Here is a 142565-nt window from a genome sequence, read left to right as displayed (position 1 = left end):
TGCTCCTATCAGGAGTCGAACCTAAGACCTTCCAATATTATTACTAGTTCGGATGCTCCATCACTGAACTACAGGAGACTCATGGGAACTAAGGCCATTAAACTAGGTTCATGGGGCAAATATCCTGGATACTGCTGGGATTGGAATGTCAACATGTGGCATATACATGCGCATTTGGAATAAATGTGATGGAATATTTTAAGCCTGCTGAATAAATGAGAATGATGCATTATTCAGTGAATGACACAGGTATTACCGTATAAGCAGAAAACGTAAATCCGAGTGCTCCTATCTTACACATTAATACAACGAATTTCAAGTGACAGAAATGATCGAAGGATTTTTTTGGGTTTTGAAATTTTTGATTCTGGGATTTTTTGGGGTAAGAAAATTTGGCAAGTAATTTTTTGGGTGGCTTGTAGGGATTTTTTTGGGTATTCAAAACAATCTGAAGATTCATGGTAGTACCTGCATATCCCGGCCGCGTTGTAATTCTGCATGATGTTATTGTTGAAACAGAAGATGTTCTTGGGTGGCTCAAGTGTTGTTAGAATGACTACCAGGTGTGGAAAACATAACTTCAGATGGTATGATGAATAAACAAACACAGACATTCAATTTCTAATGTTTTCATTTTTCGTGTTATATCATTTAATGCTCTCTGAAAATTTTTAAGGCTCGGAAATTTGGCATGGAATTTTTTGGGGGTTAATTTTTGGTCCAGGGATTTTTTTGGGTTTTGTTGGAAGCCCTAGGGATTTTTTTGGGGTTTTGAATTTTGCCCCCATTCGATCATCCCAGTCACTTGAAATCCGGAGTACCCCCTGGGGTGACATGATGCAGATACAAGCCTCAAACCAGTCCAGCCTGCTGATATGTCATACAGCAGTAAGTTGGACCCAAAACTCTGGCACGCTAACCACTACGTACTTTGTTTCCAAAATATTATTTGCATCTGCATGCTAAATGAACGATCATAAGTGGAACCAAATGCATATATGCTCAGATAAGCAGACCTGTTATTAAGCCTGTTTTGGAGATTAGCCGGCTCCACTAGGAAAGTAGTCAATCACTACAAAGAAATTGCCAAATTCTTGTTTTCTTGTAGTAATTTTTTAACTTTAAGAAGAAGGCTGTCTTCACTGCAGCTGCCGGCCATTAAACAGCCGGCTGCTGCTTATTAAGACTTAATGAAAGTCCTACGTGATGGCCAAGATCGATATATACCTCCATAACTCTTCCTTACTGAGGGGTCTGACACTTGGAAGAGAAGCATTACTTTCAATCTGGAATGCAAAAAGGCACAAAATCAATACTATTACATGAAAATCAATGTACACCACCAGCATATAAGTGTCCATCAAGCCTTTAGCTTGCTACAATTAGCTATAGATCACCATCTTTCATGCATTTCGTTTTTATGCCGACATAAACAGCAACAAAATTACCACAAATGGTTTGTACACCTTTTCCAACAATTAGAAAAGCCATCAGGCTGATAAAAAGACTAGAAAGCAAATAAAGAAATCGAAAGTCACAAACCAACACTTCCTTCACGAGATCCCCGGTATCACCATCCGCCATCTTGAATTTTTACGTGGCTATATACAGCGGAAAACTGGGGCGAGAACAAAGGTTAAACGGAAACTGAAAAGGAAATGCTACGAGATTTATACACCAGGATGAACGATGATAGGACCATTCTCTACAGAGTAAAGAATAAGAATATTGTCGTTAAAGGGTAAAACGAGACGCTTACTCGTGCAAATCTCGAAATTATATTTTTGCATTATTGAAAAGATTTGATTAAAGGCTTGGTTACCAAATCAAGTTAACGAGCGCCCTTAGGATTCTGGGTAGCATGTTCAGCAAGTTCGGTCGCCATTTTTTGCTTGTTCCACGAGGCCGGGAAGCAAATTTAACCTTTCGGTGGTAGAGGCCTGTCCTTACGTAGTTCACCACCATGCCGACTACTCTACCACCCAAGGAAAACGCCTTGTTCAAGCGAATCTTGGTAAGTGTTCCACGACGCTGCTTAGAGCTGGCGTAGCATGCAGACATGACTCGTGACTGGCGCAAGCACGCCTTGTCGATTTCGGAGTGCGTTTACACTTCCTTTTGATCATATTTGTAGAAATGCTACGAACACAAACAGTACAAGAATGGGCTGAAGTTTGCCAAGCAGATCCTTTCAAACCCGAAATTTTCGGAGCACGGAGGTGAGGACGAAGTGTTTACATTTTACATACTGTAGCTTGATCGATTCACAGATCGAAAGTTGGTTCAACTTAAGCTTCAGTTTAATGTCTCGTAGGGAACTAAACACGATAACCACAACTTGCTGTATTTAAAGCTGTATTGTTTAATCCGAAGCTCTTTTTAACTGCTCCTTTGTACAGAAACCTTGGCTATGAAAGGGTTGACTCTCAACTGCCTTGGAAGAAAAGAGGAAGCTTACGAGTTTGTGCGTAGAGGACTTCGTAATGATCTCAAGAGTCATGTGTGTATCCTTGTCATTCAAACTTAACTGCATACGTGTGAATTTTTGTCAATTATTTTAGGTAAGAAAGTGAAATCACGTGTGTCCATGCTTGTCTGTACATGTTTGTTTGTTGTTGAATTGTAAATGTGTGACATTTTCCAGCGTTGGAAATTTATGGCTGGTGTTTGTAATTGTACATTTTGTATTCCTTCCCAAGATGTGATGATTTTGTCATCAACTTTTTCTTTAACTTTAATTCGGTTGCAGTGATGCAGATATAAGTTTATAATTTTTATGAACGTGCTAAAATGGCAATATTATGGTCGATCACATGTTGGCACCATCAAAACAGAAATTAATTTTCTGGTGATTTTATTCAAATAAAATTGGTGTAACTGGTTGTTGTTTTTTTTAGTCTGAAAATAATACGAAACCCATTCCTAGTTTTAGTTTCATGCCTGAAAATAAATGTTATAGATGATGTAATGTAATTTAAAAATAAAATGCCTTGTGATGCTTGAGAGTATTTCAACCTATGGTTTGTTGGCTTTTGTCCATTATCGCATAGGTGCCAGGTTTTTATTATATAGTCTTTCTAGACTGTTTTTGTATTATGCCATTTGTGTTATATTACCCTGACCACGAGACAGGTTGGCATGTTTATGGTTTGTTACAGAGATCAGATAAGAAATATGATGAGGCCATCAAGTGCTACAGGAATGCTCTAAAGTGGGATAAGGTTAGTTGGGCATTTTTGTTTCTTTTTTCTACAACTGCAGAATCTTTATTCCTTGGCAGTATAACCCTGTTGGAAGGACAGATTGGAAAAATTGATAATTCTTGGAGTTAATTCAAGTGTTTCTTCTCCTTGTTGTCCCACAGGAAAATATCCAAATTTTGAGAGATCTGTCACTGCTTCAAATTCAGATGCGTGATCTTGAAGGCTACAGGGTATGTGAATAAATGATAGAGTATACATGTATAAGCCAGAAGCACACTAGGAAGAGTTTATATACTTGTTGTAATAAAATCGTGAAACACTGTAATTATGACTAGCTGACATTTTGGAGATTTTCGGTTTCAATCCATCTAGAAGAATGATGGTGACAGTCTCTAAATTGAGTTATAACAAACATCTGGTATGCATAAAAAAATCTAGATATCAACCTGGAAGGCACAGTTGTTAAACAAAGAGATTTATAGCCATATAGTTTGTAGCAAATAGTAGGATTTGTATGACCACCATCTAGTGGTTCATTTGTGGTTGAGAACATTTACAGACATGCCAACTCTTCCGGATTGTTGGGGAATCTCTCAGATATAAAAACTACAGGAAAAGGGCTGATTTTGCAGGAAAGTGACGAGGGCAATCCCTTCGGATGGAAGGGTGGAGAGGGGGATCGACGTGGGCCTATTAATTGAAGGTGTTGTAGGGGGTTGATGATGGGGAGTTGGCACAAAACGAAAAAATCTCCAGATTTGGAGTGTCTAGAGATTAGCATCCCTGCATTTCTCTGTGAATAGATGTAAAAATGGGGACATGAATTTTATTTCCTTTCAGGAAACTAGGTACCAGTTACTCAGGCTAAGACCAGGTCAAAGAGCCTCCTGGATTGGTTATGCAATCTCTTATCATCTGCTTAAAGATTATAACATGGCTTTCACGATATTAGAAGAGTTTCGGAAAACCCAGAACGTAAGTTTTTGCCAGATCAAATAATGGGTGTGTTTGTTTGTTAGATGTGGTGTGTATGGTAATGTTTTGCCCTTTTTTCTTTTGAATGTAGTTCATGGTCGAATTCACACTTGGTTTGCAGCAGGCATTTTACTCTTGTAAATAGGGTTAATGCACTTTATAAACTGTTTAAAAAATAGACTTCATGAGTCAACCATATCTAGTGTCTTTTTTGACAAACAACCTTAGCCAGGGACTAGCATGATGTTTCTTTTACTACATTTAGACTGTTTTTCCTTGTCTATAGCTAGTGGCTGGTGATGTTGTCAATCGCCAGTTCCTGAATTCTGTCCCGAGTCTGGTTTAGCTGGAGGTTTGGCTTTTCTGAGGCTGTTGTTTAGAAGCATGTGTTTCCAGTTTGCTTAGTATCATTTTACTCTTTGGTACTGTGCTCTTGACACAGATTTCTTCTTCAAAGTTTGATGTTGAACATGGAGAATTGCTGCTTTATCAAAATATGGTGCTTAGAGAAGCAGGAAGACCAGGAAAGGCCTTGGAACACTTGACAGAGTATGAACCATTGATGCACGATAAACTTGCAGTGCGGGAAATCAAAGGTATGTGTGCAGTGAACTTGTCTGCGTGGCAAGGTAATTTTTGCAGGTTTCAGATTAGCAAGTTACGAGAGAAATACAGTCTCATTGTTAGCTTCATTTACACAATGTACAATTTCAACTCAGTGCCCAAAAGTGTGAAGCTGTGAGAGGTGTCAATAGTGTCTTACAATGTAACTGAACTTTTTGTGAATTTGTAAAGTTTGTTTAGAGCCCTTTTTAACCCCCAGCTACTCACCTTAACCCATAACACACTGTGCCGGCCAAAACCGGTCGCGATTTCAGGCATCCTCGCGCTCGGTCCGCCTTCGGGTCTTACCCCTCCCTAGAAGATATTTTTTTGTCCCCTATTGTTGTCATTGTCTTCAGAAAGGACTGATCAATCAGAATCCACTTACTGCACACATATTTTTAGGTCTTTGGGGGACCTAGACAAAAGCGCTTTTTGTCTAAAGGATGTGGAGTCGAATTTCAAATTTTTTTTGCCTCGTGGGCCGCGTGGCTAGATTTTTATTCGCCGATTTTTGCGTTTTCCGAAGGAAAACACACCTTTTTGAAATGGTAAATCAAAAGAAGAACTACTAAGGAATACTCAACAGTTTCAACAGCGGAAATCCGAGAAATAATGGCGAAGAAATAGTACTTCAAGTACAAATTGTTGTTTTATCCAAGCGACGAGCGAGCGGACATCTCAAAACATTATTCAGGCCACAGACTTTCTGCGTAATTTTCGAGTATTTCTGGGAATTCAACAGCCAAAAACATACAGGTTTGATTGTGAATTTGTACTGAAATACTATTCTAATTGACCGATTCTTTGTATTCTGAACAGTTTTTGCGAAATTATTGAAAAACGTGCCCTGCACGGCTCGATAAATTCGCTTTGAAATTCACTTGTAGGAAATTTAGGAAAGGTTTCTGTGTGTTTTTCTTTCTATTTTCATTGAGAAAACGTGACAACTGTGTAATCTTGCGTAAACAAACACATGCTCTCAAGACGGACCAAATTTCGCCCAGGTGACGCCGGATCAAATTACATTGAAATTTCGGAAATTTTTACCTTCAAGTTTGTTTTTTGAAAAATTTGCAATTGGCAACTAGTGTATTTTATTCCATAATTAGAAATTTGAGCTATCGTAGACCAAAGGGGTGTTGTTTTTTTTTTTTTTGCCCTTTAAGTTATGTATTTTTACTGCACATGGGGTAGGAAATAACCACTTTGCCAATTTTGCTGAATTTTGGAAAACCTCTGGAAACGGCTGGTGCACAATGGGTTAATAAGGCTCCTGTTTAGATGGCAAGCAGGATAAATTCAAAATATTATTGGAGTTAAAGGGGAAGTATCATGGGGTTTTTGATATCTTTTGTTAAAAATGATGAAATAAGACCTTCAATCAGCTGCCAAGTAACTCTATAATGATGAGAGGAAAGAAATCAACCGAATTCTTGAAAGGAACAACTAATGATCTGTTCTAGCGCATTTTGGCAACAAAAATGCGAGAACTTGAAAAACATTAGCCTAATATTTTTCAAGTTTCAATCCACACCGGCCAACTCTGTCTCTGGCCAGAGGCACTAATCAACAATTTTATTGCACTGGGGTGATAATTTATAACGAACTTGACAATTATTTCGTTGTTTCTGCTGGCAGACAAACATTTTTTGGGTTTTGAAATGACAGCAAATTTGCGTGATACTTCCCCTTTAAAATATTGGATGCAGGGGACCGTCAACACATCAAACATGATTTTGTCCAGTGTATATAAATTTTCAGTCAGTACACTTTTTATACAGTACAGTGCACATTGTACAGTACTGGGAACTTGGTTCTCAGTATATAGAAGTTTTCAACATGCAACCCATCAACACTGTATTTTTAGTAGAATGTTGAACAAAGTAACTCTGAGTTTTGTCTTTAATACTAAGCCCTTGAAGAAGCACTCTCCATCCCCTCCCACGTGTAGCTCTGAAACGGAATACCCCCTCCCCTCCTCCGAGGAAGTCAGTTGTGCCTTGTATCTGTCATGTTAAAATTCAAGTATTTTTTTTTTAATTCAGGATCATTGCATCTTGAACTGAATCACCTCAAAGAAGCAGAAAAGGTTTTTAAAGAGTTACTGAGAAGAAATCCAGAAAACAAGTGGTATTACCAGGAATTGGAGAAATCTTTACAACTGGGTAAGTTGTTTGTGGTGGATGTCATTTGTATCTCTCACTACAAGGTGGCTGTTGTTCTTTCTGACCTTCTCATTCCAAAAGTTACGATTTGGGTGCATTTGATTTACACTATTCTGGAATAGGAATACATACAAACGTACGTGTACAATGATTACTAGAAATCCCTCATGAGAGGCTTTTGGAGTTATTGGGACACAATGTCAAAATGTCAACAGTTTGTAGATTCGTCTTCCCAATTCTACCTAAAAAGAGAAATGTAACTGTGACAGCCATAAGTAATAATAATAATAATAAAAATAATAATAATAATAATAATAATAATAATAATAATAATAATAATAATAATAATAATAATAATAATAATAATAACAACCCATTGACTCCTACATTGGCCAAAACCGGCCATGCCTTGAGCATGCCCGTCGTGTGAAACTTGATACCTTCTCCCTCCCTTCCTGGGGGTTTTTTCGTCCTGAAAAGGTCATAATAGCTAGTAGAATGATAAACCAATGATAAACCAATCAGAATCTGTCTTTTGCGCATATTTTTAGGCATTTTAGGGGGTAGGGGAAAGGATCCTTCTGAACCTACCACATGGAGCTGAGCAAAATTACAACATGGTGCCGCACGTGAATCGGTCCTGAAGTCTCAAGACATGTTTTTTTCATCTTTTAAAGCAAGTACATCTTTTTTAAGCTCACAATGGAAAGGAATAATCGTGAACAATAATCGACTGCCAAAAAAGAGGACTTGGAAGCCTTTAAAAACAACGAAAAGCCGTTTCGCATTGTGATCTCTTCAATTTCCACACCGCTACCAAAATAATTTTATGGCTCAAAAATTAAAACCGGACCTCGGGCTTCAAATGGACTTTATTAGACCAGGACAATGGTGACAACATGGTAAATGATGTTTTCCGATGTTGATTTGCTTTTTACAAATAGTTTAAGTGATGATTTGAACCAGAATTCTGTAACTTCTGTAATTTTCATCGCAAACGTGCATGAATTTACTGTGAGTGATCGCTTTGAACATACACGGAGTGTCTTCAAATTTCAGACTCGTACCCTGTCGCTATTTACGTGTTTTGTGGGGTGAGAAGATTGGATACGAGGATGGATTGAGGCGCATGGGGTGTCATGGGAAGAGGCGAAGGAAAAATAGCGACTGGCAGATTTCGTTTGACAGATCCGTGCAATCGTGCGTGGAACCGTGCAGTGCTCTTTTTCAAGAAAACGGATTAATTTTAGGCATTTCTTGCAGTCAAAATTCACTGCGGGTTCTTGTTTGGTATTTAACGAGCTAAAGCGTTCGTCCGATGAGTGATTTCTTTTTTGTTGGCTTGTAATGTCGTGCTGCTGTAATGGCTCCTTTGCAGTGAATTGTGGATCAAAGGTTAGTATCACAGTCATATTTCGTCTTCCTGCGAATATTCCCGCAAAGAAGCCATTACGGCAGCACGACATTACAAGCCAACAAAAAAGAAATCACTCTTCAGACAAACGCCATATTGGATCGAAATCTGCCAGTCGCTATTTTTCCTTCGCCTCTTCCCATGACACCCTGCATGCCTCAATCCATCCTCGTATCCAATCTTCTCACCCCACAAAACACATAAATAGCGACTGGGAACGAGTGTGTTCAAATTTTACATGCGTGTTTGCACGCACAGAAAAAAAACTGAAAGGTTTTTGCCTCTAATAGCAAATGTATTGTTTATTTCAATAAAATGTTTTGTTGGAAAAGCTTTTTGTTGATTTTTGTGTCTTTGTCAATTCATATATATGCGTTTGAGAAGTGACAGATGCGTAATCAAGGACAATTTGCATAAGCAGGTTGAAATTTGATATGCCAAAGGTCTTCATCAACATGCCATGAATTTTAGCAATTTTTGCGTTCAAGTGTGTTTTTCGGCAAATGATTAATAGGTAACCATATTATTTTACGTCAGAAAACATCTGTTTAATCATTCCAGTTTAATATGCAGTTAATTTTGGAAGCCAACAATATTTCTTTATGTACTGTGCATTTTAGTGAGTTAAACTGCTCTTGGAAAAAGTTAATTTATGCAAAACCTATCGAAACACGAGAGGAGTCAAAGGGATAATAAGTAATGGTAATAGGACTGAGTGGAGTACAATTCAGGGAGTAATCGGGCGACTAATTTCAAATCGGCCGAGCGCGTAGCGCAAGGCCGATTTGAAATTACGAGCCTGATTACCCCTGAATTGTACGACACGAAGTCCTATTACCAATTAATTGTGCCAATAACAAAATGCGAGAATCTAGTTCAGTTAGTTTCCTCCATTTTTCTTCTCCAGTTGAAGCTGGACAGCTTACCTGGTCACAGATTTTTCATTGATTTTGATTGGTTATCATGTGCCATTTAGTGAAATTTCATTGGCTAGTGGCATTTGCCACTTGATTTTCATTGGTTCTTTAACTGTCCGATTTGACCTGTCCGATTACAAGCTTCTAGTAATCGGACAGGTCAAATCGGACAGTTTTGGAGTTACATAGCAAAATTAAGCTATAAATATGGGCTGTTAAGAACCAATCATATTCAAGAATTTTGTAATTGACACAATTATAATAGTAATAATAAACTGTTACAGCTACATGTATTTTGCTCATGCTTATTCTGGAATAGAGTCAATCAAACGTGACCTTAATTGGTGCTGTTGAAGGTTCCAGTCTCCTGAATTTGACACATTTTACTGTTTGTTACTTTTCAGACGACCCTGATGACCGATACAACCTATACATGCAGTATGTTGACATGTATCCAAGAGCACAAGCTCCCAAGAGAATGCCTTTGTCATTCACCACTGGTATGTTTCACAGATGTTTTCTATTTGGCCAAACATTTTGATTTCAAGTTTCGAAAAATTTAGTTGTTGAGTGGAACAGCATTTTCTGGTTGACAGTAAGCGGTTCCATCTACAATTTTTCCCCACGCTGAAACAACACAATCAATTTACACAGAAGAAACTGGGTCCAAGCAGGAATGGCCAGATGGAAATGAATTTTCCGGAATGTTGGGACAACCTCACAAGGTTTTGTCCCTCTGAGATGAATTTGTGCAAGCAGTGAACATTCAGTTCTTCTGGTTTATGCTGTTTGTAGTTGTAGTTATCTGAGATAAACACAGGCACAAAATGGATTGTGTCCATCACTTTAGCTTAGCTTTACAGATGCACTGCAACCAATAGTTTTTCTGGAGTATGCGCAATGCCTTGTACCTGTCTTTTATACCGACACAACGGGAAGAACTACTTGACATTGCATGTTCATTTTTGTCTCAAACCAGTAACTGGTATTTGCCAATGCATTGCATATTAAACCCCATTTTCTGGATGCTGGTTTCACCCTTCCTGGATAGTTTACTCTTGTTGCTTCACAGAAGGTGACAGCCTGTTAGTGTATACAATTTTGTTGCTGTTATTTCTGCAGGTGAAACCTTTGCCAGATTGGTGGACAACTACATGAGGCCAGCAATTCATAAAGGAGTGCCACCGCTGTTTAACAATATCAGGAATTTCTATGCAGATAAAGAAAAGGTGAAGATCTGATTTTTTTTTTCCCTCTCCTTTTATCTGTTTTCTTGTTTTAAAGAACGTTGACTGAACAGATCGCTGACCTGGTCTCACATTTAACAGAAAATAAATGAAATTCCCTTTAGGGTATACACATTGTTGTTTGCTCTTTGAAGATTGTCATAGCATGCATTATATTGTCTTTGTGCTAGAATTACCTTGTACCTTTGAAATGTCAGACCCTCAGTTTACCTAAAAAAGCTAACAAAAACCACACTTTAGAAACTGCATTGCAATCAGCGGTTGTGCGCCGGAACAGACCAGTGGCAAGTGGTGAGACCCCAGCCCGAATAAGGAAACACTGCCTAAAGGCTGATACCGAGTGCAAACTCCCTCCACTCTTTCCCCTTCATACGCACACATAGAAGGTGTTCGTCACACTGACTTTGTCAGTGGAGGAAAAAATCCACAGCTTTTTAGGCCACTTGAAACTATGCCAATGTGACAAGTATGACCCTGAGTGCACCACAACTGCTGATTCTGGTCCATGCCAACAAAAGCCTTAGACTGCTAACCAGTGCTAGCTGTGATGTTGGGAATTTGCAGCAAACCAGTAGAGAACATTCGTAAAGAAGAGCAAACTGAATACCATAAGCATCAGGCAGAGTAACACTAAATGAACACTACTGAAAGGAACAACCAACACTTACAATTATTGCTCCTGGTTGCTAATTGTACATTGTGTAACTGTGTTGTTATTCCATTTAACATCATTTTAAAATTGTACTTAGTTTTGTACATTATCATTGAGTCTTCATACATGTTGGTCTGTCTTGTTTTGTCTCAGGTGAAGATCGTTGAAAGCATAGCCCTTGGATACCTGGACAATTTAACCACCTTTGACACTTTAACAGGGAAAGGTTAGGTTCCATTTGCATTTAATATATTTTTGCTCAATAAGATACATATTTTTCTCTCTCTCATTGATTTTATCCCTGATGAAAGTTGTAGCAGTCCCGCTTCTGTAACAACTGCAATTCAGTTTTCTTGCCACATGTCCAAGCTACATTGTATGATCTTCCTCTTAACACCACATCAGCATGTTAGAGACCACTGGTTCCAGTGTTCAGCATCTGTTTCACCTACGAATAGAGTAAAATAGCCCAGCTTGTCCACAAGTCTCAGTTGAGTGTTAAAGCAGTAATTGGCCTTAGCTGTTGCGGTATCCCTGTCCATGTATTTACTGTTACTTTCAGTTCCTGTTATGTCATTGCATTCTTGCAATGTCTATTGGACAAAGCTAATAAATAAATAAATAATTAAATAAATAAATAAATAAATAAATAAATAAATAAATAAAAAGCCACAAGTTCAGTTTCCACCAGGATTGACTTCCAGTCACACAATGGTACCATTATTATGGCAGAGTAACTCTCTCACTAGTTTGTAAGTAGACCAGAGATTTTGAGTAGCACTTACTCATACTTATTTGAAATGTCACGGGAGAAATATTGGTAACTATGAAGTCATTTGCCAATAACACAGATCAGACCAGGGCCCAGTTGTTCAAAGCCCTCATTAATCTAATCCTGGGTTAACGTGAACTTTGATTCGAGTTTAATTGCTAATCAGTGAGGACTCTTTAAATAAATTTTGTTCCTCAGTTTTGACGTAGGACTTTTCTTTAACTTTAGCTTAAAATTAGCTTTTAAAAACATTTTAAATGAGCGAGATGAAAACATTGGATAATTTTGAATTGGGGATTAGCGTTAATCAGCTTTTGAACAACCGGATCCAGTAGTATAATCTTTCCAATAGCATCCTTCCGGCTCCTGAATATAATATTGACCGAAACACATTCTTTGATTCAGGTGGTGATCTTGAGCCCCCAACAGCCATTCTATGGGTGTATCACTTCCTAGCCCAACATTTTGATTATTTGCGGGACAGCAAAAAGGCTATGGAGTATATAGACAAGGCTTTAGAACACACACCGACTCTCATTGAAGCTTACATGGTCAAAGCCAGGATTTACAAGGTACCTGCCAACCAACATTTTGATGGTATCTCTGATCTCTTGTTTTGCATCATTTTTTACTTCTAATTTCAAGGCACACATAAAGGGGCACTAGCTGTCACGGTCATTTTGTTGTATTTTGGTCGAAACTGATCAAATATTTGATGAAAAACCTTTTTCTAACATGAAATTGCTCCGATTAGAACACCTGGAAAATATTAAGGGATTTTGCCAAGGAAGATTGAGTCATTCATGTCTTTTGGCCATTCAAAGTGACCGTAAAATAGGTGACAGTGCCCTTTTAAAAATTATCCACAGCCATAAAACATCTGACGAAATGAGCAGATGTTTTTCATGGATTAGACAATGCAACTTAATCTTGCATGCATTTAAATGTCTTCACTGAAACCAAAACTTTATGCATTTTGTAGGATCCCTTTCATTTTCCAATCCTGACACACACCTTGTTAGCTTTGTTTGTACTACACAATACTTGTACAGGCAAAATAAAAATTTACTGAGGTCTTCATCATGACATAGAGCTTGCATGTTAAAGAGATTTTCTTTTGTTTAGCATATTAAAACAGTGTGTTGTGTATTCTTTTTGCTGGTTTTTCCACAGAGGTACACATTATGGTTGATTATAATAGGTTTTGGGCACAAGTTTTAATCCCCCCCCCCCCCCCAAAATCAGAACAGTTTGTTAATTTTGTAAATATTTTTCTCCAGCATGGTGGTGACATGGAGAGAGCAGCACAGTGCATGGATGAGGCTCGATCCCTTGACACTGCCGATAGATATGTGAATTGTAAATGTGCCAAGTACCAGCTGCGAGCTAATCAAGTTCAAAAAGCTGAGGAGACTTGTGGCTTGTTTACAAGGGTGAGTTTCAATTAGTTTGTGTTAATCCTTACAGAGATGATAATGTAGGGTAGAAAAATAATTATTGCGCTGGAAAAGATTCACTGGCCCAATGCCCAGGGCTAGCAAACGTTTGGATCGGGTTAGCAAATTTCACCCAGACGTTTAGCTAGAAAATGAAAGTTGGGCATCCAAGCTGGACATGTTCCTTGTATGTGTTTTTCAAACGATTCTAGGTGAATGCTGAATGCATTTTCCCTCAACAGGGGGTATCCATACAGGATAGGTCACCTGAATGCCCTTCTGACTGAAACATTGAATCCACCCCTTACATTCCTGACAGTCTAGCACATATTAAGGTGGTTCCATAAAATCTGAATTTGCTAAAACAAAGCTGTGAGGATGTTGTGCTTTGGTACAGGACTTTGAATATGAGGACTGGAAGTTGTAGGGAAAAAGCAGGAGAGTAGGGGTGACTTGTATAACAAGAGCATGTACATAAAATGCAAGTCTGTACACAGCAATCAGCTACTTTGAATTCAGTTTTCTGCATCAATGTACAGAAGTCTTTGGTGTGTAGTTTTTTGGTCCAAAGACTTCTGAGTTTTGACACTAATAGAACACAATAACTGGGTTGCCTGCTGAGGGAAAAGTCAGGGAATTTTTGCATCAAATCCAGGGAAATTATTCATTCTAACCCAAAGTAAGTGAAACGTCGGGGAATTTCATTTTTGGCAAGCCATTGCCTTTGCAGAAGCGTTTCCTTGTTGGCAAAGGTAACATCCTTCCCTTAAATTATATTCAATGGAGTTGATTTCTGTGGCTTTATTGCTAGCTTTGTTGCTAAAAGATTTGCCATTGGTGGTTTATGAAAATTGGTTAGTGGTGTGAATAGTCAGGGAAAATGCTTCTTGTTGATTCATGTTCGATCTCACCCTCTGGATATGATTGATTATTGATTGTAAAATTACATGTATGTTGTGACTGATTTAATAAAGACTTCAAATTTAATTGGACACTTTTTACCTTATTGTGATTCCACATTTCCATACTTGGCATGATTAACAATCTTTTGATAAATCTGTTTTTCAGGAAGGGGTTGGTGCTGCCGAGAACCTGAATGAGATGCAGTGTATGTGGTTCCAAACGGAAAGCGGCTACGCTCACCAGAGGCTGGGCAAACTAGGAGATGCTTTGAAGAAAGCTCATGAGATAGAGAGACACTTTGATGAGATCACAGAGGATCAGTTTGACTTCCATACTTACTGCATGAGAAAGATGACATTAAGGGCATATGTCAGGTAACTAATAACTAATGAAAAAAGGATGTTGTCTTGTGTGTGTTTCATCTCTTCTGCAACTTAAGTTTCTAAACTCCCCTCTGTTTCTTATACCTGACCAAAAATGCTACATTACAGTGTATGTGGACCCCTCGCTAACTCGAACCAATTTTCCTTTCCCTTTAGGTCATTTTTTATATAATTTTACCCTTGATAACTCGAACTCCCGATAACTTGAACTTTTTTCAATTTCCCTTGAAGGTTCGAGTTCCCGATAACTTGAACTTTTTTCAATTTCCCTTGAAGGTCAAGTTATCGGGAGTCGACTGTAACTTGTTTTAATATGCCTCAGTGAAACGGTTTTGAAGAAATCTTACACAGTAACAGAATAATCAGTCTTGATTATTTTTACCAATGTACCATTAATCAGGGGATGAAATATGACAGTGCAGCTACTAATTGCAGTTTGGTAACTGGACAGTAATGCAAAAAAAAAAAACAGAATGTGTTCATAAAGTTCTCTACGCATTGTCGTAATCAGAGCATTACACTTGTTCTCATTCATTAAGCCTTTGAGCTCTGATATCAACAGATTCTTGTTACTGTTCCCCATGTATTTCTTATGATAATTATGGTCACTTTTAATTTGTAGCCTTATTTTCCCTCTTTCCCAAAATTAGCCTGTGCATCTGCAGTGTATGGTTCTGATGCAGGTTACAAAACTGAAACCTTTTTTCTTTTTTTTTCTTTTTTTCTGATTTTAGGTTACTTCGTCTTGAGGATGTTCTTCGGAGTCATAGATTCTATTTCAAAGCTGCCAAAATGGCTATAGAGGTATGAATTTAGTGGAAAAGAAAAGCCTTAAGATATTGCAGAGTTTCTAAATGATTATTGGGTGATGCGGGCACAACCGACATAAATGTTGGCACAAACTTGGCATGTTTTCTGTCTGTTTTTCTGTCTTTTCTAAGTGAGTACCCAATTAACCGGCTGTAAATAGATCAACTAAAGGGGTGGGGGTTGGAGGGGTGCCCAAAACTGCAATTTACCATTACATAAGCTGTAATTCTGCCTATCAGTGAAATACCTGAAACCACATTTATAAACGTCAGGTTAACACCCTACTGTAGCATTGAAACTATGGGAACATCGTAAGGAAAACGGTCCGAAACCACGGTACCCTGAATCCCCCTGTCCACCGGGAACGGGGGCCGGAGTATAACTCCTGTTTTCATTATGCTGCTATCCCAGGTTAAGTCCTGGCCTACCTGGGCCTCCTGTTATACAACTGGAACTTTACCTGTACCTAAATTTACCTGCACCATGAAGTGACTACTGCAAGTTGCTAAAAACTATTGAGTCTGCCAAGTTTGAGTATCGCCATCAAGAGGATAACTTAGCAAATTGTTGTTGTTCATCATAGTGTTATTTGCGGCTCCACGACAAGCCCTTTGCTGCTAACGATGAAGATACTGAAGCTGGGTCCAGCGAGCTGTCTGCTAAGGACCTAAAAAAGCTGCGCAGTAAGGAAAGAAGACGTGAGAAGAAAGCTCAGGAGAACAAGAAAGGTGAGATACATGTAGTGTCTTCAGTGGGATCAACTCTTTTCATTACAGATGTCATTATGAAAGAAATCACTCTTTTGCAAAACATAGTAAAACAGAAGACACTGAATGAAATATTTCAATGGCTTGATACAGTTTTCAGTAAATTGCCAATAGCAGTCTCCCTTGGGATCATTTTATTTATTTATCTCTTTTTTATTTATTTAGCTTTGCTTTGCCAAAAACAAGTTACAAACATAAAGTGGGAAAAGAAAAAGGAAATGGCCGAGGAAGCACAGTAGCTAAGACCAAGTGGTCCCCTGGGACTTGAAAGTAGTACATTGTAGTGAAAGGAAAACAACTGCCAAATCTAAACACCAAACGGCAAAAACAGCAGGATAGGGGTTGGGGGGGGGGGGGGGGTGTCATTCTCATTGTTGTACACAATTGCACATCAAACAAAATGGATTTTCCATTCTGCACATCATCCTGGTGGTATATGTTTTCAAGGGCAAAAATAAAGATCAGCCATTGGGTGGGAGATTAGACCTTAACCCTTTCCCGCCTAAGAGTGCCATATGGCACAAGATGCAATTATGAGCTCAGTATTTGGTCAATTTGTATGGAATTTGCCGGCCTATAGATCTTTGAAAGATCATTAAATTGAAGGCATAAAATCATGCCCCCCTCCTATATGAGACTTGATTTACCACCCCTCAAACTTTTGGGGTTTTTTTTCCTTTGTACGTTAAGGGTCCAACTGGTATCTTACAACAAGCAATGCACTAAGAGCTGTACATTAAGCTATAGTTTAGGGGGACATCCCACTCCAATATGTGACTTCCTCCATCTCTGTTGGTGTGATTTACAGCACACCCCAGAAAATACCTTTTAAATGGTATATCACATGTTGTCTCCCAGTTCATAGTTGACGATTTAGAAAAATTCGACATTTCCCCCGGGCAGGAAAGGGTTAAGGCATTTTGTGGTTTACTATTGTCACACCTGATTGATTTTCTTATGCCCACAACATTCCTGAAAAGATGTTTTAGATGTATCTTTATATCTCCACAAAGGCTTGTGATTATCTTTGCTATTTTACTTACTTTAATTCTATATTTTGATTTTTCTAAAGCAAACACTGATGTGAAGGAAAACAAAGAGAATGAGAAGAAAGCTGACCCGTTAAAAGAACCACCCTTGGAACCAGATTCATTGTCCAGGGTAGGTACTGTGATTTTTAATCCCTTTGCAAACTACATATTTTTTGTTTCCCACGGACGTGCAAGACAAAGTGACTCCTTTAATCTACGTACTCCTCTCTGTAAATCATCTACTTTTCAGGCTTCGTACTTTAACAGAATAGTTAAACTTTGGAACTATGTTTGTAAGCTAGCACCCCCAACCAGTTTTTGCTCGCCTAATGCTCTTCAACTTTTTGTCCGCTAATTAATGAGCACTCATCTTTCAAGGGTATATGAACTCAATTACCCCTGCACGTGGACGCTAGTCCCAACATGCCCATGCCACCCTTAATTTTTTTTCGTCTTCTTAAAAATGCTTGTGTATGCTTTTTGTTTTAATTTAGGTCTTAATCCGGGGGCGGTGCCTCGCATGAGACATTTGTCCTGTTGCACCTGCCCCTTTTGGGTCTTGCTTCTTTCTTTTTATGTTATATACTGTTTTAGCCACAAGTGGCAGTGGGCTTTTCACCCATAGTAATCTCGTTGCTTTCTAAGTAAAATGACCCTACAACCATCAAAATCTGCCAAAAGATCAAGGTTCTTTCAAAGGCATTCAGCCATAACAGGTGTTTCAGGTTATGGCTATTAATGACAGCTCTGGCTTTACTTGCAAGCAGCTTTCATAAGTTGCAATGACAACAGTTTGATTATCAGCCATTTCTTGCAGCTACACATCACAAAAAGAATTTTATTATATTTTTTGTGTCACATAAATTAGCACAGACATATTCATGATCATCTGCATGCAACAGTAACCTAAAGAAAAATATTTAATATACCGGTAGTTACATGTAATAAGCTAAAACATCAATACCAATGAAATCTGAAGAGTCTCAAAACGTGATGTGTAGCACCTGATGCAATTCATGTCTCATGCAAGGGTGGTAACTTACCTTTGACTGTATGATAAAAGCTAACACTACAGCAAGAGGCTACAGCTAGCCTTTACTGGTGCCATTGGATTTGAAGCTGCAGTCCTCCCAAGGTAGCAAACAAAGAAAGGAACATTTCAGCCCCCACCCCTAATACAAAGACTGTTTACAAAGACTCATAGAGCTTGGGGTATCTGTAGAAATTTGCGACACAAAAGATAATTCGAACATCTGCCATTTCTAAACTTGTGGGATCATGGCATGAGTAAAAAGGTTAAACTACAATATGATTTCTGAATGCATTACATTACAACAAGTCATGGCTAAAAATTACTGGGGAGTGGTTGCTGCTCACACAAGGTGCATGCATTTTGTTTTGCCTGAGTAGTGTATTACTTACAAGTCGTATTTTGAAACAGGTTCATTTAGTTGAAGCTGTGTTTTGTCAATGTTTCTGTTGTTTGATAAGCAGAAATTGAAGGGTGAACTGAAAAAATGCCTAAAGTGACTTTTTGGGTGTTTTTCACATTTACTACAAAGTAGCTAAATTTATGCATGCCACACTCAATTTTAAAGGAAAAGCACTGCACTACATTTTTTTCCTGCTCTTTTACGCTTCATTTGTGACTTTTTCAGGTCTCGGACCCCTTGGATCAAGCCCTCAAGTTCCTAAGGCCATTACAAAACCTGGCATCAAATAGAATAGAAACTCACTTACTGGCATATGAACTCTTTATACGAAAAAGTATGTTTAGACAGCTGTTGTACCTTGTGTCATAAAGTTTATGTGGAATCTAACATGTGAATTTCTTGTGATTTTGCCCTTGATTCGTCAGAAAGAGATCTCAAAGAAGAATAGTTGTAATTTATTCACTCCAGTTTGCCTCAGAACTTTTGCATTTGTTTTCTAATTGAAAAGAAAAAAAAAAAGAAAAAAAACCGCACGTGGCATGCTTCCTGTTTGATTTTGTAATTCACTTAAAAAGAAATTAATGTATTGCCTGCAAAGATTGTACAAGTCTGTGAATGTTGCTGCTTCACAGCTGTAACTTGACATCCTCTAAAAGTTGACATTACATTTCCTCTGTTTTTAATGTTCCAGTGTTTTAACCGGAAATCGCTAAAAGAATAGTGCTCAGCAGACAACGTCAGCCACCCAGAATTACAAAATTTTTGTTGCAAGACTGCCGGCAGTAGGTTCAAAAAAGCCCTTAAATCGTTCTGGTGTATTTAGGAACTTTTCAGCGTAAAAGAAATAATAAGAAGTAAAGGGTGGCTGGGTCATCTCAGCTGCTCGGTGGATTAGGTGTGAATTAAAAATTACTTTGTAAACAGCAAAAAATGCTTAGTAGGACATCTTGAGAGAGCTGATATGTGAGTGAAATGATGAATTTTTCGCTTCCAGAAAACGTATTTGATTTTCATCTGTTTCTCTGTAGGTAAACTTCTACTGATGCTACAGTCTGTCAAGAGAGCCCACGCCATCAATCCAAACCATCCCAAGCTACATGAACATTTGGTCAAGCTTGCTGTCAAAGGTAAATTATAGAGAAGTTTTGCCTATCATTAATCCCTTCCTCCCCCCCCCCCTCCCTCCCTCTCTCCCTCCTAGTCTGAAATGTCAGCCGTCTCCTCCCCCTAACCCTCAGTGCCCCCTGTGGGTTAGGGGGAGGAGACGGCTGACATTTCAGACTATCTCCCTCCCTCCCTTCCTTCGTATCTTTCTTCCTTCCTCCCTCACTCCCTCCCTTCCTCCCGCTTTCCTTCCTTCCATTCATCCATATATTCATTTTTTTTTTTGTTATTTTTCAGTATCAGAGTCAACAGATTTGAAGGTACCAGTGTCAACTGTAATAGAACGAGAACTCAAAACATTAGTTGGTAGCAAAGACCTCAAGCAGTTCAACTCCGATTTCTTGGAACAAAATTCTCAGTCGTTGCTTCATAGACTTTCAGGTATAGTTTATTTATAAGCTGTTGTTATTCTCCCTGCCTGAGTGCCTCGAATATCGAAACCTTTTTCCTAGTACCCACAAGGCTCGAGATACTGGACTCTACTGTATCTACAGTCTACTCCCAGGTCAGTCTGTGAGACACAGTCGTAGATTTGAGACATAAGTTCGTTTTCACTTGTGTTTTTAGGAAGCAAAATGATGTGCCTGTTGGATCCCTCCAAAGTTGATGATGCGCTGGCGCTTGTTACAGATTTGTCTGATAAGCTTGAAGACAGGACATTAGAGGTGAGATTCCTGAAAAGTTCTCGCTCAGTGCCTCTGTTTTATGCGTCCCGAATTTATCTTGACGAATAGTGTGTCTCAGACGAATTATTTGTCTTCCAAGATAAATACGGCCATTGGCAAAAAGCTTGAATGATTTGATGTAAGGGTTTGTTGTTATTTTTGTTTGTTTGTTTGTTTGTTTGTTTGTTTTTTGCAATTGCAAGAATGAAAATGCTGTGGTCTTTGTGCTTATGCTTATGCTTGCGACAAGTACATGCACTGGTGCTTATATCCGAAGTGGTCTTACTGATTCCTAAGTATTGTTCCTAAACAGTGGCCTTTTTCTATTCAACAATGAGTTAGTGAATGCGGTTCATGCCTGAAGTGGTACACATTTGGTGTAGTCCTTCGTCTAAAGTGCAAGCTGATGTCCGATCTCTTTCTTCCATTGAATTCACCACACAGTGCAGTGAAGAATCATGTCTCGTCCAAGCAATAACTGATAACAAGAACGGTGAAATTTGATCCGCAGTTACCATCCACAAAGGGAATGGAGAAGGCGCTCCGTCGGTCAAAGTTTGCACTTGCCAGTAATATTGCAAGCTCCACAAGCTAGAGGCGTTTACAAAATGGCTGGGATACTTGCAAAAATTAACGTTGTCCTCATAAAACGCAATATTGTTAAAACAGCAGCAGTTAATTTCTCTGCCGAGGAAGAGGGAGACGGGGTGTGAATATTAAAAATATGTAAGTGTCCCGGGGCCAAATGAGTTTGTAAGGTAACTTCGAAGTTGACATTTTGGCTAACCTACGACTATGTTTAAACACGTCAGTTATGTCCTTGTTCACTGGGCGTAGCGGGATAGAAGACTGTCATCTAAGGCCCAGTTCAGACGCTGAACTTTTCATGAGCCGAACTTAATTCAAATTAAGGTCGGCCCAAATCACGAAAATCCCGCCTTTTGATTCAGACGCCGAACTAAATTTACTTGAAGCAAAACCAATCGAAATGTTAGCGTTTTTTTTTTGTTTGTTTGTTTGTTTGTTTATTTCTTTATTATTATTTGAAATACGTTATAATAATTTATGCATTAGGCTCGGCTCATGAAAAGTTCGACGTCTGAATCAAAGCCGTTCCAAAGCCGAAATTCCCGGCTGAGCCGTTCCAAATTGAAACAGCCGTTATCAACTGATTCAGACGCTGAACTTTTCATGTACTTAATTCGAGGTATTAAGTTCGGCTCATGAAAAGTTCTGCGTCTGAACCGGGCCTAACATATTCTTTTTCCACAGAACTGTACGTTGATCTACAATACTCTATTGGAAGGCGCGTTCGGCGAGTGCAGTGATCTGACAAAGGAGTACTTCCTCAAGTGCCGGACACTGTTCCCACTGGCCTCTGTGTTCGCGAAAGATGATGGAGCTTCTGGGAGCGTGAATGGTGTGGACAGCGCTCAAACGATTGCAACTGAGCCACTTTTCGATGGGCTAGCATGAAAGGGCAAAGACACAAGGAAAGGAAACCTACGATTTTATGGAGACGCGATGAACAATGTTTTAAATTTATGGAGCGCGGGAGCAAGAACAATGACTCGAGTTCATCTTGGCAGGCACTTCGGCTAACACTAGGAAGATAACAAAGCCTTTGTGTGGAAAATGTTCTTGGGTTTTTAACACTTTGGAAGATTGCTCAAGTCTTGATCGGTCTGTTTAATGATGGAAAGCTTCGCGGATACTTTTCAGAAGTCTTCTTACAGAGGTTGATGTATTGATGAATAATTGCCACAAACAATGTTCGACATACACGCGAGACTATTGATGTACATTGCACACGTACCGAATGCTTCGACTGTTCGATAAATTCCGAAATTTTACTGCAGACAATCGCCTATCCTCGGAGACTAAGGGGGAGATAGTAGGGACCAGGAAAAAGTCGAAACGGGCGGGAAAAGAATCCGTGTTGTCCTCACTATCTCCCCCTGTGTCTCCGAGGATGATAATCGTCTGGGACTTGTCCCATCGTAGATTTTCAACATGAAGAACTTAGTGAAAAATGACAGTGCAGTTGCGGAAAATTCGTTAGCCTCAGCCAATAAAATCCTTTTCAGTAAATGACAATTCGGTGTATTTTGAAATAATAAATGATAATTCCGCAGAGTTACTTTCGCTGTAACATTGTTGAGTTATTGAGAGTTTCAAGACAAACGAGAGGAAAACTACGAATTGACGTTAACACTTTTTCATGGTAAGATACCACCCACATAACACTAATCCCAACCCTAACCCTTATATAGTCACCCAGCCCTCCATATAGTCACCCAACCCTCCATATAGTCTCCCTTACCTTATCATGAATTATATGCCCTTTTTTCTCTCCTTTGGCCCCAGTCTTACCACCAATGGCCTCGACAAAGAGTCCTGGAAGCTCTCCATCTAGGCAGAATTTTCGGTTGGAAATTTGGGAAATTCTCCGTTTCAACTGGAAAGGCTTTTTTTTTTCTATCCGTTCAAAACTTGCAATCCCACTGGAAGATCAGAAAACTCAAGTGATGGTGCAGTGATTGGTCATGATCGAGAAGACAAAAATGCAAAATGGAATGGAAATGGAAATGTAATTTTGCTCAAATGGAACAAGTTACCTGTTTGTACCAGACATTTCCGCTTGATCCGTGCTTTCCATTTGCAATCCGAAAATTTAGGCTGTATGGAAAGTGTCCCTGGTTAACATTAGTTATCACAAATACCTTAGGTGAATCATTGCTCATGAGGAGGTGGGTGTTTGGAAGAAATGGCTCATATGTGTTGAAGGGTAGAACAGCTTGGCAGTACAAGAGCCATACGGCAGATAAGGCGGATCCATACAACGGCCCATATTGCCAACAATTTGCCCGCTACAATATTCTATAAAAGTTCCTGTTAGTTAAGCCCAACATCAGTTTTTAACACTTGAATGTACCCGCATATCTTAAATATGCAGGGGAACCGGTTAAAGGCAAACTCGTACCCAGTCGCTATTTACGTGTTTTGTGGGGTGAGAAGATTGGATACGAGGATGGATTGGAGCGCGCGGAGTGTTATGGGAAGAGGCACTTTGCGCGCTTCAATCCATCCTCGTATTCAATCTTCTCACCCCACAAAACACGTAAATAGCGACTGGGTACGAGCCTGGGTTAAAGGGGCAGTGTCGCCTACTTTTAGTGTCAAAATGTTTAGCCTGAAAACGTATTTGTTTCAATGAAATCGTTAAAATAGTGGTTGACTTTCGGTTGACTTTTATTAACAATAACCCAGCTAGTGTACAGAAACTAGTACTAATTATCTTTGGCTGCGGAAGACAAGGATGGAAGTGGATTGCAACAAATTTTTTTTCAAATTCTTCCTTTATATTTTAGAGACGTCGCTAAATATTGATTATAGTTCGTTCTTCCAACGATAAAAACCTTTGAAAATATTTTCTTCCCGGTGTTGCAAGAGCAATTTCATGTTACCGAACGGTTGTTTGGCAAATATTTGAGCAGTTTTGACTAAGAAACCAGCAAAGTCGCCTTGACAGTACCCCTTTATGATGTAAATGGTTCGCGCGGATCAAACGGAAATTTAAATTGTCGGAAAAATACGAATGGCAATTGGAGATACTGCAGTTGTTCGTTTGGAAGGGAAATTCTTGTTCCATCTGCACAAAATCCGTTAACACTTTGTCTTCTTCTTGAAGAAATTCATTAGGCTAGATAAGTGAACAGTCGATTTAAAAGTTCTTACAACATAGCCAGTCTTATATTAATGTCTTATTAATGCTGACAGTTTCGATGACTGTCAGCCATCTTTATCAAAACTTGAAAAGCATGAAAAGTGTCAGAAGCCTTAAATATAGGCTTTTGAAGGTGTTGATTATTGCGATAAATGCGCAAAGTCACTCTGTAGACGCCCGCTCCCCCCTGGTTTGGGGGTGGAGATCACTTGTGTCCATATGGGAGAAAGCTGATAGGCTCCCTCGTCCCTGTTCATAGTAGGAGTGTTCGATCTAATACATATGCTTTCTTTAATCCATCGCTTAAACTTGTCGCCGTCCTGCTCAACTATTTCACTTGCTTCCCAATTCATAATATGATTGTTCTGACAGACGTGGTCTGTTATGGCTGATTTATGGTGTTCATTGGTAGAAGCTCTGCGGGTGGTTCTTGTGAAATTTCTGTTAGAGATCTTTTCTGCTTCCTTTCTGTGTTCTGTGATCCTGGTTCCCAGCTGTCTACCTGTTTCACCGATATATACCTGTCAGCATTAATAAGACATTAATATAAGACTGGCTATGTTGTAAGCACTTTTAAATCGACTTTGTCTTCTTACGCCATCATTGCGTCACCACGTAAAATTTTTTTTTTTATTATCAACCAATGACATTGCTAAATATATGAAAATAAACGTTAAAACGTTAATAAAGTGTCAAGTGAGTACATTAGTACAAACGTTTCGGGCTGAGCCCTTCATCAGTGTACCGAAAAAAGCGCGTTGCGCCATACAAAAAACCTAACCGTTAACGTAGTGCGCACGTAAAACTCTGTTAACGCCAGCGGGATACAAACGTCGGTATACTACAAGGAGACTGACACACATAACTATGTCCACCACACATCATTCCACCCATAACAAACAGGCAATCCCTTACAGCCAGTTTCTCCGTCTCCGACGAATCTGTTCTAATGACGACGCGCGACTTCAATAACAAAGCGGAGGAAATGAGAAGCTTTTTCCCAAAACTATCCGGAGCAGCGCCTGAACGACGATCTACAGAGGCTCGCGACCATCTCGCGGGACGCAGCTCTAAACCCAACACGCCTTGGCGAAACTACTGACAGCAGAGTGCCTCTAGTATTGACCTACCATCCTTTCAACACTGGAATCAGAAAAATCTTGTTGGACAATTTTAACATCTTGTCAACGGATCCTGAAACATGTGGAATCTTCCCTGAGCCGCCCCTCGTCTCATATCGTCGTGACAGAAATCTCAGAGATATTCTCGTGCATTCCACTGATGGCCCTACAAGCCCTCTGCTGCTGGATCCAGTCCCTGCCGTCGTCCCCGTTGTCAGACATGCCAGTACATAACATCTCAGACTGTTCTTCATGGACCCAAAACAGCACACACCATCCGCGACTGTTTCAACTGTCAGTCTGAGAATGTTGTGTACTGTATCACTTGCCGCCGTTGTACCAGCATGTACATCGGAGAGACTGGAAGGCGCATACGTGAACGCTTCCGTCAGTGAGCACCTGCGCAGTATTCGCAATCGAACTCCTGGGCTTCCCGTAGATGAACATTTTAACTCCACCTCCCACTATCATGGTCTGCGGCGTCAAGCAGTGCACGGGGAACAACCTCCATCGAAAGCGGCAGGAAATGAAGCTGATCTTCACGCTTGGCACACTTAGGCCAAGCGGACTTAACATTAATTTTAATTTCTTTTAATTTCTTTTAGTTTCTTTTAGTTTCTTGTATTTATTTTTATATTTATTTTTATTTCTTCTTCTTGCGCGCGTATTCCACGTGCGCGCGCACTCGCTTTACAGTTACGGTTTAAATGTAATTTATGAGGATTCTTTTACGTGCGCACTACATTAACGGTTAGGTTTTTTGTATGGCGCAACGCGCCTTTTTCGGTACACTGATGAAGGGCTCAGCCCGAAACGTTTGTACTAATGTACTCAGTTGACACTTTATTAACGTTTTTACGTTTATTTTCATATATTTTGTATTCAAGTGTCACGCATCTACAGAGTTTCTACTCTTTTACTATTTAATGACATTACTAGTTTGTAACGACTGGACAGAAAAACGTTTCCATTTGACCTGGAAACTTCGAACCGAAAATTTTGGCTAACTTGGAAAGCTCCCCTGGTGTCCGCCACTTTCCAAAAAAGTTTCGTCTGTGGGGCACCCAGAGAATTGTTTAGCCAATGAAGTATTTTTCAGATCCGTTTCGAATCGATTGGTGATCGTTTTAACGTGCAAACGTGCCCAATGCGTTCCTTAATCTTCCAAAGTTATCAACAACGTGGCTATTTAATACAATGTAAATCTCGAATTTATGGTAGTGAACATTTTGTCTGTTAAATAGTTTTAAATCCGCGCCCGCCCCCGTGACTGTAATGGATGGCTGGCTCGAAAAGACAGCGAGTGAAAATCATTCAAAGTTGTATATATATAGCTCTTGAGTAGATCGCCTACAAGTACTCGTTCCTGAAGTAGCATAAAGTCGAATGTGACGTGACCAGTTGACGCGCTACTGTCGAGTTGGTTCGCAAGCCTGTAACGTGAAGCTCGACTGGCTTGATGAGCGGTATACGGCCTGGGAACTAGTCTGGAAAGGTTTCTTTTAGCAAATTGTGCTTTCCATTTGGCAGAACTGCCGTCCAGAGTGGTTTGTTTGTACCATTCTTTTTAAAATGTCACATTCGATCTTACTGCAAAATCTTGAAAAAAAATAAAATAAAATAACTCCGAAACTGGTCCGCGAAATTCGAAGGACTAGGATAACATTCCGTTTACGAACTGACGGGAACTGACCTACGATGTAGTTCACAAATGACCTATAATCCCTATACTTTTTTATTCAAAATAAAACAGGGGGAAAAAAGCAATTGCTAAGATCATAAACTTTGCGCTGGAGGATGTAACAAAAGCAAGAACAAAACAGTAAGTAGAGTAGGTACCGTGAATTGGTGGAAGGCTAATGCCCGACCCCCGGAATAAAAAGTGTGGGAAACTGCCCCACTATTGCAGGGGGGGGGGGGGGGGGGGAGGCACAGCTGGAATTGTCTGATGCATATGCATTAGCACTATATCAAGGTTAAGGGCACCCAACGGATCGTTTCCGTACTAAATTATCTGTTCGGAAGGTCCTTTTAAAATCCCCTACAATTTTCTGAGAGGAATTTTCACCTCGAACTTTCTTGATATGAAAAATTTAAGGCTTAGTGTTTTCGGATTGATAAGAATGTCGTTTCGGGTACCGAAAAAAGGTCAGCTAAAATTTTCGGAAAGGAAATAAGACCTAAGGTTTTGGGGAAATGGACAAAATTGCCATAGTAATTTCGAAAAGACTGAAGTTCCCCTAGAATGACCGAACAGATTAAAATATTATAGCGCAGCCTAAAATGAACCTACAGAGCTTTAAATGCACTTCAGATAGTCTAAAATAGCGTTTCAAAGGTCTAAGAGAAAACTGTCGTTGGGTGTCTCTGCTATATTTTTGCCGGAGGCCGCTTGTGAAGCCGTTAACATTGAAAGTCATTATTTCGTGTTTTACTAGGCTTGCCATTTTACTTTAATTAAATTCTGCATTAATGTTGTCTGACTAACAAATAATTTTGGGAGGCAAAGGCTGTCCGACGTTACGATGATGCTACCATCATCATCAAGGCAAAGTGATTGTTTTCTTGGTCGTTTGTATATAAATGAGTGAAAACTATATTAATAATAGAGCTTTTTGTGATTATGTAAATAACTTACACTTAGCTTAGCTTAGTGCGGATGGAGTCAGTTTGCACGTTCAAAGTTGGTTTAAGGCCAGGGGTAGGATGATAACACATTTATTACATTCGGTTTTAACATCCCGTGGATATAGGTTCATATAGTGAATGTGCTCGTCAATTGAGGAATTCGATAGACTGTGACAGTGATCGGCAACACGTCGGTGTAACCGACATAGTCCATGTCGTATAGACCACATTTGAATAGATGACAACTGGCACTGGCACAGGCTGTAGACACACCCCAAGTTTGCTGCCCAAGGATTGTCAGCTGACTCCATCCGCACAAAGTTATTCACATAATCACAAAAGAAACAAAAACAAAATATCTATTATATTGTTCTCACTCATTTATATTCAAACCACGAAGAAACAGTCACTTTAATTCGCCTTGATAGTGATGAAAGTATCATCGTTGTGCATCATTGGTTTTAATTTTCTACTGACGTTTTTCAGTAAACCTCCAATCGTCCAACTGCATGCATAAGAAATCACGTTTGAGATCATTTGCATGCAAGGCAATATTATTCGAAATTAATTGGAATTCTTTGTCCACGCGGACACAGATGCGCGGTATTTGCTCACTTTTAAAATAGCTTGTATCAGAAACATCAGCTAGCTTGCGTGTTAGTGTTCCAGGCACTAGTAACTGTTTATAACAAGTTTGTTCAAAGGGGACCCACCTTGTCCAAGGTAGTGGGGTTATCGAAGACACCGCCTATCTCATGAACATTACCAACAAAATTGTATTGACATTGAAATTTGAGTTGACACAAATATTCAGCTAGCAAAAGTGAGCATTGCTAAATAAACAAAAAAGTGAGGTTTGAATGCCATTGTCATTTTTACTGCTGAATAGAGGGTTGGCTGTGCAACAAAGACACCATCTTTTGAGGTTGAAGGGGGGGGGGGGGGGGAGAATGCAGGCAGAGACTATAATATTGTGTGGTTTGGTGGGTCCTGTTTTTTTTTTTATTTTTATTTTTTTTTTTTTTTGTCCATTATATTATAAATACAATCAAATAGAATCTTATGACTGCTAACTTAGATATAATGGCAGGAGATCTTAGCAAGCTCAATGAGCTTTTCTATGAAGATCCCCTTATTCAAGCTTAGACTAATATTTACAGGGCAGATGGTGATTTATTATAATTCAAGATAGATTACTTCTAATACTTGCTTTGTCCTAAAACAAAACTAAAAACCTAATAACCTAAGATACTTTGATTTTGCACATAAGCCTTTGCGCTTCTCTTAAAAGAATTATAACCTTGTAATGATTTCAATAATTATTCATTTGGTAAATTATTCCAAATATGCGCCCCCCTGTATTTTAGTGAAAATTTCCCATAATTTGTCCTTTTGTAATCAATATATACATTTGATGCTGAACGAGTAGTAGTTTTGACCACTTCCCTTAGCCAACATTAATCATCCCTGGACACCTAGAAGGAGAAGAGTCCCCACCCCTGTACCTTGACATCTACCAGACAAAAGATCAAACTGACATCATTCAACGAAAAGATTCTATTTATTTGTGCATGTTAGCAGAACCTATCTAAAATGTCACAAAAACAAACCAACACAAGAAATCTGGAGGGGAGCTCCAACCACACTTATTCAAACATTACCACAATAATCACCAATAGTGCTGTTTGTATCCTAATTCTTTGCAAATTAACTGTCCATTATTAAAACATTGGAAAATTTATCCCTCAGTATATCTTAGCATTGTTAATTAGTCACTTAAAGCAAATTACAAATTCAAGAAACTTCCCAGTAAAGGAGCTGGACTTGTATACACAGCTCACCATTATGTCGCCCTGTAAGTAATTGACAACGTGCAAGTAATTAATATATTTTATTTTATTTTTTTATTCAAACAATATTTGAACACAACATCTGCTCTAAGAGCAACTAAGTACTCATCGAGAGAGCTTACGTCGGATCAACTAACCCACATAAACTCATGGCAGAGACGGACTAATTAACAGGGCTAACACAAGTACAACAAGTTAAAAAAAAGAAAATTACAAAGTTAAACTAAGAAAAACAAGATGAATGGGAAATAAATGACTGAACTTGCTTAATATTTAACTTGCTTTGTCCCCCCGTCCCACCCCCTCCCCAACATCTAATATACACATATACTGTCTAATCTGCCTATCATCAGCCATACCTTGAGGGAGTACCCAGCCAAGGGAGGGGACTTTGTAAAGTTCCTCCTCAAAAGTGCTAATTTCCCCTTCTTGGAACGGGACATAAAAAGATCAAAGTTAGAAATCAAAACAGTCTAAGCAGCCAGACCTTCCATGGTCAGCATCATCTTTGTTTGACACTGTGGTACAATGCCTCGCATATATCACATTGGATTGACCATTGGATCGATTTGCATGACAATGCCTTAGCTGAAAGAATCTGCCATTACCAAGCCCTTCAGAGCATGTGGCACAAAAGAGGCACTGGAAAATTCATGCACAGTGGTCTGTTTGCCTGTCATTTGCAATAACGACATGGCTTCTTGTTTTACAAAGGCCCCTATTTTTTTGCCCAGGGTAAGGCACAAGAAAACAAACTTCCCTCATTTCCCCCTTGTTGCTAGGCAAATCTCCCTAAGTCCCCATTAAAAAGTCAATGATAGTTACAATCATGGTTGTCATTAAATAGCAGCAGCCAGCTATTACAGCCAGCAAAATGCCAGTGAAAGAATGTCATTGAATCCCAGGTTGTTCAGTTTATAGAAAAACAAAACACCACCTTTGACAGTTTCTGCGGTCTCTTAAACAAAGTAAGACATGTAAGGAAACATTCTTACTTAAAATGCATAGTAGATGTCTCAGTGAATAATTATTATTATTATAAAAAGCTGGATCATTGTATAACGCAATTCAAGCAGTTTGATTAGCTTAGCAGCCAGGGCATATGAGCCATTATACCATGCCCGAGAAACAGAGACCATTAAATTGTCTAATTATTGTTCTTGCAAAGCGAAATCAGCAAAATCTGGCAAAATTTCTTGATTGTTTTAAATAAAACTTATTATTCCACTCACGCTTGTTGGATATGAGATGATTATAGCCAACTCGGCGTTACGCGTCTCATTGGCTATCTATCATCTTATATGTAACGCGCATTAGTGGAATAATTGTTAAATATATTATTATTAATATATTGTCATTATACAGGGTTTTTGTTAGAGCAGGGACACAGGGACCATTACTTGCCTATTATATGCTTCGTCCCAGCTATTTTTTCACTGTATACAAAAGGATGAGAGCAAATCTACATGTACCATGTGGTCCCTGCTAAGTTAAATTTGGTCCCTCCTAGGCAAATCCTTAACAAAAGCCCTGATTTTATTCAGAATAAAAACCAAGACCATAATCAGTGGAGAGGGGGCCTTTGTGCATACATTCTTTGGCCAAATTTGCTGAAGTGCAATTAACCCTTTCACTCCCAGGATTTACGAGAACGTAGTTTCTCCTTATTATCAATACAGTGTCAACCAGACAGGTGACGAAAATAAAGAAAATCATCAAAAAGGTGATGAACTAACTTTAAAAAGAAATGTATGGCAACCAGTCAGGAGAATTAACGTTCAGATTTATGAGAGTGAAAGGGCTAAATCATCTGTGATGAGAACAATAAAAGCACTTGAATGTTCACTTTTCTCTTGTGTTTGGAAACCCTGATGAAAAAAAAAGCAGATGTTTTTGAATGTTGCTAAAAAGCGTATGAACACAAACTTCAAATGTCTGTTGTATGTCTTAAGTACAAAAATGTACGCACTGTATATTTCCAAACTCGTTTCAACAACTTAGTTGACTGTGTACAAGGTAACTGGTCAAAATGCCCCCTAAATAAGACAAAACGCCCCTTCATTTGTAAGACACAACACCCCCAGAGACAAACAAAATAAACAAGTATATTCTTCATTCTAAAAGTGAGAAGCTACAAGCCCGCTTTCTATTACAGCTTCAAGCAAGTAAACAAATACGCTATGACAAACAAAACAACTAAACCTCTGAATTATTCACTCTCTGCTTAACTGACTTTGGGGGTGTCATTTCTTCCAATTAGGGGGTGTTTTGTCTTATCTGTATTCTGCGTTTTGTTGGGGGTGTTTTGTCTTGGGGGCATTTTGACCGTAAACTGTGTACAAAGGGTGTAATGATATACTTTAGATGTCTACTACACATCCACTACCACTAGTGTATATACATGTAGCATCCGTGATCGACTACTAGGCAAAGGTCATGACCTAATTGGCTGCACAAGGGCCATCTTATGTTGTTAAAAACTTAGATCAATGGAAAATGCAATTCCAGAATTTTGATTGGCTTAGTGGCCATGGTACATCAGCCATTATACCATACCCATGAAATAAGCAGGTATTAAATTGTCTTCTGGTCATTCTTACAAAATGAAATCACCAAGATGCAGTAATATTTCTTGGTAGTTTTTAATAAAACAATAATTACTTCCCTTGTCTTTGCTGGTTATTTAACAATTATTCGCCGAAGGCGAAGTAAATATTGGTTCGTCTCAGGGAATATTCACCAATATTTACTGAGCCCGAGGCGAATAATTGTTTTAGTATAATTACTCAGGTGATTATCAGAGAAAAACAAGTACCGTCCAAAAAATGTTGATTTTGTTTCTTTGTTTCAAATTGTCACGCGTCAATGAACAGAGACGTGCAGTCTGCCAATCACATGCTCAATCAAAATCACATGCGCAATCGATAAACTGCACACGGCCTCAAGCAGAATGTCCTGTCAGTATTCTTTAACTGCCGCTTCATTGAGACGAAGCACTGACTTCTGTGAATGAACGTTGGGTTTCTCCGACCCGTTTACCAAAATAGATGGAGATGAACCAGGCTGTTTGGTGTAAAACTCGAGCTGGGATCACAAGTGTTAACGATAGCATTTTATTGCACAATTTCTTGTTGACATGATGGCTTCGCCGGTTAACGGACGTTTATAAATTGCCCTCGAAGATAAGCTGTTTCGGGTAGGAATTAAGTCATTTGTTGGCTTCACTAAACAAGTACACGGTTGTCGCAGATGAAAATATTTTGCTGCTCGAACCGACAACAAACTAGTTTTCAGATTATAAAAACTGTTTTCTTTTCTCATCACTGAAACGTAAAACTTACAAAGACATTCATTCATCTTGTTTACTTCCATGCTTTTAACTTCTGTCTTAAACTCGTTTTGTTTGTGAAATCATTCTGTTAATAAAGAAAATCTTGCTCAAATTTAACTTAATTTGTTGTCTTCATTTTAAGTCATTGAGATCGACAACATGCAATAAAATACAAGAGTTTTTTATTACAATTAGCAAAATTTTCATCTCTTGCCTTTGAAAAGTATCACCTCGGACTTAGCTGCATCTTTAGTGCCTTTCAGAATTGCATTTTCTTTCATCCTATTTACTTCTTCTTCAGAAATGTCAACAAATAGCTGAGCGCCATTTTGAAAGTTAGTGCTCCCACTATAATCACCTCGCGCAAGGTGATTATAGCAGGATATGATGCAATCCTCGACCAATCAGATCAACAGAATCTCTATAATCACCTGTCTGTGAGTAATTATACTAAAAGATGATTATACCCAACTCAGCACTATGCACACCATTGGCTATCTATCATCTCATATCCAATGTGCACTCACGGAATAATTATTTAATTAGCCTGCCCTGAGGGAGCCAAGCAAGGACACCTGCAAAACCAGCAAACCAACTAACTAGAAAGAAAATACTGGGGTGAAACGAATATTTATCTTGGTTTTATCAACTGAGTTTATAAGGTAATTTGGCCACAGTAAAGAGATTCAAGGGCTGACTTTTTGAGCATAAGACCTCCTTGGCTCTGATGGGCTAACACTCAAGACATCACCACTTTACTATGGCAAAATTACCTTACCAACATTGTTGATAAAACCAAACACTGCATATGCTCTCAACTCATCCCACCGATGCACAGCACCGCAGTGTCTTTAGAAACTTAACCCTCTTGCTTGGTTAAGCTTTTTTAAAAAGATTGGCGACCAGGCTATGCTAAAATAATCTACTGACTACTGACTCTCGGCTGAAAGAAACTTCAAGCTTGCCATCTAATGTGCAGTTCCAGAAAAAAATCCATACCCACCCAATGGAAGGTAATTGGAAATTCCTAGGGGGAGGGGGGTCTTAAAAGACAAAATTTTAGTATGAAGCAAAACTGGAATTTTCTGGGGGACAGGGGGTGCAAAACAAAAAACCTGCCGTGGGGATAGGAAGGATATTTTCTGGAATTGCACAATCTTTGTGCTAAATTTATACCAAATACTTGGCCATAAAGTGGCATTTGTCTGTTCTGTAAATACTATAAAAACATACGCACCATAGATTCTGGGCCTTCACAAAAAGTCTGTAGCTTTCCACAAAATTTTAGGCAAACTCGTACCTAATTCAAGACGAACAATGTTTTCAAATTCTTTCAGCAAACCCAAGTCCAGCATGTTCTTTTCTGTTGTGAAATAAGAGAAGTGAACAACAAAAGCTTCGCCTACAATACAGTTAGGATGCGGGGCATCTTTGGAGTATCTAACTGTCCACCAGTCTTCATCATCGCCAATCATTCCCATCTGTAACATTCTTTTCATATCTATTAGGCCTGCATCGATAAGAAAGAAATTAATGCTAAAACGCAGCCGATCCGTGGTGTGGTCTCGCCCGGCAAACAGGTATTTACTTGTTTGATTCTTATGGTAATAATGTACGAACGCACGAAGTACCATTTCGGCGCAATCGGCTCTTCTCCACCCACAATCCCCGTTAGGATGATAGTCGATTTTCAGTCCTTTCGGATTGACTTCCTTGGCATATAGACCCATCTGATCATGTCGCCAGTTGCATCGCCAGTTGGAAACAATGTTTGCGAAATGAATGAAGCAATCGCTCGGATTTTTGTTCTTTAGCAAGATGCCAAAAACGTTTGGACGCAGGAACACGATGTCATCGTCCAGTTTAAAATAAACATCCAAAGGATTCTCAACGAGACGCTGAAGGACGTGGTAGTGAAAATTGGCATAGAATGGCTGTAAATTTATTCTTCCCGTCGTGACATCTTTCTTGAAATAGGCAAACAGAAAGGTTTCTTCTTTTAAAATACCGTTTGCAGTCGCTGAGAAGTTCTTTAGCTTGCCTTGTGTTTCTTCTGTGTATCCTATCATAGCGAAAACCACCTTATCAACCACACCGCCGTTTTGTCGAAGCTCTCTGTAGAGGTATGGAAGCAAAATACGAAGATACTTCCACCGACCGCTAAATACGTACACGTAAACTAGACCACGCGGAGGTTGCACCGATGGCGCTTCGACTTTAACTGTCGTCGGTAATTCCTGGGGCACTTGTGTATAAACGTCAGCTGGCTGTGGAACAGTTTTGCAGTAATCATACTGGTAGAAGTTCATATAAAACAGCACCAAAAGCACTGCAAAGCCAGCGGACAGGAGAATTTTAAGCCTTGTCATGGCGACTTCAAAAGAACGCATTGATTATGTAGTGACTCCCTTTGAAAATTTCGAGTCGTATAATGATTAAATGGAGAACCCGTGAAGGTTGAGCGGTTGACGAGTCTTTCCGGATCTTTCCAACTATGAATAATCAACTTTTAAGAAAACTTCCTTGAGATTAAGGGTAGTGTGGTTTGGTTTCGACCCACGTACTTTTTCCTGTTAGGCTCTGGTTCACCAGAAACCTTGAGTCAGAGAAATCCTTCACCACTAAATCAAATTGCTTGGTAGCCTCCCGCGTATTCGTTTATACCAAGAGTAGGGAGGGCAGGTTTCTTTGCTTTGTTTCTCAGAACATTTAAATGCAAGCAAAGGTTTTTCTATCTTGTCTCTTATATTTGCTACTCTTTTTACGGCTGTCTTTGAACGTTGTTGTTTTCTAAACAAGCGACTGCACGAAATACTAGGGACGCGAATGACTTCGTACATGCTGACTTGCCAGAAAGAACCTCTGCTAGCAAGGTAGGCCCATCCATCCCATCCCCCCTCAAATAACGTCCCAGCTTCCGAAGTGATGCGTGGCAACTACCTGTAAAACGGGCAGCTTACGTAGACGGTTGTCGGGGCATGCAATGAGCGATCACGATTTTAAAGACCTCCATGGAGTGCCTAAGAAGCCTGTCCTTTTTATCACTTTTTAGAGATTTTATCGATTACGAAACCAAAATGTTTCAAACATAAATGGACAGCTGCTTGAACAAGTAAAGTATACGAAAATGACGAGTTCACCTGCCGAAATATCATACATTGATCAAGTTGCCCGGGAACGTAAATATTCTGCGATTGGTCAATCTTTGGCAATTTTGCGTAAAATTACCATTTTTAAATGTATTAAAATACATTGTACATATTATCAAGAGAAAATACACCATTCATAAAAAAAGTTAGTCAGAATCCTTACGTTTGCAAAATAATTTTTAAAATTTTCATGAAAGTTTAGGGAAGTCCTATAATTCTTTTACAAAGTGTCGACAAAAGGCTTTCTTTTCGCAACTGCTTAAGTTGCGTAGTAACTGCGTGGATCTTTCTTCTATTTGATCTTTCATCCGCAGTTCAAAATAAATGTTTCATATATTTACATTTATTTATTCATCCTTCACGGCTATATTGCGAACTCACAATATAACCAGTTCCCAGTTGGCTTGATGGCTCATTTGGTAGAGCACTGCACCGGCGTGGGTTCGAATCCCGTCCAAACCTGAATTTCTTTTTTTTTTTTTTTCAGGCTTTCTTTTCGCAACTGCCTAATTTGCGTAGTAACTGCAAGGATCTTTCTTCTATTTTTAAAAAGTTTATGAATGTGCGAAATCAAATTTATGCATTCTAAGATGTTACTCAACCCTTTTAAAAGACACTGGCTTGAAAATTCGTGTAAATATTGCATCCATCTGCTACAATTAATTTATTTCACTGAAAGTATGGGAATATTCTTTGAAAAGCTTCGTAGCGCTTTTTTAGATCTCCTCTGCCATGCGCCATTATATGTTATTTTGTAGCAGACTGTAAGCTTATCTCAGTTCATGTTGAAAAGAAATGCAATCGACAATATTAAATTTAAAACAAACAAAATACATAACCTTCTCTGGTGCCACTGCCCAATCCCATTCACTTTTGTCTCTTAATTTTTAAAAGTTTATCGCAAATTATTTGTAATTATGAGTAAGCGATGGCCAGTATTTTGAGTACGTTCAGGGTGTGTTATTGTGCGAAAGCCAGGAGGGACTTTGAACTAACGACCTCGGACTTCCCATGCGGAAGTCGATCGGAAGTCGCGGAATTCGCGGAAGCCGCCGACTCACTCAGTCTTACCGCCGGCGATTATAAATATTATCAAGAGAAAATACACGATCCATAAAAAAGTTGGTCTGAATCCTTACGTTTGAAAAAATAATTTTTAAAAATTTTCATGAAAGTTTAGCGGAGTCCTATAATTCTTTTAAAAAGTGTCGACAAAAGTTTAATATGTATGTGCGAAATCAAATTTATGCATTCGAAGATGTTACTGAACCCTTTTAAGAGACAACCTTGAAAATCGTTCAAAATATTGCATTCGTCTGCTAAAATTAACATTTAGTAAACTGAAAGTATGGAAATCTTCTTTCAAAAGCTCCGTAGAGCTTTTTGAGATCTCCTGATCGAGCCATTATATGTTGTTTTGAAGCAGACTGTAAGCTTATGTCAGTTCATGTATAGTGTGAAAAGAAATGTAATCGACAAACAATACAAACAAAATACATAACCCTCTCTGGTGCCAGTGCTCAAACCCATTCGCTTTTGTCTCTTAATTTTTAAAAGTTTATTGCAAATTATTTTAAATTATGAGTAAGCGATGGCCAGAATTTTGGGTACGTTCAGGGGGTGTTATTGTGCGAAAGCCCGGCTAAGGACTTTGGACTAGCGACCATGGACTTAAGACTTCCTTCGCGGAAATTAAATAAGTCGCAGGGAGCCACCGCCGACTCACTCAATCTTGCTGCCGGCGATTCAGCGCACTCGTCTAAAGTGTACACGAGTATCCAATGACTCTTTAGAGAAAATTAATCGGGAAACAAGAAATCTTCCAAGTTCTCATTTTCCTTTATATCAGAGCAACGTAATTATGCTACTCGTAGCGCCTCTACAGAACTAACTAACTAGAACTGTTACTGAGATTCCTTCCTTCCGCAAATTTTGTCCTTCTATTATTGGACAGTATTTCTGGAAAGACATTCCTCCAAATTTTCGAACAAAACCTTACAAGAAATTATTTTAGAAAACTCTTTTGAAATTCTACTTTTCCCATTCTGTTGTCCTCACTAATAGTTTTCAGTCCGTGTTTATGTTCTATTACGTATATTATATAATCTCTCCCTTGAAAACCAATACCTTGTTTCTTTTGTTGTTGTTGTTGTTGTTGTTGTTTTTCCATCTTTAGGGCTAAGTATTAGTCTTCTGTTTTGGCCCTTTCTCCGTTATTTTAATACCTTTATTCTCCTACAATGTATATTGTGCGTGGAGATGACTGGGGAAGAATGAAGAGATTTTCACTAGAAAATTAATCACGGCGTACGATGCACTTGTTTTCTTTCTAAATGTAAATCATGACACGTATATTTTGAACTGCGGATGAAAGATCAAATAGAAGAAAGATCCTCGCCGTTACTACGCAACTTAAGGTGGGGGCTCACCTGAAAGCCGTTTTCACGCCGCTTAAAATCGGTCAAATGGAAATATCTTGTTTGCATTTCAAGCAATACAAAAACCCTCCATTCATAACACAAATCAATGATTTGGGTTGTTTTATGAATTTTTGGGTGATTTTTAGGTATATTTGGAAGGAAATAATTTTTCTTGAAGAAAATTAAAAGAAATAAGAAATGTTGAAGATTTAGTGAATTTTTAAAATTAGAATTTGTAGTTAATAATTAATAGACGGATACCAAGTTAGTCCACTAGCAACCTGGGGTGCTCTTGCGTGGTTATCGACTGTCTGTTAGTGTTCCAAAAATCATTTTCTTTCTTCTATCCATTCTTAAAACCTCTTCAAATTTCACTCAAATTCAGGTAGAGCCCCACCTTAAGTAGTTGCGAAAAGAAAGCCTGAAAAAATTCAGGCCTGAATGAATCCCGTTCAAGCCTGGATATTATCAGGCTTTCTTTTCGCAACTGCTTAAGTTGCGTAGTAACGGCGAGGATCTTTCTTCCGTCTTTGTTTTCTTTCTCTAGTTCTGTAAATATTGCTTGTAACCACTGCTCGCCTTAACTAGCTCCTCAAGCTCAGAACTACGGGCAGTGCACATTTAATTTCTAGTTAGATTTATGTCAAGCAAGAAACAAAAAACTGAACTTTGAAACACCAGCTGAGTGTCCTCGCGTCAATCTTGGTTATCCAGTAGTCCTCGGACCGCTTAAGGTGGGGGTAAACGTGAATTTGAATGGGATTTTTAGAGGTTTGAAGAAGAGATAAAAGAAAGAAAATGATTTTTAAAACACCAACAGCTGGGTATCCGTCTATTAATTATTAACTACAAATTCTAATTTTAAAACCTCACTAAATCTTCAATATTTCTTATTTCTCTTAATTTTACCAATCCTTCAAGAAAAACTATCTCCTCCCAAATATACCCAAAATTCACCTAAAAATTCACAAAACACCCAATAACATTGGTTTCCGTTTTAAGCAGAGAGATTTTGGATTGCTTGAAGCGTGAACGAGATATTTCCATGAAACCGATTTTAATCGGCATGAAAACGGCTTTAAGGTTTACCCCCGCCTTAAATGGCCCTTCATTCTTTCCACAGGACACCCACTTACCGTGACTGTGTGTGTGAGTTGTTTAAAGTAGCTTTATTTGCGCAAACTTGAAGTATTGTGAGGAAAATCTGCTCTTCAAAGTTTTATGCGGGGAGGTTCCGTACCTACTTAGATTTAAATCCTAACCCTTTCAAAAACCCTTTTTGATAGAAAAGTTGACCCTTTCATACATTTTCCATAAAAAAAAATGGTACCCCTTTCACATATCCACAGCAGAAAAAACTATATCTCTTTTTAGTGAGTCGACTGAAAGGCCCGCTAATGAGTTTCCCACTCTTTACGTATACTGTTGACCCTGTTCCCGGCTACCCTTTCACTTAGTCCTCTGGGGGAGTTTAAGGCAATGCACTCAATTCACCGCATATGATTGCTGCATACAAGGAAGTTAGTAGGTTTGCGGACCCATGACCAACCGCGAGAGAACTGGGTCCAACTTTTTTGCGCCTGTCTCTTTTTGCATCTACGTGTATCTTTCTTGAAAGAACCTAGGGAAAGAAACCAGTATTATCTTCTGCAATAAGGTTCCTTCAGGAGATTATCCCATCGCAAATTAAAGGTTGACAGTGAGAACAATTAGGAGTCTTGGGGTGATATCACATGGCAGCAAACAAACGACTTTCGGCGCTTTCAGGTCATCTACACCCGACCTCAACGCACGGGGAAAAATGTCGGCGATTTCTTTTGGGCGGTTTACAGAAGGTAAGCTTAAGCTTAAATGTTGAGGCTAGAATTATCAATAAACGACCGAAAGACAAACAAAACCAAAGGACAAGTAGCAGCAAAATTCATTTCTTTAAGGACAACACGGGTGTTTTTCAGAGGTGATATATTTTACAGTATTAACTATAGGTTGATTGCATTGCCGCCATGTTGGTTCCAAAACGAAAGAAAATCTGCTCACATCGTTTGCATAAAAATGGAAGTTTACTCCCAGAGGAGAAAAATCTTATTTCCTAACCACCAACATGGCCGCCATGACATCACATGCAATCAACCTGTAGGAGGATTGCATGTACTGTGGCATCATGGCAGCCGGAACAATAAGATTTTTCTCCTCTGGGAGTTAACTTCCATTTTTATGCAAACTATGTGAGCAGATTTTCTTTTGTTTTGTCCACCAACATGGCGGCAATGCAATCCACCTATTGTCTGTGAGGATCAGCTCGATAGATCTCTCTATACTACAGACTCCATTTATTAAAAAGGCTTTCTTTACAGCATGTTATACGGTAGTTCGATAGGAATATAGTGATTGAAGGCCTGAAGGGTTAAAGGATGCATAATTTGTTACAAAGTGTGATTAATATAGATCGGTGCAATTCAAATAATTTTATAATTATGTATTTCATCAATTACTTTGAGTTTATATCACTTCACCTCGAGTCTACAAGTATAATTATTACAAATTCACATGCAGCGTAATGACCAACTCCCAGTTGGCTTGATAGCTCAGTTGGTACTGAGCACTGTGGTGTTATCACAGTTTTCATGTTGAAGCCTAAATATTTTTTAGCGTGAGGCTTTTTTCACAACTACTTTAGTTGCATAAAAAAATATTGATGGTCTCTCGTTGAACTTCAGTCAGAATGAACTAACTATCTGGGATGTAAACATCCATGAAGAAAAAGAAAATCTTTGAATTTCCTCTCATCATGGGCAAATTATACAGTGTAGCAGATAAGTCATAGCCAAAAAGTCATTTTTGAGAAGCCCAGGTCCACTCAATGAAATCATCTGTAACCTCTAGCTCTCACGTCACTGTTTATTACATTGCAGCTTGGCATTAATGATGTGGAGGTATCTGAGCCATCATCATGTTATGAAGTGGAGTATCAAACACTTCTCACTCCCGAGGCAGTCAAATTTGTTGCAGAGCTTGTGAGACAGTTTGACAAGAATGTGGATCAAGTAGGTGTCATACATGTATATGATCCTGTGGATAAGGAATGTTGTAAATTAGACCAAACTTGTCTAATACCTCTTGGAAGCAACCTCAGCAGACACATACACCATAATAAACCAAAGTAAAAACTAGCGATATGATGTTCCGACATTTCGGCGACGTCATGACGCCATTCTCAAGGAATGAATAATATAGGCAAGTTCAACGGAGTAAGATCTTAGATTTACACAATGGAGTAATTTAAATAAATACTTTGGCGCGGATGGAATCTGTTTGTACATTCAAGCATGGTCTTATATTATTCATTCCTTGAGAATGGTGTCATGACGTCGCCGAAACGTCGGAATATTATATATTTGTTAGTTTTTACTTGCCTATGTATTTCTAAAGCATTATTAATTATAATAGACCAAATAATCAGAACTCATAAAGCAATTCAAGTAAGTCATTAGGGAGCTAATAAGCACAGACGTTCGTGAGTGGTGGACGGCAACCGGAAGTTGAATGTTTCCTTTTCTGGCCTGGTTTGCATGGACAGGAAAAGCTTTTGCTGATGGCTGTGGCTTGACATTACAAACGCAATGGCATGAAAACGTTCCAAAAAGAGAAAAATTCAGTTACTGGTTGCCATCAGTACAACAACAACAACAACAACAATTTATTATGAGAAAAGACAAATTGCAATATCACATACCCACAATTAGCAAGGGCTATTCGAGTTGGGTAGCATTTACAGTTGTTTGCATGCTCAAAAGGAACAAAAAATTAACAGCACAAAAATAGAAATGATTCATTAAACAAAGAGAAAGAGAATTAAATAAGAAAATAAATGAATAAATAAAACACCTAAACGACTAATTATTATTTAGAAAGTTAAATGCAAGCTAACTAAGTAGCTCAAAAACATCTGTTCTTATTAAGTTCCCTATTACTCTTGCCTTGCAGACTATTTATCTCACTATAATGAAGGACTCAGGGCATAATAAATTTTATTGACCTATGACTTTGCTATTTAGATTACTTTTTGTTATTTTAGCTCATATTCGCAACATACTTTTGCATGTGCATATGGCCTACAGCACTTTTTATCCTGACTAAATTAGCACTTACGCCATACACTGTACAGTATGTACGCCCTTTTTCCTCTGTGCCCTTCAGTTGCCTTCAGCAAAATTGACGTTGCCCCAATGTCTTATCCACTAGGTTGTGCTTCACTTTGTGATAAAAATGGATATCGTGCAGGCCTATAATCACGGTTTTTTACGACTGCAAACATTAAGTGCAAAACGGCAGATGAAACAGTGTGGCAAATCTTTCCTGAAGAAATGGATGGCCACTAATGTAAGGAAAAATTCTGGCAAATCTGAGTTAAAAGAACAAAAAGTGGTCAAAAAAGGCACTATAGCTGTCCCGATTGGTTTAATGCCCTGAGTCGTTCAATCATGGACACCTCAATCATTTTTAAAGACTTTAGTTGAAGTTCCATCAGCCCAAGAACAATAATTTATTAATTATTGCTGAAAATTATTCCTTCTTTTCTCTGATACTTATTATTGACCAATCTGTTGTTTTTTGTGTTATGTTGTTGTTGTTGTTTTTTTTAACAACAACAACAAGCTTTATTACCAAATTAAAAAGTTAACAATTGAAAGTTAAATTTAATTTACAACATAATATATTAACACAAAAGAATTAGTAACATTTACACAGAATAACTGAAAAGCTTAAATCAAGCACTTAAAACTAAATAATGTTTAAATATGGAAGGCAGGTTGGCACTAAAGCTTGAGCAAAGTAATTGATTAATCATTAAAAAAAAAGAAGAGGAAAAGAATAAATAAATAAATAAATAAATAAATAATATTACATGTCCTGTTAGTTGTTTAGTTTATACCTCTCGACAAAGAAATTACAAACTTGTTTAAAATAATATACAATGGTCACTTACATTAATTTTACACTGTGTAATTAATAATTTTTTATTTGTTAAATATTATATTTTCAGATGCTAAGGCATCGGACCATGAGAAAAGTGCACCTGAACAGCTCTGGTGAGCTGCCGTTCTTTAAGCCACAAAGCCCTGAAGTCCTTAACAAAACGTGGCAAGTTTCACCAATGCCACACAGGCTGCAGTGTAGAACAGTGGATCTTGGAGACATCTCACCTGCTAATACTGAACTTTTTAGGAAGGCTCTAAATTCATCCGCTTGTGGTATACAGGTAGTTACTATAATTTTATTATCCAAGCCTAATTTTGCTTAGTATGAAAAATAACTAAGGAACCCAAATTAAGATCCAACAGAGGGGCACAGGGATTGAGGCTGGTCCTGCCTTCTTGTTAAAGATCTGAAGGCCCTGCTATAGACAGACAAAACATTTAACCCCCTTATTTGTTTGGATACCCACCTCACACGAAGTTCACTTCTAATCAGTGCAATATGGGCCCTATAGAGTCCGTTGCAAGGTTCTCTTTTTACATACAATTTGTGTAATAGTTTGTAGGTGGCATCAGTTGTCAAAGTGTTGTATCAGAAATTAATTGCTTCAAAGATCAAAGAATTCTTAGTGATATAGTTATCCAAATTTATTAAAAAATTAATGCTCAAAGTTAATATTTATACTTGTCTTAGACTTTTCAGTCTTTTTTCAGACTGACCTAGATGATGGCCATTGTCCTTCCTGGTCTAATCAGCTACGTGGTCTTTATAATATTTACCAGTTTGTGCATGGCAGTATGAGAGGTCGGTGATAAATCTTTTGAAATATGCAATTTGCACTTTGTGTCATGATCATTAATTTTATTAGCCCATTGTACATAGTGCTAGACAGTGTAAGATGTGATAAAATGAGTTTTTTAATTCTGTGGAGACTTCTGAGGAAGTTCCAGGTTTGTGTGGAGAAAAATATAATGGGCATAGTCTCAGGCTATCTATAAAATTATATATAATTTATTTACATTGGGATGGATATTTCCAAATGCCCTATGGCTCACACTAAAATGCTTGAAATAAGGATAACCTCAACATCCCAGAATCAAGCCCTGGAAGTCATGCACCTTAATTATCATAATAAATATCGTTATCATTATCATCATTATTAAGACTTGTAGAAACAAAAAATGCATTGTTTTGTTAAAAGTGTTAGTCCATTGTGTGGAATTGGTCAAATATACTTCTAGTAAGTAAAAAAAAAATACTAGTAATACTGGTAAAAAAAGAAGTATTACATCAGATTTCCTTTCATCGCGCATATGCCACTCATTGAGATTTCAATCCTAGCAGTATGCAGGATATTTGTCCCATGAACCTAGTTTAATGGCCTTAGCTCCCACGAGTCTCCTGTAGCTCAGTGGTAGAGCATCTGAACTAGTAATCGGAAGGTCTTAGGTTCGACTCCTGATTAAGGAGCACTCGGAATTTCTTTCTCCCAGTTTGCCTGTGTCATTACTGAATAATGATACATCATTCTCATAAGATAAGAATGTTAACATGGCTGCAAAACTTTTGATCACTTAATTTTTAAGAAGTTAAAAATGGATGAAAAACTGAAATAATATTAATTTTACGAATTTAGTGAAAAGGAGGGGGGGGGGGGGGGTAAATATACATGTACCGGTAGCTGTAATTATAATTTGTTAAAAGTAAACTGATCTTAATATGTGTAGCAGATGAGTAATAATAGTCACTAGACAGACATAGTGCATGTACTTAGGTAATATTAGCGTCTTAAATTAATTTTAACTCAAATTATTGGTTATTTTTCTTGATCTCTCTTGTGTATAGACGTTCCATTAATGTCTAATGCTCCAGTAGTCATGTTTCGTCCCAGGGCCTGGAACATGCTGGAATTCAATATGATGGTTAGAATTATATGATACTTCAAGACTTACAATAATGAGCTTTTTAAAGCTTAAGTAATGTTCAAAGTAAGAGTTTAAACCAAATTTGGGTTGCATTACAGCACTTAATTGCAATGATCAAGACAAAGCTATTTTTTAAGCCAATCAAGAGCAAAGTCAATGGCCGTTTTTATACTAGTCTAGAGGACACATCCATCTGGACGAACTTGGACAAACATTTGTTGTTCGTCTGGTTATGCGTCTCTAGTATAAAAGACGGGCACAAGATGCATCATCCGACTCTGGGCAAACTATTTTCAGTTGTGCGTTGTTCAAGACGAACAACGGAAGATAGTTTGTCTAGATGCGTAAATTATGCGTCTTAATGTGCCCGTCTTTATACTAGAGATGAATAACCAGACGAACAACAAATATTTGCCCAAGTTCGTCCAGACAGATAATGCATCCTCTAGTATAAAAACGGCCAATTAGTAAAAACAAAAATTATTTTGATGCACCTTAACCCTTTCACTCCCATGGGAAATGTCGTATTTTTGTAAAACGGCAACTGTGAACCCCTACACCAACTGTAATACACCAATTAAAAGGTTTTATCTGGGGCATTGTAAAAATTATTCCAGCTAAGACAAAGGAAGTAACAGAAGAGAATGAAAAGTGTTTAAAACGAGAAAATATAAACCTTAAAATACATCTCACTTCTCGTATACACTGGGTATATCCCTAAACTATAGCTTAATATTTGCAGATCTCAGCACATAGTTTCTTGTCAAATGGTGACTTGCTCTTAAAAGTGTAAGAGGAAAAAGTTTCAAAAAATGGAGGGGTGGTTAGTCATGTCTTATGTAGGAGGGGGGTAAGATTTTATGCTTCCATTTTGCAGATAATCACTCTCCAAGATCTGTTTGGTGTCCAAATTTGATACAAATTGACCCAATATTGGACACCTAATGACTTTTTGTGCCATATGGCACTCTTGGGAGTGAGAGGGTTAATGAAAACTACTCTGACTATCACCTGATCTTTAGTGTGCAGTCAAACACTCTGGCTGTTATGTAATGTTTAAAACACGAGCAGCAGTGTTTTATCAGGATTTAAAAGCACGAGGTGCAGCCTAGTGGTTTTAGACCTGATAAAATACAGGCTGCAAGCTTTTTGAACGGCTTCAAAAACATTCCTGGAAAAGCATGTGTCGAGAGAGTTAATAACGATGATGCTTTTGTGAACGTTGGAAATTAGCATATGAGAAAAACATTAAACACCACATACTAATAAGGAGGGGGTTTTATCGGGTTTTAAAACCACTGCGCGTGATGTTTTATCGACCATTTGATAGGTCAATGGGCTAATGAATTATTAATGAGTTTGTGCATGTTTTATTTGATATCACTGCAGGTTGGTGGTAGGATCATCCCTGGTCCTTTGTTTGACTTTGGTATCCACATGTTCCATAACAGCAAACTCATGATGAAGGAAGGAAATGGACCTTTCTTTTACCTACCCAAGGTATGTATATGCAAGCCTAGAAAGTTCCTCCTGATAATTTGGTGGCCCACAAGAGTTGCACTCATGATATCTGTAAAATGGTTCCTAGCTGACTACTACCTAAATACTTTTTAGATTAAATAGCTAATGGTAGCTGAACTAAGATAAGTACAATATTCAGCAAGTAACTGGACTAGAATGTTATTTTTATTACAAACAGCCAAGCACATGTACATTAGATTATAAAGACCACAAGAATCCTATTTTACTCCAAAAGTCATACTGTAGAATGATATAATTTATTGTATCAGTGTTGTAAAAAGTGGAGAAAATAGGGAAAAGGAGAAACGATTTGAATGCAATTGAATCAGGTGCATGCAGCATACACTGACATAGGTGTCCACATATAAGTATTTTAATTTTGAACATTTTTACCTGTTGTTGGACACCCATGTGAACTTGTCTCAATAATGTGGAAAACTGGAAGGCACAGTCTGACATTGCCATTAGAATCAAGATTTTGTTACTGAGCTAGAGTATGACATACCTATCAAGTCAAGTTCAGTTTGGTGGTTTGCATTGATGGTAATGATGAGGTTATATACGTGTAATTAGCTTATTATCAAAAACGTGGTCATTGGATGATGCAATTCCAGAGTTTCAATTGGCTTAGCGGTCATGGGATATCAGCTATTATACCATGCCCAAGAAATAAAGCGACCATTAAATTGTCTTCTGGTTGTTCTTGCAAAGTGAAATCAGCAAGATCTAGCAATATTTCTTGGTTATTTTTTAATAACACAATTATTCCACTTGCGCTTGTTGGATATGAGATTATACCCAACGAGGCGCGTCTATCGTCTCATATCCAACGTGCGCTCCTGGTATAGTTGTTTAGTATAGTACTTTAAAGAAGTAGAGGCTAAGGATGGCATAGCCTGCATATAGACACTTCCTGTCATCAGAATATGTCTGCACTGAGGCAAAGGGCAGCACAGTGATGCAATTTCAGGGTCTCAGAATTATACATCCATCAGTGCTACAGTGCAAGTGCAGAGAGGAAAGGAAAGCAGGTGAAAGGTAGAGCATTATATTATCTACTTTTCCATCCCAAACCTTCAGACGTTTTACTGGCATGTCAAAACTAGTTCTTCTTTAGCGTAGTTAGTAGAGAAGGAAAAGAACGATAAGGATTTAGTATCATTTGATACACGTTTTGCGCCGGCCCAAGATTTAGGAATATAGAAAAAAATCAGCAACAAAAGTAGTTGCTTACACATTTACCCTCAATTTCGTTGGTCAAAGTTTTTATCCCTTAATATTCTTTATCGTTTGTTTTCAGCTTGAAGGATCCAATGAGGTGAAACTATGGAATGACATTTTTATTTGGACGCAACAAAAGGTATAACAAATAAAGACATGTTTTTTTTATTTTGCTCTTCTAGCAACAGCATGACCTGAAACCACTGAGAATTCTGAGCCTTTTTGTCATCCTTATTTCAGCTTGGTTTGCCACTGGGATCCATCAGGGCTTGTGTTCTCATCGAGAGTATCTTCTGTTCATTTGAACTTGATCAAATCCTGTATGAGCTGCGGCAGCACTCCGCTGGTCTCAACTGTGGCATGTGGGACTACTCTGCTTCATTAGTCAGTAACTTTGGTGCGTAAACATTAGTTTATTAGGTGTGGAGGCATGGTGGTGTTCATAGTGGTTAGTGTGTCAGGCTTTCAATTGACGCGCTCGGTGGATAATCGACCTACAGTGTATCGTGCTCTTTAGATCACTTTTTGATGTTCTGTGGCCTTGAATTTTTTCAGGAAACGTTGCTACAATGTTTTATCCGCTGTTTTGCGCTTCCGGTTTTGTCGGTGATAAAATCGAAATCTTGACCATAATCATAGGTCTTTTATTGGACACAAAGCGCAAAACAGCGGATAAAACATTGGAGCAATGTTTTCTAAAGGAATTCAAGGCCGCATGCGAAACCTTAGGTGAATCATCTGAGCTAAAACAACGAAGCGCGATCTGAAATGCATTCAGATAGGTCGGTTAATTTATGCTCCCAGTCCTTCAATTGTCCTTTTGGTTGGAGTTCAGTTTCCCAGTAGCTCAGTCGGCAAAGCAACGGTTGATCAAATGCGAAGTCGTTGCTTGATTCCAACCAAGGTCGAAGAGTTTTCCTTTGCCTCGTGCGATCTCCAAATTCCTTACTGGCTATAGGGCTAACGTTCAGAAGGAAATTCATGCCTTCCCTTTAGCATTTTAACATACACTGCAGAGTTTAAAAAAATTCTCTCATCCATTATTTATGACAGATTGAAGTGGACTGAAAAGAAAAGGATTGGGAGCAGGGTCGAAAAGGACATGAGGTATTGATATTTGCTACGTAGTCATACACTTTTATTCTCCATTTCTCTTTTTCTCATATATTAAGGAGAGCGGCCGGATTTCCTGTTGCCTGATCGTAAGAAGTATGTATCCATGAACAAGCAGTATTTGAAGAGCTACATGGACTTAGTTATAAAGGTATTAATTTGCTTGAAAGATAGATAGATGGCATACAGGTGTTTTAAAGAAGAATGGACTGCCAGCATATTTACTTTCCCAGATATCCTTAAGCTTCAAGTGACAAGGCCGGTGCTTCCCTAAAATGACACTGCTAACGGCAGTCCCTTTCTTGACAATCAAGCAAGCAAGCTAATCATTTGTAATTCGAGTGAGCAAAGGAGCAAAGCTAGCGTAATACATGTAAAACTGGGATAAGCGATGTGAAAGGACAAAACCTAGAAGGAGAGGCCTCTGGCTCACTTGTCTATACTGAGATCTAGATATTAAAGGTCATAGAGCAGGAAGGGTATATACCTAACCTAAATGAAATGTTATGGCTAACTCATGTATTGCAAAAGAATAATTCTTTGCTGCCCATGCCTGTAAGCCCGGTGGAGGTACTGCAGAGTTCAGTTAATATTTCTTGCCTAAGGCAACTGTGTCCTGGCCAAACCACACAACCAGCGCCTTCATTCGTTCATTCGTTCGTTTGTTCGTTTGTTCGTTCGTTCGTTCGTTCGTTCGTTCGTTCGATCGTTCTTTCGTCCGTTCGTTCTTTCGTTCGTTCCATGCATACATTCATTTATTCAACTCATCTTCACCTCACTTCACTTTACGACTTTACAAAGACTACAACTACCATATGCTTAAATTACTTTTTCTATCCATAAAGATCAATCTCGCAACATATCATTTGCTGATTTATTGTACTTCTGTATCATTCAGACGTGTCACGCAAGAGGCTGTCACGCTACTGGTGGAATGGCACCAGTTGTGTTACCGCGTGACAGTCCACAGCGCCGGCAACAGATCACTGACAATGTCTGCAGGTGAGAGAATAAGTTCGTCTGAATCATCTCCTAGAAATACATTACTTTTAGAGTTATTATATTTTGACAAATACTTCACCTGTTCCAGGGTCCAAGGTTAACCTCAACATATTTATGATTTGTCTTTCTCCAAAACTGTTCTATTTTTTCACTGTTGTACTTTGCGATTTAACTTTTCAAATTATTTTTTCTTGTGTTCTTGAGGTAGTGTCATTAAAGGGGAAGTATCACGGAAATTTTGACCTCTAGTGGTGAAAATGGTGTGACACCTTAGTTACAAAATAATTCTAGAACATCAAGAAAAGGAAATCAACTGAATTCCTGAAAGGAAAAACTCATGACCTGCTCCGTGCATTTTGGAAACGAAAACGCGAGAACTTGAAAAAAACATAGCCTTACTTTTTTCAAGTTGCAGTCCATTCTAACCCAGTCCATCTGTGGCCAGGGACACTCATCGATAGTCTTAGTACACTGGGGTGACAATCTACAACAAATTTGCGCAATACTTTTAGGTTTCTGTTGGTAAAAAAAACGTTTTGGAGTTTTTGATGTAACACTAAATTCCCGTGACACTTCTCCAGAACTCAGAACGGTTTCATAGAACACATTATAGGATTGCATACTCAACTTAGATTGGACGAGAAAAGTTTGGTTGCGTGTTTAGAAATTATAAGGAATCCATGGAGTTGATGTTAACGTGGAGCTGGATAATTTATTTCCATTCATTTATGGGTTCCATAATGGAGCGCGCTAACTTTTAAAGTCTCTTTGTTGTAGAGCCAAGCTCAAAGAAATTAGTGCAGGGGCGGACGGATTTTTGGTGTTTGATCCTGATCTCGTTCAGCCTTTGTTAAAGGTCAGTAAGATTAAGAATACCGACAACAAATAATGCGGCACGCCTAGCTTTTTAAGATTGAAAAAATAAAAACAGTGTTCGGCGCATTATTGTTCTTCTTCGGCTCTCCATCGTATAGGATGCATGTCGGCAACAGCTACAAACATTTTATAAAAAGTCGAGACACTGTTACTAAAATCATCAGTTCTTTCATTTCTTTCATCATACTCTCTTAAACGCAATGTAAGAGGAACAAACCATTTCAGGTCCCCCCCTTTTTTTTCCGCTGCTGTCACCCGTTTGTTTAAGTCCATCGGAATTCCCCCAACATTTACAGCGGGGGAGGGGTGGGAGGGGGAATAAGGTGTTGAATGAAATAAATTGGAAACTGGGTGTCTCAAGTCTTTTGCAATTGCTTGTTCCGTTTTTCTGAGGAAACGTTTTTACTGCTGTCAGTCATAGTTATGGCGACAACCCTAAACCTCCTTGGTGCCTGAAAGGTCCGCCTGGATGGTTGACGGCAATGATTAACGTAAAGGTTTGCTGAGCTTTGTACCTCAGAGCGCACATGTTATTGAACGGTGCAGGAATAAGACCCCGTCCACACGTATCCGTTTTTGTTTGAAAATGCAACTTTTTCTTTACGGATTAGCCTTCCGTCCACACATGTGGTCACCTATAACAACATACAATTACTACATCACTGGGTGACCTCTGTTACTGCATGGCCTCTTACAAAATGAGAAATCCTTTTAGTGAGGAACAGGAAGAACTCCAACTTTACAAACTCAACCTTGCATTCCTTAATCTTAATCCTTAGTTTGTTAATAGACGCCTACCAGAGGACAAATTCGTAATGGAAGAACCTTTACTAGGTTCACAGACAGCAGCAGCAGTCTATTCCGCGTGGCAGCTAGAAAGGGGGAAGAAAGAAGAAAGAAGAAAGAGGGCACTGAATCAGTCGCAAGCACAAACGCGAACGGAAGGGAAAAGGAATTGTTCCTTTTCACTCTCCCTCACATTGCGCGTGCCCAGTCCCCCTTTATCCTTGCCCTTTCTAGCACCTGTCAGGCAAGGCTAACAGTAGATAAGCACTAGGGGCCAGTTATTTAAACAAAGTCTAACTTGGGTCGCGGCTTAAGGCAATCAGTGGGCCTCCAAATCTCTCTATGAGTGGTTTATTTTAAATAGAAAAATAGTTTTCCAGTCTGGGATGCAAGCCTTCTTGTCACCGTCAACAGGAGACAAAGTTTAGATATAACTTTTGGCAAAATTGAAAATGGCTTAGGACGCGGTCTTGTTAAACACCGTCTAAACTGACTTTTTATAACTGACCCTAAGTGTTTTCAAGATGAAGTTTTTACTTCATAAACTTCACACGTCACATTTCTCCAAGTAGCTCAGTTGTCACTGAGAACATCCGATCGGTGTAGGGCACGTGATTGTCTCCTGTCAGCGAGTGAGTGTCGTACTGTGCTTGTACATGCTGAATGCCACATCTGTCCCACGTGACCTTATATTTGTGTACTGATGCACTTTCCAGATGTGGAAGTCACATGTTCACTTACCGAACCAACTTCATGTAAGCCGCTCTGAGGTGTTTGTCTCCAGAAAAGACCTTCTTCAACTGCCACAGGTAAGAATATTGCTTACCTGACTGATGTGTTGCGTGTCAAATTCAGCGTAGTAGAAGTAAAAGAAATCTTTAATTGGTTACCCTGTAAATTAAAAAATCCGTTTTAGCCCCCAACATGGGGGCCGGTACGGTGAGTAAAATACAGCACTATTTTGAGGGCTTATTTGGCCCTGCTAAATTAGAGCCAAAATGTCTAATCCCAAGGGCTGAAATGTAGCTAAGGTCCAAAGTGAGTCCAAGAGTGGGCTGAAATGATCTTTGATAGCGTTATTTCGCCCAGAAATTGTCACTAAAATGGCCCCAGGAGGGGCTGAGTCGACCCTTCGGTCACCAGGGTACTTTGTGACTGAAACGGATCTTTTGAATTACCTGTTCTGGAGTTCAAATGAAGACTAGGGATGAGTTTTTTCAATTTTCATTTCATCAGAAATTATAGTCCATCACAAGAAAGATGGCATTAAAGTTACAAAAATAGGCAGTTTACCAAGTTTAAGGTTCTTTCAATAGATTGTAACCATGCAGAAAAGGCTTTCAAAAATTGAAACAATTAGAGACTTTGTATGGATAGTTTGGGGGATGCCATCTCAGAATCAGAGACATTTGTATGAAATTTGGGCGACCTTTGACGGGTCACAGCCTCGTTACTACGCAATGAAACGTAACCAAACTTGGTAAACTTACTCATTTTTGGGTGATTTTTTTGGCGATGAGGTTTATTTCTTCATATTACGCAATTTGAACAATGTGTAAACCAGGGCCCAGTCCCTTTATGTACTTCAGAACGGGCAAATTACAGTGTATGAAATAGTCGGTGGAGACAGTTGGCAAGTCAGACTCTACATTGGGAGATTGGAAGGTTGATGGTCTCAGACTGATCAGTCCATTGTGATGTTTCTTTGGACAAGAAACCTTATTCTACATTGTATCGCTTTACTTAGATGTATAAATGTGCACCAGCGGACGTTTAGTCTAAGGGCGTTTTTCATTTGTCAGATCTGACTGGCCAGACCGGCCACTGTGTAAATCGAATCCGTCATTTTGAAGGGATGGGGCTGCAAAATCTTGAAAAATAATCACTTCGAAAATGACACGTGCTTTTTCGAAGAAATTCGAAGGACTAGGATAAAACTTATCCTTCAAATTGGCACATTCCGTTTACGAACTGACAAGTCTGGCCGATCAGTTCTGACCAATGGAAAGCACCCGGGGAGAAGGGAAAGGGACTTTGCGATGGACTGGTGTCCCACCCAGGGAAAGCAGCAAAGTTGCGTACTCTTCACCCTACGAAAACCGCACTTGAGCGCGGGTACTGATGAGCCACGTGACTACAGTCGAACCTGTATTAAGCGGCATCGTATCAAGCAGTCACCCTCTATTAGACGGCCAGTTGTCAAAGTCCCGAAAATTACTTCCATAAATTACTGTCATTGTGACCTCTATCGAGCGGTCACCTCTATTAAGCAGTCTCGGTCTCCCTTTACTTAAGCATCAATGAGCTGTTTCTGTTGTCTTGACCTGTCTTAAATGGTCATTTTGAAAAAGGAAACGAATAGCCTGCCAGGTAATTGAATTTCTAACGACTTGCAGTAATGACTGTAAATCATTAGCCCATTTTAATACTATGTTCTCCTTTGTCATACCATTTATCGTTGCAGTTTCTTAATCGAGTTAGTGATTTTGTGAGCGCTTTTGTGCATAAACTGTTCATTTAGTTACCAAATGTGAAATGAAATGGCGTTGTTATTGTATTTAACGTATTCTGTTCAACCTGTATTAAGCGGTACAGGTTGGACTATAGTTCAGTTCGTTCCAATCATCAAATTATGTGTGTTGCGCTGTAACTAGTTAGGTTTACCGTCACGTAAAGTTGTTTAGGTATTCCAGATTGCTAATCTTTTGGTATATTTTAAGGGTGGATTTACTTTGCAAGGATTACTGAACAACATTACTGTTGGAATTCTGTTCGTAGATGCGTGGTTTAGAGGTAAGAGGTGGCGCCTGTGTTCTTATAAGATGTGTTCTCTATAGTCACCCTCAGAAAGAACTTATCGTCAAGTTCATTTTGTACACTGCGAGAAAAGTCAAGATCTTCTTACATGCAGTAGGAGGCGATTTTTAGTTCAGTAAGGGATCAGGCTTGAACGGGAGCGGGTTGATCTACTTAAACTATAGTGCAGATTGTAATGATGGCTTGGCCAGTGTGTTTAACAGTTATTCTACGGAACGGAGTCGTATATTAACTCATAGCTAACGAGCTGCGAAGCGCTGAGTTGACTATGAGGTCATATACAATAAGATTGAGTGGAATAACGGTTTTTATTTTCTAACAATACACCCAGCCTCAGGGTAATATGCAAAACACCAGGAGAAAAATGAAGAAATAAGCCAGAAAAAAGTACAAATTTCCTTCGCATTTAGAAAACACGATCTTTCCAACTTAGGTAGTAACAGTTCATTACGCCATGTACCTTGAGTTTGGATCCATACAGATGGCTCGAAACTGCAATTTTCAGTGGTTTACGTACTACATTGTTTACTTTACATCATAGGTGAAGGTGTATTTGTGCTGAATGGAGCTGTGGAGGATTCAGCTACTGCCGAGATTTCCAGATCACAGGTGAGAAAACTCAGGAGGCTAAAACTCGGTGTATATGCCTCTAAGAAATGCCCTTGGTTTCTTATTTCCAACACTGTGATACAAGGTGTCCCCTAAACTCAAACTAAATGTTCATTTGTCTTCACTCCTAGCATTTTTTATTATTTACAACGGTTTTCAATTCAATTGAGTATCGAAAGTAATTTTGCGTTCGCTTTGGATTTGCTTTGGTACGTTCTGTCACCAGTGCTTAAAATCTCGCGCCACTATCTCAATCAATTAGAGATCAAGCCTAACTTAATCGTGAGTTGGATGCGCGCAATTTCCCGCGCATGACCGACCCCTGACTGATTCACTGTGTTGTTTTCCTTTATTGTGACTGGTTACAGTAATGACTTTGGTTTTGGTATTGCGACACTCAGTTTATAGCGGTTTTCAATTGAGTGTCGAAAGTAATTTTGCGTTTGCTTTGGTTTTGCTTTAGTACGCTCTGTGATTGGTTAGCAAAACTCGCGCCACTTTCTCAAACCAATCGTGACTTGGTCGCACGCGTTTTCCCGCGCTTGGCGCCGGTTACATGTGTTTGCTTCGAATTCTGATTGGTTCACTGCGCTATTTGTTTCTCCTATGATTGGTCAGAGTAATTACAACTTGGGCGTTGGTTTTGCGAAAGTCAATTTAAATTTCTCGAATAGTCGTAAAACAGTAAATACAACACGGCGAACAAATGAGACGTCGAAGCAAATACATGAAAATGGTGGCAAGTGGGGGAAAACCGGGGAAGTCACGATTGGTTTTAGTTTGGCCTCTTATTGTGTGAGAAAGTGGCGTGGGTTTTTGAACCAACCACAGCGCGTATTTAAGCAAAACCAAGGCGAACGCGAACCTTTTTTTTTTGATAAAAATCATGCAATTAAAATGCTGTCTTTTAAAACTAAGCGGTACTGTTAGTCAACCTTTGTCATTAAATCATATTCATCACCTCTTTCTTTACAGGTTTGGCAGGCAATTCGGCATAAATGCCAGTTAGAAGGAGATGGCCGCACAGTGACCAGGGAACTTGTATGTGCTGAAATAAGGCGTACTGCAGCTGAGCTTATTCGTGAAAGGGCTCGAAATTCTGTAGATGCAGAAAGGCTTTCGACATCTGCGCAGATACTGAAGGAGCTTGTTTTAAAACGGGACTTCCCGCAGTTCATTACCACATATCTCTATGAACATTACAAGTTTAGAAATACTGTTTCATAATAATACAAATTCAAAATTTCCTTGTTGATCTTCGTAGAGTTACTGCGGTGGGAATAATATCATGTCCGGGCTTGCTCTTAGTTTTCAAAAATTTCTTAAATTCGCAACTAGCGTGAATTGCATAAATTTCGCGACGTCTTTGAGTAAAAAATCTTAAATTTGATGTTCTACCTACCTTTAAAGGAAAAATGCAGAAAAATCATAATAAAATTGGAAAACAAATGAAAAGCAAAACAAGGGTCTAAGTGTTGGTTGTAGAGCTCCAATGGGAGCGTAGGACGCCAGATAAAATAATCCCTGACACCCCATTGCAAAGGTGGCCTCAAGCATTGCACGCACATAATACTTCATCAAAATGATTGGAACCAGGTGAAAGGTCATGTATTTTAAAGCTTTTTAGAAATATTGTTGCGTAGTTATCTCTGAAGAGTGCGTCACCGTGTCACCCACAGTTTTGTTTTCGGCCTTACTTAGATCTGCTTATCCCGAATAATCATAAACCGTGCAAAAATACCTTGTATTAGGAGTTACCGTCGTAAAAGATTTTCGTAATAATTTGCAAAACTGCACTTGGAACCTCCACTATCACTATAGAGGCGGACGCCCCGACCAGAACTTGCTCCCAGGCTACGATGCACGCACTCCTTTCCGTACGATTTCTGCGTGCGGTTTGTTAAGACTAATTCCATCGAGAAATTTCAAATACAAATTCCAGTACAAATCAAATTCCATAATTATACGAAGACATCTCTTAGGTCCCAAATGGTTTCAGCGGTTACTTGTAACTGAATCAGACGAAAACGTAAACTCCGTAGTTCTCAGTTCGTGCGCTTTGTAACGAAAGAAAGACGGCATTTGCGCGAATTTTACTTTAGTTGCTCAAGATTGTTTTTCTCCATGTCGTGTATACGTCCCCAGACTTATGGATGGATTCAATGATATTAAAATACGCGTACTTGACTACTCGTTCCGTTCATCTATAACTTTTTTGCATTAGTAGCCAATATAGACGCCATCTTGGTGACGTTTCTTGAAATTGTTCTGGCAACAAATTTACGAGATTTGATGTGTTACAATAGTCATTTTTCTCATAGTTTAATAGTAATAAAAATCACAACATCTTAAAATTCTAATAGCCTAATTTTCTTATACTTTCTCAACTCTGAATCTACAATCTGCCCAAAATGCGATTTCAAAATGAAAGTAGAAAACGTTCAATTTGCCGCCATTTTGGCTCACTACTTGAATTAGTCTTCTCTCGGTTCTTCTCGGAGCTAAGACGTAGATTAAGGAACACGCGACTTCAACTTCGTCTTAGCTGTTCAATTGCTCACTTTCTCTGTCAGACAAACTCTCTTCAGCCGATGACATTGCAGATATAACACGAAGACCGACAACAAGATACCAACACTCACTATTTTCCTTTCACTTCGTTTGCACCACTCCAGCGCTGGTTCCTGAATCTACGTCACATGACATCCTTCGGCCTCTCTAGTCAGCGGCACGGGTAGAGCGCAACAAAAAAAAAACAACAACAACAACAACAACAAAACAGGATTTTAACAAAATAGCGTTAAATGCAAATCGAAAGATTTTATCGCAGAAGTGCTTAGGGGATGTTTAGATTCAGGTAATAAGATTAAAAAAATATAATGCACAGGCACTTAAATTGACTGGAGCCAGCGGAATTTTTGCGCGTCTTACATAGAGAGCTCGCTGTCCCAAACGGCATCGATGGAGTCGTATTCCGGGACACAAACATCACGAAAAAAAACAAATTGTCCTTAGGGTTAGGCAGGCATTTTAGGCCCGTATAAAAACATTTAGACAATTAAAAACCAGTCTTAAAGTTGACCAAAACAGCAGTGCCAGTTGAATGGGGAACAATACAACCATTTTACAAAGGGTACGTGACTCGCGGGAGTCAACCTTCTAACAAGTGACTTTTGTCTCTGTTTAATGTTACTATGGCAACTTGATTAAATAACTTCTATCCAAACCCAGCCTCTGCCTATTCAAATTAAATCTTTTTAGCAGTATTTCTTTGTGGTTCTGTTTGCTTTGTTTTTAAATATTATATAAATTGAAAGCAAGGGATATTAAAACTTTAATATTAATATTTTAGAGGTTTTCCTGAGTTTCGAACAAATAACTCCAGCAGATTTTCCCATTCAAATCGCATGTTTTCCCCGACTTTTGTGATCACATAACTTCAAGATTATAGCTTCTTCTCGTCGAGAAACATTTACTATTTCAGCTATTGCACCTACATAAAACTTGAATGCATTCGTATTCAAATTTTAAAGAAATAATACTCTCCCTTTGAATGTAATTTATTGTTTTGTCATTTATTTTGACAGCTGCCTTATAGATAAGAAACGTAAAGTACTGTCGAAACATTAATTGCAGGAGAGGTGAAGTTCGTAACAACAAACTGCCATTGGCTAACACCGACATTCAACATTTTATTAAAAAAATTAGCACTCTTTCAATAGTAATTAAAGTTACTGTGGCCTTTGTTATGCTACACGGACAAGAAACCTTCAGAGCTTTGAAGTTAACCCTTGTGGCAAACGGTGGCGATACTGAGATGCTTTAATTCGCCATGATTTCATCCTTATTTCGCTGGTTGTTCCCCTTCGTGTTGGCTTCACTGATGGAGAAAAGAGCCTTTGCATTAGGTTAGTTTCGATATAAATTTTTCAAGAACATTTTAGTATTTTTTGAGCTTCCGGTTATTTGCGAAAAAACAACTGAGATACCGCTTTTGCTAAAATAAGGTTTGTCTGCTTTCACGACAAAAAAAACCTCCTGGTCTTATATTTTTTTAATTAGTTGGTCTTATAATCTCGCACCTTATCAGTGTGATGTGTATAAGAGTTCGTACCCTAAATTTTCTGCGTGTCTGAGGAAACATTGTCATGCGCTTTTTAAGCAAACTATTTCAGTGTCTCATATTGAAACTTTTATTTATTCATATGTACTTCATATAATCTGCCAGTAGAACTCACACAACAGTGTTATAAGCAAGTCCCTTTCCGGCTTTCGTGAGGTCCTTAACATAGGAAGAAGAAGAAAAATTTTCATTCAGGGAAACGGCTCTGCTCTACCGATTTGCGTTTCCCCTAGCCTTCAAATCATCCTGAATTAAGATCCCGTGGATTAAACACAAATTTCTAACTTTCTTTAGATGAATCTATAGCTTAAAATAGTCAAAAATTAATAGCATTGACAGAGAGGAAAGGATAGACAGACAGAAATGAAAGCAATTTTGAAGCTGTTGTCGACAGTGTCGATTGCATCTTACAAAAGTTGATTAATATCACCATAATTTACTGACTTGCAAACCCACGTATTTAAATAAGATGAAGCGCAAAATGTTTCTGCAACTTACAAATGTAAATAAATGGTCGAATTCATATGCAGGTTACTTTTTCAAGGAAAATTGAACATATACCCATATTTCAATTATTTTCTCAGTTTAACTTTCACGTTTTTAGCTTATACTGATAGTTGAAGAGGGTCTGGACAGATTCCTGTTGTTCAGTTGTAAACTCGCACGGCTGTCAAGACAAAGCCACCATTTACTGATGTCATAACTATAAAATGTTTGGATAAAACTTGTGTTTGACAAGTAGCTATCAATAGAAAATTGTGACACAGGAAACACCAGGTGAATTGTAAGTGTTTCAGTTGCCTTTTCTGATGGTGTAATAAATTGAACTAATCAAACGCCAGAGCAGAGTAACACAAGCAGAGCCGAATGCTTAAATTAGACACCTCGCCCGACTGCCATGATTAAATGTGAATTCCCTCGAAACACTAAAAAGTTGAGGTACAATTTTTAACGCTACCAAGTGAGTATTCGAAATGCACAACGAAAGGAGTAACTAGCCGAGTCATGCCGGTAAAAGGGAAACGATCAGCTCAAGTTAAACCACATTTCCTCGTAACATCACATTTCGAATATACATCTTACAGCGGTTACCAGTAACACGCGACCTAACGCCTTCAAAACACTCCGATAAAGTTGCGTTTTGGTGGACGTCAATCAAAGAAAAACCGTTGAAATTGTTTTGAATTCTGAGAACATTTCAAGGCAACAGAACGAAGAAATTGACAGTTTTATCCACTGACGGATGGTAAACTTTATGAAAGTTGATTTCCAAGACAGGTTATCTAAAAAATGCGCATTGTCTGGACGAAGCCGTATTTTTTATGAAACATTTGAAATCGCTACACCTGACAATTAAATCAGCGATGCGTGCAAGTGAGCAAATTATCACGTGCAGTGAAAACCGAAATTTTTAATTCAAAAATACCTTTTGTTTGCGCTTGATCTGGCTGGAAAATGAATTTAAATAAAGTTTTCCTTCTCACAGCGAGGTAAAATTCTTAGTTTCTTGCAAGGTTACCTTGGAATCTTGTCAGAATTCAAAATAGTTTCAACGGCTTTTCTTTGATTGACGTCCACCAAAACGCAACTTTATCCGACTCTTTTGAATGCCGTAGGTCGCGTGTTTATATTGGTAACCGCTGTAATGGGAACACTTTCACAGTGAAACGCGGAAGAATGTTATTACTATCTTGTTAATACGTACCATTATTAACTTAGTATTATTTTTAGTGTTATTTCAAGTCAGAATATCTCTTTGATAGGATTCGACTTAAAGTCCTTAAAGTACATCGAAAAACTTTTGTTTGGGTATCTGCCAGTTTTATCAGCTCATTTTGGAACAATTTTTGTACTGCTTGTAATCTCGCCCTGGATTCAAGTCCCATTCGTCATTCATAATCCTAGCTCAGACCCTCTTACGAAGTTCTTTGCTTACAAGACCGGCATTTTTACAAAAACGTAATATATAAAATGTATCGATTGCAAGAAGCAACTTAAATGAAAGTTAACCCTGTTTCATTATCATTATTTGAATTATTTCTTTGTAAAAAGGTTTTGATTTGGTTAAAACCACGAATTTTTGTTCCCTGTTGAGTTTGGTTCAAGTTTGAGTAAGAGATGTCTTGGGCGAGCCGGAAGTGTGATGTCAAATCAAGAACGGAGAATCCAGCGTTGCTAATTTTTGCTCGCTGTCCAGGCCTTTAAACCAATAGTTTTTATTTTCTTATTTTTTTGTTGTTATATGCGATTCCAAGCAGGCGAACTACGCGTTAAACTTAAAGGTTTCTTTACAAATTGACTCTATTTTGGTGTATCAGATAACTCCCTTGTTTTTGGACATACATACTTATCAGGTTTTTGTTAGTCGATGTCTAGCTAGACTGGATCAAACTTAACTACTCCAGTAACGCACCAAAAAACATGCATATCTTATTACTATACTCTTTAGAGGGCCAAAAATATGGAATGCTTTGCCATTATCAATTACGTCTTCCCCTAGTCTATCCACCTTCAAAAGAAAGCTTCTTGGTTTCCTCAGTTAATTGTATGAAACGTCCGACTCTCTTATGTCTTTATAGTCTTACCACCGTATGTTAAAAAATTTAAATACAATGTCTTTACTAGTCTTACAGTCCTAACATATCTCCGAGGAGACCTTTTAGTATAAGCCCGGGGGTTTCTTGTGGTCTCCTCGCCACTTCTTACTTCTTCTTATATTACTATTATTATGTATTCACTGTAAACTTCTGTAACATCCTAGTCTATTATTCACTGTAATTTTTTACGAATGTATGTCGTGGTGAATAAAATAAAATAAAAATAAATAAAATCCAAAACGGCAACCGAATGCTTGCAAAGCTAGTGTGATTCATATCGAAGGAGGCTCTTATCAGATGCTGGACAAAACTACCTTATCCCAAAAAGGAATAAGGCCTTGGGCCGCTAGGATTGAAGATTAATATGATTACGGTTTTACAACATTAACACATTGAAATGGGATTCGCCATTTTGTATCCATCGGTAAATTTTGCAATAACTGTCAAAATTCCCGCGCGCTGATTGGCTCGTAGCTATTGTATATAAGAGTACAGACAATCAAAATGACGTCATATGTAACGCGCGGGCTTTCTCAACGGAAAATAAAGCCAACTCCACTCGTTCTTTTTCCATTTTATTGTAAAAAAACAAAAAAACAAACAAACAAATCGACCGTAGTTTTCTATGGTCTATACTCACTTGGCAGTGAAACTACTCGCCTGCAGCTCGTGGTTCCACGGCTCGAGTTTTGAACATTCATGACGTCATTTTATGGTCTATAAGAATGTCAACCATGGAAAACTACCGTTAAAAGAAGTTAAAAAGCTATACTAGTCTTGATGTGTAATAATGGTTTTTACCCCAGGATTTTACACTTTGCACAACCCGGATCACCGACAAGCAATTTTCAGTAAGGACGAGTTCTATTATTTGGATGTTCCAAGGGTTGGAACATATATAGTGTACAACATCTTCGATTGCACCTTTAAATGCCTCAACAATCCCGCCTGTCTTTCTTTGAACTTGGCTGCATCCAAACGAGCTGATGGAAAACTATGGTGTGAGTTGCTTTCTTCTGAAAAATACAGCAATTCCGAGGAGTACAAAAGGAACGATACTTCACATCACTATTCCATGAAGGTGAGGGAAACTTTTAGATTGACTTCTGATGCATATCAAGTAATGTTTAAAACACGAGCAGTAGTGTTTTATCGAGATTTAAAACCACGAGGCGCAGCCAAGTGGTTTTAGACCCGATAAAACACGTGCTGCGACTTTTTTGAACGGCTTCAAAAACATTCCTGGAAAAGCGTGTGTCAAGAGAGTTCATAACAATGATGCTTTTGTGAACGTTGGAAATAAGCGTACGAGAAAAACATTAAACACTGCATAGTAATAAGGAGGAGGTTTTATCGGGTTTTAAAACCCCTCACTGCACGTACTGTTTTATCGACCATTTGATAGGTCTATGGGCTTATGAATTATTAATGAGTTTTTGAAGCTATTATAACCGTTATACTGGTACCTGACCAAATAGAGATATTCAACACGTTTACTAAAATCACTCATTTTTTTTTTCAGAGCCCATGTCTGTTTTCGCCGTGCAAAAACGGGGGCACGTGTTTGGCTAACTTAAAATCTCATACCTTTGAATGCAACTGTATGAACGGTTTTATCGGACAATATTGCGAAACAGGTAATTGACATTTGGAAGGTTGTAAAATAATGCGCCGATCAATTCGAACAATCTCCTCCACATCTACACCCACAAGGATAATGTGCAAAGCGATAAACCCATCATCGCAAATATAAAAGACAAAAGATAAAAAACTAACTAACTAAAATCACTGTCTAAACTAACTAAATCACTGTCAGGATAAAAAAGAAGTGAGATGGGTCTTGAATACCTCAACGCTTGGTTGGACTATTACTTCAGCCGGAAGTAAGTTCCACTCTGGTATAGTTCTCTTTGGAAAACCTCCGGGGCATATAAGTTTTGAGGAGGGGCTTGTTCAAATCCTTCCCTTCCCTCTCGTTTGTAAGTGTCAGTTTGATGTATAAGTGCTCTTCATCAAGGATAAATTTTCAGTTTCAATAAATAGCTGTTCAAGCTTTGCGGACAGAGATATATTAATAATATATTCAAAATCCCTTTTTAAAAAAGAATTGCCTTTCAAGTGAATGATTTGCTCACAAATATTCATGTTGCAGGAAGTAGAAATGGCGTTTACTTTCCGCGGTAATACGATCGACAAACAATCTCAACTTCCAACGCAACATTTGTTGCGCAAAAATTTCCAAGAAAATGTTGCTGGTCTAAGTTAACTTTCTTTCTTTCACAGCAGCAAAGTCGTGCAAGGACGTTTATGATAAATACAAGTAAGAGAGTATATTAAGGTGATTCTCTAGAAGTAACAGTTGTCGTAAAAATGTTTCAATCTGTCACTGATTATGTAATATTTCGGAACACAATAAAAATAAAAGGCCACCCTTTCGCAAAAGAGGTATGATCCTCTCATTCTTACCACAATATTGCTTGCAACCTTACCTGTGAGCCCCTTTGATCTGTTCTTGCTATATCTGGTGGGTACAAGAATTACATAGATAACACAGAACTTCAACTACATACAGTAGAACCCGACGTACTCGAACTCCGAAGGGACACACACCAAAAATTCGTGTTAAAAATATATTAACACAAAGAGGATAATTTTAAGCTAAAGTAATGGGATAGAAATATAGAAAACATAGATCACCATCTCGTCTAGGACAAACTGAGCTTCGAATAAAAGAAATTAAAATGCGCCATTTTTCCAAGGAACAAGTGCTTACGAAGAAATTATGCACAATAAGGATGTCAATGAATGGAATCACCTCACATATGATCCACTCTTTTTATAGGAACATTATGAAAACGTTAATCACATCCCACTGGAACGGATACCTTAAGGAGCACGATGTACTGATACAGCAAAAATTTGGCATTTAAGCCCTTTAAAGTCCAGTTTCTCGTTCTTCTATGTTTCCAATCTCAACAGGTCAAACGTCAGTCAGGTTGTTACCCTCAACTTGGACTCAAAACCAACTTCCGTTCTGTGTCACATGGGAGATTTTGGATGTGGAGATGGAGGATGGACGCCGGTCATGAAAATTGACGGCAGCAAGGTTCTCTTTTTATTGCCTCTTTTGTCTCTTAATCATTTTTGTCAGTAACTGTACTACTGATAACCATTCTGGTTGTGTTTAAACGAGAGACAAGGACAACAGACGCTCTACGTATAAACCCATGGGTTAAATTAATACACACCCATTTGTAAGTGGTTTCCACTTAAAAATTGTGCTAGTTCTACAATCATGAATAAATTAGAAAACAAAACAAAAGAAAAACCATTTAACAATTAAACACGGACCCGTACTATAAAAGGAACCTTTGCCTGGCCAAGCCGCTAGTCATTTCATTGTAGACACTAAGCTGTGAACATCGCAGAGTCCGTGCGGCAAGATTATCTATTATATTGACAGAATAAATTTGAAATTCGTATGGGTGTCTACCTCGTGAATACATCTTGAGATTTGCTAATTTGTTTTTGCGGCTCAGTTGCAATATAATTTGTCCTAAATATTCTTTTAACAGCTTAGGTTATTTTTTCAAGATACGTTTGGTTTAACTTCTTGAAATACCGATTCCAAAACGTTCACTTCCTACTTCTCACTATGTCTGCCATCCCTATGTGACGTTGAAGCGGTAACTGCGCGACAAAGGTGGGAGGAGCTATCCCTTTTATAGTGCGGGTCCTTGTTCAAGGATGAAGGATAAAGCCAAGAGCTCGTACGGCAAAAAGAATAATATAGATGAATCTTTCTTTTGCTTCTTTGGCCCCTAAATAATGATTTTCAAACTTGTACCACTGATAACCATGTGAGTAGTATAGAAGGGATGGATGTCTTCCAGGGAATATCATCAGCCTGCTTTGGAAACGTTAACGTGTAGTGACGTCACAGGGTATTGTCTTTATTCCATAAATAAAATGCGGAAGAATGCGTTAACCAGGGTTTTCCATTGTACTTATAAAAAATGCTGAGAAAGAAAAGCGTATAACTGGTTTCACAGGACTTTTGGTTGTAGTATTTGCGAAGGTTTGTCATAAACTTTATGTTTTGTTTTTAGCTTGTAACTCTCATGGTTAGGTATTGTCTAAGAGTGGTTTCAAAATCACTGCGCTGTACAATAATTATGTAATCTTCCAAATTTCTTTGCAAAATTATCCTACGCAGGCAAGCATACTTCTTGGACAATGATTTTATAATGGCACACTTGAGTGAATTAAAAAAAAACCCAAAGTTTTCAGCGATAGTGTACGGAGACAAACGGACAGTAAACTCTGAGAGGGGTCCGGAGACAGATGTTTACTGGCACATGAACTGTTATTCCAGCTGCTTAGCAACCAAGTCATTGTTCGTTACTACAGAATTTATTGTCTTGATTCTCGACTTCCTCAGGGGATTGTGGTGGTGAGGGTTTTTTTTCGACTTGTCTTTTCTTAAATCGTGTTTAGCTACTCATATATGGTTTGACTTGTATTATCGACAACATGCATAATAACAACTAGTAAACAGCGATGGTACGGGCTACATAAACTAAGTTGCCTGCTGGAGATCCTCGGTGTTTATACATTCCTTTTGGCATTGGAAATACAACTGCTGCGACACTCCAGATGCACCGATAGCGGAAGACATGCAACAGGAATAAAAGAAAACCGTTTTACATTTAGTGTTGGTAAGGCACGCACATTTTCAACTTGGCTTGCTTCGTTGTCTTTAATGAAACGTTGGACTCAAGCGACATTAATAGGGGCATCCTTATATCGAATGAACTCAGTTAGGTATATGTTCTTTAGGGTATTACATGCACATACCCTGGTAAAACACATTACGAATAAATCATATCAACGCATCTCTTGTGGTGTGGCTGGCTTTAGAAGAACCCCACTCTGCTAATAGGGGGCATTCCTCTAAGACATGAAGGTAACTTAGATTTTCCTTTACCAGTCGTGACATGGTGATCAAATGGTGTTGGAGCAATATAATTTTGTTGGTAGTGCTGGTGGTGGTCGCTGTGGCAATGATGGAACGATGGGATTGTGGTGGGTGTTATGGGTGTTAATTGAGGTGGTCGTGTAAGCTAGTGTGGTTTTGATAGTGATATAACCGAATGAAATTGTGGAGTAATAGAATTATGGCGGTAGCGGTTATACAATAGTGACGGTGGAAGAATAGAATTGTGGTGGTTGTGGTGGAACTGTGGTGGTGGTGACTGCAATGGAATTGCGGTGATGATGGTGGAATTGCAATTTTGATAGTCACGGAACAATGCAACTCCAGTGACGGTAACAAGACAATAGCCTATATTGCACTGTACGGTAATTGAGATTCCCCCGTTAAAAAAGTCGTTAACTTCATCCCTACTATACTACACATTTATAATGTCACCTCATCCGACAGATAAAATGATATAAAGCTTCGGAGGGGCGGGCAATTTATTCAACCCTGCCAATTCTTCATGAACTGTACTTAGACATACTAAGACACTGGTCGTCCATTTAAGGCAGTTTTGACTCTATTTTTTATTGCTTGGTAGTTGACCCTTAGCTATAACTTATTTAACATTAAGGATAAAGTGAAGACCTGGTTTGAAACACAAATTTAAATAACATATTTATGGATGGCAAAACCCTGGATTGTCCACCATTTTTTATGTGCCTGTTTGATTTACCAGTTTTACATTTTGCTTTGGTTTTACTTTCTTTGTTGTAACTAGCACTTAGTTTTGTTTTTCATTTCTGTAAAGAGAACCTTTCACCACAATTCCAGTCTTTGGAGCGACAAGGAAACCTTCAACCTTGCAGGAGGACAGACTGGGTTCGATTCACAAGAGACCAAAATGCCGACTTACTGGGACACATCCTTCTCTAAGATCTGCCTCGGTATGAAGATCCCCCAGCAATCTAAAGTTAACTTTATTATAATAAACAAACAAGCCAGTTCACTGTTTACGTTGATCGCCGACGGGCAATACCGCGCTACCTCACTGGGTCGTAAAACTTGGAAGGAGCTAGTTGGTTCTAAAGCATCTTTGCAGCGCAGTTGTAACAAGGAAGGGTTCAATGCGGTATGTTCCATAGAGGGCTCTAGTAAGGCAAGAATTGGTATCCTTGGTAACAACGAAGGTAAATGCAGTAACTGTGACTCAAGAATAGGATTTGGTACCGGAGGTAAACATGATGATTCCAACACGTGTGGAAATGAAGCAAAGTTCTCTGCTGATAATGGTAACAAGCACATCAAGGCGATGGGATTTATCTTGGTACAGTGAAAAGAAATTTACAATTTAGTTATTTGGAATGTATGCATGATCCTCGTCAAATGCAAGTGAAGCCCAAGAAAAACTCTCAAAAGTTGCGGTAAACAAGCTTAGTAACCACACAAGGTAATACAATTTACTGTGAATTTCACGCAACTGAAATAAGTCACAGTTGAAAAAAAAAATAAATAAATAAATAAATAAACCAGTTTCAAGATGTCGTTCGTTTCATAAATACGATTATTCACCAGATCCTGTGCATCTGAATGTTGTGTGTGTTGTGTGACAAATTTATTTGGTACATACCACGTACGTTACGTTAAGTTCACGCATATTAATTAAAAATTAAGGTGCTTAATCTTACACTGGTTTCCAGCACTTTGACGAATTAATCTTAGCACTCGTTATGAGCGAATGTAACGACAGTGGTATCAGAGAATAGCCCACTCATTGGTGAACAAGATATGATTGTTTTCTCTACATAATAGGTCATCATAGCAACAGTGCAACCTGTTGAAAAAGATCCCTAATTTTAGCTTTATGAAAACGTCATTTCCATGTTCAGATATAACTGAAAACCACACAAAAGTTATTTAAATTGCGAAGTTTGAAAGAAAAATAATGAAAAATACGTCAAATGATGGATTTGAAAGTTGCGACAGTTACTGGCATCTGTCTGGTTGTTTCGCAAAAGTCTCCACACAGCCATACGTTCAAACTCCAGTAAATCTGGCGTTCTTCAAGAGGAATGTCACCATCCGCTTTCAACTTTTTCGTATCATATTTTGGTACATGGACTAAATGTGACATTCTCTCTTTGGAGATTATCTACATTTACCAAACTTTAAGGACGTTTGCGCTGTTTGTTTTGTGCATTCTTACTGCGCATGCCATTTGTTTCGCAATTTAATGTCACGTCATACATCGAGCGCTCTCGCTAAAGACGAAATTTAGGCAAATATAGCGCTGGTGTGGGATGCAAAAAACCTTGCATGGACTTTTTTTTCATGATTCTTTTTTGTTTTTATTTATTTATTCATTTATTTTGCAATACTAAATAGCTACTTACAATACTAACAATACTTGCACTACTGACAATGCTTACTACGCGTACAATACTTACACTGCTTACACTAAACAGTACTTACAATACCTACATTACTTACAATACTGACAATATTCCCGATACTGTTTAGATTAATTAAATTATAATTACATTACAGTACAGTTGTAACACTATTAACGCCTGGCTAAACTAGGAAACATTGTTGCGGAAACACTGTTGTGAAGGTAAATGTGTCCCAATTTAGCCGCGCGGGAAACACATGTTGCGGAAACAAGAAAATGTTTTTGCCTCAGGTCAAAAACATTTTTGCTACCCGGGCACAAATTTTGCTTCCGAAACATATGTTTCCCAGTTTAGCCACCATAAAAGCAATGTTGACTAGTTTCCAGTGCTGCTCATTAAAAATGTTTCCTAGCAACAAAGTCAGTTTATTATTATTATGCGCATGCGTGACCCTCTGTTTTCCGAAACAATGTTTTCTCGTTTAGCCACCGGGGCAGCGAAACATTTTGTTTGCTTCCCACTAATTTTAGCCACCACGAAAACATAACAAGAAACAATGTTTCCGCAACAATATTTCCTAGTTTAGCCAGGCCTTTACTGTCACACTACAGTTACAGCAATCACGTCAAATAAATACAATACAGAACATTTGTTAAGCGGAAAATTAAATTAAATTAAATTAAAGGAGAAAAAAATTACATGGCTTATGGAGACATGGCTGAGAGTATCAATTTTAACTTCGTGAGAGGCAAAGCACACGAGACAATTTGATGCCTCCCATCACAGGAAGGGAGGTAAGGAAAGTCAACAAAAATTTGATATCAGGGTCCTTATCCTGCATTTTGCTGAACCAAATAAAATATCTTGCGATTAACAAAAAGAGGTGCACTTGTTTATTTCTGAAAGAATGAGGCTTTAAGCCCAATATTATGGCTGGAGTAAGGTTGATAGCCGCTAAATTTGTCATGCCTTTTTCGGTGATAAGCCATTGCTTGAAACATCGCCAGAAGCAGGACGTCGCCTTGTAAAACCAAACAAGGTGGACTAGGCTTTCCACCTCAATATTGCAAAAGTGCTCTTATTATCTTCTTTGATACCTATTTTCTTCAAGAAATCATTAGTTGCCAGTCTTCTGTGTAACAATTTGAATTGAAAAGTAATCAGTTTCTTTATTTTGTTGCATCTGAGTGCGGAAAGTCCGTATATTGATTGCCAGTCGAGCGTTTCGAAACTATCTAGTTCACAGTCTGCGGACCATTTTTGTTGACTTCGGAAAGGAGATTGTCGCTTTAAAGAAACAAGTTTTTCGTACACTATCTTATTTGCTTTTTGAGATTTTAAAAACTTTGAGAGAAAGCTTTCGGAATCGGCATTCCCAAGAAGTAAAAGAGTTTCTCTTGTTTGCCGTTAGGGATTTTAGTGCTGATAACAGACTATGAAAGGTGAGAAAATTAGTTTGAACATCGTAACGTTCTTTAAATTCATGGAAGGAGAGAAAGGTGTCACGGTCTTTCATTAAGTGTGTGATTTGTTGAATACCTTTCAAGTACCATGATTTAAAGAAGACTGGTCTTTTATCAATCCTTATTATAGAGTCGTGCCATACGCTCATTGACAGGAAATGGTCGATGGAGTTCACTTTTGCGTCATAAGTTATTTCTGACCAGATATTCATAATTTTGCCAGTAAAAGCATCAGACACCTTTACATATTTAGACAAGTCACCTTTCTTAAGGTTTCCCCTGAAAACAGTACAGCCACCGAACTGTTGAAACTCAAAGTCAAAGACGAATTTCCATTTGCCCTGGTTTTCTGTATCAAGGTATTTTTTTATCCAGCTAGACTTAAGTGCCTTTTTGAAAGATGTTAAATCAATCATCTTTAGGCCACCATCCGAATAGTCGCTAATCATGACATCTCGTTTGATTTTGTCTTCCCTACCGCTCCATAGAAACTTGAAAAAGAAATTGTTTACTTCTTGTATAAAACGATGATTCGTTGGAAGGGCGGATAAAATGTAAACCAGTTGCGATGATATGCTATCAGACTTTTTAATACTGTAAGTTTCCCCATTAAACTCAATCGTCCGTATTTCCATCGTTTCAAGCTTTGGATCTCTTGTGTAAATTTTTCAGAATAATTTATCTCCATAGTTATCTCAGGTTCGGTTGAGAAACATATTGCTAATGTTCTTACTTTACTTGTGACCCACTTTAAGTCTTTTTCAGGGCAAAGTATTTCGTCTCTTCCTTTGTTGGCCCCAATCCAGCCATCTAAGATGAGAGTGGTATCATCCGCATACTGACTGATTTTGATCTCATTTTCCTGCACAAAGATGCCCTTAATGTCTTTATTATTCCGTACGTTTTTCAGCTAATATCTCAACGCCAAGGATGAAAAGGTAAGGTGAAAGGGGACACCCTTGTCAACTCCCCTTTCAGGCTTAAAGCAGTTAGTGGACCACCCGTTATTCAGAACGCAGCTTTCAATGTTGTTGCAGAAAATTTTAATCCAGTTAATAATAGCCGGCCCGAAATTGAAATGCTTGAGAGTCTTCTCTAGAAAAGTCCCTCTCTACAGCGTCAAAAGCCTTTTCAAAATCTAGAAAGAGTAGTTATCCTGGGATTTTTTTAGCAGCGGTGAAATTAATCAAACCATCAATTAATCTAATATTTTCTCCGATAGTTCTGCCCTTAATAAATTAAAATCCGTTTGATCACCATTAATCAGTTCCGGAAGGACTTTTTTGATCCGATTTGCGATAGCCTTGGCTGCAATTTTATAGTCACTGTTGAGTAGGGGTTTTGGACCCCAATTTCTAATAAGACTGGGTTCTGCGTCCTCTTTCGGAATGAGTTTAATTATCCCTCGTCTTTGAGTCACTGAAAGTAGTATCCCCTATCAAAAGCATAATTAATTGCGTTTAGTAAGAACTCGGAGATGTCATTCTAGAAAACTTTATAAAAATCTTCGGGTAAACCATCGGAGCCTGGGGTCTCATCAGGTTCCATATTTTTTAATGCTTGTAGACACTCTGATTTGTTTAAGAGGCCTTCGCATGTTTGCATTGCACGTGGTCTAAGGCTTTCTTAGTTGAGTTTTCAAAGGAAGATTTGTTATTATGAATATAATCAGTATCTGTTTGAGAGCGAAAAAGATTCCTGTAGAAGTTCTCGCATTCTTTTAAGATGTCTTTTTCTGAGGTAACAAATTTATTTTCTCCAATTTTCAGTTGACCTATAACCTCATTTTTATAGTGTCTTTTTTCGAGATTTAAGAAATATTTTGTATTTCTCTCGCCCTCGTTATGCTACCTACATTTAGCTCTCAAGATCGCACCTTTTGTTCTGTTTTCAATTATTCTCTCCAGATATTTCTTTTTGACCTCCTGTTCCATAGAGGCATCCGCTTTTTCTTGTTCTCCAGTGACCTCAGACTCAATCAGAGTTTGTAAAACATTTATACTCTTCTCTAATTCCTCTTCTTTTCGTAACATACTCGCTTTTCTGTCTGCTGCGTATTTTTTACTTTGTTCTCGGATCTTAAGTTTCATAATTTCCCACAACAGAGAAGGGTTAACGCTTGTATCGTTCTCGTATTCAGTCAGCACTTCTCGAACTGTTGTTTGAATTTCATTCACATAATTTACATCTGTAAGAAAAGAAGAATTCATTTTCCAGAAACCGGGTCCCATTGGGTTTGAGTGTGGAGCCGTATTAATCGTAATCATGGAGTGATCTGTTTTATAACCACACAAAATGTCAGCTCGTTTTATGTTGGACATCATGCTTTGGCTCACTAGGAAAAAATCCAATCTGCATTGAATTTCGGGATTCTTACGTCGCCAGGTATATTTTGAGATATCAGGGTTTAAAACTCTCCAGGCATCTACCAGAGCCAGTTCAGTAATAAAGCTTTGCAGTGTTTTGACTGAATTTGAGTGTGTTTTGGAACGGCCGTCCTTTTTATCTTTATTAAGGGCTAGTACCAGGTTAAAATCTCCACCGATTATCAAGTTATCACACCTAAAATCGAGTAAATGTTCGAAAAATGTTTGAAAGAAAGCAGGTTCGTCATCATTGGGCGCATATATGGTGGACAAGGTGATGTACTTCCCTTCGGTTTTGTTATCGCAAATTATAAATCTACTAGCTGTGTCCAAATAAGTCCGCTGAATTTGACAGGCAAAATTGTTGTTAAAAAGAATGGCAACTCCACCTTTGGCGCTGGAGCAACAGCTAAACAAAGTTTTGTAGCCCCATTCAGCCGACCAAATTGTTGTTGTATTTTCAGAACAATTCACCTCTTGTAGCAAATAAATAGCGGACATTTTTTTTGCTCTGAGCCAGTTAAACACTCTTCGTTTTTGTTTGTCCCCTATGCCTCGCACATTAATGCAGCCTATCTGGAGGTCCATTTCCATCGAGGGTAGTCAAACGTCCGAAAGCCATGAGTTGAAAGAGTACAAAGAAATAGCTAAAAACAAAACAGTATTTCAAAATACACAAAGAAAGAAAAAACGTGCCACAGAAATTAAAATGCTCCATTGTTAGACCACTTTCACAGCAGATTTTGTAGGTGTTTAAAATTGTCACCACCTAAATAGGTTTCTTGCCCGTGTCAAAAATAGAGTAAAGAATAATTCTACAATCGGCAGTTCAACTAAACGTCTCTGAAGAAAACTGCCTCTGTCGCATGGGATAAACTTTTTAACTTGCAAAGCCAACTACTCTGTAGAAAGTGCTACTGTGGTAGCGTTTGGACTAAAAAAAAACATTTTAGTGTGGAGCTTTAAAAAATTGCATCCACACGCCATGGCGGCCAGACCCAGTCCCCCCTTTGCATGGACTTAGCTCCTTAAAGAACAACATGACCCCTGTTTTTCTTTTGATAGATCAATTTCTTTACATATTCTCTCCAGTTCCACACGCACGACAAAAATCTGAGTGTGAAAAGTATTAATTATTTTGCTCTTCTACTCTCAGGAGATATAATTTGTCTCCTATACACTGCTGAGCATGATGAGCAATTATCCTTCCGAATGGTTACTTCAACCTGAAGGGATGACAACAATTGTAGTAAATATTTACCTAAAAGGCCTATCTGAGTTAAGGTAGACACAGAGACCTTAGGGGTAGATAAGTTCATTTCCATTTTTTTTAAAGTAAAGCAAGGTAACCAATTTGAATTAATCATCAAAACTGCTCTAAACTGACTTTGGTCTTCCACGCAGTTTATCTCCAAAACTAGTCTGGTGACCTCCCGATGTTTTAGCTTTCTGACTTGAGTTAGTCATTATCTAACAGCAGAAAAAGTTTTAAAAAACCCGAGTGTCCATAATAAATGAAATTTCCATAATTAATGATAATAGACCTTGTTCATAAATGGCGGCCGAAATATAATTATTTTAGGTGTATGTTACTCCGACTTGCTAACCTCAATTAAGAGTAAAAATTCTATTAAGTTGTGCACATGCTAACGAGACTGGGGAGGACAGAAATAATGTTTTATTTCCCTCTCTGTCTCGTTAGCATGTTTTCAAAGCCGCCATTTATGAGAAAGCTCTATACAGAGGCCAATAGTGGATTAAATACCGCGCAAGTAACAAAGATTGGCTTATAAAGTTGAATTTCACATACCCCGAAAGGGAGGCCTGCTGTGTTGTTCCGCTGGTCTTTCCGTAACCTGTCTGCTCCTTTCTTAGCCTGCAGTTTATGATCCTCCTTAATCCTTTTTCTACAATAGAGTGTGTGCACGGCGGCCATGTTGGAGGACTAAAACAATAGAAGATATTTGCATAAAAGTAGAATATATTTTCCAAAGGAAAATCATTGTATTGTTTCGGTCCTCCAACATGGCCGTCGTGCACAAACTCTATAGACAGTAGGGTCACGCCTCACCGGTTCTTACGTTAATGTTTTTTAAGGTTTCCTTTTTTCGCCGTGCTCTTCTTACTTCGCCTGGTGTTGGTTCGCTAACTGAAATTTCTGCAATGATCAATTCATTGAATTCGCCGTCACCATCCATTATAGTGTTAACCGGTTCTTCTCTGTCGGTGTTCTTACTATCTTTTCCTCACTTCGCCTTTCCTGCTAACGAGTTTTCTGTTGTTATCTAGCACTTCTGTCGTCTGCCTAGGCCGTTCGTTGCACAGTGCCTTTGTTAGTTTGTATAGCGTCTGCATATGTTGACTTGCTACAGCTTCCCCTGCTTCACTCACGATGTTCTTCACCCACTTCTTTTTGTCTGCCCCTTTACTCCTCTTTGCCACCCTGTCCCACTCTTTATACTTCACCCTCAGTTATGTGGTCTTACTCTTTCTGACCGGTTTTTTCAGAATTTTCTTAGTTGTTTCTTCCCTCTGGCTGGCCAGGGTTCATGACTCTTCTCTGACTCTTCGTTGATCCATGGTTTCGTCTTCTTCCTTAATCCACGAAGGTCTTCCTCCGCTCTGTGCACGTCTTTTCTCAAGATAATGGTGACAGCCTTCTCGATGTCTTCATACTTCAGCTTTACCGTATCATTGTTGGTGCTAATACTTTTCTTTTCCTTTGACTGTTTTCTCAGCCTCAGCTTCAGTTGACTAATGTGCAGAAAAGATATTGGCCACTTCAAATGTGCCCAGACCAATATACTGTGGTGTCTTTCAATCAACCCCTAAATCGAATATTGATAAGTATGTGGTTGATTTGATTCCTGGATACCCAGTCCGTCCTGAGATACTCTTGCTTCTTTGTGTATATTCTTACTTGGGAATAGTGTTCTCGCTATGATGAGCTTTTTTATGCCACGCATTCGCATAATCTTTCTCCGTCGTCATTCCGTGCTTCCAGCCCGTGCCTTCCCTGTCCTGTTTTCATACTACTATGGATTTTATGTCTCCAGGAACAATCAGCATGTCGTGTGTGTTTCTAGCATCCCTTGCAGTCTCATATAGAACTCATCCATCTCTTGTTCGTCTGTATCTTCTGTAGATGCGTTAATGTGACTAATGGTCAGCTTGACGAATTTGGAGAAACATCTTTCTTTAATGATCCTTTCTTTAACTGGAGTCCAGACCACGAGGGACCTTTTTACCCATTTTTGACATCAGTATGCATATACTAAATATTTATAGTTGTCATCGTCTTTCCTCGAGTAGATGATCCTTTCTCCTTCCGTTTCTCCTGTCCAGTGTGTCTTGCTTATACTCCCTATGGCAATTCCTGTACGGGTCATTTCGTTTAGGGCTTGTGCAATGTTTCAACGTCTGTACAGCGTTCGTACGTTTCAGTTTGTATCCTTCATAGGGCGTGCTGTAGACCTTGCCCTCCTCGCGTCATGCGCGTCATGGGATCTCTCCTGTCGAGATAAACATCCATAGCACCCTTCAGATTTAGCGAATTTAATTTGCTCTGCCTGTGGTTTTAATAACATGGTTTTTATAGGAGATGGTTATCAGCCGTTATCTCAGTTATAGAAAGAAGTAGGTAATGCTAATTGAATAAATGAATGTAAATATATGAAACGTATATTTTGAACTGCGGATGAAAGATCAAATAGAAGAAAGATCCTCGCAGTTAGTACGCAACCTAAGCAGTTGCGAAAAGAATTCGAAAGCCTGAAAAAAATTTAGGCTTAAATGGGATTCGAACCCATGACCTCTGCGATGCCGGTGCAGTGCTCTGCCAACTGAGCTATTCATCCTTCACGGATATGCTACGAACACACTCTATGACCAGCTCCCAGTTGGCTTGATAGCTCAGTTGGTAGAGCGCTGCACCGGCATCGCAGAGGTCATGGGTTCGAATCCCGTTCAAGCCTGAATTTTTATCAGGCCGATCTTTTCCCAACTGCTTAGGTTGCGTACTAACTGCGAGGATCTTTCTTCTATTTGAGCTAATTGAGTGGCCATCGTAATGTTGGTAAACCCTGGAAAGGTTTTATGTTACGAGAGGGTTAACTGTATAATTAGGGAAGGTATTTTATAACAAAATATGCCAAACGTTAAAGGAGAATCATGACGTCATTGTTTACAGTTTCCCTCAGTGGTATGAATCAAACAACAAGCTATGACTAAATGGACACCATATAAGCTAAAAGAGCACTTTTGGTTATCAGCGTAGATATTAGTGCTTTTGAAGTTAGCTTAGAAAAGAAAAACTCTGCAAGAGTTGCCACCGCGCCATACAATAGTCTTGACATTTTCAACGTTCATTCTCCAAAAAACTATTTACATACCACTCTCAATTTTCAGAAAATACTAAGTTTTCGAAACTCTCTCAATTTATGGAGTGAGTATATTTGTTGTTAGTTTGGACGTTTATGCTAATGTTTGCTAATGCGGTTGAACATGCAAACAAAAATTTAATTTTACGACGGGTATTTTTTTGTTAATGCAAGATGTATTTTAAATTTTTGTTTCTTAAATTTTCCCTGGAAATTTTTACAATCCCAACGTGTGACCATTTGAAAAAAAGTCTTGAGCAATACGTCTTTGTGGTTGGTTTTTAGATACTTCAATATATTGAAATGAACGTAACGAATGTTGGAACGATTAATCACATTATTAAAGGTGCTCGTGGGTTTAGCTAACACTGTACAGCACAAATATATACATACAACTATACAGCGTAGATCGATCTTCCTGTTCAAATACATACATACTTTATTGGCTTGTCCCCAATGGGCTTTTCAGAGTCAATGTTACAATAAAAATTAAATAGTCACAGGAAGCTAAAAACATGACAATAATAATATGATGACAAGAAAGCTAACTAAAAGAGGCATTCATAAGCATTCGCCTAAAATCAGTCACGGATTCGCTCAGTTTGAGTGCAGGCTGAAACTCATTCCGAAGAGAAATCGCTCTATATTTCGAAATTCCTTTGGCCGCTATCAGTGGGAAAGAGTTCCTGGTAGTCCTTGTGGAGACGGCGGATCTTCTAACGAGCTTAGATGTCAAATACCCTGGAGCACATCCCGTCATACACTGAAAAACCAGAACAGCAAATCAGAACTAAAGTTGTTGCCTGATTAGTATAGCTAGCACAAATGTTTTAGCAAAGTTATGTGACCGATTTTTTTAGCGTCGTACAAAACACGACAAGCGAAATTCTGTACAGCTTGTCAAGATTACCCTGGGTGTATTGCTCCAGAGAGAAGAGCAATAAAATAATTTACTAAAAGCTAGGGCGTTTATAATAATGACCAAAGCAGGTTTATTGAAAATATGCTTAACGCGGTTAATTTAAACTTACGGTGACGTACTTGAGGATACAGTTGAAACAATATGCTCATCAGTGAATGTTAATTAGAGTCCAGTGTCACTCCAAGTTCTTTTGCAGCTTTAACTGGCTCGAGTTCTTCCCCAAAAGTAAGAGACGAAAGTCACTTCATGTACCTTGGCGGTCATGTGCCGGCTGCCAAACATCACGAGTTTCGTTTATCGACTTTATCTGGGTTAAGTAAAAGCTGATTATTAAAGCACCAATTCCAAATACTTAACAAGTCCTTATCGGTTATCGCTTAGTGCCGTTCATGAAGTTAAAAACACATAAGAAATTTGGTATCATCGACGTAACCCTGGGATGAACAGTTTTCAGGAATAAAAGGTAGGTCATTAACAAATATATTAAAAGAAATGGACCAAGGATGCTCCCTTGTGGGATGCAAGCAGTAACAGGTAATTTGTTCGACTAGGTATTCGCACGACTTGGTATCGCGAAGTTAAAGGGGAAGTATCACGGCAATTTGCTGTCATTTTAAAAACCCAAAAATGTTTGTCTGTCAGCAGAAACAACGAAATAATTGTCAAGTTTGTTATAAATTATCACCCCAGTTCAATCAAACTGTCGATTAGTGCCTCTGGCCAGAAACAGAGTAGGCTGGTATGGATTGAAACTTGTAAAATGTTAGGCTAATGTTTCCAAGTTCTCGCATTTTCGCTTCCCAAATGCACTAGCAGAGATCACGAACAGATTCCTTTCAAGAATTGAGTTGACTTCTTTCCTGTCGTCATTCTAGAGTTGTTTGGCAGCTGATTGAAAGTCTTATTTCATCATTTTTAACAAAAGATACCAAAAACCCCATGATACTTCCCCTTTACGTAAGTAGCTCCGAAACCAGTCTCTCAAAGATGTGGACGCACCGATGTCCTGTAATTTGGCGAGAATTATTCGATGGTCAATACAGTCAAAAGCTTTACTCATGACTCGAGAAGGAAGATTGTAGTTAGTTTCTTTTTAACAATGGGACTTAGGATTTCATCAGTTGTTTGAATGACTGATGTTTCCGTTGAGTGCCACTGTTAATTTCCGCTTTGTTTGGATGATAAATGCCTCTCGGTGCAGGGACTGATGCCATCAACTCATCAAATCACACGTTTCACCTGACTCTTCCGGACTTTATTCAATTTCAATTTTTCTTTGAAATCTAATCTGCAAGCGAAAAATATTTACATTTAGCTAGCTGATTTATTTTCCCCAAACTTAAAATGAAGTCAAATCATTTTCAAATTTTTAATAAAGAAACAATGCAAACTTTTACTCTGAATATTAAATTAAAAATTAAATTTCCTTTTCATCGGGAATATTTTTCATTTATTTTGAAAGGTTTTACTTTTAAGATAAGGTTGAGATTAACCGGGAACATGAAGTCTAAAGTTAAGAATAAGCTGTAATTTTTGTCCTTTTTTTCGTTGATATTTTCTACGGCCTTAACTCAGGGCGAAAAGGATAGGTGCAAGGAGGTTTAGCCGTGTGCAGTGATCCATTAGCAATCATTTAATGACACCATTCAACCTCACCGTTGCTTATCCCGAAAAAGTGTCAAACAAATGGTAAAATATGAATAATGATTAATTTAAGTACACCTGACGTTTGATGGCTTACACTGACATTCGACCGTTAAAATATAGAAAATCGTTGCCTTCATCACGCTACACCGACAGGGTAAAAATGAGGAAGAGCTTTCAACTCAGCTCTTTTGGTAGACGATTGAGAGCCTAAGATGCATTAATCCACCATGTTTTTATCCATATTTTTCTGGTTTGTCTCCTTCGTGTTGGCTTCACGTATATCTGAAAGAGCCTTTGCACAAGGTTAGTTTCTTTTTTTTTTTATAAATTTGTCAAGAATATTGTTCGTGACGATTCTATTTCAATAAGGAACAACAGTGAAAAACTTTGTGTATTCACATACACAGATGCAGATAATTTAGTTTTATAAAGACACCGCTTTTCAATTTGAAGCGTAGTCGAGCGTAATCCTATGTCAATAAAAGCGGAAATTACTTAAGCTTCAATACAAGAGACTGCTTTCTAAACTTCTTCCGTTCTCGAAAGCTTTTTTCTCTTTTCCAGAAAATTATTTTAAGTAATTGACAATGGAACACGGATTTAGAAATTAATATTTACTTTATAAAGACTCCAGCAGAAGTAGAAAATAAGCCCTCTTTAACGGTAGAAGACGCTAGAAGTTTTCGAGTTTGCCAACAACGCGTATGAGTCGTTCTGCCAAAGTTAAGGAGGTCTAATTTTAAGCCAGCTGATGTCTTAATACATATTCCTATTTAAATAACAAGTTACCAGATTTAATTTCAAATATGAAGAAAAAAAGTATAAAAACGTAAATTCAGTAATGTTTCGTTGCACTTGTCACCTTCATAAAGATTTGCTAAAATTTCAATCGAATTTATGCATTATCGTCAGCACATCTCAAGAAAACAAGGCTTAACGCGTAATTGTCACTTTATTAATGCTCAAAAAGTCTTTTTTTTCTTGCATTTGAGCTTTTATTGAGTAACACGAAAGAAAATTCGCGTTTTAAATGACAAACAGCAAACGGCCATTAACGTTATACGTTCGTCACAGAACGCAATGCTTTAAATATAGAATCTCTCCAACTACGCAAAAAATTATGCGACGGCAGTGATGCGCAGTCGCTATCAGTGAAATCAACTTTTTGTTTTGCCTTTTCCAAACAGGTTGGCTGTTTTCCCAGTTATACTCAAACCTTTTCCCCAAGTCTAGTTTTTTATCAAGTCGGTTAAAGATGCCTTTATTCCATGGTATTTTGGTCACATTACACCGAATGTAGCTTTCTGTCTTACTTTAAATTCATATTCAGTCAGCTGATAGAAACAAAACAACCAATATTTTGAGACTAAGAATTACCTTTAATTTATTTTATTTTTCTGATATTTTTTATTAACATCGCCTGGACTTTTGAATGGACACAAGAAATAAATAATATCTATAGCGTATACGTATTTGCTATGGTAGAAAATTTTGCAGTTTAGAACAAAAGAGTAACTTGAATGTTCGTTACACTGCTAATATTGCAGCTATTGCATATGATTGTGGTTATGGTTCTTATCGCAGAATTTAACGCCTTGTATCATCCCGAGTTCCGACAAGCCTTTTTCATAAGAGACGAGATCCATTATTTGGATGTGCCAAGAGTTGGAACATATATAGTACACGGCATCTTTGATTGCACCTTTAAATGCCTCAACAATCCATCCTGTCTTTCATTGAACTTGGCTGCATTCAAACAAGCTGATGGAAAGCTATGGTGTGAGTTGCTTTCCTCTGAAAAATACAGCAAACCCGAGGAGTACAAAAGGAACGATACCTCACATCACTATTCCATCAAGGTGATTTAAATACTGTTATCAATGAAGGTCCTGCTGAAAAAAAAAAAATATATATATATATATATATATTAAAGATAAAACTTGAGAAAAAATACAATAATTAGCAGTTCAAATGATTTGTTTACAATTTATCATTAAAAATGACAGCTCCTTTGTAGAAAAAAGCACTTTTTGATGACTCGGCTATACTACTCTTGAAATTTTCTGTTTGTATTTCAGACCGCATGTCTGCCTTCCCCGTGCCAAAACGCTGGTACTTGTGTGGCTAACTACAGATATCACACGTTCAAATGCAACTGTACAGATGGTTTCATCGGAGAATACTGCGAAATAGGTAATTGCTATGCCATTTACAAACGTTTGTACAATAAACCGCAGAAAACTGGGTTTCCATCTAGCTCGACCCTATCATCGTTAATTTTCTTACTCAATTTGGTGAAAATCAACGAGATCAATACAGTAGTCATGAGCTCGAGGTTCACAAAATTTAATAAAGAAACTTTCGCGAGTACTAAACAGGAGAATGAAAAAACAGACAAGCAAAGAAAAAAAAAAAACGTTACTACAAAAACTGAACCAAAATTTCCATAAGAAGCATCAAAAAGTAAATTGTCATGAAATTATTTCGAGGTAAGTTAAAAAAAGAAACCTGCAACGTTTCCAGTGGTATGGATATTTTGAAAAAAGTTATTGATGTCTGAATTCAGTGCGGGAAAATAAGTTGTTGAAAGACATGGTATGTTCTTGGCCTACTGACGGATTATAGCTGAATGTATATTCAATTATAATTTCTTTACAGCTCCAGAGAAGTCATGCAAGGTTGTCTATGATAAATACAAGTAAGAAAGTATATTGAATGTGCTTTGTCTAAATCCAATATGTGGTAATGTAATTATACCACACGCATAACACAGACTCATGTCGGTTTACAATTCCTCTGCCGGTGGGGTGAGATCGGACGTCAGCATGTAAAGGCGCCACTGGCATCCGCTATCAGTCCATAGTTTAATCTCACTCGCCCACCCACCCCTCGCATGAATGTGAAAGACAGATGAAATCAGAGATAGAGATAGGTGATAGGTATGACAGCAACAGTCAAGATTATGGTTTCCATAGGAACAGTCTGTTTCAGCGGGAGTTATTTTTCTGTTCGTAAGAGGCAAGATACCGTATCTTGCCGTATATTGCCAGTATTTTAGCAATCTACGGCGTAGATTGCTAAAATACTGGTTCAACATTTAGAAGTATTAAAGCATTCGGTCAGCACTATCTGTTTCATATTTGTCCCCAGTTTCTCGTTCTCAGATATATGTTTTCAATCCTGAACAGGTTGAACGTCAGTCAGGTTGTTACCCTCAACTTGGACTCAAAACCAACCTCCGTTCTGTGTCACATGGGAGATTTTGGATGTGGAGAAGGAGGATGGACGCCGGTCATGAAAATTGACGGAAGCAAGGTTCGTTTATTATTGCCTTACTAATTATTAAACACGAAGCAAACACAAGTAAAAACATCAATTACTGACTGTTGACCAGGATTCCAAAGGAGAGAGATGTCTGACGTCAAAACCGAGACAAATCAGGCCACCATAAATGATAATTAAACATTCTTTTTAGACTCGTTTTAGCCCGATTAAAGCTGTATCAAGTTTAAACCTCGTTAGACCTAAGTTTAAGACATGATAAGTCTAAGTTTAAGACTACTTAAATGAGGTATTTAGCCCAGTAATAAGGTTGCAAGACGAGCGATATGTATTCACTCGTTTCGAGTCCTTATTGGTTTCCTGTCTCGAATTTTATGTAGCGCTATTTTTGCCCGATAATACAGAATGATTTGACTTTAATTTGCTTCGTAATTGCCACACGGGAATCAGTTACAAAACAGAAAAAGAAAAAAAAAAACGAGTGCAAATTTTCGCAGCATCAAGCAGTTGCTGGTACAAGTTGAGAAATCTATTTATTTAATTTTTGTTTTTATTTTTTTGCTCATGAGTAGCCATTTGTAAGAATAGAAGCCTGTTGCAGTTCGTTTACATGAAAAACGGTTTAATTTGGCCCACACCAAAGATGTCATAGAACACGGCTTTTTTTAATCAACGTAACCTTCCATTAGTTTTCGAATTTTTCAAGTTTGGTTAATTTGGCGTCGCCTTTCGGTGTTTAATTTAGTAAATTAAAGACTCTTTCTGGCCCCAGTAGTTCGAAGAGCGAATAAATTGTAGTTGAAGTATATTTTATCCGCTGGATAACGTTATCCGCTCTTTGATCAACTGGGGCCTGATGATTTAATATCTACTTTCTTTCTGAATTTATAGAACCTAAGTGCAAATTGATTACCTCGGTTATTTGCAAATTATTTGTACTTGGCGAAAAAAGATTATACATCGCGTTCGGTTCTTCCTTAATGGCTCTTTATAAGCAGGAAATAAAAAAGATAGATTTTTCTACTTTGGCAGGGAAATTTGGATGTTACCCGTGCTGGATCAATAAAATTCGCTCGTTAAAGTAAATGACAATGGTAAGGCTTGGCTATGGATATATTTACTAACAAAAAATTAAATGGCATGCGCAATTTCGTAACACTTTGTTCCTGCATACTACCTAAATTATTTAATTATTTACCAGTTATTCTTAAAGTATCCCGTTATTCCTTTCTTTTTCACACTTTCTGGTTGCAACTAACAGCCACGTTTGTTTTTGAAGGGAACCTTCCACTACAATTCCAGTCTTTGGAGCAACCACGAAATCTTCAACCTCGCAGGAGGTGAGACTGGGCTCGATTCACAAGAGACTAAATTGCCGACTTACTGGGATACACCCTTTTCCAAGATCTGCCTCGGGATGAAGATCGGCCAGCAGGTCAACTTTATTACAATAACCAAACAAGCCAGTTCACTGTTTACTTTGATCGCTGACGGGCAATATCGCGCTACCTCACTGGGTCGTAATACTTGGAAGAACTTAGTTGGCTCTAAAGGATCTTTGCAGCGCAAATGTAACAAGGAAGGCTTCAATGCAGTATCTTCTTCCAAAGCCTGGGCCAAAGTAAGAATTGGTATCCTTGGTAACAATGAAGCCCAATGCAGTACTTGTGATTCCAGAATCGGGTTTGGCGCTGGAGGAAAACATGATGATTCCAACACATGTGGAAATGAAGCAGTGTACTCAGCTGATAACGGTGATAAGCACATAAAGGCGATGGGACTTATCTTGGTACAGTGAGAAGAAAAGTACAATTTACTCTTAGCATTAGTTAAGTGAAATGCTATTCAAAGTACACAGAAATGGTAAAGGGCGTCTTAAAGATGCCCAAGACGCTCACATACAACCAGTTAGCGTAAAATTCAAACAGATAGCAGATTCCATGAACTGAAATAAAAACCAATTGATGAATACGAGAAGTCATTCACCGAATTTCCTGTAACTGTTGTCATCTTTTCTAAGCCCCCTGCGTCCGAAGACGTGTTCTAATTCAATACTTTACATGTACGCACGTTACGCTTAGTTAAAACGAATTCAAAGTTTGCAAATTAAAATTATTAAAATGAAATGATATATATATATATATATATTTCAAGTTTCTTCATTATTCTTTGGTTATTGTTCCCCCAAAGGAAACTTGTCCGATTAAGGTGATTTCTAAGATGATCTTTGTCGGGGTAACTCTTTACATCTTGAGAAGTTAAAATTTATCCGATAAACTAACAGACGTCATAACATTATAACTGCAGAAAGCTTAAGATTTCATTTCATTTACATTTTATATGTCAGGTTTATGAAATGTTTGAAGATTACAATAGTTACAGACATTTGTACATCCGTGTTGCAAGAGCTTCCGCACTGGGATATAAATGCCTGTAAATCAGACGTTTTTCAAACTGAAATGCTTGTCTCAGTTTCATCATTTATTTTTTTTTTATCCGCAAGTGCGATATAGTCTTTCAATTTATCGTCATTTTTGATTATTTTCGAGATCAGAGATCGCAAAAGTAAAAATGATCATATGGCGCTTGATTAATGTCAAATTTCAAACATGCAAATTCTCTAAAATCTCTGAATTTGTGAGCGCATTATTTCATCAAAATTAACGAATTCTTCACAACTTGAATTCACCAAAACCTACTGAATATGTCAAAAAGGGATTCTTTAAAACGGGAATTCACTAAAATGACTTTAAAAGGCTAAAGGATATGAAAGAGTTCTAACTTTCCCATACTCCTCAGCGTTCCCAATGCTGTCTGTCGTGACACAGGGAGAGAGACGAAATTTTGTTAGACATACAAGGCTGCCCTTTACTTGATTTGGCAAGAGGAATAGATCATAGCACAAGCATTAATGTAGTAAACAACGTTCAACAAATTTCTCAGCATTTACTGTGTTTTGGAGGAGTAGAAGACCTAACCGAAGAAGTGAACAACTCGCTCGAAACTGTGGCGGCACTGATAGTGTGAGGTTGAACAACAACATAGCCGACCAAATGTTCTTGAAGCAGAAAAGAGTTGCTGCTTAGGGCGACCAGGCGAGTCCAGGGTTCTAAATAACGGCAGAGTAGCTTGCAATGAAGGCGTTTTCGGGCGGCGCACGAAAGCCGAATCTCGGTTGGTCGTTAAGTCGCAGCCGCAATGTTGGATTTTCAAAATCTTATGGAGTTGGGGAAAGGGGGCGGCACCCCGTTGGACGCACTTTCTACTCTCCCCAATGTTCCTCTGCTTTTAACATCCAAGTTGGCGGTTGTTGCGCTCAACCAAAATAATACGCCTACATTATAGGCTAACGGCAGAGCTGTGAGAGCGGTTCGAGTATCTTACCGGGCCCGATAAGTATATTTTTAAATGTTTTTCGCCGATTATGTACACAGTGATTACAGACAGGGTACTTGGCCAATGCTTTCATAGAATTATAAGATTTTAAAATTTAGTATTCAAAGCTAACAAAAATTGACTTCTGTTAAGAAAAATTTATCACCAAAGACACTTAGCGGGCCCGGCAAGTTACCGGGACGTTCGAGAAGTGCCCAGGCCCCTGGACCCTGGTCCGAAAGCACGGTCAAGAGTCGTACGTGGGAGCACCGAATTTCTGTTAGCGGTAGGAAATCAAAAAGGCGATTTCTTGATGTCTTAGTTTTTTACTCCACCGAAATCGAAATAAACTGGAATTAAATAGAAATCCACAAAAAAACGAATATAACGTTTTTGTGTGGAAAAACGAAGAATTGGAAAAACTGAAAATGGTTTGGAAAGCGTTACTCAGTTTTGAGTGTTGTGGGGATCAGAAATTCGGTGCCCTTTAAAATCAGGTGTAAATATAGCCGATTTTGTGCAGTTGTAAGTGATTTGTTTTAACTTCCCAGTGACGGGGGTATCAGAAATTCCGATCCCTCAATTAGAATAAGATGTAAATAGCGGTTATGTGCAGTTTTGAGTTAAGGGGGAATCAGGTGTAAATAACTGGTTTTGGTCAGTCTTAAGTGATGGGGGGGGGGGGGGGGGGATCAGAAATTCTGAACCCTTAAGAATCAGGTCTAAATACTATATTAGCTGGTTTTGGTCAGTTTTAAGTGATCGGGGGATCAGAAATTCTAAGTCCTTCAGAATCAGGTGTAAATTCTTGGTTTTCACATGACGTCATAAAAAACTGAAATTCATAACTAAGGCTGCATTCATTATGTATGCTACAGGGGGTGGGCAGAGGATTTTTTTTTCAGCGGCTCGGTTTTTTATATCCCCCCCAAGGTCCATACAAATTTTCAGAACCCCCCCAAGCAATCAGCCGAAAAATGAATACCCCCCCTCCCCCCTCACAAGAAATATCAAAATAAATATCTGTATAATAGTAAGAGACATGTTTAATAAGAACATCGAGAGAGCTTTGACTGTTTATGTCATACCTATGCCAGCCAGTTTAAGTAGCGCGAATTAGGTATATCATATCTTTTTCTTTTTCAACCTTAATGGCTTAATTATTTGTTGTCTTGATGAGTGGCAGATATAGCAGGGGATGCATGTGGACCCCTTTCAAACTGGTACAGAAAATTCATTGAACATTTAAGTGCATATTTGTTGTTCAATTTCATAAAACTGTGCACTGAATTACATTGTTTTCTTTTGCATTCGTTGATTTAATAAAGTTGCGCTGCTTAGACTGAGGTTGCATTAAATATTTCCATTTTAGATGTTTTACTTTCTATACTGTATCGAAACATTACATCTACAGGCCAGGCACACTACTTGAAAAACTTCAAAATAGGTACTATATATAGTCTCTCAGAATAATAGAGGTACCCTTGTTGCTTACAATCCTTGAAAGAAGCTGCTGTACTTATCTTTTCTTTTCTCACTTTTTAAAACCATTACAAAAGCTAGACAGAATCTTACAAAAAATAAGCATCCCTCCAGGAGATATTTAAACAATTTTCATATCCACCCTTTTTTTGCTCTAAAAATTTGAGATCCCCCCCTAAAATCCTCTGCCCCCCCCCCCCCCCCCCCTGTAGGATACATAATGAATGCAGCCTAAACACAATATTGGGTTTTTATCTTCATCACATATAAGAAAATCTAAATTTCCATCGGCTTGCTTGTTTTCAGCAGGATAGCATTCTTTGTTTTGAAAATAGAGCAGTTTGAATTTTAGATTTTTGCGCAGTGCGTGACAGAAGGATTGCTGCTCTAAACATGTCACGTAACATGAAAACATCGATTCGCCTCGTGTTTTTTTTAGGTCTGATCAGCTAACATGTAATAGAAGGGTTAATGTCAAAGTGTGAAAGTTCAGCAGAAAGAAGAAAGCTTTGAAATAGCCAAGGTAAACTCCAGATGTTTTTGCTAGTTTCCGGCCGCCATGTTGGTGCCCATCAGACGGGGCACCAATATGGCATCCCATACTAAACTCTGCAATTTTCTGTGGTACATTTTCTCGAATAACTCGATTAGGAGATATCGCTCAGCCCTGTGGCTTTCACCCGTTGTTTATGTATCACTCTTCTACAACTTATCAATTTCTTGACTTAATCTATTGAATGGTTGAGGATTTTATTTTTTCACTTGCGTGACGATGTGTGAGGTGAAAACCACCTATAGCTGTTTTCACTCACTTTTAATTAAGTGATCGGGGGCTCAGAAATTCTGAGTCCTTTAGAACTGATCAGATCATGGGCAATAGGAAACATGGTTTTCGACTAAGCAAATTATAATATTACATTTATCTCAAATACAGTTGAATTACTCACAATGAAATAGTCTTTAGTCTTTTCTGGTCGTTTCTCCCCATTTATATCTTGTAGAATAGTCCTAATTAACGAGTAACAACGCGCCGTTTGACTCAACAAATATAGCCTGCATGACAAATTCGTAAACATTCGTTACAGTCTTGGTAACCACGCCATGCGTCCTATTGAAATCCCAGCCGCAGTCGCTAAGCGCGCGAGTGTTAACTCATAATCCCCCCTGGGTAGGAACCAAACTCGATCAATTGTGCGAAGCTCGTAAGAAGAAACTATGCCCATCTCCATATAAGGAAGCAAAGGGTGCCCGCTCCTGGGGGTCTAAAAGACCGATAGAAGTCTGGTAACGAAGAAGTGTCGGACAATGTTCGGGAAAGATAAAACTGGAAACAAGAGTCGCTTCGAGTTCAAAATATGTGGTTAGTTGGAAGCTGGTTCACCGGAATATTTCGTTGTTTGTTTTGAATACCTTGCTGTGGAACCACAAACTAACTTCATTCCAGGTTTGAAAAAATACCATCGTTTAAAGTGCGTTTACTCCAGTTCAGCGCTTGAAAGACGTTTTTTAAATTGTTCGCTTTGTTTTCTTCTGTATTATAGTGATTGTTGCATTTTGCCATAAATATCTATATCTCTTTAAGCTTGTTAGAAGTGCAAGTAATTTAACTGCAACAAATTTCATACGATGTTGAAGCCATCCGAAGAACCTGGAGTTGGCGCTCGCTCAAGCTGGGAAGACCGGACTGCAATACGTCAATTAATGTTTGCAAAAATCCTGAATAAAATGTTATTACATGTAAATTTTCTAATGGAACTTTTTCCTTCGTTAATCTACTTCTTGACCTTCTTCTGTTTATCTGACTTAGAAAAATTATAATTGATTTCAATACACAGTTTGGCCAACAGCAATCCAATAAACTAAGCATTTTTCAAAGCCCAAATATATCAGTCCAGTCATATATTTCAAAATTGTTTTTGACTCTTTCCACGTGGGGAGAGCAATCTTTTTGTCATATTTTGTAACTAGCAAGGGGTGGAAGGAGTTTGCAGTGCTCTTACCAGGTGCAGACGAATTTGAAAAACAATGCCTATTGTATTTTCGGTTCAGTGATTGGCCAATAGCTCTAATCTCCTTGCAACGGTTAAATCATTTCCTACTCAGTCACTTTTCAGTAGTGTTAACGCACACGCGCTTAGCGGCTGCGCCTGGGGTTTCAATAACATGGCACGGTTACCAAAACTTAACGAATGCATGCTGGCGATATAAGAATGTTATGGCTATTCTACAAGAAATAAATGCGGAGAAACGACCAAAAAAGACAAAAGACTACTTCATTGTGAGTAATTCAACTTAATTTAAAATAATAATGATCTTTATTTAGTCGAAACCCATGTTTCCTATAGCCCATGATCAGATGTAAATAGCTGGTTCTGGTCACTTTTAAGTGATGGGGGATCAGGAATTCTAAGCCCTTTTAGAAGGCTCTTACGTTCGATTGAGTGCTATCAGGATCAGATTTTGTCTCTCTAAGAAGAAAGAGGAACAGTGAATAAATTTGCAGTTGTTGATAAAATTTTTTGCCTCCCATGGTCTTGGAGGAAAGCCAATTTCTCTCCGTCTAATTTGCTATTGTCTTCCATAATGACAAAATGTTTCAGAGCGAAAAAATAGTCTTGGACCGAATTTGTCTGAATCGAAAAGCCACGCTTTAGTTTGGAACGTTTCAAAGATAAGGAGGCTTGGCTGTTTAGGAAAGAATTGTCAATCGTATAATGATAACATCCAACCAGCTAATTACCAACGTGCGGCAAACTTATTGCAAATTAATATTTAATGATTCACCTGTCGTTTAATATACTACCATTGGCTAAAATTGACCTTCGGAAGTTCAAATGTAAGAAAGGGAAACTCTTATTTGCGCCGCCTTTGTTATACTACACGCACAGGATAAGAAACCTTCAGAGCTCTGAACTCAACTCTTTTGGCAAACGCTGGAGATACTGAGAAGCTTTAATTCGCCATGCTTTGTTTCTTGTTTCACTGGTTGTTCTCATTCGTGTTGGCTTCACCGGAAAGAACCTTTGCATTAGGTTAGTTCTGACAGTGGAACATTAATTTATTAAAATTTGGTTTCTAAATTTTGTCACAAGGAACGTTTTAACACGAGAAGACTGCTGTTGGGTTGGTAAACAATGCAAGCATTTATTGGGACTTACTTGTTCTGCGAAAATTAATCGGCTTAAATTTAAGCAAGCACAATTTGACAGATGAGAGGGTATTAATTATGAGGTAAATAGGTTTGCCTTAATAGAGTCAGATTGAGTATTCAGTTTGGGCTTCTCGTCTTTGGTGAAAACCATTTCGTATATATTAGAAATTCGTGCTTTCCACGCGGCATTTCTTTAAAATGGTAAATTGTTCGCGCTGATCATTAATCGTCTGATTGTATATGCCCCGTAACTGTTTCCCAATAGCAGAATCTTTATGTTCATAAATGCGCTGAAAAAGGTGTCGGCGTGTGTAGCTTACATAGTCTGCATCACACAGATCACATTTAAACTCGTAGACAACGCATTGTTACGTTGATTAATGAGAGCCTAGGTGTCTTGTCTTCTGTCACTTTGTTCGATATCTCACCAACAATTTTCTTGCTTGTAAACACTTGGCGTAGCTCACCGTTGATTTTCTCTCCAAGATCGTTAGCTGTCTTCGTACAATAATGAGTTCATTGAATTACAAGATAAGCCGACGTTATACGAAGACTGGTCTCCGATCTTGGAAAGAAAAGCAACAGTGAGCCATAAAACTACCCGCATAATCGGACTTAGTTCAGTTAGAATAGCATCGCGCAGAATGCCTATTGTTTTGGGGACATTTACTTACTGCACGGCAAAAGTTCTAGATCTGTAATATTAGCTGTGAAGCGTAAACTGAGTGACTGTCATTGGTCCAAATCTACGCGCGCCGTGCTCCGCAGGGAATACCGCTTAGCTCATTAACTTGTCAGGTCGGAGCTTAAAGACAATGGCCACATAAGCTATTGTTCATTCTATTGTTTCCTAATATCGCACCTTTGCAGTATGGCTGAATAAGTGCGCACCGGCAGCAAGTGTATTAACGTTCAATAGTATAACAGAAACTGTTTTTTGAAAGACTGTTTGGCCTGCTTTATACTAATTGTGAATAGGGCAAGTCTTACCTATCGCCAAACCCACGGCAACAAATGTGGCGCCTTCGCAGGCATTCGAACCTACGAAAACTTAAATGTCGATTTTCAAATAAAGTGAATATACTTGTCGCGCCTGAATCTTGAGTAGCTTATGCAGGAAAAAAACTCGCGCGCGCGTGCCTTTTCTTTGTTGCGAAACAAGAGAAGCTTTAAATAGAACATTCGCGCTCGCGACCAGATTCCTCTAATTTGTAGGCGAAGGAAAGGATTGTCGAACAAATTGGCCGGTTTCCCGCAAACGTCCCTCCACAATGATTTCCATATACCTTCTCCGTTCAGTTGAAAATCGTAAGCAGAGTTTATAACATTAACGTATGGCGGCACGATGTGGATTAACAACGGACGGAGCGGGTTTTCCAAGAGCTCTAAAAACAGCTCCCGATCACTATTGTATTTTTTGGTCGCGCACGCTGTCATCTTTGTTTTGTCCGTAGATCGTGAGTAAAACAGCTGATGCATATGGCAATTTTAAAATTCGCGGTAGTTAAGAATATTTTTTTCATGCAGAGTGGTTTTCAACAATAGGCATTGTTTCATTTGACATTTATTGTTATTCATGTCTGGGCTGAAAACAATAGCTCGCCAGCTCTGAACGCGCCATTTTCAAATAAAACTACGACCAACAATTTTCAAACTGAAAAACATAAAGGTTCCTCGTGACCAATTTTCGAAATTAAAACGGATTCTTTTCAAGGAAAGACTCGTCTACCATTTGCCGTGCGTGAAAGTCTAGTAGGTACATTAGTTTTCCCAAAACAGTTCTCCAAAATGACTGTCTATACAAAAATTTGCCAAATTTACTGTATATTCAAGTGGAAAACCATAAAACTTCTACTTTCTCAATTTCATTCTTTTTTAGTGCAAATTGTAGCTTAATCCTTGATTTTCCAGAAGCCGTGCGTGAACATTGAGATTAGCATTTCTGAGACTCGGGAAAGTGAATTTTGTGACCTCTAGTTGCCTAGTTTTGGACCATTCTTCTCTAATTTATAGCTCTTCAAAGCGCGATTGCCGCTTCAGTGGCTATGAATTATTCATGATGTCCAGGCATTCTGCGCGATGGTTTAGAATATTAATGGTTGCAAGCCCGAAGCAGAGTTACTTAAGAGTCCGTTAGACACGCAGCTAATATTTCAGCTATTATAATGATAATTTTTTTGTAGAATTGCATCATCCCGATTCCCTACAGGCCTTTTTCATAAGAGACGAGTTCCATTATAAAATTATACGGCGGCAGTTATGCGCAACCGCTATCAGTGAAACCACCCTTTTATTTTGTCTTTTTCAACCAGGTTGGCTGTCTTCCCAGTGATACTCAAAGCTTTCCCCAAGTCTAGTTTTCTATTAAGATGGTTAAATATGCCCTTATTCCTGGTTTTAAAAGAAGTAATGGTAATTTTGGTCCACTATACCGAATTTAGCTTCTTGTCTTACTTTTAATCCATATTCAGTCAGCTGTTAGAAAAGAAACAACCAATATTTCGAGACTCAGGATTACTTTAATTTATTTTATTTTTCTGATATTTTTTTATTACCATCGACGGGACTTTTGAATGGACACAAGAAATAAAAAAAAAACCATAGTGTATACATATTTGCTATGGTAGAAATTTTACAGTTTAGAATATTAACGTTTGCGTCCCCGACTGAAGCAGAGTTACTTAAATATCCGTTCGCTACACAGCTAATATTGCAGCTATTGCATATAATTGTGGTTATGGTTCTTATCGCAGAATGTAACGCCTTGTATCATCCCGAGTTCCGACAAGACGTTTTCATAAAAGACGAGTTCCATTATTTGAATGTGCCAAGAGTTGGAACATACATAGTGCACGGCATGTTTTATTGCACCTTTGAATGTCTCAACAATCCCTCCTGTCTTTCTTTGAACTTGGCTGCATCCCAACAAGCTGATGGAAAGCTATGGTGTGAGTTGCTTTCTTATGAAAAATACAGCAAACCCGAGAAGTACAAGAGGAACGATTCTTCACATCACTTTTCCATTAAGGTGATTTAAATACTGTTATCAATGAAAATCCTGCTGAAAGAAAAAATTAAATATAAAAAGTTGAGAAGAATACATGCAGTAATTAGCAATTAAAATATTTCCTTTGCATTATAAGAAACGATTTGGAAATACATGAGACAAGAAAGATAAGTGATAGAAACGGCGGGTTGTGAATAGGCTAAGTTGAAGGCCAATTTGCATAGAAAAGTGCCAAGCTAATTACATGAATACTTTAGCAGGAAGAGAATCAGGCTGTACATTCAGTGTTGGTTTAAGAACAATTTCTCAGCACGTTTCAATGTAATCAAGAAATGCACGAACAAATTTGACTGCCTTGCTAATGAAATGACGTGTATTCAAGTTCTTAAACCAACACTAAATGTACAGTCTGATTCTCTTTGTGCTACAGTATTCATGTAATTAGCTTGGCACTTTTCTATGCAAATTCGCTTTCAACTTAGCCTATTCTCAAACCGCCTTTTTATCATTAATTGTGTAACCTTGATAATGACGCAAGATGTTCCGAAACGTCGGTTTCTATCACATTTATTTCCTTTACATTGTATCATTAAAAATGTCAGCTCCTTTGTCAGTAGAAAAATGAATGTTTTGTTGACTCTGCTACTCCTGGAAATTTTCTGTTTGTATTTCAGACCGCATGTCTGCCTTCGCCGTGCCAAAACGGTGGTACTTGTGAGGCTAGCTACAAATACCACACGTTCAAATGCAAATGTACAGAAGGATTCATCGGAGAACATTGCGAAATAGGTAATTGCTATGCCATTTACAATAAACCTCAGCAAACTGGATTTCATCCAGCTCGTCACTATCATCGTTACCTTACTCAATTTGATGAAAGTCAACGAGGTCAATAAAGTAATGGTATAAGGTTCACAAACTTTAATAAAGAAATTTTCGCCAGTACTAAACAGCAGAATAAAAAAAAAAAAGAAAAGAAAGAAAAAAAGAAAAAAAAAAGAAATAGGCGGGAATAAAAGTTAACGTCACTATATAAAAACTGAAACAAATTTCCATAAGAAGCGACAAACGTCATAAAATTATTTCCATTGGATATTTTGGATATTTTTGGATATTTTGAAAAAACGTTATTGATGTCTGAATTCAGTGGCGCGGGAAAATAAAAGACATGGTATGTTTGTGGCCTACTGACGGATTAAAGCTGAATGTATTCAATTTTATATCTTTACAGCTGCAGAAAAGTCATGCAAGGTTGTCTATGATAAATACCAGTAAGAGAGTATATTGAATGTGTTTTTTCTAAATTCAATATGTGGGAATGTTATTTGTATACCGCACATATGACATAGTCTCATGGTGGTTTACAACAGGCCATTTTACAGTTGTGTTCTTAGTGACTTGGCCTTGGATTGTAAGCGAGGCTGGGGGTGACCTTGTTTTGATACAAACCTCACTATTCTCAGCGGTCTCACCTCTCACGTATAAAAGGAGATGAGACAAAGTGAACAATGCCATTCTGTCGATCAAGCGAAAGAGCATAGTTCAAAATGGCGGACCCTGCTGTACAAGTCCCGGCACAGGAAAACCTTCCAGCAGCTCAAGCGGCCGCGGTTGTTCAACCACCACCACCGCCTCCACCTCCACCAAACGCAGAAGAACCCCCTCAAAACGCCGCTGGAGAACAAGTCACTTTGGAGGTTTGTTCAATTTTTGTTTTACTCCAGTATCGTACACGTGTTCTTGCACTTCGTATTCCCGTGGCAGCTTTAAGTCTGTTTTCAGCTCAAGTCATGCCCTGCTTTTAACGTGTAGCTTTGTAGCTCTGCGGGCAATTTTCTCTTTACCCCCCAGTTTATTTTACGCCCTGCTTCTGAACGTGCGACCTTCGTTGCTTTGCGGGCATGTTTACAATTCATGTTGCGCCCTGGCTTGGCGGGCAATTTAAAATTCACTTCGCAATTATGTTGTGCCCTGCTGATAACGTGTACTTGGTTGCTTTGCGGGCAGTTTTAACTCTGTTTACAATTCATGTTCCGCCCTGCTTCAAACGTGTAACTTTTTAGCTTTGCGGGCCGTTTGAAACTGACTTCGTAATTATTGTTGCGCCCTGCCTCAAACGTGTAGCTTTTTAGCTTTGCGGGCAATTTTAAATTGACTTCGTAATTATTGTTACGCCTTGCTTCAAACGTGTAGCTTTTTAGCTTTGCGGGCAATTTGAAATTGACTTCGTAATTATTGTTACGCCCTGCTTCAAACGTGTAGCTTTTTAGCTTTGCGGGCAATTTGAAATTGACTTCGTAATTATTGTTACGCCCTGCTTCAAACGTGTAGTTTTTTAGCTTTGCGGGCAGTTTGAAATTGACTTCGTAATTATTGTTACGCCCTGCTGATAACATGTAGCTTTTAGCTTTGCGGGCAATTTGAAATTGACTTCGTAATTATTGTTACGCCCTGCTGATAATGTGTTTACAATTCATGTTGCGCCCTGCTTCAAAACGAGTAGCTTTTAGCTTTGCGGGCGGCTTTAGATTGACTGTCTAATTAATTTTTTGCCCTGCTTCAACACGTATAGTTTTGTAGTTTTGCGGGCTACTTGAAGTCGACTTACCACTTTCTGAATTTTATTTATATGCGCTATTTTTGCCGATTATGTGTACATTCTAATTCTCGGTTAGCTTCAAAGCTTTTCAATTTTGTTGACCTCAAAACATACTTCAGCAGAGAACTAGTTATTATCTTTGTGCGATCTTTGTCGATTATTCTCACTCTTCATTTTTTTTTAATTGTCTTAATTTGCCATTTCTGAGTGCTTGTTTGCCACATTGTTCTACTTGAATTGTTTATTTTCGTATTGTTCTGTTAATTGTTATATTTGCACTCCGACTTTGTCGGAACAAAAGATTCCCTGCCGCTTTACCGGGTCTTATCACAATGCTTGTACTCATTTACGAATGTTTTTGTATCGCCGCTAAGCGGTATGAAATTACACTTCGCAATACATCTGTCTATTTCATTTTCTCATTCAGGCTTTGCAAGAAAGAATTAAATTTTTGGAAAATGCCCAAGGGACCTCCATTCAGGCTTTAAAGAATCGCATTACCCATTATGGTAGTCGCCGCCTGGAGGACTTCGACAAATACGAGGCCTTGCGCCTCGCGGAGGAGCTCGTCTCCGTAGCGAAGACAACTGGTGATGATAAGGCCGCCAGCTTTGACATCATAGCAGCCACCCTAAGAGAGAAAATACACGTGCCGAAAGAGCAGTTTAAAGCTTACTTTTTGGCTCTTCTCGCGGACAAGGAATTTACAAGAATCTTTGACACAATCTCCAAGGTCGACAAGTCGTTTAGACGTCCCTCGCCTTACTCGCGTCCTCAGGCCAGAGGCAGTCAGAGGTTCTCGTCACACCCTCGAGTGACCTGCTACAGATGTGGTACGCCCGGACACAAGTCTACGCAATGTTTTAAGCGGTCTCCGCCGACCCGCTATTTTTCTTCAGGCGGTCCAGGTCACAACCAGCCTCGACCGACATCTCAGTAGCAGAATCTGCCCGATCCTCATTTTGTATGCGTTTTAGTACTATTAAAGTCAAATGAACACTATTGCATCACAATGTTTGTTTATTCATATACATTATACCCACCCCCCCAGGGTTTTATTAACATATTATTACTTACATATTTTACGACTCGCTACGCTGTTCATAGATGTGGGAACCAATTATCTCTTTTCGATCGCACCCTTCCCCCCTCGGGTGGCATTCTCAAAGGGAAGCTCACTTTCCCTCTCGGATTACCGGGGCTGAGTTTGCCATTCCTTGGGCCCTAATTTATTTCCAAGTTCTTTTTTATTTTCCTTTTAGCTGTCAGACCCTTGCTTTCACGATTAGGAAAAGCATCCCGGTTTCAAGCCTAACACAGTTGGTATGAATAAGTTACAGTGGATAAGCATCGATGGTTCTGTTGTTGATGAGGCCCAAGGGATGGCAAACAATTCCCACATCTCTGATGAGGATATCGCCCTCGTGTTACAGGGAAATTCATTAGCGGATATGTCTCGCCTTGTTTTCCGCGATCCAGATCACTTCCTAGCAGGGGAACTCCATCGCCATGCACCACAATGGAATGCTTTATTAAATGATATGAACGATGAGCGCTTCTCTGAAGTCCGTGATTGGATTACTAACGGTGTAGACGTAACGAAGTTCTTTAGACCGTTTAAGGGTAGTTACAAGGGAAGGAATTACGAGTGTGGTAGTCCACCGCCTTGCGTTTTCCCCAACCACCTGTCGTGCAAACCTTTTGCCTCGTTTATTTCTGATACGCTCCTGGACCGTTTGCGTTCCGGTGCTATTTCTTTGTGGGGCAAAGTCGGAGAATGCACCCCACCCCACCTTATTATGCCCCTCACTGTCGAGCCTAGCAAGCCGCGTCTCTGCAACGACGATAGATTTCTTAATCTGTGGATCGAAGACCGTCCGTTTGCCTTGGATAGCGTCCAACACTTGCCTAAGTATGTCAATAAAGGATTTTACCAAACAGTGTGCGACGACAAGTCAGGATATGACCACATCAAACTTCACCCCAGCAGTCGAACTTACTTTGGCTTCCAGTGGGGAGGTTGGTATTTTGTGAGTGAATGTATTCCTTTTGGCTGGAAATCCTCGGCCTATATATATCATACGACTGGTCTAGTTGCGTCACACAGACTTCGTTCATGGAACATTCCCTCTTCGTTGTACATTGACGACCGCCATAATGGCCAACTGTCATTTCCAGGTGGCATTTTACCAGCCGCCTATCAAGCCCTCGCCTCAAGGGATGAAGTGAATTTTGCTCTGGCCGTCGCGGGTATTTTTCTCACGTGCTACATCTTAATTTCCCTCGGCTACTTTATCGGTCTGGCGAAGTCTCACCTTACCCCGAAAAAACAGGTGCCATACCTTGGTTTCGGTATCGATTCTGAACTACAGGCGTTTACCTTGTTACCCCATAAAAAAGAAAAGCTTCTTCGTCTCATCAAAGAAACGTTGGCTCGCGATAACCTGGACCTACTAACCTTGCAAAGGCTCAGCGGTAAATGCGTGTCCATGAGCTTGGCAGTTCCGGGCGCAAGGCTTTATGTTAATGAAATAAACCTAGCTGTGTCTCGCGCCACGCGTTCTGCTCGACCTGTAAAGATGTCTGCCGCTCTAAAGAATGAAATTGAGCACTGGCTATTCCTTGAGACCTGGGACGGTTTTCTTCCCTGGCGGTCTGAGAAACACACACACGTCAGGCTGTTCTCCGACTCATCTCGCTTCGCTTGGGGAGGTGCACTGAGTCCGGGTGCCATTGAGGCGAACGTTTATGATTACTGGGACGCCTCAACAATACAAGCCGATATCGCCACTAAGGAGACCTTAGCGCTCAATAATGTCCTTGAATCATTCGCTGATACCATCAAAAACTCGTGGGTCGACGCCTTCGTCGACAGCATGGCTCTAGTCCGTTCATGGAATCGACAGGGCTCTCGTTCTCAATCGCTTTCTAGCGCCTTGAAGAAATTATTCAACACAATGACGAAACTCAACATCGATTTGCACCTTACTTTTGTGCCTAGTTCTCAGAACCAAGCCGACTTCCCCTCGCGACGCCTTAGCCTACAGGATGCCAAATTGTGCCCATCCCTATGGATAGTAGTACAAGAGTGGTATGGCGGCGAAAATGGGCACTCTGTCGATCTAATGGCACGCCCTTCAAACGCCCAATCCGACTTGTCAGGTGCCAAGTTACCTTTCTTCTCTGAAAACCCTCTGCCGGGATCCCTGGGAGTGAACGTGTTCGCGCAATCGCCCGATCTGTACGATCCGTTTGTATTCAAGAACCCATACGCCTTTCCCCCGATCTGCCTAATACCTCATGTTATCAAGTATATGAGAAGCCTGCAATTATCCTACACTATCGTAGTACCAGACGTGTGCCCAAGGCATTTTTGGTGGCCCCTTGTTAACGTCTACATGTTCTTCCCGATACCTGCTGGCCGTTGCCGGAACCGTTGGAGCGCTCCTCACTCCCTCTAAACATGGGTTTTCAAACAATTGGCCTATCCCATGGGATCTCTGGGTGTTCCGCATCGGATAAGCAAGTAGTAGCTCTTGGTTAGCGCACGAGCCAAACAAAGAACACTTAGCTATCTTTAAATTTGCCAATTCTCCCATTAATTTAGCTCCATCCATTACTTCAGTGAAATCAATGTTGTCAATAAATCATTGTTTTCCAGTATACATCTGTTGACAGTTGTTTTATAGCTTCATTTATACATTTATGTCAAAACAAATCTAAAGGATAAAGAAGGAACTGTTTGTTTTACTTTCATATCCTTTAGGACTTACCTCCAGCCGTTCGAGCGTTTGTACCAGCCGTGTCATGTCCTTCGTGCAGCCACCCCAACGACAAGCTGTTCTTTTTCTGCCAAATGTGCGGCTACAGGAGGAAAACAGTCTCCCCAAGTGTCCCGAGCCCTAAACTCTCAGTCGACCTTCAAGCGATAGATAACCGTTTGGAACTCCTAAATAATGCCTCCCTTCAATCGTCATACTCAAAACAGAAGTGCTCACTTCGTACGGAGTTTGAAACTTTCTTGGCGTCCCTTCCGAATAGTAAAACCATCCTTTCGGCAAGCCCCACTGACATCTCTCGGTTCTTGGTCTGGAAAGACCGACATGGCAAAACCATAGTACATAGTAATGGGTGTCCCGATTCCCACCTTCAAAACGCAGCTAAGTGTAAATGTCCTAAACGCCTGGCATTCAAGACAATCGACTCCTACATTGGAAAACTGCGAGCCATTTTTAAGGAAACCGGGCGCTGTGGAGAGTGGAACTCCCTGCTAGGTCTGGGTAACCCCGCCGCTTCACTCGAAGTGCAAAAATATCTTAAGGCGTCAACTGAGGAACAATTACGAGCCCGCATCACGCCAAAGCAAGCAGTTCCCCTATTTTTGTCCAAATTGTTGCTTCTGGCTCGTTTTTTAAATCGGAAACTTGCGGAGCGCTCGGTTAGTCCTTCTGGTCTGTTTGTATTGACGCGGGACCAAGCGTTTTTCAAAACGTTATTCTTTAGCGGTGATCGTGGTTCAGATCTTGGCATGGTGAAAACAGAAGAGATCCTGCGTTTCCCCCAGGACAATGGGCTGTTGTTCAACCACGTATGGGGAAAAACCCTGAGGGATGGCGTCTCTAACGTCTTCGGGATTCGGAGACACCCTAACCCTGAGTTGTGTCCAGTTAAAGCTATTGAGACATATGTAGCCGTGGCTTCCGAGTTACGCGTTTCTGTGACAAATGGTTACTTGTTTCGACCAACTAATCCCCAAGGTCATATTGTGAACAAACCATTTTCAAGTTCTTCAGCAGAAGCTCGTTTAAAGCTGTATTTGAAAGAAGCTAAGATCGACGAGGGAGAAACGCTGCACAGCTTCCGTTCGGGCTCAGCCATAACGTTAGCGTTATCTGGCTCCCAGTTGGCGGACATAATGTCTCATGTAGGATGGAATAACAAAGAAACTGCTCTCTACTACATGAAACTAGCGGAGGTGCTTCGTTTGGATAGTCCCTCTCATTTGCTATCCGCGGACTCTTCCGCGACAGCCGCCCTAACAGAGAACTACATGGAGCTTAACCGTCTAAAAAACTTTATATCCGCTTTTCCGCACGTTTAATTCTTAACCTTGTTACATCTCGTTTGAAACACTTTACGAATTTTTAGGATGGGGCACCTTGAGTTTGGGATTCTGAGAACGGGATTTCCTTATGGTCCAGTGGTTTGGGACTTTAGGACACTCTGTAACATAGAGACTGTCGGTGCCCAATCTCAACATAGCGTGAGAGAGAGAACGTTGAGAATAAAGTACTATTCTCAGCGGTCTCACCTCTCACGTATAAAAGGAGATGAGACAAAGTGAACAATGCCATTCTGTCGATCAAGCGAAGTGTTGTAGTATAAAATGCAGCACACGGTATCCCTTGCCCTGACGTTCTCTCTTTCACCAGCCATCAAGTTTCGTCCTGCGTTTGATTTTCCCTACCCAAACCCTCCCCTTTCCTCTTCAGAACATTCATCAACAGGACGAGACTGTCGGTGCCCAATCTCAACATAGCGTGAGAGAGAGAACGTTGAGAATAAAGTACTGCTTTTCATATGTAGATCTTATTGTTCTTATGCTAACTAGTTTGCATTTACATAAGAAAAGCAGTAAGGTTTGTATCGAAACAAGGCCAGGTCACTAATACAAGGCCAGGTCACTAAGCACACTACTATAAAATGGCCTATTGTTCTGTGGGGTGAGATCGGACGTCAGCATGCAAGGGCGCCACTGGAAGCTGCTATCAGTCCATAGTTTGATCTCACCCACCCACCCACCCCTCGCATGAATGTGAAAGAAAGATGAAATCAGAGGTAGAGATAGAAATGACAGCAACAATGACCTCCCACCATAACGGCTACATTCAGGACCTAAAGATTATGGTTTCCATAGGGACAGTCTGTCATAGCGGAAGTTATTTTGCGCGAGGCAACAATTGACCTGTTCGTAAGAGGCAAGATACGTAGATTGTCAATACTGGTAAGTAGGTAGGTAGGTAGGTAGGTAGGTAGGTAGGTAGATAGGTAGGTAGGTAGGTAGGTAGGTAGGTAGGTAGGTAGGTAGGTAGGTAGGTAGGTAGGTAGGTAGTTAGGTAGGTAGGTAGGTAGGTAGGCTGCCTTTATTTATACACGATGAGGTTCAACATTTAAAAGTATTAAAGCATTCGGTCAGAGGTATCTGTATTGGTTACACCAAGAGTTTAACGTTTAAATTATTTCATAATTGTTCCCAGTTTCTCGTTCTTAGATGTTTCCGATCCTCAACAGGTTGAACGTCAGTCAGGTTGTTACCCTAAACTTGGAATCAAAACCAATTTCCGTTTTGTGTCACATGGGAGATTTTGGATGTGGAGAAGGAGGATGGACGCCGGTCATGAAGATTGACGGCAGCAAGGTTCGTTTATCATTGCCTCTTTAGCCTTACTAATTAAATACGAAGCAAGCACATGTAAAAACATCAATTACTGACTGGTGTCAGTATTCCAAAGAAGAGAGATGTCTGAGGTCAAAACCGCGACAAATCAGGCTACCATAAATGACAATTAAACATTCTTTTCAGACTCGTTTAAGCCCGATTAAACCTGCACTGTATAAACCTTTACAAACTTGTTAGACCTAAATTTAAGACATGATAAATTCAAGTCTAATTCTTGAAATGAGGAATTCCGCCTGGTGAATACGGTTGAAAGAGAACGCTATGTATTCACCCGTTTCAATTCCTTATTGGTTTCCCGTCTCGAATTTTATGTAGCGTTATTTTTGCCCGATAATACAGATTTGACATTGCTTCGTAATTGGCACAAGGGAATAAGCATCAAGCAGTTGCTGGTACAAGTTGAGAAATCGATTTCTTTTATTTTTGTTTTCTTTAGTCATGAGTAGCCATTTGTAAGAATAGAACCCTGTTGTAGTTCGTTTATTGAAAAGCGGTTTTATTTGGCCCATGCCAAAGATGTCATAGAAAATGGCTTCCAAAATCAAAGTTTCTTTAATCAACGAAGCCTAATTTTTGTTTTCGAATTTTTCAAGTTTGGTTGATTTCGCGTCTGCCTTTTGGTGTTTAATTTAGTAAATTAAAGACTCTTTCTGGCCCCGGTAGTTCAAAGAGCGGATCAAATGTATTAGTTGAAGTACATTTTATCCACTGGATAACGTTATCCGCTCTTTGAACAACTGGGGTCTGATGATTTAATATCCATTTTCTTTCTGTATTTATAGAACCTATGTGCAAATTTCAAGATTTAATTATAGCCATTTTGACCTCCACTACGCGCGGAAAATTGTTTACCTCGGTTATTTGCAGGTTAGGGTATAATTGACGAAAAAAAGTTAGATCGCGTTTCTGTTCTTACTAATGGTTCTTTATAAGTAGGAAAGAAAAGCGATTCATTTTCTACTTCGGGAGGGAAACTCGGATGTTGCGCATCCTGGATCAGTTTAATTTGCTCGTTAAAGTAAATGACAATGGTAAGACTTGCGTATGAATATATTTGCAAACAAAAAAATTAAATGGCATGAGCAATTTCGTAACATCTTGTTGCTGCATATTACCCAAATTATTTACCAGTTATTTTTAAAGTATCCCGTTATTCCGTTTTGTTTTTTACACTTTCTGGTTGCAACTAACAGTCTCGTCTGCTTTTCAAGAGAACCTTTCACTACAGTTCCAGTCTTTGGAGCAACAGAGAAATCTTCAACCTTGCAGGAGGGGAGACTGGCTTCGATTCACAAGAGACTAAATTGCCGACTTACTGGGACACACCCTTCTCGAAGATTTGCCTCGGTATGAAGATCGGCCAGCAGGTCAACTTTATTACAATAAACAAAGAAGCCAGTTCCCTTTTTTCTTTGATCGCTGACGGGCAATATCGCGCTACCTCACTAGGTCGTAATACCTGGAAATACCTAGTTGGCTCTAAAGCATCTTTGCAGCGCAGTTGTAACAAGGAAGGCTTCAATGCAGTATCTTCTTCCAAAGCCTGGGCCAAAGTAAGAATTGGCATCCTTGGTAACAACGAAGCCAAATGCAGTACTTGTGACTCCAGAATCGGGTTTGGTACCGGAGGAAGACATGATGATTCCAACACGTGTGGAAATGAAGCAGTGTACTCAGCTGATAACGGTGACAAACACATAAAGGCGATGGGATTTATCTTGGTACAGTGAGAAGAAAAGTACAATTTAATTCTTAGCATTAGTTAAGTGAAATGTTATTCAAAGTACACAGAAATGGTAAAAGACGCCTTAAAGATGCCCAAGATGCTTACATACAACCAGTTAGCGTAAAATTCAAACAGATAGCAGATTCCATGAAGTGAAATAAAAACCAACTGATGAATACGAGAAGTCATTCACCGAATTTCCTGTAACTGTTGTCATCTTTTCTAAGCCCCCCTGCGTCCGAAGACGTGTTCTAATTTAATACTTTACATGTACGCACGTTATACGCTTAGTTAAAACGAATTCAAAGCTTGCAAATTAAAATTATTAAAATGAAATGATATGGTTTATTATATTTCAAGTTTCTTCATTATTTATTGGTTATTTGTTCCCCAAAGGAAACTTGTCCAAATAAGGTGATTTCTAAGGTGATGTTTGTTGGGGTAACTGTTTACATCTTGACAAATTAAATTTCATCCGATTAACTAACAGACATCATAACATTATAACTGCATTTGACCATTACACGCGTGCTAAACAAGAATGCTGTATCATGACAGACTCGAAACAATAGAAAACTCCCAAAGCACCATCTCCCCCAAAACGCTAAAAGTCTTCAATGTTTACTCAGGTTTGGGCTTATAGAAGATAATGTCACAGTTTTTCAATGACCATGAAATTCAGAATCCGGGTAGGAAGTTAATCAATTGTGGCCCTGAAAAAATTGGAAGGAAAAAAACTACGAATTTTTAAGAAAATGCTTTTTTGTGGGAAGGACTCTTAAACGCTGACAAACGTCAACAAGTGAAGGTGGGGATACCAGAGAGCTATAAAGTAGGATGGTACCGCCAAAAAATAACTAGGTCGAGTCACCTTAAGAATCAGGTGTAAATGGCCGATTTTGTTCAGTTTTAAGCGTTGGGGGGATCAGAAATTCCGAGTCCCTCAGAACCAGGTGTGAATAGCTGTTTTTGCTCAGTTTTAAGTGATGGGGGATCAGAAATTCTGAGTCCTTTAGAATCAGATGTAAATAGCTGGTTTTGGTCATTTCGGAGTCCAGTACCAGGTATGAATAGCTGTTTTCGCTCAGTTTTAAGTAATGAAGGGGGGGGGGGGGGGGGGGGCAGAAATTCTCAGGCATATTAAGGCATGGCCAAAAGCCTAATTTGCATAAAAGTAGAAAACAATCATCATAGCTTAAACAAAAAAATGTCAAACTTAGCAGTTATATAAAACTTGAAGACCTTAAAGGACCCTAGTCAGCCTCCGCCATTTTTGATGCGAAATTATTGATATTGCATGGTGAAGCTAGCGAAATCTTATTGCTTTACTGTAAGGTGTAAGGTGTTGCTGACTAGGGCCCTTTAAGGTCATCAAGTTTTATCTGACTGCCAAGTTTGTCATTTCTTTGTTCAATCTACGAAATGTTATAAGTGTTTTCTGACTTTATGCAAATTAGGCTTTTGGCCATGCCTTAATATGGTTCTGAGTCCTTTAGAATCAGATGTAAATAGCCGGCTTTGGTCAGTTTTAAGTGGTGGGGCATGAGAAATTTTGAGCCCTTTTAGAACGCTATTACGTTCGATTGAGTGCTATCAGAAACAGATTTTGTCTCTCTAAGAAGAAAGAGGAACAGTGAATAAATTTAAGGATGTTGACGAAACCGTTAAATTTAATATCTTGCTTCCCATCGTTTTGAATCAAAGTCAATTTATCTCCGTCCAATTTGCTATTGTCTTCCAGAATAAAAAAAATGTTTCAGAGCGTAACAATAGTCTTGCACCGAATTTGTCTGAATCTTGAAACCACATTTTAGTTTGGAACGCATCAAAGATAAGGAGGCTTGGCTGTTTAGGAAACAATTCATAATCCTATAATGATTACATCCACCCTGCTAATCATGAACGTGCGGCAAATTAATATTTAATGATTCACCTGTCGTTTAATATACCACCATTGGCTAAAATTGACGTTGAGAAGTTTAAATATAAAAACGGGAAACTCGTATATTTGACGCCGCCTTTGTTATGCTACTCACACAGGATAAGAAACCTTCAGAGCTTTAAAGTGAACTCTTTTGGCAAACGCTGGAGATACTGAGATGCTTTAATCCGTCATGCTTTCTTTCTCATTTCACTGGTTGTTCTCATTCGTGTTGGCTTCACAGGAAAGAACCTTTGCATTAGGTTAGTTCTGACAGTGGAACATTAATTTATTAATATTTGGTTTCTAAATTTTGTCAAAAGCAACGTTTTAGCACCAGAAGACTGCTGTTACGTTGGTAAACAATGACAGCAATTATTTGGACTTTTTACTGTTCTGTGAAAATTAACCAGCTTAAATTTAAGCAAGCTGATGTCTTGTTTTATATTCTAGGTAAAATAACTGGTTACCAGCTTTTACAAAAAATGTAAATACGTACTAGAAAGCGACCTCAATGATATTTCAGCTGTCTACTTCATGACAGAAATGTCACTGGAAATATTCACTAACGTCGTAATATCTTCACAAAACTAAATCTTAGTTTTACACGTCAAACAGCGATGAACTGCAGGTGAACCTTAGCCGTTTGTCTCAGAAATTGATATTTCCAGAATCCCTCCAACTGCGCGAGAGGCTGTGCCGTTCATCATGCGCAATTATTTATGTCTTCCCATGTTGCATATTGGCTTGGATAAGTGACACTTTAAAAAGTCCTTTCTAAAGAATAGTTTTCTTTTTATCTGGTCGAAGGAAATTAGCAGATTAATAACGGAGGTTTTCGATAAACAGTTTAAAATAAAAACAAGCGATAGCAATGTTGACTGACGTTTCGATGACTCCATGTCATCATTTTCAAAGTTGTGTAAGTCCGATTATGCAGGAAGTAGAGAAAAGCGGGCGGAAATTTAGTTGCATATGATTAAAAACACAATGTGACATGCAGAGGGTGTTAATTATGAGGTAAATAGGTTTGCTTCAATAGAATCAGATTGAGTATTCAGTTTGTTTTTTTTGTCTTTGTTGAAAACCAAATCGTATATTAGACAAACGTACTTTCCACGGCATTTCTTTAAAATGGTAAATTGTTCGCACCGATCATTAATCGTCTGATTGTAAATGTCCCGTAAGTGTTTCCCAATAGCAGAATGTTTATGTTCATAAATGCGCTGAAAAAGGTGTCGGCGTGAGTAGCTTTCATAGTCTCCATCACACAGATCACAGTTAAACTCGTAGGCAGTGCATTGTTGATTAATGAGAGCCTAGGTGTCTTGGCTTCTGTCACTTCGATCGATACCTCACCAGCAATTTTCTTGCTTGTAAACACTTGGCGTAGCTCACTGTTGATTTTCTCTCGAAGATCGTAAGCTGTCTTCGTACAACAATGAGCTCATTGAATTACAAAATTAGCCGATGTTTTACGAAGACAGCTCTCCGACCTTGGAAAGAAAATCAACAGTGAGCTATAAAACTACCCGCATAATCGGACTTAGTTCAGTTAGAATAGTTTAGAATATTAACGGTTGCATCCCAGAAGCAGATTTACTTAAATGTCCGTTGGACACGCAGCTAATATTTAAGCTATTATGATTATGATTATTTTCGCAGAATCGCATCATCCCGATTCCCGACAAGCCTTGCTCATAAGAGACGAGTTTCATTATTTGAATATGCCAAGAGTTGGAACACGTATAGTGCACAACATCTTTGATTGCACCTTTAAATGCCTCAACAACCCATCCTGTCTTTCTTTGAACTTGGCTGCATCTAAAAGAGTTGATGGAAAACTATGGTGTGAGTTGCTTTCTTCAGTGAAATACAGCAAACCCGAGGAATTCAAAGGGAACGATACTTCACATCACTTTTCCATCAAGGTGAGGGAAACTTTCCACGGGAGGCGGTGATGTAATTATTATAGCCATCAAAGCAGTAGTTGATCCGGTTTAACTACAACTCGTTAAATTGAAATTTCTGTTTGTATTTCAGGCTCCCTGCCGGCCTTCCCCGTGCCAAAACGGGGGTACTTGTGTGCCTAGCTACAAATATGACACCTTTAAATGCAACTGTACAGAGGGTTTCATCGGAGAATATTGCAAAATAGGTATTTGCCATGCCATTTACAAATTAAAAGGTTTGTACAATAAACCGCAGAAAACTGGATTTCCATCCAGCTCGACCCTATCATCGTTACCGTACTCAATTCGGTGAAAATCAGCGAGATCGATGAATTAATGGTATGAGGTTGACAAAATTTAATAAAGAAACTCTGGCGAGTACTAAACAGGAGAATAAATAAAACAAACAGGCAAAGAAAAACAAGTTAACGTTATTTACCATAACAACAGAAAAAAAAGTTCCATAAGAAGTATCAAATGTCATGAAATTATTTTCAGTTAAGTTAAAAAAAATGCAAAGCTTCCAGGGGTTTGGATATTTTGAATAAAGTTATTGATGTCTCAATTTAGTGCGGGGAAATAAGTTGTTGAATGGCATGGTATGTTCGTGGCCTACTGACGGATTATAGCTGAATGTATTCAATTATAATTTCTTTTCAGCTGCAGAGAAGTCATGCAAGGTTGCCTATAATAAATAAAAGTAAGAGAGTATATTGAATGTGCTTTGTCTAAATCCAATATGCGGTAATATATTTATATACCGCACACATCACACAGACTCATGTCGGTTTACAATTCTTCTGTGGGGTGAGATCGGACGTCAGCATGTAAAGGCGCCACTGGCAGCCGCTATCAGTCCATAGTTTGATCTCACTCGCCCACCCAACCCACGCATGAATGTGAAAAAAAGATGAAATCAAAGACAGAGATAGATATGACAGCAACACTCACCTCCCACCATAACGGCTATAACGGCTCTGTTATAGCGGAGTTATTTTGCGAGAGACAACAATTGACCTGTTCGTAAGACGCGAGATACATAGATTGTCAATACTGGTTCGACATTTAGAAGTATTTAAAAAGCATTCGGTCAGCACTATCTGTATTGGTTACACCAAGAGTTTATTGTTTAAGCTGTTTCGTATTTGTTCCCAGTTTCTCGTTCTCAGATGTTTCCAATCCTCAACAGGCCGAACGTCAGTCAGGTTGTTACCCTCAACTTGGACTCAAAACCAACTTCCGTTCTGTGTCACATGGGAGATTTTGGATGTGGAGAAGGAGGATGGACGCCGGTCATAAAGATTGACGGAAGCAAGGTTCGTTTATTATTGCCTTACTAATTATGAAATACGAATCAAACACAAGTAAAAACATCAAGTACTGACTAGTGTTCAGGATTCCAAAGAAGAGAGATGTCTGAGGTCAAAACCTCGACAAAGCAGGCCACCATGAATGATAATTAAACATTCTTTTCAGACTCGTTTTAGCCCGATTAAACTTGAATTAACTTTAAATCTTTAACGTGTTAGACCGTTTGGCCTATGTCAAAGAAGTCTTAGCAAATGGCTTTCAAAATCAAGCTTCCTTCAATCAACGAAGCCTTCCTTTTATTTGCGAAATTTTCAAGTTTGGTTAATTTCGCGTCTGCCTTTTGGTGTTAAGTAAATTAAAGACTCTTTCCCATGATTAAACATCCATTTTCTTTCTGAGTTTATAGAACTTAGGTGCAAATTTCAAGGTTTAATTATGGCCATTTTGACCTCCAGAACGCGCGAAAAATTGATTTCCTCAGTTATTTTCAAAATAAGGGCGAACTGGGCAAAAAAAATTAGATTTTTCAACTTAGTCCACGAAATTCGGATGTCGCTGGATCAGTTAAAGTGATTCGCTGGTAAAAGTCAAGGACAGTGGTGACGACACTTGGCTATAGATTGACAAACAAAGAATTAAATAATGGCAATTTTGTAACACCTTGCACTTCCTGTCGCTCATAAATACCCAAATTACTTACCAGTTATTTTAATAGCATCCTGTTGTTGTTTTTTTACACTTTTTGTTGTTGTAACTGACAGTAACGTTTGGTTTTGAATTCTACAAAGGGAACCTTTCACTACAATTCCACTCTTTGGAGCAACAAGGAAACCTTCAACCTTGCAGGAGGGGAGACTGGCTTCGATTCACAAGAAACTAAAATGCCGACCTACTGGGACACATCCTTCTCTAAGATCTGCCTGGGTATGAAGATCGGCCAGCAGGTCAACTTTATTACAATAAACAAAGAAGCCAGTTCATTGTTTACACTGATCGCTGACGGGCAATATCGCGCTACCTTCTTGGGGCGTAGCAATTGGAAGAAACTGATTGGCTCTGAAGCATCTTTGCAGCGAAACTGTAACAAGGAAGGCTTCAATGCAGTATCTTCTTATAAAGACTTGGCCAAAGTAAGAATTGGCATCCTTGGTAACAACGAAGCCAAATGCAGTACCTGTGACTCTAGAATCGGGTTTGGTGCTGGAGGAAGACATGATGATTCCAACACGTGTGGAAATGATGCAAAGTTCTCAGCCGATAACGGTGACAAACACATCAAGGCGATGGGATCTATCTTGGTACAGTGAAGAGAAAAGAGCAGTTTTATTCATAGCTTTTCAATTAAGTGATCATGAAATGCTTTTCAAAGCACACAGAAATGGTAAAGGCGCCTTAGATTCCCAGGATGCACACATATAACCAGTTGATCGATTAGCGTAAAATTCAAACAGATGGCAGATTCCGTGGACTGAAATTAGGCCCAGTTGATGACAACGAGAAGATTTCTTGTTAAGCTGATTCACCGTATTTCCTGTAAGTGTTGTCATCTTTTCTAAGCTCGGCCCGTGTCCGAAGAAGTGGTCTGATTCAATATTTCACATGTACACACGTAATGCTTAGTTAAAACTAATTAGAAGTTTGCAAATGTTGATTAAACTGAAATTTTCTTACATAATATGGCTTGTTATAAACGATCTTGAAAGCTTTTCTATCTTCTTTTAGCCTTTGTCTTTACATGTATTTACTTCTTCCAATATGGCTGTCCACACGGGTTATTGGTCCCCCAAAGGAAACCTGTCCGAATAAGGTGACCTTTTTCGGCGTAACTGTTTACAAAAAATCACCCGATAACATAGATTATAACATAACTGCAGAGGGCTTAAAAAAAATTCATTATGCCAATTTTAAAAGAAAGATGATAAACACTGTATGAAATGTTTGACTGTTGGAATAGTTACAGATATCTTTACGAATGTGCTGCAAGAGCTTCCACACTTGGATATAAACGCTTGCAAATCTGACATTTTTCAAACTGAAATGGTTGCTTTAGTATCATCATTTGTTCTATTTATCCACAAATGCGATGTAGTCTTTCAATGTATTGTCATTTTTAATTTATTTCCAGATCAAAGACTGCAAAAGTAAGAAACAAAAAGATCATATGGCGCTTGATTAAAGTCAAAAGTTCAAACATGGAAATTCCCTAAAATCTCTAAATTTATCAAAACATTATTTCATGAAAATTAACGACTGAATTCTTCACAATTTCTATTGTGTGTACGCTATCGGTCCATTTTGATCACTATAACCATTAACTATTGTTAACTTGTTTTATTTGAACTATTTCCTTTTGACTAGAATGCATTAATTGAAACCTTAAGAAATCTTGAGAAGAAAGTTCACGTTGAATATTCCAATATATATTTTTCCTGTATCCTGTATCCCTATCCAAAACTTGAACTAAACCTACTCGGGCAGCAGAAGCTGAAAACCTTGGGAAGGTACGAAACTCTGCTTATTACAATGAACCTGCGTCTTTACCCAGTCGATTGCGTGACTCTGATGATGATTCGCTGGACGTAATCCCACCTTCTACCGCTGACAAAACTGTGGTTTCCCAACCACTTTCTGAAATTATGCAAAATGTACAAGCAATTCATGTTACATCATCAGCATTGTTTGCTAAACCAAGGCCGAGCGTTTCATTCACTGTTCGTAAAAGCTCGTCACAGGCCAACCCAACATCAACACTTATTTACCAGTTCTGGGTTGATAATTTGTCAAAAACAATACAACCTAACATACATCAAGTCCTGAGAGGAAACTGATATTTATGGCTGCTCTAGTCTTCCCAAGTTGCAAAATTTGATGGTGACCTGGTTGGTCATCAATGTTCAAATCAATTGTTCACGATGCTGATCTGTCTTCAAATGGAAAAATGCAACACTCTCAGAAGTCTGTGGATGGTAAGGCAAAGACTGCAATTGAAGGGTATGGTTACGGTTGTGGATTCTTACTATGAAGCAATGAAAGATTTGGGAGCTAGGTATGGAAAACTCTCACTTGTTGTCAAAGTTACCCTAAACAGACTAAGAAAGACATTGAGAATACAGAATGACAAACCGCACGAAGTAAGGAACTTATCAGATATGTTGTGTCAACTACAGTTTGGATCTTTAAAAGGTTTGGATACCAAAATGATCTAACAGAGTTAGCTAAAGCCTCCATTGCAGTGGATAAACTATCCCCAGAGCTCCAAATCAAGTGGAAGAACCATTTGAGAATAGCCAATGTATATCGCCCAAGCCTAGAAGACTTCTGGAAATGGCTAAAGTGTCAGGCAGATATATATGACGATTGCTTTATGAAGACATCTAACTTCAAGTTCCCATCCAAAGGTCGCTATGGAGGAGCTGGTGAAAAGTACAATACCTTCTTTGGTAACCTCTCATCTCGTAACATGCAAACGAAACCTTGTCCAAAGGGAGATGGATAACAGCATCACTTGTCTGCTTGTCTCAAGTTTTAGGTGTTAAGTATTGACGAACGCCTCAGGGAAGTTAACAAGAATAAGCTGTGTTTCTGCTACCTACGGCCTGGTCATTGGTTTACCACTTGTAGGAACTTAAACCCGTGTGAGGTGAATCGTTGCACCCGATCTCACAATGCATTGCTGCACTTGTCATGAAATTTAACTCCTGATAGAAACAATGAAACATCAGCATCAACGAACCAAACTACTCCAGAAGCAAATGCACCATCCACCGAGCATTCTGGCGCATCTCATAGACGAAGTAGTGAATCTGTTTCGTGACAAGTTTTGGGCGCCTTTTACCCTACATGGGCCAAAGGGATACTCCAACACATATGCCATGTTAGACACTGGAAGTACCTGTAATTAGCTGTTCCCAAAAACCTTGGTCTTAATGGTCTGATTGAAAGCGTTTAACTGAATGGAATTCAGAAATCATCAAAACTCCAGGCTAAGCGTTAAGATGTTCAAATCAGTCAATTGAATGACTTTGGCGCAAGGTTTGATGTGCGTAGAGTTCTAGTGGTGGATCACCTAAATGTGCAGGAAAGAAGGGTGAATCCTTAGAGTTAACTGATGCTTCTATAACTCGACTCACGCTACTCCTTGCTAGTGATGTGCTAGAGCTTACTGTGCCTATAGAAACTCAATGTGGACCCCAAGGGTTCTCCTGTTGGTGTTAGCACTAAGATTGGGTGGACTGTTACTGGGTCGTCTACCTGGTTATATTCGGGACAGTAAATCTGTTTACAAGGTTCATGTAGCAATTCCTGATGAAGTGCTTCATGAAACCGTGAAAACTTGGTGGCGAGCGGAGAACTTCGGATGTCGCTATGATAGTGATGCGATACACAGCTTTCAGCTGAGGATGGAAAGTTGATGAAGTTCCTGAATGAGCGAACGCGGGAGATAGATGGTCTTTATGAGGTTCCTCTGCATGGGAAGGTCGAAACATTCAACTTCCTAACCATCGTTTTGTTGCTATGCATCGACTTGGTCTTCTCGAGAAGAAACTTCAGCGTGATCCTGAATTGGGCAGAGCCTAACCATTGACACAGACCTAAAAAAGGGCTACATCAAGAAACTAACTAATCATCCTATATTCAACCTTAGTAAACCTGGAAAGGTCAGATGTGTGTGCGATGCCGCTGAAAAGTATCAAGGGTCTTCATTGAACAGTCACCTTGTGAGTGGACCTGACCTGCTGAAAAATCCTGTTCGAATCTTCATGCGATTCAGAGAAAAAAAGGTTGCCCTTTCTAGAGACATAGAGGCATTGTTTAACCAAGTTGCTGTCCTCTGAGAGGATCAAGTTGCCCTTTGCTTTCTGTGGCGCCGGAGTCTGAGATCAAAGTCTACCGGTATCTGCAACATATCTTTGGGGCCAAGTGTGCACCTTCGTGCTCTAATTATGCCCTTTTAAGAGCAGCAGAGTGTAATGGACTGCAGTATCCTATTGGAGATTGTGCTGTAAAGCGCAATTGTTGTATGGAAGGTTTGTTCAAGTCTGTTAAGACGACAGTTGAAGCACTGGAACTGCAACAGCAGCTTGTTGCAATCCTGAAATTTGCTGGATTTAACTTGACCAAGTGGGTTTCAAACGTGAAAGAGGTGATACGCATACCACAATAAGAAAGAGCTCCCTCTATCAAGGTGGCAGAAGAAGAAATTGTTATGTCTGTGGAACGAGCCCTTGGTATCATTTGGGACACAAAATCGAGACTTAAGAGACACGTGGCTTACGATCCTGAGTTTGATAGCATCATTGTTTGATCCAATTGGCTTCCTGGTCCCATTACTGGTGACACTAAAACTTCTCCTGCAACAAGTGTGGCAAATTCGGTATCGGCTGTGATCAGAATCCTCCACCAGAGTTCCTTTTTGAGTGGTCGAAATGGCAGAAAGAGCCGGATGGTCTTTCAGAATTCTTGTTCCCTCAATTCTACGACTAATTGTGGAAAGTCCCACAGTTATACAGCTGCATGTGTTGGGGATACGAGTGAACCAAAATTTTGTTCTGTAGCCTATTTCAGATTCAGTTACGCTAATGATGCCGTCAGATGTGCCTTTGTGACAGCAGAGACGCGTGCAGCGCCCAAGAAACTTTTGACCATCCCCAAACTTGAGCTGCAAGCTGCAGTTTTAAGTGCAAGGTTATCTAATGTCAAAGTCAAGGACCATGATTACAAGATACCTACCTGTGGACTGACAGTGGCGAATGTAAGAATCACTCTGCCTTTATTGTTGCACCGAGTTGGTGAGATTCTGGACACAACTGAACCAAGCCAGTGGAATCATTGCCCTGGTTCTTATTTAACCCATCCGACGATGGTAGCAGCGGACTTCCAGTCACAGCCATCACATCAGAGAGTAGATTGCTAAATGGTCCTGCCTTTTTAAGCTGGCCTAAACGAAATTTGAAGCTTGAAACCTCCAACCAGTAGAAACAGGAGACGTCATTGTACAGTGCGCTGCAAGTTCAAACTTCAAGTGATTGACACGGCTTCTTAGAGTAACTGCTTATACTCTCCGATTCATTCACAACTGCAAATGTCGAAGGACTGAGCGTCAAATAGGTCTAATGTTGCTGAAAGAGTTCGAGCGTGCCTGGAAGTTCTGGATTGGTACCGCCCAAGTAAAATGTTTTTAAGTAAAGTAAAGTAAAAACTTTACTTACCCTGCAAAAATGAATCAGCTATACAGCACGTGTTGCTGGTATAAATTCATGTGCAGCCAATTATTACTATCTTTAGAGATCGCAGCTTTCAAGAGAAACCAGCAGAGCTCAAATAACAGTAGACTGGCATCTCTTTCCCCTTTCCTTGATGGAGATGAAATTATTCGAGTTGGTGGCCGAATTGAAAGCGGCTGATATTTGATTTTCAAGTCGACATCCTATTGTGTTATCACCTGATCATGAGCTGAGACGCCTCATTATTATGAACTGTCATGAAGAATTGAGACATAAAGCCGTTGAACTCGTTCAACTGTAAGGAAGATTCTGCATCGGTGTTCATGTTGCAAAAGGCGAAGAGTACAACCAGAATCTCCTTTAATGGCAGGCTTACCCGCTGAAACTGACTGTTATCTACTCTGACAATGTACAAACTTTGTTGGGGCAAACCGCGATTATCTTACTGGGTGGAATCAAGAGAAGGTTGCAAGTGTACTGAGTCAAGAAGAAGTGCAATGGATATTCAACCCTCCCGCGGCAAGCCACAAGGGGGGCCGGGGAATATGGGAACGTTTGGTGACATCTTGCAAGAACGTTCTTAATATTGTCCTGCAGAATCAAGTTCTGGCAGATGAAGTGTTGTTAACTGCTATTACTGAAGTTGAATCCCTTGTCAACAGTCCTCCTTTAACTGAAGCGAGTTCAGATGTAGATGATCTTGTAGCGTTAACCCCTAATCATTGCATCATTGGGAGAGCGACACCTAACTTCCACCTGGAATCTTCATTGACAAGGACATATCATGCCAAAGGCGTTGGCGACAAGCGCAAGTTATCACCACTCACATTTTGAAAAGATGGTTATGTGAGTACTTACCTGGTTTAACTGCCCGCAAGAAATGGTTCAGAGCTGTACCTAACATGAAGATTGGTGACCTGGTGACCTGGTGCTGAGGCTTCTGGCCTCTTGGCAGGATTGTGAAAGCTTTCCCTGGTTCTGACAATGCTGTAACATCAGCTGAAGTGAAGACAAAGTTTGAAGTATTGAAACGTTCTGTGGCGAAACTGGCTCTTTTGGAAGAGTGTTCGTCCAACTGTTGACCAAAATATGTCCCTGAACGTGCGTGGGTGATCTAACGTGTTGAGTGAGGCACATCGATTCCAATAATTAAACAGAATCCACATCACCACTGACATCCGTATGGAAGTAAAAATCGCCAGATATGCAAAGTGGAACCTTGGATAGCAGTAACTGAGACGCATAAGAAAGTATCTATCTAAAGACTTTGGTTCATGCTTTTATTTCAAGTAGAATCGATTACTGCAACAGCCTTTTATATGGTCTGCCAGAGTATCAACTCAACAAGCTACAACGTGTACAGAACATGTGTGCTAGATTGATATGTAATGAAAGTAAATATTGTCACATTACTCCCTTATTAGTGACTTACATTGGTTGCCTGTAAAGTTTAGGATTAAATTTAAAATTCTGTTGATTGTTTTTAAGATTTTTAGTGGCCTAGCACCTTCGTATTTAAGCTGTTTAATTATTTCTAAGCCTGTGTCCGGATATAACTTAAGAAGTTCTAACGACAGCACCTTGTTTAGTTATCCGAATATTAAGCCTAAGGCTACTCTCGGTGAAATGGCCTTTGTGTTCGCCGCACCTAAGTTATGGAATGCTCTGCCGAGACTTATCAGGGAATCCACTTCTATTGATACTTTTAAAAGAAAGCTGAAGACTCACCTTTTTGAAAAGGCATTATTAGCTTAGACTATTTCTTAATTTTAGCCATAAGTTTCTTTTTTTTTTTTTCTTTTTTCTTTTTTTTTTTTTTTTTGTTATTATTAGGATGGCACATTTGAATATATTTATGTAGATATTTGCGCCTTATAAGCTTTTAAATTATTATCATTGTAGCCGAACACGGGAGGAGGATGTTACTGGCGCAAATGGACAAATGCGACATTTCAGTGACGTTTAAAGAAAAAAAATAAGTAAAAACCCGGATGTGAGAACGTGGTTATTTTGTTTTGGTTCTTGTATTATGTATGGTTTTCAGTATACTGTTATACATTCTAATTTGGAAAAACAGTCCAAAAATTGTTCCTACTTTTGGTCTGGTTATCATTGTTTTGGTTTTGGGAGAGGCTCATTCCGCGCCCCTCCCCCCTTCCCCTGTTCCCAGCCCTGTTATGAATAAAATCACCTCTTTGTGTATCTTTGTATAATGAGAATTCGTATTCTATTATAAATTCATTTAAATAACAACGATGCATAAAATTCAGCTACAAATTAATATTGGCAATCATTAACCTGAGAGAGTGGATGATCAAATCTTAGTTTTTTTTGGTTCCCAAACGAAAGCTGTTTCCCCAGCAACGGTGACGCAAAGCCCTTATTTACTTTAAATAACGCCGATTTTTCTCGAAACTTGATAGTAAGACATTTTACAACGAAACTTTCACGATCACAAAACTCAACCTAGTCGACTTGTTGGCGAGCTTAGCAAAAAAAAAAAAAAAAGCTGTAAGAGCTTTGTCAAGTAAATAAAGGATCATTTTTTACGGGATTCTTAAAGTTATTCTCGCATTTTGTGTAAAAATCTCAAGTAAAATAAACTTATCGCTTTCTTAATTCAGTCCAAAGATAAAACATTTTAAACGTACTTTGAACTTTAAAATAAATATACAGTTCCCAATTTTCTGGTGTTAGATAATGAGGCTAAAACTCGGTCAAGTTTAAGTCGTTGTTCTCCTTCTCTGAACGTACTGGAGTTTTATTTTGTTTTTTTGCTTTTTGTTTTGTATTTCACTTCTATTCTCGTGCGATAAATTTGCTCCACGCTTGCGTCCATTCACCTGTTTATTATTCACCCATTACAAAGAAACATCTATTAATATATAACAGCAATGATAATAGTTTCTCTAGTATTAAGAAAAGTCTTCATCTTGTGATCTTGTTTCTGGATAATCTATCCCATTAGTCTACTGTTACAGTATGTACATCATTTTAAACATTTCTTTCTCTCTTGCACCACTACTACACCCAACTGTGACCATTCACCGCATGTGAATGGCAATGACCAATCAGCATTAAGTAATTTTGCTCATCTATGTTACTAATTATAAAGGATTAATAAAAATGAAGAATGAATACCGTACCAATTCTATTTTTGCTTTGGTTTAATGTAAGTACAAATTAAGTTCGCTTTACTAAATTACTTCTAATTTTATTGTCTGTTTTTGATGTGTATGGTCACTATCGGAACTTGTAAATTGACTAAATGAACAAAAAAATTACAAAAGTGGAGTATAAAGTATTAACGGTGGAAGCGACGATGCCAAAATTTTTAATGAATACACAGGTAACATTGCAGCTATTCAAGTTTCAAGTTTTATTCAAGTTTTAATATGTCATTATGGTTCCCATCGCAGAGTTTAACACTTTGTACCACCCGGATCTCCGACAAGACGCTTTCATAAAAGGCGAGTGCCATTATTTAGATGTGCCAAGGGTTGGAACATATATAGTGCACAACATCTTTGATTGCACCTTTGAATGCCTGAACAATCCATCCCGTCTTTCTTTAAACTTGGCTGCATCCAAACGAGCTGATGGAAAGCTATGGTGTGAGTTGCTTTCTTCGGAAAAATACAGCAAACCCGAGGACTACAAAAGGAACCATCGTTGCCTTATCTAAATTTGGTGAAAGTAAACGACATTAACTCTATCTAGACGGGGGGCGAGCGATTCTGTCCACGGTCAAAACAAACAAAACCGACGAGAACAATTCCCATTATACACGTGTAATTAAGAGAGAATACAAGTTTAATTCAGGAGTAAACTAACAACGATAAAACCAAATGTTAGGCATCAATTAAATATTCACCTCGGCGCTGTGAAGCTTCCTACCGCTTGGAAATCACACGAACATAGATCGATAAAAATAGCAAACAGTGGATCCAAAGAAGGAACTTGCGGAGTAATTTCTTCCCGCTCCTTCCTCCCATCAAAAGGACACTTTCATGCTCGGTTATCGTTCGTTGAAAGCACTTGGACGCCATGACCGATTTCAGTTTTTCAACCAAAAAAAATAAAAACAATCCGATACAAGTTTTTAGCTTTTGACACAAATAATCTTTTGCTGTTTCTTGTAAGAGATACGAAAATTATCTTTAGGAATTTCCTTTATAGCTGCAACACTTGATTTACATGTATTTGCGGTACAAACAACCCGGCTAAAAGAGTCGAACCTCCAAACAACCTCAAAGAACTTGTTGTTTGGGGGGCACAAAATGCAGAAAGCAACAAAATGTAAAACTGTCGTGCTCAGCCACTCAGGAGCGAGTACTTACGCCGATCGACCAATCAGGAGTAAGTAATTTTTAGTTAGCTGCATATGCACTTAAAATGTATAACTGCAGAATTGATGAGGAACTCATAAGGTTATCACGTTCATACAATAAGTAGACTTCTACAAATGTTTATTAAAAATAGGAATTTTGGAGCTCCGCTTTTAGACTTGCCTAAATATATATATTACACTCCTACCGAGTTATTATTGGGGGCTGGTCGAAAGCATTGTCAAGAGGCGTGCGTGAGAGCACGGTATTTCAGTTAGCGGCAGGAAATCAAAAAGGCGATTTCTTGTTGTCTTTGTTTTTTACTTCACCGGAATCGATATAAACTGGAATTAAATAGAATTCCACTAAAAGCGAATTTGACGTTTTTGTGTGGAAAAATGAAGAATTGGAAAAATTGAAAATGGTTTGGAAAGCGTTTCTCAGTTTTGAGTGTTGTGGGGATCAGAAATTCGGAGCCTTTTAAAATCAGGTGTGAATATAGCCGATTTGCGCAGTTGTTTTCTTTTTTTTTTTTTTTTTCACTTCTCAGTGAAGGGGGCATCAGAAATTCCGAGCCCTCAATTAGAATAAGATGTAAATAGCTGGTTTTGTGCCAATTTAAGTGATCAGAAATTTTGTGTCCTTACGAATCAGGTGTAAATATAGGCGATTTTGCGCAGTTGAAGTGTTTTTTTTTTCACTTCCCAGTGATGGGGGCATCAGAAATTCCGAGCCCTCAATTAGAATAAGGTTTGCTCAGTTGGTAGAGTACCGGACTACCGTGCGGGAGGTCGTGGGTTCAAACCCCGGCCGGACCAACACTCAGGGTCTTTAAATAACTGAGGAGAAAGTGCTGCCTTTGCTCTGACATCTGCAAATGGTTAGACTTTCTAGTCTTCTCGGATAAGGACGATAAACCGTAGGCCCCGTCTCACAACCCTTGTTTGTAAATAACTCTGTGGGACGTTAAAGAACCCACTCTCTGTTCGCAAAGAGTAGGGGACGTAGTTCCCGGTGATGTGGTCTGGTCTTTATGTGTGTACTCTCATGGTTGGGTGGGTAAATGCTCGGAGATATTAGCTGCATTAAGCTACTCTGTAAATCCGAGGGTAAATAAAGATATGATGATGATGATGAGGTGTAAATAGTAAATAAATTTACCGATGTTGACGAAACCGGTAAATTTAATATCTTGCTTCCTAAGGTCTTGAAGGAAAGCCAATTTCTCTCTGTCTAATTTGCTATTGTCTTCCATAATGACAAAATTTTTTCAGAGCGTAAAAATAGTCTTGCACCAAATTTGTTTGAATCGTAAAACCACATTTTAGTTTGGAACGCATTAAAGATAAGGAGGCTTGGCTGTTTAGGAAATATTTCACAATCGTTAAATGATAACAACCAAGCTGCTAATCCCGAACGTGCGGCGAATAGGCCTTATCACGGTTTTCGACGCCATTTTGACGGGTAGGCAAACAGGCTTGAAATAAAAGTGTTTGTATGGAAATCCGATGTCAAATAATTTTCATAAAACATCGCTTCTAAAAAATTCATGAATTGGAAACTTTTGGCACTAGGAAAAGGATTTTAAGGACAAAATTGGAGGGATGTAGCTGTGACAGAAAGCGTCCAGTCGTGTTTTGAACCTTCCATACATTTGTCTGTATAGCGAACCAGCCGTGAGCTGCTACTAAAAATAGTTCGCGGGAAAAAATACAGGGAAATGTATGGAAAGTTCAAAACACGACTGGACGCTTTCTGTCACAGCTACATGCCTCCAATTTTGTTCTTACAATCCTTTTCCTAGAGCCAAAAGTTCCCAATTCCTGAATTTTTCAGAAGCGATGTTTTATGAAAATTATTTGACATCGGATTTCCATACAAACACTGTTATTTCAAGCCTGTTTGCCTACCCGTCAAAATGGCGTCGAAAACCGTGATAAGGCCTATTGATTGCAAACTAATATTTTTAATGTTAATTTCAAAATGATTCACCTGTCTTTTAATATACCACCATTGGCTAAAATTGACGTCGGGAAGTTTAAATTTAAGAACAGAAAACTCTTATTTGACGCCACCTTTGTTATGCTACACGTACAGGATAAGAAACCTTCAAAGCTTTGAACTCAACTCTTTTGACCAACGCTGTACGTAGAAACTGACATCTTTTAACCGGTCATGCTTTCCTTGTTACTTCACTGGTTGTTCTGCTTCGTGTTGGCTTCACAGAAAAGAACCTTTGCATTAGGTTAGTTCCGACAATGTAACATTAATTTATTTAAAATATTTGATTTCTAAATTTTATCAAAAGAAACGCTGTTCTGTTGGTAAACAATGTAAGCATTTATTTGGACTTACTTGTTCTGCGAAAATTAATCGGCTTAAATTTAAGCAAGCTGATATCTTGTTTTATATTCTAGGTAAAATAACTGGTTACCAGCTTTTACAAAAAATGAAAATACGTACTAGAAAGCGACCTCAATGATATTTCAGCTATCTACTTCATGACAGAAATGTCACTGGAAATATTCACTAACGTCGTAATATCTTCACAAAACTAAATCTTAGTTTTACACGTCAAACAGCGATGAACTGCAGGTGAACCTTAGCCGTTTGTCTCAGAAAGTGATATTTCCAGAATCCCTCCAACTGCGCGAGAGGCTGTGCCGTTCATCATGCGCAATTATTTATGTCTTCTCATGTTGCATATTGGCTGGGATAAGTAACACTTTAAAAAGTCCTTTCTCAAGAATAGTTTTCTTTTTATCTGGTCGAAGGAAATTAGCAGATTAATAACGGAGGTTTTCGATAAACAGTTTAAAATAAAAACAAGCGATAGCAATGTTGACTGACGTTTCGATGACTCCATGTCATCATTTTCAAAGTTGTGTAAGTGCTATTATGCGGGTAGTTATATACTGAAAAGCGTGCAGAAGTTTAGTTGCACGTGATTAAAAATTTGACAATTTGACATTCAGAGTGTCCAGTTTGGGTTTCTCGTCTTTGATGAAAACTATTTCTTTAAAATAGTAAATTGTTCGCGCTGATCATTTATCGTCTGATTGTATATGTCCCGTAGGTTCTTCCATAGTTACTTCAGGGACTGGTTCGGAAACATTGCCATGAAAATAATGGTGCTGCAATTTATGTTGGAGGGGCCGCGAACCCGCTTAATCCTTTGTTTTGATGTTCACACCAAGTTGAATATCTTATCAAAAAACGTTTCGATTGGTCAGTTGCTCCAACACATTCCAAATTCTATTGTTGTTCGCACAGGGTTAAGACCAAAGAGGCAAGCAAAAACATATAACAAAGAAGTTTGTCAGGTTTCATAATCATTGCCTTCAACTGACTATGGCTCTTTCCAATAGCAGAATGCTTATATTCATTAATGTGCTGAAAAAGGTGTCGGCGTGTGTAGTTTACATAATCTACATCACACAGATCACATTTAAACTCGTAGACAACGTATTGATGATTAATGAAAACCTAGGTGTCTTGTCTTCTGTCACTTTGATCGATATCTTACCAACAATTTTCTTACTTGTAAACGCTTGGCGTAGCTCACTGTTGATTTTCTCTCCAAGATCGTAAGCTGTCTTCGTACAACAATGAGTTCATTGAATTACAAGATAAGCCGACGTTGTACGAGGACAGCTCTGCGATCTTGGAAAGAAAATCAACAGTGAGCTATAAAACTAACCGCATAATCGGACTTAGTTCAGTTAGAATAGTTTAGAATATTAGCGGTTGCATGCCCGTAGCAGAGTTACTTAATCCGTTGGACACGCAGTTAATATTTCAGCTATTATGATTATCATTATTTTCGCAGAATTGCATAATCCCGATTCCCTGCAAGCCTTTTTCATAAGAGACGAGTTCCATTATTTGAATGTGCCAAGAGTTGGAACACGTATAGTGCACGGCATCTTTGATTGCACCTTTAAATGCCTCAACAATCCATCCTGTCTTTCTTTGAACTTGGCTGCATCCAAAACAGTTGATGGGAAACTATGGTGTGAGTTGCTTTCTTCAGTTAAATACAGCAAACCCGAGGAGTACAAAAGGAACGATACTTCACATCACTATTCCATCAAGGTGAGGAAAACTTTCCACGGGAGGCGGTGATGTAATTATTATAGCCATCAAAGCAGTAGTTGATCCGGTTTAACTACAACTCGTTAAATTGAAATATTTTGTTTGTATTTCAGACTCCCTGCCGGCCTTCGCCGTGCCAAAACGGGGGTACGTGTGTGCCTAGCAACAAATATGACACCTTTAAATGCAACTGTACAGAGGGTTTTATTGGAAAATACTGCAAAAGAGGTAAATTACCATATCATTTAGAACGTTTGAAGAATAACCCGTAGAAAAACTGGGCTTAAGCGTCCATCCAACTCGACTCTATCATCGTTATGTTATTGAATTCGTCGAAAACATATTGAGATCAATAAAGTGATGGCGGTTCGCAAAATTTAAGGAAGAAACTTTCCCGAGTAGTGCTTTCGCCTTATTTCTGAACTTTGAAGAGTTTATTCTCGGCCGATATTAGGTCAATTTTCTTGAAATATGGAGATAACATCAAAACATAATGAACTTTTTGCGATAAAGCTTTAAAAGCGCTATTGTGAAGTTAAAAAAAATGATTTAAAAAATAACGAAGCGTTAAAAAAATCCCATATACCCTCTTTAAGTCTACTATGACCAGATCACATTCCGAAGAAAAAATATACGTGTTGATTAAAAGCGTCGTCAAATAAACGTATTTTGTAAAAAGTCTTCGTGAGAAAGAATATCCTGTTATTCAAGTGAAAATAAATTAAATATCGGAAATCTATGATTAGTACGCTTTAAGAAAAATGTATAATTGAATAGCGATAGCGCGAACTGTTTGCGTGCTATTTTAGTTTGAATGAGAACACAAATTTCCTTTCCGTGATAGCAAGCTGATTGTGGCCTACTAAGTACTCTTACATGTGCGTTACATAATAGTATTTCTTTTTAGCTGCAGAAAAGTCATGCAAGGATGTCTATGATAAATACAAGTAAGAGATGACATTTTATGTGCCTTTCTGAACCCAATATAGTAACGACAGTCGCCTCCCGATATAATATATTTTAGTTTAAATCTACTAGTGTTGTATTACGATTACTGTTCTCTTATTGGCTTTACTACTCACCATCTATTCTGTTGTAGATAGCTAGTGAGTCAGATCTAACAGCCGTTCTCAAACAGATAACGAGCGCTTCTTCGCATTTTCCAAGTGTCTGTAAAGAGAATTTGGATGATTCGTTGTTAAATTTTGAAGGACTAGTAGATTTATACTTAAACAATTAGATTATTCGCTCTTGATTTCTATGCGTGATACTTGATTCGGGCTTCGCTATCGCGTGATAGAAATTTCGAGCTCATTATCTAAAATTTTAAATATATATAATCAAGAGACTATGAGGTAAGAGAGCGAATCCCCCATACATGCCCCTCTTCCTATGAAAATTTTTTTCAATCTATTTTTGTTTGTGTAGCTATTTTAATGTCGACATCTTATTGGTCAGTTAGAGTGACGCCATTTAATTTTAAACTCAATGGCGGATTATAATTTCCCAAAATAGCATGGCACGAACTAAAAAAGATTGAAAATAATTATCATGGGGCACAGGGATTCGCTCTCTTACCTCATAGTCTCTTGATATAATATACAATGAGCACTTTCGGGACCGGCAGGACCACAATTTGGTTTCCATAGAGACACTTTGACACGATATAAGTTCTTTTATTAATAATCCATCTTCGCCAGTTGGGACTTCAAGTGACTTGTTTGTGGCAACACGGCGAGGCACCTAGATTGCCACACTGCAATAGCGTGAAAACATTCGGTTTAAACCATCTGTATGATTAACACCCAGAACGTATCATTTAAACATGGCTCAAATCGATTTGTGCTCGATCCGTTCCTCGTTCTTAAATGTTTTCTATCCTTACCAATTAACAGGTTGAACATCAGTCAGCTAACTACCCTCATCTTGGACTCAAAACCAACTTCCGTTCTGTGTCACATGGGAGATTTTGGATGTGGAGAAGGAGGATGGACGCCGGTCATGAAAATTGACGGAAACAAGGTATAACATTTTTTCTTCCTGTTGTCTCCGAATCAAGATTTTTTAAAATTTTAAATATCAACCAGAGGTGTGCAATAGCGAAAATCTCAAAATTCTTAAAAAAAATGCACAACATAGCCCACGGTAAACTATTGCAAGAAATACATGTTTTACTTCGATCCGATAATTATTTTTGATGTGAGGCTATGATCTTGAATTCACCACTAATGAACCGGGTTTTTGGTGTCTGACACCACCTGTTGCAAAGACCTTGCCTTTTCTCGTGGTGTAAATCTTTATCCTTAACGCCATGTACCAGTTGATGATTTTAGCATCGCAAATTTGTCAATTTGGCATCACGAGAAATCGCTTAAAAAATTGTAAATATTGAAAAATCTCCCAAATATTTAATTTTTACTTCAGATGAGTAACAGACCATTCAGTATGTCTATAATTATGTACTTTATTAGACTGGATGTTTTTCGTTTGGAACAAAAGTGGTTTGATTTTTAAAACAAGGTCTTCGCAACATGTGGTGTCAGACATCGAAAACCCGGTTCAGGACTGGTGAATTCAGGATCATAGCCTCACATCAAAAATAACTATCAAATCGAAGTAAAACATGTATTTCTTGCAATAGTTTACCGTGGGCTATGTTGTGAGTTTTTTTTTTTGAGAATTTTGAGTTTTCCACTATTGCACACCTCTGGTTGATATTTACAGACATCCGCTCTTAATGCTCATAAAAAAATTCCGATAATCCCACAGGAAGAGAATGGTCTTACTTACTCACTTACTCGGTGTTCCAGTTTTATTTATTTTTTTAATTGCTTGGTTGTAGCTTATGGTCACGTTTCTGTTTTTTCTTTTTTTCCCTTTATTTTATTTTTTAAAGAGCACTTTTCACTTCAATTCGAGTCTTTGGAGCAACAAGAAAACATTCAACCTAGTAGGTGGGGAGACTGGTTTCGATTCACAAGAAACTAAAATGCCGAGTTACTGGGACACACCCTTTTCGAAGATCTGCCTCGGTATGAAGATAGACCAGCGGGTCAACTTTATTACAATAAACAAACAAGCCAGTTCACTGTTTACTTTGATCGCTGGCGGGAAATATCGTAATACCTCGCTGGGTCGTGACACATGGAAGACGCTGATTGGCTCTCAAGCATCTTTGCAGCACAACTGTAACATGGAAGGCTTCAATTTGGTTTGTTCCGCCAGAAGCTGGTCTAGAGCAAGAATTGGTATCCTTGGTAACAACGAAGCCCAATGCAGTAATTGTGACTCCAGAATCGGGTTTGGCGGTGGAGGAAAACATGATGATTCCAACACTTGTGGAAACGAAGCAACAAAGGCGGGTGATAACGGTGATAAGCACATAAAGGCGATGGGATATATCTTGGTACAGTGAAACGTAAACAACAAGTACCTCTTGAAATGAGTTATATTGGCTCTCCCTGGAACAGTGCCGAAGTGGAGCCAGATTCACTTATATGCACAAAGCTATTAAGAGCAATTCTCCATGAAAGTGAAACAAAGTTGGAAATGAAAAATTTTAACCCCTCTTCAATTTTTGTGTGTAGGTAGGTTACCTTGGGGGATAGACAAAAACAACCATATTTGGATCGGCAGATGTATCGTTGCCATGCTAACCGCACTATATGCCGCCGGCCTTGGGACCATGTTTTGAGCAAAAGTTCCACTCTCAAAAAGTAAAAGTAAACGAGTCTGGTTCTCGGGTGCATGTAAACTAATTCAAATGAAATTCATACAGATGGTAGAACCACTCTCCCAGTTTATAAAATTTGCCGTTACAATAATTTGGGTGTTATAAAAAAGAAGAAAATGCTCGTCCTACTATGTTCCCTGTCAGCCATTTAGACAAGCAGGAAAAACAAGCACAACAATATTCGTTATTTCTCCAAAAGTACTCTTTCCACATAAACCAAATTAGCAGCAGAGATTACATAGATATTGACGTTTTTAAATATCATAAAATCAATTTGGGGAAAACTATACTCTGGCCATGGGTGCTGAAGACACCTGGGACAAATTGCAAAAAATTGCAAAATTGGTAATTTTGAGAGATCTAGTATTTAGCTCAAACAGGCTTTAGAGAGAGAAAATCAGCTTCAAAAGCATCTTTTATCATCTTGTCTGCTACTTACATTAGTAAATAAGGTTTTGGCCAACAAATTTGATGAAATATAAATTGATGCAAAACCTACCTTGAGGGTTTTGGTAATCTCTTCAGGATGCTTTCGTCGCGTGGTTCTCTCCTGTAACTCTCCTTCGCACGTTCCGTCTTTTTGACCAAATCTAGCGCAGACTAACAGTTACCCCCATCGAATATCCAGTTTGCTGTGTTTCAGACCAGGGATGATGATACAAGTAGACCGCATACACCTGACAAATAATAGTTGACAAAGTCCAAAACGTGGTAGTAATGCTTGCGATTTCTGCCGTCGAGCACCTAAATTCATCAATATTATTCAGCCAGGAAGTAAAGTAAATGTGTCGAGATCGATGTACAAAGCAAATGCATGCCTTTGAACAATCCAAAGTAACGTCTTTGGCTAAAATCGAGTCAGATATTGCGATAGTCGACAAGCCAAGAATGGTAAATAAACTGAACGCATAGGCCGGAAGTCCGAGAAGCACGACGTAACACAATGTAATGGGATGTACGTGTAATGTAATGATATCCTCTTGTAATGGGGTTGTTTCACTATGGCAATGGTGAAGAAAGCCAAAAAAAAAAAAAAAAAAACGGAATAACCGAATGAAAATTAAAACAAAGGAAATGAAGCTGAACTGAAGATTGGGTGAAAATTGAACGCATGATCATAACAGCCGCACCCCACCCCCCCCCCCCCAAAAAAAATATATATATTGCTCTTTAGAATGTGAAAATGCAATTACAAATTCAGTTATGATAAACTATTCGTGACAAGAGAATGAAAAATTTGCGCGTGAAATCTTATAATTATTTACCTGCACGACAAAGAATAAGATCCACTTCGTCGCTGATTTCATCACGGTTTATACTAAGTCCGCAGGCTTGCACGTGCCTGGAAATATCCCTTTGACATTGACAGAGTTTTATCTTGTTTCCACTGCACTCACAAACCGAAACGTCCCATTTGCCGGATTCGAAAGAGACCAACTTTTCATTGTCCCGACCAGGATATTTTCCTTTGCACGACGATACAGTGTGACGATATGCAAATTTCCCTCACAGTGTTTTTGATCAACGGCACAAATTTACGTCCGGTCACCCCTCCCCCCACCAAAAAAACAACAGCAAAAAATAAATAAACAGAAAGAATGCCAAAATTTGGGCAGGTATTAGGTACTGAATGTGAAAATTTATCGGCTTGAAGAGGAGTTATTTATATCTGGAGGAGAGGTGGGTCAAAAATTCCAACTCCGTAACTTCTAATCTGTACGCTAATGCCCCAGATCAGCGACGTATCTTACATGCAGGCCATCCTTAACATCCAATAAGCAATGAATTAAAAAACAAACAAACAAACAAACCCAGGAAACATGGGCGGCTTATGTGGTTGCGTAAAACGACTAGTGAAGCGCTTTTATTTTGTCCTCTTTATTCACCACTGTAAAGCAGTCATAAAAGCGGATCAAAAGTCGTCCTTTTATCCCCCTATCAATGATATATTGTACCAAAAATATCTAAAGAAGAGAATGCCATTGCGACAATTAGCCGAAGCTACAAAAACAAACAAACAAACAAAAAGCGCGTATATCGCATTTAAAACTACATCCGGCCAGCAGTTTTGCTACTCGCATTTCCGGTCTACATACGTTTGGTCGTAAACGGGTCGTAAACAACGATTTCTTCGCTTCTCAACCATGCACCACGGAATGTACGGCTTGATTTAGCCAAAGACGTTATTCAGAATCGTCGCAGACATGCATTTGCTCAGCTGTGATCTTGATGCATCTATTTAACTTCAAGGATGGATTGTATTGATGAATTATTTCGATACTTGACACACGATTGTGTTTGACCTGTTCGACTGTTCTTTATTCGGGTTAATGCATCATCATCTTTGGTCTAAAAGTAGATGTTCGGCGAGGCTAGGCAGTTAGATTTGTCCTTTCCGCTAGAGTCTGTGCAAGATTTGGTCAAAAAAATGGAGCGAGCGAACTGAGGAGAGACCCATCCTATACGACAAAAGCATCCTAAAGAAATTCCCAAAAGTTGCAAGGTAGGCTTTGTTTTAATTTATATTTCATCAAATTCGTTCGCCAAAACCTAATCAATCAAATGTAGATAACAGATCAGATGAATGAAGAAACCTCTGAAGCTGATGTTCTCTCTCTAAAGCCTGTTTGAACCAAATACTGGAGACCTCAACATTTCCACTTGTGCAATTTTTTGCAACTTGCCTCGGATGTCTTCAACTCCCATGGCCAGAATATAATTTTCCCCAAATAGATTTTATAATATTTATAAACTTCAATATCTATGTAAGCCCTGCTGCTAATTTGGTTTATGTGGAAAGAGTACTTTCGGAGAAATAACGAATATGGTTGTGCTTGTTTTTTCTTCTTGTCAAAATGGCTGACAGGCAACATAGTTAATACGACCAAGGTCTTCTTGATTATAGAACCCAAAATACTCTAACAGCAAATTTTATAAACTGGGAGAGTGGTTCTACCAGCTGTATAAGTTTCATTTGAATTGGCTCACATGTACTTGAGAACCAGACTCGTTTATTTTTACTATTTGAGAGTGAATTTTTCGGTCAAAACATAGACCTCAGGCCGACGTGATCAAGTGCGGTTTCCATGGCAACGACGCACCTGCCGATCTAAATATGGCTGTTTTTGTTCATCCCTCCAGGTAACCTACCTCCACACAAAAAATGAAGGGGGGTTAAAAATTGTCATTTTCAACTTTGCTTCACTTTCCTGGAGAATTGCTCTTAATGGCAAGATGGCCCTCTGGATTTCAGATTATTCCAGACTCAAGTGGACATATACCAGGCAATATCGCGCCATGAAATTTATCCAATTCAGTTCTGCGAGCATAGCTAAGTGGAACTCTCTTCGGTATACCTGATTAGCACCTATTATTGACTTTAGGCTAAGGTTCGTCAGAATTGATAAAAATGCTAAAACAGTAAACTGCAATTTCACTTGATCCCGATTTGAATTAGAAAAAAGCCTTTTCATGCACCTGCATCTTATTTTTTCGTATATACCAAATAACATATACAAAAATAAAAAAAATCGGAATGCTTGGTTTCAAATAAACTTCATAAAAACGTTTCAAATCATAGTGTTTATGGTAAACGCAAATGGAACGAAAAATAAACACTACCTCAATTTAATGGAGAATTAAATATTGCCAAACTGTGCTCTGAAGAGACTGTTTTGATGCCACACACGTATTTACGTCGCTTTAAATTTTTATATAAAATTGACTTTAATACAACTTTTAAGTGAAATTTTTCACATAATCAAGTATGCGTTCTGAAGATCTTAAAAATCGATTTAGCAGTCCGTGAGATGCTTGAAGGGCGAAGAAAGGACAAACTCAGAGAAAAAAATTCATTATCGTGGTTAGAACTGAGCAAATCAATTAAACTTTCGTGGCATCGAATAATACATTCAAGACACATTTCGGCACTTTGGGACACGTCCCATAAACGAATCGCGATCCCTGAGATTTTGCCACTGACAAGCTGCATTTATGAGGCCCCATTAGGGAGGGAGGTTTGTGTCTGCATATCCCGTATCCATTTAATTTTCATATCCCCTTAATTGTGTGGTCTCGTATCCCTATAATGATGATACTAATGACGTCAGTCCCCAGTAACAAAAACGTTTGCATAATTGACTCAAAAAATAGCCTTTAACCATCTTGCCATTCAATTAAAATAAACCACTGGAGCAGACGGTGCTCATTTCTGTTCAGCTTCAGTGCTCTAAGGACAACTGATCCCAAATTTTCAGTGTTAAGATGTCAAACTGTTGCAATTCCGTTACCCCTGTTGATGTTATGGTGAAGTCCAATGTAAATAGCCTTTTCTTTTTTCTTTTTTCTTTTACCTTTATTCATTAGTGGTCATTACTCAAGGGAGAGAGTAGTCTGCGAGTCACTTGTTCAGTCATAGAATGCAAAAATGTTTGTGTTGGTCTTTGTTACTTTCTTCCAGATCTTGTTGTTGCACTTTGCATTTGGGGGGGGGGGGGGGGGGGATGATCATACCACTTCTGTCACCTTTTCGACCCCTTTCAACTTCTGATACTTCTTTTGACTCTTCTTTGGCCGACTCGTTCGCAGTCCATGTAATCAATCACACTACTGAATTATTCGCCTTCCTCTATAACAATCAGGTCTTCTTTAACTGCATTAAGGACTTTGGACTTCTCTCGAAACCCCAGTTAGAATCATCAAATAAACGACATGAGCATCAAAAAATGGATAGGCAAGATTAAATCCTGTGTATTCAAGGCGACCTCTAACTTTTTCAATTTCTCTCTGATTATTTTACATTTTTGGTGCATCACATCTGCTTCAGACAGATCGGGTAGTTAATAATCTTGCTTACTGAAGAAAACTCTGATCCGCTGTCGTTGCCAAGTGTACCTAATATACAGGAGAAGGCTCAGTTGTCTTTGTTAAGTACCAATCAATTTGAAGGGTTTTGGGGTTGTCTTTTTCGCTCTTTTTTCCTGACAGTAACTTGACGAACACTTTGGGCCAAATTCTGCACGCCATTTTCTCATATCCGCAAGTTAATGCTCATTAGTAACCATAGTATTCCTCGCTGGTTAACGGATTGTGGATACTTTTCATAATGGAACGAAGCCCTTCTGTGTGGTGTAGTATTGGTAAGATGAAGAGCTGGTGAAGTAATTGAACGCACAGCTTGTACTTGCTTTCAAATGTTCTCGTAAAGTTGCTGATTATCTGTGGGCATACTGAGTTACCAGAGGCATGTCATTGCCCTCCCGTCGGCATTTGGGCAAAAAATTCTCGGCCACAAGGGTGGTCAACGAAAATAAATTAAGGACCTTCGGATAAACTGGAGAGACGTCCTCAATTAGTGCAATGACATTCTTCACAGTCGTCAGAGTTAGATCAAGATCACGCAATGTCGTTTGCGGGGAGAAAAAACCATCTGGCCCCTGAAAACTTCTATCCACCTCCATCTAGTCTCCTTCGCAGCCGCTCGGGCCGGAGTCACGTAACACTCTCCCCGTTCCCACGGGGACGGGGAGCGTTGCGTGACTCCGGCCCCTAGCGGCTGCGAAGGAGTCTAACCTCCATTAGGTCACTACCTCTAGCACACATTTCTTCTTCTTGAATCTTTTTTGTTACGAGGTTTGTCTTTTACCCTGCATGGGCCTAAGGGATACTTCAACACATATGCCATGTTAAACACTGAAAGCACCTATAGTCTGTTGTAATCAGATGTTCCCAAAACCTGGGTCTTGATGGTCCGACTGAAAGCGTTCTACTGAATGGAATTCAGAATTTATCAAGGCCAGGCATTTAGATGTTCAAATCAGTTAGTTGAACGACTTTGGTACAAGGTTTGATGTGAGTAGAGTTCTAGTGGTGGATCACCTGAATGTGCCGGAAAGAAGGGTGAATCTCAGAGAATTACAAGAGATATGGCCACACCTTGCAGACTGAAAGAGTTAACGGATGCTTTTGTAACTCGAGTCACGCTACTAACTGGTAGTGATGTGCCAGAGCTTATTGTGCCTATCAAAACTCAATGTGGACCCAAGGGTTCTCCTGTTGGTGTTCGCACTAAGATTGGATGGACTGTTACTGGTCGTCTACCTGGTTACATCGGGGGTTACATCCAGGACAGTGAATCTGTTTACAAGGTTCATGTAACAACCCCTGATGAAGCAGATGAAACAGTGAAAACTTGATGGCGAACAAACAACTTTGGATGTCGCTATGATAGTGACGCACCGTGTTCAGTTGAGGATGGAAAGCTAATGCAGTTCCTGATTGAGCGAACGCGGGAGATAGATGGTCGTTATAGGGTTCCGCTGTTTTTGGAAGGATCAAAACTTCCAACTTCCTGACAATCGTGTTGTTGCTATGCATGGACTTGGTCTTCTAGAGGAGAGACTTCAGCGTGATCCTGAATTGGGCAAAGCCTAACCATTGACACAGACTTAGAAAAGGGGTACATCAAGAAACTAACCAAAGAGGAAGCTGCTGAGCCAGTGAAGCATACGTAGTACCTCCCTCATCATCCTATACTTAACAATAGTAAACCTCGAAAGGACAGACGTGTGTGTGATGCCGCTGTAAAGTATCAACGGCCCTCATTGAACAGTCACCTTGTAAGTGGACCTGTTCTGCTGAACAATCTTGTTGGAATCTTCATACGATTCAGAGAAGAAAAGGTTACCCTTTCTGGAGAGATAGAGGCAATTTGTAAACAGCTGCTGTCCCACCAGAGAATCAAGTTGCCCTCCGCTTTCTGTGGCGCCAATCACCGGAGTCTGAGATCGAAGTGTTCTCGCGACTAGAGGAGTACATCTGGAAGTCGCCCACTCTTTGTCTACTGATCTTCGATGGTTTATTGCAAGGAAAGTTAAACCGATTGTTGACTATTCTGGCAATGGTACAAACTTTGTTGGGGCAAACAGGATTGTCTTACTGGGTGGAATCAAGATAAGATTGCAAGTACATTGAGTCAAGAAGAATGTCAATGGGTATTCAACCCTCCCGCGGAACCCCACAAGGGGGGCCAGGGAATATGGGAACGTTTGGTGAGATCTTACAAGAAAGCTCTTAATAATCCCTTGTCACCAGTAGTCCTTTAACTAAAGTGAGCTCAAATGCAGAGGATCGTGAAGCGTTAACCCTAATCATTTCATTATTGGGAGAGCGACACCTAACTTCCACCTGGAATCTTCATTGACAAGGACATATTATGCCAAAAGCGTTGGCGACAAGCGCAAATTATTACCACTCACATTTTGAAAAGGTGGCTATGTGAGTACGTACCTGGTTTAACGCAAGAAATTTTCCGAGCTGTACCTAACATGAAGATTGGTGATCTGCTGCTTGTAGTTGACTATGGAACTCCAAGAGGGTCATGCCTCTTGGCATGATTGTGAAAGTTTTCCTTGGTTCTGACAATGTCGTAACATCAGCTGAAGTGAAGACAAAGTTTGGAGTATTAAAACGCCCCATGGCGAAACTGGCCCTTTTGGAAGAGTGTTCGTCCAACTGATGTAGCCGAACACGGGAGAAGGATGTTACTGCTGCAAATGGACAAATGTGACATTTCAGTAACATTTAAAGAAAAAAATTGAGTAAAAACTCGGATGTGAGCACATGGTTATTTTGTTTTTGTTCTTGTATGATGTACGGTTTTCAGTATACTGTTATACATGCTAATTTGGAAATACGGTCCAAAAATTGTTCCTAGTTTTGGTCTGGTTATCATTGTTTTGGTTTTGGGAGAGGCACCTTGCGCGCCCCCTCCACCTACCCAGCCCTGTTATGAATGAAATTGCCTCCTTGTGTATCTTTATATAACGGGAATTCGTTTTCCATTATAATTTGCTTCAAAAAACAACGATGCATAAAATTCAGCTACAAATTGAAATTAGCAAACATTAACCAGAGAAGTCTGATGATCAAATCTTAGTTATTTTTTGATTTCCAAACGAAAGCTTTTACCCCAGCAACAGTAACGCAAAGCACTTTACTTTAAACAACGTCGATTTTCTCGAAACATAGTCAAACATTTTAGAACGATGCTTTTACGATCTCAACAACTCAACCTAGTCCACTTGTTGGAGAACCGAGCAAAAAAAAAAAAAACCTGTAAGAGCTTTTTCAAGTGATTGAAGGATCATTTTATACAGAATACCCTCAGTTATTCTCGTATTTTGTGTAAATTAAAAATCTCAAGTAAGGTAAACTTATCGCTTTCTTGATTCAGTCCAAATGTAAAACATTTTAAACGTACTTTGAGCTTTAAAATAATTATACAGTTCCAATTTATTAAGTGTTAGATAATGAGGCTGAAACTCGGTCACGTACAGGAGTTTTATTTTGCTTTTTGGTTTTTTGTTTTGTGTTTCACTTCTATTCTCGTGTGATGAATTTGCACCACGCTTGCGTCCATTCACCTGTTTATTATTCACGCATTACAAAGAAACATCTATTGATATATAACAGCAATGATAATAGTTTCTCTAGTAGTAAGAAAAATCTTCATCTTGTGATCTTGTTTCTGGATAATCTTTCCCATTAGTCTACTATTACAGTATGCACATCATTTTAAACGTTTTTCTGCTTCTCTGAACTTACAGGGGTTTTATTTATTTATTTATTTTTTTATATAGCCTATTTCACTTCTATTCTCGTGAGATTAATTTGCACCACGCTTGCGTCCATTTGCCTGTTTATTATTCACGCCATCATCATCGTCATCATTTTATTTACTTGCTTTACTAAAAAAAACAGAAGAAATGATAGAATTTACAATAACGGCGAGGGAGACCTCAAGAAACCACCAGGCTTATAAGAGAGGCAACCTCGGCTGTTATTAATAAATAGAAAATATGGTGCTGCGTAAGTGCAGCCTCGTCAATTCATGATTTTATTGATAAAAACTGCAACGTTTTTTTCTTAAAGGTGAAAAAACTACAATGAAACATCTTTTAATATATAACAGCAATGATAATAGTTTCTCTAGTAGTAAGAAAAGTCTTCATCTTGTGATCTTGTTTCTGGATAATCTTTCCCATTAGTCTACTACTATTACAGTATGCACATAATTTTAAACATTTTTTTTCTCTCTTGCACCACTACTACACCCAACTGTGAACAGTCACCGCAGGTGAATGGCAATGAAGCAGACTAGAAGCAAGAAAATATACTCTTGTTTACAGAAAGTGAAAATGAACCGAGTCTGAGCCTTTTTATCTAGCATCCAAAATGATTTTGAAGCCTAAAACTTGCTCGAACGTCTAAAATAATTATTATTCTGACGGCTCACAGTTTACAAGAAAAATCTGGAAGGTTTCTTTTTTCGAAAATATCTTGATTAAGATTTATGCAAATCCTTGTTGGTTTCACAAAAACTTGAAAGAACCTTTGAACTAGGTTAGGTTTGGTGTCATAAAGCTATTAAAGAATATTGTTTATCAGTTTTTTTTAACGAAACAACGATAGCGCACATGTACACATTTCGTCTAAAATTTAAACTACGGGCTCTCTCACACACAAATATCCTTTAATTCATTCTTCAAGTAAAAAGTAGCTACCGCACAATGTATAATCCGCTCGGCTTAATTAAACTAACCGAAAATCATTGTCGAAATTTTTAATAAGAAAAAAAGAACACAAGATGTTACCCTGAATACGATTTCCGTTTTGTGTACTCATTTATTTAAATGATAGCTTCTGCTTTTGTAGAAGCCCGTAATCCGGAAGGTGAATGATACATCATCATTCAGTCAAGCCTCTTCGATAATTTGCTAAAAAGGTAGGTATATAAAGTGGCTTAGCTGTTTGGGAAACCATTCACAATAGTCAGATAATGGTAACATCCAACCTGTTAATCACGAACGTGCGACAAGCTAATGGCAAATGAATATTTAATGCTGCACTTGACGTTTGACGTACTACCATTGACTTATACTGATATTGAAGGGTTTAGTACAATTATAGTAGAAAACTTTTAATTGCTGACGCCTTTGTTATGCTACATGCAAAGGATAAGAAGCCTTCAGAGCTTTGAAGTCAATCCTTTGACAAACGCTGGAGATACTGAGATGCTTTAAGGTGACTCGACCCAGTTATTTTTTAGCGGTACCACCCTACTTTGAAGCTCTCTGGTATCCCCACCTTTGCATTTATCGTAGGTTTAACACACAGAATGTATAACATATAGATCAATCTACAATATAGCAAAAAAATTTCGGCGATCGGAGTAAATGTCACGTGGTTATAGTGCCACGCCCCTTTGAGGTCTGAGTCGAAATTCTACTGTTGCCGGCTTTTTTTCGTGAGGATCTCTCGGCTACACATAGTGCGCATTAGCGCCTTGCGCTGAACAAAGTTTCAACAAAATCGCAAAGACCCAATTCGAGAAATTTAGCGCTTTCCAAATTTAGGTCATAATTTATGTAAAAATGGTAAGCAAACTTTAAACGATTATATCTAGTAAACTATGAGATTTATTCCTTTATTTTGGAGATCTTTATAGCAGATGGGTCCTTGCAAATCAGCAAAAAGCTTTAGAGCCTTGTAAATGCGCGCGATTTTGAGCAATGCAAACATATAGAATTTACAGTTTGAGCTACTTGTTGACGCTTGTCAGCGTTTCAGAGTCCTTCTCACAAAAAAAGCATTTTCTTAAAAATTCGTAGTTTTTTTCCCTTTAAATTTTTTCAGGGCCACAATTGATTGACTAACTACCCGAATTCCGAATTTCAACTGGGTCGAGTCACCTTAATCCGTCATGCTTTGTTTCTTATTTCACTAGTTGTTCTCCTTCGTGTAAGCTTCACTAAAACCTGAAAGAGCTTTTGCACTAGGTAAGTTTTGATGTCATAAACTTTAAACAATATTGTTTGTCAGGTTTTTGTTTTCAACCAAATAACCCAGACGCCTATACACACCTTTCGTAAAAAAAATTAAACTACTCGCTCACACACACAATTTTACTTCAATTCACTCCACAAATAATAATCATTAAAAAAACGTTTTCCGTACAATGTATTATCCATCTTCCCAAATTTTAAAAACCGTCAAATCAATGTCAAAATTTGCATTACGAAAAACAGCAGAAGCTTTCGCTCTTAATACGATTTCTATTTTGTTGTCTCGTTTATTTTAATAGCTTCTGTTTTTGAGATGGGGGAAAATAGTCTAAAAGGTGAAGTACACATTTTTAGCTTCACGGTGGTACATCATCAGTTGAGACGGAACGTTTTCTTTTTCTGCCGTTTCGATAATGTGCTAAAAAGATAGCTATAAGGAGGCTTAGCTGTTTAGTAAACCATTTTCACTAGAACATTGATAACATTCGACCTGCTAATCACGAACGAGTGCAAAGCTTATAACAAATTAATATTTAATGGTGCGCCAAACGTTTGATATACTAACATTGATTAAAATTGACTTTGGAGAGTTTAAATACAAAAACAGGAAACTCTTAATTGCTGCGGCCTTTGTTATGCTACACGCACATGATAACAAAACCTCAGAACTTTGAAGTCAACCCTTAGCTTTTGAGCCGAAACGCTAGGGATGCCGAGATGCTTTAAACCGCCATGCCTTCTTTCGTATTTCGCTGGTTGTTCTCCTTCGTGTTGGTTTCACTAAAACCTGAAAGAGCTTTTGCACTAGGTTAGTTTTGTTATCATGAGGCTTTCAAGAATATTGTCATGTTTTTTAATCAACGAAACAGCATTTATTTAGTATTTATGTACATGTTTCGTCAAAAATTTAAACTACTCGCTCTCACACACACAAACATGCCTTCAGTAATTCATTCGACGTGTAAAAAAGAGCTACCGTACAGTATACGATCCACTTTGCCAAATATAAAATAATCTCAACTCATTGTGGAAATTTTTGATATAAAAACAAAAAATATTTTCTAACTCTGGATATGATCAATTTGTTTTCTCAATTATTTTATAAAAAAGCTTGAAGGTGAAGTCCACATTTGTAGCTTCATGGTTATATATCATCAGTTCATAAGAAACGTTTTTCTTTTTCTGCCTCTTCGATAATGTGCTAAAACTGATAGGTATTAGGGGGCATAGTTATTTAGTAAACCATTGTCAATTGTACGATCCTAACATCCAACCTGCTAATCACGAACATTTGCAAAACTAATGGAAAATGAAGACTGATTTTATAGTATACCTAACGTTTGATATACAGTACAAGCACTGACATTGAAGTACATAAAAACAGGAAATTCTTAATTTTGTTGCCGCCTTTGTTATGCTACTCGCACAGAATACAAAACCTTCAGAACTTTGAAGTGAAGTCTTTCGGCAAACGGTGGGGATACTGAGATGCTTTAATCCGCCATGCTTTGTTTCTTATTTCTCTGGATGTTCTCCTTCGTGCTGGCTTCAGTGAATCCTGAAAGAACACCAGGTTACGTTTGAAGCCGTAATGTTTTAAAAAATATTGTTCATTAGTTGCTTTTTTTTAATCAAAAGAATGGTAGCGCTTTTGTACACCTTCCATCAAAAATTTAGACCACTCATTCTCTCGCACAAAAACGATATACTTTAATCTATTCTACAAGTTAAAAAATGATACCGTACAGTATATGATCCACTTTTCCAAGTTTAAAATAACCTAAAATCGTTGTCAAAATTTTAAATAAGAAAAACAACACATTTTTTACCTTGAATACTATTTGCATTTAGTTTTCTTATTTATTTTGATAGCTTTTGCTTTAAAAATAGGGAAAAATAGACTGGAAGGTGAAGAACATAGCTAGTTTCACGGTAGGACATCGTCAATTAAGAAGAAACCTTGCCTTTTTGATAATGTGGGGAAAAGATAGGTATTAAGATACTAAGCTAGCTGTTAACTGAAGTAGTTTCACTAGTATGTGCAAATTGCTAATAACGAAAGATTGTAAAAATTAAATGGCAAATGAATATTTAATGGTGCACTTAACGTTGGTATTCGAGAGTTGAAATATAAAAACAGGAAACTCTTTTAAGTTGCTGCGGCCTCTCTTATTCTACATGCACAGGATAAGAAACCCTTTAGAGATTTGAGGTCAATTTTTTTGGCACTGAAACGCTGGGGATACTCAGTTGCTCTACTCTCGCTCTCTTACAGGCAAATAATTTAGTTTTATAAACATATTCACATTATTAATTTGAAGCAGAATATTATCTCTAAATCAGGTGTTTGCTTTGCAAGAGGTTTCTCCGTAAACTTCTTTCGTGCACAAAAATTTACTTGTGCGCTTTTTCAGCAAATCGTTTCCGTAATTGACAACGAAAGATTAATTTTGTAATACCTGGTTTCCAAACTCTGTTAAAATGTCCGTTTTCAAAACACTCGATAATATTGCTTTTACTTTCGTCGTTCCATGTATTTTGGGCACAAACAACCCGACTTAAAAAGTCAAACTCCATAAAACCTGAAGGAG

The 142565-nt window shown here is 38.7% G+C and overlaps 10 protein-coding genes and 1 long non-coding RNA gene across 17 annotated transcripts in view; 9 read left to right on the top strand and 2 right to left on the bottom strand.

Moving 5' to 3' along the window:
- The window catches only part of LOC146465491 (E3 ubiquitin ligase RNF121-like), a 9556-nt gene extending 7785 nt beyond the window's left edge, over positions 1-1771 (bottom strand). The window contains exons 1-2 of the mRNA XM_085128425.1: positions 1543-1771; positions 1228-1286 (exon numbers count right to left, since the gene is read on the bottom strand). Coding sequence (XP_084984551.1) covers positions 1228-1286; positions 1543-1584 — 101 coding nt within the window. The 5' untranslated portion in view covers positions 1585-1771. The remainder of the gene's footprint in view (positions 1-1227; positions 1287-1542) is intronic.
- Positions 1772-1839: 68 nt separating this feature from the next.
- On the top strand, positions 1840-22683 carry LOC146465490 (N-alpha-acetyltransferase 15, NatA auxiliary subunit-like). 2 transcript variants are annotated; one of them, XM_085128391.1, is made up of 22 exons: positions 1840-2014; positions 2135-2219; positions 2400-2504; positions 3133-3221; positions 3365-3433; positions 4044-4178; positions 4636-4774; positions 6830-6949; positions 9685-9780; positions 10403-10509; positions 11333-11405; positions 12357-12523; positions 13232-13384; positions 14456-14664; positions 15408-15477; positions 16067-16211; positions 17323-17411; positions 18940-19048; positions 19743-19841; positions 20116-20259; positions 20446-20543; positions 21816-22683. In XM_085128391.1, the coding sequence occupies exons 1-22, from the start codon at positions 1964-1966 to the stop codon at positions 22017-22019; spliced, it is 2556 nt and encodes an 851-aa protein (XP_084984517.1). In that variant the 5' UTR covers positions 1840-1963; the 3' UTR covers positions 22020-22683. The 2 variants fall into 2 exon arrangements, with proteins under 2 accessions (XP_084984517.1, XP_084984516.1); XM_085128390.1 differs by having other exon boundaries at positions 4621-4774.
- Positions 22684-29561: 6878 nt separating this feature from the next.
- Positions 29562-35784, bottom strand: LOC146465489 (uncharacterized). Its single transcript, XM_085128418.1, has 2 exons — positions 34438-35784; positions 29562-31737 (listed from the first exon to the last, which is right to left on the bottom strand). Exon 1 carries the CDS (start codon positions 35588-35590, stop codon positions 34454-34456), a length of 1137 nt encoding a protein of 378 aa, XP_084984544.1. The 5' UTR covers positions 35591-35784; the 3' UTR covers positions 29562-31737; positions 34438-34453.
- A 493-nt stretch (positions 35785-36277) lies between these two features.
- LOC146465488 (uncharacterized) lies at positions 36278-37180 on the top strand. Its single transcript, XR_014868236.1, has 2 exons — positions 36278-36628; positions 36879-37180. It is a non-coding gene; the product is annotated as an uncharacterized LOC146465488 (long non-coding RNA).
- Positions 37181-40343: 3163 nt separating this feature from the next.
- LOC146465487 (uncharacterized) lies at positions 40344-57080 on the top strand. The gene is made up of 15 exons (XM_085128397.1): positions 40344-40604; positions 41682-41813; positions 43814-44029; positions 44460-44550; positions 45592-45668; positions 47061-47171; positions 48493-48552; positions 48654-48810; positions 49586-49677; positions 50425-50528; positions 51306-51384; positions 52907-52999; positions 54911-54983; positions 55549-55616; positions 56592-57080. Exons 1-15 carry the CDS (start codon positions 40503-40505, stop codon positions 56841-56843), a joined length of 1707 nt encoding a protein of 568 aa, XP_084984523.1. The 5' UTR covers positions 40344-40502; the 3' UTR covers positions 56844-57080.
- A 2133-nt stretch (positions 57081-59213) lies between these two features.
- LOC146465486 (uncharacterized) lies at positions 59214-68843 on the top strand. Of its 2 annotated transcripts, none has more exons than XM_085128411.1 (6): positions 59214-59524; positions 63143-63417; positions 63859-63973; positions 64623-64656; positions 65316-65442; positions 68126-68843. In XM_085128411.1, the coding sequence occupies exons 1-6, from the start codon at positions 59449-59451 to the stop codon at positions 68648-68650; spliced, it is 1152 nt and encodes a 383-aa protein (XP_084984537.1). In that variant the 5' UTR covers positions 59214-59448; the 3' UTR covers positions 68651-68843. The 2 variants fall into 2 exon arrangements, with proteins under 2 accessions (XP_084984537.1, XP_084984536.1); XM_085128410.1 differs by having other exon boundaries at positions 59215-59524; positions 64620-64656.
- An 11523-nt stretch (positions 68844-80366) lies between these two features.
- On the top strand, positions 80367-85885 carry LOC146465485 (uncharacterized). The gene is made up of 6 exons (XM_085128412.1): positions 80367-80787; positions 82069-82343; positions 82563-82677; positions 83143-83182; positions 83673-83799; positions 85046-85885. Exons 1-6 carry the CDS (start codon positions 80712-80714, stop codon positions 85562-85564), a joined length of 1152 nt encoding a protein of 383 aa, XP_084984538.1. The 5' UTR covers positions 80367-80711; the 3' UTR covers positions 85565-85885.
- Positions 85886-91527: 5642 nt separating this feature from the next.
- Positions 91528-105872, top strand: LOC146465483 (uncharacterized). 2 transcript variants are annotated; one of them, XM_085128413.1, is made up of 6 exons: positions 91528-91655; positions 94528-94802; positions 95456-95570; positions 96013-96052; positions 103672-103798; positions 105052-105872. In XM_085128413.1, exons 1-6 carry the CDS (start codon positions 91586-91588, stop codon positions 105568-105570), a joined length of 1146 nt encoding a protein of 381 aa, XP_084984539.1. In that variant the 5' UTR covers positions 91528-91585; the 3' UTR covers positions 105571-105872. The 2 variants fall into 2 exon arrangements, with proteins under 2 accessions (XP_084984539.1, XP_084984540.1); XM_085128414.1 differs by lacking the exon at positions 91528-91655 and adding an exon at positions 91753-91854.
- On the top strand, positions 96443-100841 carry LOC146465484 (uncharacterized). The gene is made up of 2 exons (XM_085128810.1): positions 96443-96478; positions 97808-100841. The coding sequence occupies exon 2, from the start codon at positions 98706-98708 to the stop codon at positions 100839-100841; it is 2136 nt and encodes a 711-aa protein (XP_084984936.1). The 5' UTR covers positions 96443-96478; positions 97808-98705.
- A 1716-nt stretch (positions 105873-107588) lies between the features above and the next one.
- LOC146465482 (putative skeletal organic matrix protein 5) lies at positions 107589-112494 on the top strand. Of its 2 annotated transcripts, XM_085128449.1 has the most exons (5): positions 107589-107750; positions 109153-109418; positions 109531-109645; positions 110100-110139; positions 110629-110756. In XM_085128449.1, the coding sequence occupies exons 1-4, from the start codon at positions 107681-107683 to the stop codon at positions 110135-110137; spliced, it is 489 nt and encodes a 162-aa protein (XP_084984575.1). In that variant the 5' UTR covers positions 107589-107680; the 3' UTR covers positions 110138-110139; positions 110629-110756. The 2 variants fall into 2 exon arrangements, with proteins under 2 accessions (XP_084984575.1, XP_084984574.1); XM_085128448.1 differs by lacking the exons at positions 107589-107750; positions 109153-109418 and adding an exon at positions 111539-112494 and having other exon boundaries at positions 109567-109645; positions 110629-110755.
- A 10877-nt stretch (positions 112495-123371) lies between these two features.
- On the top strand, positions 123372-130059 carry LOC146465481 (uncharacterized). Of its 3 annotated transcripts, none has more exons than XM_085128420.1 (6): positions 123372-123547; positions 125132-125397; positions 125511-125625; positions 126311-126344; positions 127293-127419; positions 128294-130059. In XM_085128420.1, exons 1-6 carry the CDS (start codon positions 123478-123480, stop codon positions 128810-128812), a joined length of 1131 nt encoding a protein of 376 aa, XP_084984546.1. In that variant the 5' UTR covers positions 123372-123477; the 3' UTR covers positions 128813-130059. The 3 variants fall into 3 exon arrangements, with proteins under 3 accessions (XP_084984546.1, XP_084984547.1, XP_084984545.1); XM_085128421.1 differs by having other exon boundaries at positions 126305-126344; positions 127305-127419; XM_085128419.1 differs by having other exon boundaries at positions 126305-126344.
- Positions 130060-142565: the final 12506 nt, after the last annotated feature.

Source organism: Pavona decussata, unplaced genomic scaffold, assembly GCF_977016875.1.
Source record: "Pavona decussata unplaced genomic scaffold, jaPavDecu1.1 SCAFFOLD_156, whole genome shotgun sequence".
NCBI classification, from domain to species: domain Eukaryota; kingdom Metazoa; phylum Cnidaria; class Anthozoa; order Scleractinia; family Agariciidae; genus Pavona; species Pavona decussata.
This window is presented reverse-complemented; position numbering and strand designations above follow the sequence as displayed.

Bases quoted from the DNA above. Each gene is read 5' to 3' on its own strand.
- LOC146465490 (XM_085128390.1), top strand. From the start codon at position 1,964: ATGCCGACTACTCTACCACCCAAGGAAAACGCCTTGTTCAAGCGAATC. The intron at 2,505-3,132 runs GTATCCTTGTCA...ACCACGAGACAG, and splicing joins TGATCTCAAGAGTCATGTGT to GTTGGCATGTTTATGGTTTG. The intron at 17,412-18,939 runs GTAGGTACTGTG...TGACTTTTTCAG, and splicing joins AACCAGATTCATTGTCCAGG to GTCTCGGACCCCTTGGATCA.
- LOC146465489 (XM_085128418.1), bottom strand. From the start codon at position 35,590: ATGCGTTCTTTTGAAGTCGCCATGACAAGGCTTAAAATTCTCCTGTCC.
- LOC146465487 (XM_085128397.1), top strand. From the start codon at position 40,503: ATGGCAGCAAACAAACGACTTTCGGCGCTTTCAGGTCATCTACACCCG. The intron at 41,814-43,813 runs GTAGGTGTCATA...TTATATTTTCAG, and splicing joins TTGACAAGAATGTGGATCAA to ATGCTAAGGCATCGGACCAT. The intron at 55,617-56,591 runs GTGAGAAAACTC...CTTTCTTTACAG, and splicing joins CCGAGATTTCCAGATCACAG to GTTTGGCAGGCAATTCGGCA.
- LOC146465486 (XM_085128410.1), top strand. From the start codon at position 59,449: ATGATTTCATCCTTATTTCGCTGGTTGTTCCCCTTCGTGTTGGCTTCA. The intron at 64,657-65,315 runs GTAAGAGAGTAT...CAATCTCAACAG, and splicing joins GACGTTTATGATAAATACAA to GTCAAACGTCAGTCAGGTTG. The intron at 65,443-68,125 runs GTTCTCTTTTTA...ATTTCTGTAAAG, and splicing joins TGAAAATTGACGGCAGCAAG to AGAACCTTTCACCACAATTC.
- LOC146465485 (XM_085128412.1), top strand. From the start codon at position 80,712: ATGTTTTTATCCATATTTTTCTGGTTTGTCTCCTTCGTGTTGGCTTCA. The intron at 83,183-83,672 runs GTAAGAAAGTAT...AATCCTGAACAG, and splicing joins GTTGTCTATGATAAATACAA to GTTGAACGTCAGTCAGGTTG. The intron at 83,800-85,045 runs GTTCGTTTATTA...TTGTTTTTGAAG, and splicing joins TGAAAATTGACGGAAGCAAG to GGAACCTTCCACTACAATTC.
- LOC146465483 (XM_085128413.1), top strand. From the start codon at position 91,586: ATGCTTTGTTTCTTGTTTCACTGGTTGTTCTCATTCGTGTTGGCTTCA. The intron at 94,803-95,455 runs GTGATTTAAATA...TTTGTATTTCAG, and splicing joins CACATCACTTTTCCATTAAG to ACCGCATGTCTGCCTTCGCC. The intron at 103,799-105,051 runs GTTCGTTTATCA...CTGCTTTTCAAG, and splicing joins TGAAGATTGACGGCAGCAAG to AGAACCTTTCACTACAGTTC.
- LOC146465484 (XM_085128810.1), top strand. From the start codon at position 98,706: ATGAATAAGTTACAGTGGATAAGCATCGATGGTTCTGTTGTTGATGAG.
- LOC146465482 (XM_085128448.1), top strand. From the start codon at position 110,693: ATGGGAGATTTTGGATGTGGAGAAGGAGGATGGACGCCGGTCATAAAG. The intron at 110,756-111,538 runs GTTCGTTTATTA...AATTCTACAAAG, and splicing joins TAAAGATTGACGGAAGCAAG to GGAACCTTTCACTACAATTC.
- LOC146465481 (XM_085128419.1), top strand. From the start codon at position 123,478: ATGCTTTCCTTGTTACTTCACTGGTTGTTCTGCTTCGTGTTGGCTTCA. The intron at 123,548-125,131 runs GTTAGTTCCGAC...TTATTTTCGCAG, and splicing joins GAAAAGAACCTTTGCATTAG to AATTGCATAATCCCGATTCC. The intron at 125,398-125,510 runs GTGAGGAAAACT...TTTGTATTTCAG, and splicing joins CACATCACTATTCCATCAAG to ACTCCCTGCCGGCCTTCGCC.